At 35.0% G+C, this 144179-nt stretch overlaps 1 protein-coding gene across 1 annotated transcript; it reads right to left on the bottom strand.

Moving 5' to 3' along the window:
• Positions 1–9462: 9462 nt before the first annotated feature.
• On the bottom strand, positions 9463–103247 carry LOC113052796 (leucine-rich repeat transmembrane neuronal protein 4-like). The gene is made up of 3 exons (XM_026217250.1): positions 103237–103247; positions 94986–96576; positions 9463–9573 (listed from the first exon to the last, which is right to left on the bottom strand). The coding sequence occupies exons 1-2, from the start codon at positions 103238–103240 to the stop codon at positions 95030–95032; spliced, it is 1551 nt and encodes a 516-aa protein (XP_026073035.1). The 5' UTR covers positions 103241–103247; the 3' UTR covers positions 9463–9573; positions 94986–95029.
• Between the last annotated feature and the right edge of the window lie 40932 nt (positions 103248–144179).

A 144179-nucleotide genomic window follows, 5' to 3' on the forward strand; every position in this document is an offset into this window, starting at 1 on the left:
TGTGAAATAAAAACTCACATAAAATGTGTTTTTTATTCCATGGTGAAAAAAATAAAACAGAATTGCATATTGAAAATTTGTATTTGCAAGAAAGAAAATAAGAATCCTGAATTTTTTTTCTTGCAGTTTTAAGTTTATATCCCAAAATTCTGAGTTTTCTTCTCTCAGTTGCAACTTAATTATTGCAATTCTATCATTTTGTGAGAAATAAAAAGTTGTTTTGAGAAATTGTGAGATATAAACTTATTGCAAGAAAGAATCAGAATTCTGAGATAAAAAGTCACAATTACCTTAAGATAATAGATAATAAAATAATAAAACATTATCTATACAGCAGCATTAGTTTAAATGTTTGTCCAACTAATGGATCATGGGTAAACCTGTTCGTCTTTTCTTTGCCTTTGTCTTCATTACATTTCTTTCTAGCACTTACACAACTACATCTGAAAGATGCATTGTGTGTGAAAGAGATGACGACTTTTATTGGGGCATTTCTAAAACAGATGCTAGACTCTGTCATTTGTTCTGTGAAAAGCTGTGTTTAAAACATTTCTCCATTAGGCCCGTCATCTTTAATACCTTCTCACTTTTGAAAGTTTCAAAGTGTGCTTTTTATGTTGTGGGAAAGAAAATCAATTCATCTTGAAAAACATGAAGTAGTTTGTTTACAGGAAAATATCTATTGACTCATCAAGTCGAGTTAATTTGTGTGTCATACAGTATCACTCCAGACACAGGGTCTTGATGGAACAAAACTCAACTTCAGATAAAAACACTAGTAGGAAGTGCACATAAAAAAGTAAAAAAGTAAATAACTGATCGCTTTCCATTATCTTGTTTTTCATTTTGGCACACAATGTCATTTTCCCACCCACACCCACACACACACGCACTCACACACGCACGCGCACACACACACACACACACACACACACACCTTAAGGAACTTTTAACTATTTCCTGTGTCAACACTTCTAGTTTAACACAGACACATTTAACCCATTACAGAAAATTATATAAAAAATAATCTCTCTAAAACATGGACTGTTCAGATCATATTATGGTTTTCGAGTCATGGATCAGATCGTTTTTTCTGATCAGCAAGAAAATAAAAATTATTTGTAATTTTGCTTTCCATTTATTAAAGTACTTCTTAGATACCAAAAAACAGAGAGAAAAAACTACCAGCCTAACTAAATATAAATAAGAATGAATACACAGATTACAAGCATAGATATTGCTCTGTGTGTGTTCACTGCTGGCTGTAAGCCATTGGATGGGTTAAATGCAGAACACAAATTCTGAATATGGGTCTCCATATTTGGCCACATGCCACTTTACTTTCCCTTTCGCATACTGTTCACTATATCAATTAAATATAAATGAACCTTTCTCAACATGATTGGTTGATAAGCATTAATGACAGCAGCAGATATTGATAGTGTATGTGGTACCTTTTCAAAAGGTACAACTTTGTACCTAAAGTGTACATCTTAGTACCTTAAAGGTACTTTTTTTCAGTATATCAGTATACCATAATTTTTGTCAGGAAAATAAACAGAAGATGTCCTAAAATAATGTCACACTCAAAATTTTTACTGTCAAAACAACAGTTGCTTAATTTTATTTTTTGAGACTAAATGCTGTCCACAACTTACATGAGACTTTTCCACTTTTCCAGACAGTGACTCGGACAGAACGAGGAGCCTTTGAAAGAGGACATGAGCCTGTTCAGACAAGTTTAAAAATAAACCTGATGGAAGTAGGACCAGTGCCATTCTGTAGGTCCACATCCTGTCTGTCTGCTGCCCTGCAGAGTAATCGGAGAGGTGGCACAGCACTCTCACTCTGTCTTTTTTCCTTCAGTTTCCCTGGGGAAATCAGAGTCGCCCTGCCTGGTGTCCCGTCCTCACAGCTGGCTGTGACAAGACCTCGTACCCAACCTTGAAGCACGAAGAGACTTGGGAAGAGACAGCTGACTTCCATTGCAGTACACCAACTAAAAAAAACCGAGCACCATCCACCCGAGCTGATCCGAGCCATTAGTCAATCTGTAGATGTGCACTGAGCTCTGAACCCATCAGACTCCAACTGCTGCATCTTCAGTGGCTCTCAACAGCTGTTTGCGATAAAGTTAGTTCATCCAAGAAAAAAAAAAAAAAATCAGTCATCATTTACTCATGTTGTTTCAAACACACATAATGTTATTTATTTTTTTCCCCTGAAACAGAAAAGACAAAATAATTATGTATCTTCATATACAGTACATGGTCAAATGTTCGGAGTTTTTTTATTTTTATTTATTTTTTTACTTTTATTAATTACATTGAATTTGATCAAAAGTGACAATAAAGATGATTAACTTATACTTGAAGCAGAAACACAAAGCAGCACCTGAGCCAACTGGAAATGTTCTCACACCGTTTTTTTTTTTTTTTTATAACAATCTTAGGATAAATCATTCTTACAGTAATGTTTATGAAGTGTTCTTATAACATATTTATGTTTGATATACGTTCTTATAATACTGAGAGAACTTTAAATAACATTCTAATCAAAACAAGAAAACATCTTAGAATATTAAAAGTAGGCATTCAAATAACGTCATATTTTAGTGAAAACAAAGTAGATAGAAAATAGAAAACTGTAAGACATTTTTTGTAACCTTTTAATAACATTCTAATCACATGGACATTTTAGCATTCTTAGAATATTAAAAATAAGCCTTCAAATAAATAACGTTATTTTGGGTAAAAATAAATGTTTCAAGAAATGTTTTTATAACCTTTAAATAACACTCTAATCACTATGAGAAAACTTTTCACTGGGGGCCAGTACCTTTTTAAAAGGTCATTTAAAAATGTTGTACGTTAGGTACAGTACTAACATGCACACTTATGGTACTAATATGTAACTTTAACGTACAAATATGGAACTTTTAGGCACAAAGGTGTACCTACTGCTCCACCTTTCTTTTTTTTTTTTTGTGTGTGAGTGTGAGCAGCAAATCAGCACATCAGACTGATTTCTGAAAGACCACGTGACACTGGAGACTGGTGTAATGATGCTGAAAAGTCAGCTTTGATAACAGGAATAAATTACATTTTAGAATATATTCTAATAGAAAGATGTTATTTTAAATTGTAATTATATTTGACAATATATATATTTTTCTACTGTATTTCTTATCAAATTAATGCAGTTTTGGTGAGCAGAAGAGACTTTCTTTCAAAAACATAAAAAACAAACAAACAAACAAAATCGTACTGACCTCAAACTTTTATATGTTAATCTTTTCTTCAGTATGAAGTATGTTCCAAAAAAATAAAAATAAAAAATAAAAAATTTACTTGATATGAATTCATATGCACTATATTCCAAGTATTGTGAAATTATTTTGGTGAGAAACAGACCCAAATGTAAGTTTACTGAGATACTGTGATGCATAAGGATTGACATGACTGGAAGACTGGGAATACAGTGCATATAAGCCATATGAACTATTTTTATGAAACTGTTTTTGTGCTAGATATTGAAAATCTGTCATTTTGTGTTCCACAGAAGAAAGTCAGTCAGGTTTGGAACAACATGATCAATCAACTGTTCCCAGGTTACATTCCCCTAATTATCCTGGAAATACATTTACTCCTTTATTTTTCTGGAATATATGTACAATGGCAACTTACATCACACACCTGTAATCTAGAACATCTCTGTTTTTCACTGCCAAAGCGGCACTTGCCCCATCTGCCTGGAACATATGCGGTCCTGATGCAAACCTCTGGCAGGAGGAACCTCTTTAAGAAATATCCAGGGGTTGTTGAGCCATCTTACCTCCAGCGTCCTTGAATTATTCTTAGAAAATGTCCTTGTGACTTTGACATGTTCATAATAATATTACGTTCGCCATGCATCCCTAGAGGAAACGTGTCACACGTGCATATGTGAATCAGATTAGTTGAATAGCATCAGTATGGACTATCTGTTGCCTATAGAAACATTTCAGATGTATAAGTGCGACTAGAGAAACCGACAATGTTTGACACCATGTAAAAGAGAATCAACTTCAACCCACATCTAATTTATCTCACAGCGAGAGCCTGGAAACAAGTTAGCCTGCAAATTAGATCTGCTGCATTCATATCTCGTAATATCTTGTAATATGCATAATATAGACTCAAATAGCTTTCGCCTCACAATTACATGATAGGACGTGTCTGCCACAAGCTTGTAGCAGAAAGTCTCTCGTCTTCATTTATATCATTTGAGCTTTCCAATTGAAGTTTTTTGTATAATTACCTTGACTGATTGTAAAAAGGGGAATGTTCCAAGGCTCTGAATGAAACTATTTCTTATTGCCTTTATAGCAAAAGTAGTCAATGTATCTGAAAAGCCAGTAAAGAATCTTGTGAAAAAGCTGTGCCCATTAAATTTCATAACTCAAAGGAAAACAGCTGAGGCTTAATTTGGATGTGACGAGAACAGCAGGATAAAGAATGTTTTGATTCTACTTCAACAAGTTAAGGGAATAGTTCTCCCAAAGAAGGAAAAAATTGATCATTATTTACTTAACTCATGCCGTTTCTTAGCCATAATGATGGTAGTTTTCCCTGTTAAACACAAATGAATAAATACCGAACCATATTCATTGAGGTTTTTTCCTGTACAAGGAAATCTGATGAGTTCCATAAATATATCATGAGTAAACCAGGGTCATTGCTACTTAGAACTAAAATAAAATAATAAAAAGAAAATCATAATTTGAAATTAAATAAACATAAAAAAAATTAAAATCATTTTTTAATACTTTTATTTCTTACTTATTTAATCTCAGCTAGTTGCAAAGATATCATTTTTCATTTTTCTTTTATCGTTAACGTTAAGTACTAAAATAAATAATATTACAATTAAAATGAATAATAACTAGACAGATATATATATGATAGCATCTCAATGATACTAAAGTAACACTGTAGTCAACTGTTTGACATTTATTGAAAGATTCTGGAAAGTAGTTCAAAGGGATCAAATAGGCCTGAGTTTTCTGTCTGCCAATATTTGGCAACAAACATCGCTTTTTAATGCCGTTACAAGAACATTTTACAGACAAACTCCCTTCTCAACAGGTGCACCAGGCTGGAATGAAAGAACATCCGGGACAAAACAGACTTGACTATTGTATCAGCTTCATTTGGCTTGTGATCATCTCCACTGATACCACAGCATCACAGACAGTGTTGGACAGAGTTTAAATCGGTAGCTTTCATAGAGAATAATTACTCTTGCTTTATGCTTTGCACGGAGCTGTGGGTCTTAATCAAGAAATGATAAACATGAATCACACCAATTATTTACGGCGATATCTTTGATATCAATCAGCATTTTTATGGGGAGATGAAAGCACCATAAGATAATAAAATCATGATCAGTAAAAAAAAAAAAAAAAAAAAAAAAAAACACCCACTGAGTGTTTGAATCGAGTTGTGTGTGAACAATGCAAACTGGTGTGAAAATCCTGCTGAATAAATTCACAAATCAGAAAGCCTTGTTTTTTCCCAAGCTTCATGTCATGTGAGAACAGAGAAAACTGAACAGATCAACTTTGATCTTGTCCTATCTATGGCTAACGCATAAAACAATATATAAACAGTATATCATCTTTTTTGGACCAAATATATATTTTGTGAAATTGAATATATCTATATATTAGTTCAATCTTTGTATACCAAAATAGATTTAAAAATGTATTTCGGAGCAAGAAAATATATTTACAGTCTTGTTGCCTACATTTAAGCTAGAGATCAAAACTAGATTTTTAATTATTTAATAATGCGTATTAATAATGCAAACAAGTAAATGGAAAAATATATTTATTTTGCTAATTATTTGTGTGGCCATTCTTTGTATATTTTGAAATATATCTAAAATATGTTTGAAAATGCCATATGAATTGTCTTTTTTTTATACAAAAGTAATAACAATGTATGATATATTATTATTATTATATTTTATATAAAAATATATTCTATATTTATATCTTGTAGGTAGAAGATGTTAGTGTTAATGTTAAAAATGTGTATTTGGATAATAGAAGTTCAAAGGAAGAACAAGTGCACTAAATGGGGAAAACATTTCATTCAAACCTTGTAAATATAGATTTTGTGATTTTTTCAGGAAGTTATCAGGATGGAAGTTATCGAATTAAATATTCCACAATACATTAAATGTATGAAAATTATTCAAAATATAATTACTGAAATGATGTGCATAATCTAAAATGAATATTTAGGAGGCAGTTTGTGATGTCATAAACTGTTTCCACAACAAAGGGCCACCGGTGAGACGCTGTGAGCTGGAAGAGGAAAGAAACTCAGTTTGGCAGCATTCTAATAATGCACTTGTTTGTCCAAACGGCTCAGAAAGACGCCGATGAAGCAATTTCTGCTGCAGCAGGAACTTTTGTCTGCTTTCTCTTCAAAACTAGGTCCCGGGGATAAAGCAGAAGCAAATTGAAATTTAATAGTCAACAGGGACGAGGCGCTTGCTGCATGTACAGTACAAAAGATATTTGTTAGTGTGCTGCTGTAAAGGCATTAAACATCTTTGCATCATGGGCTCTTTTCTCTCTCATTCTCTTTGCTCAAGGCCGCTTTGCACCATTGACGACTAAGGAATAAAACTTAATGGGCGAAGAATTTGAGAATTTAAAGTCTCAGGATGAGAGCCCAAATGTCAAATTGAGCGAGTACAAGCGTCTGTGATTGAAGGTGATCAATCTGACAGTACAAAGAAAAGGTTTCGATGGATGCACATGCTATAATGAACTGTAATAGATGAAATGTCATATTGAACATGAGGAATACATTACCATTCATCACCGACTCTTAATTTTAGCTACTGCAGCGTAGTTCTGCTTCCTTAACGTCATGGATTGGTGCAGTTTTAGGTTGTTTTATTCATTTGCTAGTTGTATTTTTCTTCCTTTTCTCAATGGAACGAGTGAATGAATAAAAATATCTAAAATGCACTGGATGAAATCTAAGTCTTTTACTTTGTGTCTACAATAGCATGTTATGCATGGGGCTATAGGTCAATAGAAAATAAGAGAGAGTCAGACATATTAAAAAACAAATTTACGCTTTATAACTGTTCAATAGACAAAATGAAATGTTTTGACCTCATTGCTAAGATACAGGGAAACACAGTCAAATGCTTAAAATAATCATCACAATCTTGGCATCAGAACAGAAACAGATCATTCTGCTCCACAGAGGCAAGTATTGCATTGAAGGGGCTGGGAGAACATAAAACATAAAAAAGCATATACTGCTTATCATCTTTTTTCCCCCCACATAAATACTGGTATAAAAACATTTGGTTGGAAAATCACTGTAATCATTATTGGACGACAGGTGTTTGACGCACCGTCCCACCTGACAGATGCATCGAACATATGTTGCAATTATGAAAAATCACAAAGGAAATACATTTTTGTTTTTTAAAACCAAAGTTCTTTTCAAATAGCAGGCTAATATTCTAACACAGCCGTCTTCTCTTTCTTTTTCCATTCACACTTTCATGCATCCACACTAACACACTCACACCCAATGCATGTACGCTTCCTCCTGGATTAAAGATAAGGCTCCTCTTCTAAGTAACAAGATTGTGTTTCTGTAGAAGCAAAGACATCCTTGTTTTAATTTACATAATATGTACAAGACAGGTAGTCCAGTCTGGGAAGTGTTTCCTTTACTTTATAGTATCTCTAAGTCACTCCCACTGTCTTTATTTGTACAGTTCCAGCTGGAATGTGAGTTGTGGCAAAACAGAAAAGTAATCCATTTCCATGTCATTTAATGGAGCAACCGGGAACCCCTGAAATACGGCACGATGCCCAACAGATGATGTTACCAGAACAGAGGTGCAAGATGATAATGGTAGAGTTTATGGTACTAATGTAGTACACCACAACATACGTCCACTTTCTTAATGGGTATATAAAGGTCGGGTGACCATATGTCCTCTTTTTCCTGGATGGGATTTTTAAATTGCCTAAAATATGCAGGTTTTGGCTTTGTTTTCCTATTGACGTGCTCTCTACAGTCTTCATATGCTATATGGACGCATATTTGCATTGCTTTGACTGTTATCTGTAGATCCCGCCTCTCGGGAGCCACGATTGGTCGATGACGTACAATGCCTGCACACTATTGGTCAAAGTACTTTTCAGTCTATACATTCAGCAAGCATGAAAACAAAAGCAAAACAAAACCATTTTAGGCAACTTAGAAATAAAAAAGAGGAAGTATAGTGACCCTAATATAGGATACAGCCAATAGGCTTCAAGAACAAATGTGGGTCATTCCTGCTATGATGGACATTTTCATGTCCTCTAAAAATTGTAATTGCATCTTTGCTTTCTGTTCTGTTAGTTATTTGTAAAATGCTTGACACCATCCTCCAGGAAGTGACATCATTTTGGAGGGAAAACAAAATTCTCTTTGACTGAATCACAAAAAACAGTTCAGTGTAAATTTCTGATCTCGGTGTGAAACCTGATAGGAAACCCAATATGAAAACCGCACTGATTGTGTCTGACATTGTTCCATGGTCTGTGTAAAACAGCACTGATAAATGATCTCACAGCTGTCAGCGATTTTCAGAGTAAAACCGGCATGGCATGATGGGTTCTTTCATCGTAACACCGAACGATCAAGAACCGCTTTAAAGATTCACAATAGAGAAGCTGTCAAGTGAGGGTCATATTATCATTTACAATTCAAATTCGCCAGCTCACCTTGAGGAATTAAATTTGGGCAATTTTATATAAAGCAATTATCGCTGACTCCATGGGGCTTGAGTCCTTCAGAAATGCCTTATTAGAAAGAGATTTTAATGCTCAGAAATTACGATGGTTTCTCGAATCCATTTAAGGGATGCTGTTATTCGTTTAATTACTTCTGGTTATGGGACAACACCGATCCTTATGAGCATGCGTGCTGTTGAGTCACTAAAACTTGATGTTTCTTTCTCATTTGAGATGTTAGAATTTAAAGAGTTGAGATCACAAAAAGCCTGAAATATCAGATTTTTTTTTTTTTTTTGCCTGACAATAACATCATGTTTGATTATTCCAAATACATTGACTGTACACTACAATGATGATTCTTGAAAATGACAAACCCAAGAGTCTTTTAACCCAGTTCATGACAAAGACAGAGTCCTCTCCTGAGAGTCTGTAGTCCATCACGCTCCCATATATCTGTGATTCGGTCTGGCCATGACTTCATGTTGGGGGTAGAGCGTACGCCCCCCGGGAACATTTGCTGAGGAGAGCAGTCCATGTCCGGCTCACTGCGGTAGTGTGCGGATGTCTGACAGAGGGGCTGCAGGCACGGAAGGAAGGAGGCCAGCGGATGGGACGACGCAGCGTTCTCGTGCCCCCAGCCCCTCCAGGGCTTGGGATGGGGGCTCAAAGCCCCTGTTCATGTGCATAGGCTGGTGAGCCTGGCAGTAGTCCACGATGGGCTGCTCGTACCTGTAGAATGCCAATGTGCCCATCTGTTGAGGGGCCTGAGAGAGAGAAAACACAGAGAGGAAGATGGTTAGCATTAATGCTGGATTTCAGAGAGAGATTTGCTGTAGGATCAAGGATGACAGCTGTGACTTGTCTTCAGTGTTGGAGGTTATTAATTAATAATTTAATCAGTCATTCCAATGCAATCATTTATATATATATTATTATAACTAATACTAATAGTAATACTAATCATACATTAAGTTTAGATTTATTTACAGTAGGAAATTAACAAAATATCTTCATGGAACATGATCTTTCTTAAAACCTAAAGATTTTTGGTATAAAAGAAAAATCTATTATTTTGACCCATACAATGTTTTTTTGGCTATTGCAAAAAATACACCCCAGAGACTTAAGACTGGTTTTGTGCTCCAGTGCTATATATATATATATATATATATATATATATATATATATAAACTAGAATACTACAAATATATTAATTATTATTATTATTATTATTATTAAATATGTTACTACTACTACTACTACTACTACTACTACTACTTATTATTATTGTTATTATAAAGGACAAGACTAATACATACATCAAAATCTCTCTCTCTCTCTCTCTCTCTCACACACACACACACACACACACACACAGAGATGACTATTAAGTAGATATATATAATAATACAGAAATATGTAAACCAATAATAAATGTAATCAATATTGAAACATATTCAAAAAGTTAAAATCCCACAAACACACACACACACACACACACACACACACACACACACACACATACAATTACAATTACTGGTGGTACATTGGATGTTATTATATACATCCTGGCTTTTTGGCAGTGTATTCATGTCATAATCATGTCTTGAAAGATTGTAAATCATCAGGAAAAAATGGATACGGATCAGTGCCTTAGGGTAAACCCTTAAAAAGTGTCAGTGTCCAAGCGAGTGCAGTGCGCATGGATAAAAACTATCTAAAGTGTGTGAAATGTATTTTCAGTGGACTGCAAATGAGTTCCCCTCTCTCATAAGAGCTCTGCAATCAACCCCATAAATACATTCTCCATTTGTAGCAAGAGGCCAATCAAAAGTTTAACACACAGCAAATGGAATGAGATTGGTAAACTGGCCACCCGCTCGCTCTCCTGAACGGTGCCAATACAACTAGCATTCACAAATCAGAGGAAACGCATCTGCCAGGTGGAGGATGGTGGGGAATGCTAATAATATTAAACATGGCATCCAGATCAGAAGATCAGACTGAAAGGGTGTTACGGTTTCACCAATTAAACATCACATCCACATTTAGATTTTTTTCCCTTCAACAACCTTCACAAAAGAAACCCTTCCTCCTTTGAGTCTAATTTGGTTGTAATTAGTACCTTCAGAATGCAGAATGTGATAACATCTTTTAGAGTTCATCATTAGAATAGCCAGGGCTGACGAATGAGCCATTTTACCACTTACAGAGAGCTGTGTCAGTTTAATCAGGAGGGGATCGGGGATGATGGTGTTTAAAGTGGAGCTGAAGTCCACAAACAGGATCCTTACATTAGACCATTTGTGAAGTGTACTGCAAATTATATAAAAGTTACTGCTGAGGATTGGGCAGACCATTCCCATTCTTCCCTAAGTATCTGTGTGTGTGTGTGTGTTGTTGCTGGGAAATCTAGTGAGCCAAACTGCAGTACGTTTGACATTTAAAGCACAGAAAGCATGACACAAACAGGGTTTAGCACACACACGGACATACATGTGTGAAGCTCACATCTTCATAAGCAACATCTACACATGACAGCGGTTGTAGAGCTGATTTATATGCAGTCCCGGGCTCTAGAGAGGAAGAGCTTACATACTACTGCTTTTATTCTCTTTAATAGAGGGCTTGACTCCATTAAGTGGAGAGCACTTATTGCATTACAGCCATTTTGCTAATACTGTGCGTTTGGCTTCCACCATCCCAACCTCTGCCTCACCGCTACTTTGAATTGTATATAATTATGTGCTAATTAAGTAATATCAGCTCCTGACTGTTTTAAAGGAAGCACACCCAGCAATAATTTGTGAGATTAGCAGGTACGTTTGAGAAACAACCAACTGCACATGATGCTGTCAGCTTTGCAATATATTCAAAAAGGCAATGTTTCTGATTTTCATTTAGCTTACGTTAAAATAGTAAAAAAAAAAAAAAAAAAAAAAAATACTTAAGAGTTAAAAAGAATCAAATTAACTAAAACTTAATAAAAACTATATAGAAATATTGCTAAATAAATATAAGAATAATAAAAATGACAGTCACAACAAATTTACTAAAACTGTAAATAAATTGACTGATAAAAAAAACATGAACAATATTATTATTTACTACATTTATTACTTTTAATTTAGAAAATTTTAATTATTATTATTTTTATTAATAGTAGATGTTATAGTCAAATACAATAAAATACTATAATATTAACATAACAAAATGATGCCATAAGCATGCCTTTCTTCAGACAGCATTATCATATATATATATATATATATATATATATATATATATATATATATATATATATATATATATATATATGATATTATAACATATATAAAAAATAAATAAACAATAAAATTGCTACTACAACTAATAATATCTAAAATAAAATCTAATTAAAATATTAACAAAAACTATAACAGTATATCATTGGTACTAAAATAAATGATATACAGTATATTACTATATGTATATTAAAAATAATTTTAAAAAATAAGCATCATCACAAATGAACTCATTTCTGAAAGAAAAACGAATGATAAATGCTAGAAGCAATGCACTGATTGGTGTGGCATATCTAATGATGCACAAGCTAATGTAAACAGGGACTGATATAATGCTTTTGTCAATTACACTTTGAAATGTCTAAATTACATCACAGGAACAGGTTCCTCTGAGCAATTAAGAAAGACAGAGGAGCGTCTTTCCAGAGCTAGGAGAACTGAAACACAATCTGCTGCGATTGATTAGCAGCACCTCGGCCATCTGTGAACTCTCTAAAGCGATTGCGTTAAAGCCATGGATGCAAACACCATGCAAACACTGCAGAGTGAAGAAGCATCGTCCAGAGACATGCTGCATGTTCCATCAGCCCGCAATTGGATTGTGCTGCATTACCCAACAGAAGACAAATCGATTTACGATGAACACTTGTCAGATTAAATATGGCCCTGCCTCCCAGTTGCAATGATGGCGACTGAGATATGTTCATGAAATTGACTTTAGGAAGTGGGCAGAAGAGTGTGTGTCTGTAATAGCACTCCATTTGTGCGTTTACTTCCATTTCCCATCCTGATTCATACAGCATACGGCATTTGTAGAGTGGCCCCAAAAAGTGTTTAAACACTTAAAACTGAATGCAGTGCATTAGTGTGAGGAAAGACAGACATTGTCGCCGTGTTTTCAGGTCATTTTTAATAAATCATATTTACATAAAATATTAAAAGGGGGCATGAAGTGTCCACAATGGAAGTGCATGTGGAGTTAAAAGCATACTTACCAAGACTTCACATAAAATGATAAATCAATAGATCTATTTTTCAAAATGAGGGCAAGATGTATTTTTTAAAGCCTCTTCACTAACTTCACTTCTCCTTATGTTTGCTCATTGTCTTTGAATCAGCTGCTGTTTGGTGATTTTTGATGGATGTATGAAGTCAGAGGAAGCACAGGTGCACACAATTAAATTAACTAACAACGAACTTAGTCACTCAATGCTTTTTGTTTGAAAACCTGATCTATTGTTTTGACATTTCCAACCTAAAAAAAACAAACAAACATCAACAACAACCTTGCAAACACCTGGATGGTTGTGGGCAGGTGCGTAGGCCACAGTGAAAAAAAAAAAAAAAAAAAATCTATATTACGATTATTATATATATATATATATATATATATATATATATATATATATATATATATATATAATATTTAATAAATGCATTATTTAAGATTTAACGATTAATAAATATGAAGATATTAAGTAATATATATATACATTTATTAACTTGAAAATGTGCTTGTGCTACTGAAATGTTTTGTCTATTGTTATTAATTTATTTACATTTTATTTAAACAATGTTTGTGTCTAATTCAATGATATTCATACAGTTTTAAGTGTAACTTACGTGTTCAAATACCTTTCAGGGCCACTGTAACCTCTAAATGAAGAAAACGATTATGCAAATCTGCCAAGTAGGGGGTCCCACATTAAGGGCCTGTAGAACGACTTCAAGGCTCAGTTTGCTTAATTACTTGGATGGAAATAAATGAGTGAAAATGTTGTCTTAGAAGCATTTAAATGAGCGTATGGAACTATTGTATTGAACAAATTGCCACTTTTCGCATGTTTACAACTGTGTTGAAATAGGACCCCTCTAGACTTCAAGCAGCATTTCAAACACATAATCTCTTGCTAATTTCCTTGTTTTGCAAGTCCTTTTATGTGCCTCAATTATGACCGTATTCTGGCAATTTAACAAAAGTGTCTTATTGTATGTTCTCCAAGGCTTTCACGTGTGTTTTGAATGCCACCGCGTTTGCATGCATCTAATCGCATCTCATTGTTTCCATAGGTTCAGATTAATAAAATCCACAAGGTTAGATTCATCTCCGTTCAGTGGAGTCACATTCTTCTGGGAACGAGGACTTCGAGTTAGAGATCGACCTTTGCTAGATACAAACTCCATTTGTACAGCCTTGTCAATCCTGTTTCTCTGTTTAATCGACTGCTTGAGCGAGTCATATGGTATCCAGTTTAGCAATTAATTATCTATAAATGTAAATGGGATTAAAGTTTTACCATTCCCTTTTCTTTCTAAACCAACATACAAGTGCAAAGGGAACAATGGTTATCAGAAACAATTGTGTATATTGTACATAAAACAGCATTTCTGATCACATTCCCACTGAAGTGTTTGACTAGGGTGTTGTTTCCTTCACAAACACCCTTCTGCTCCCTTTCCTTCTGAAAACAGGATTAAATATGCTTGGGAGTGATGAATATTTTAAAAATAAAAGGCTTTTTGGCTTCGCCGACCCATTGTCCATCCCAGTTTAATCACATATATTGGGAGCTTTTACTTTTTGCTGCTGCGGTCAGAGCTTTTAAAGATGTGACTCATCGTGGTTTGCGTCTGGGCTCCTGCCAGCGCTCTGTGTTAAGAGCTAAGTGCAGCTGATGCACAGGATCACGAGTCTTAGAAACTCCTCGTCTTCACAATACACAGCTCTGGAGTGCATATCCACTATGCTTTCTATTGCATTTCTATTGAAGAACTGAACGCACACAAATATAGGTTATGTCTGGATGGAATCCTACTGCTTACTACTAGGAGTGATATGACTGCAGTCTTATATTGATATCACTGCTGGAAAAAAGCTTTTAGACTAAAGCTACAGTATATATGGTATGTTATTGTTCATGAAAACTAAAACTAAAATCATAAAAAAAAACATTAACTAAAATAAAGTACAAAAAAATTATTATAACAATGAAAATTGTAGAGACATTAAAAACAAAAACTAATACAAATGAAAAAAAGACTGAAACTTTAAAATAAACAACAATTATATATATATATATATATATAGACTGGATGTTACATGTGACACTGAAGGCTGGAGTAATGATGCTGAAAATTCAGCTTTGCATCACAGGAATAAATGTCTGTACTACATATATATATATATATATATATATATATATATATATATATATATATATATATATATATATATATATATATATATATATAATCAGCATCATTACATTATTAGAAATGTAATTATTTACTTTTTTATTTAGTCATGTAGTGGTCTTTATTTTCGAATAAACCAGTGATGATGGGTGAATCAATTAATGTTTTCATTCAACTGATTTTTTCAAAGACGCTGCTTCATTCAGGAGTGAACGAGTGGCTGACTGAATTCATACTTAGATGCTACTCTTTCTATTTGACCATATCTGTATATGTCAGAAACATAACATATAATAGTATGTAGTTCTGAATTCAGTCAGTCGATTTGATCGAAGACACTGATCCATTCAGGAACGAATAAGTGACTGTCTTTTTGAGTGACTTATAAAGTCACAAATTGCTTTAATATATCATAAATAATATCTGATTTTGCTTTTTATTTAAATGTTATCAAAATGGAGTTATCATGTATACACAATTTGAATATTTTTTCAGTTTTCTTTTTTTTTTTTTGAGAGCCTGATTGATTCAACATGATGCATTCCTTTTTTATTTTTTATAAACACTAAAAATGATGGTTCCTTTCCAATATGGAATTTAGCCATCAAACAATCTCAAACACTCAGTATTTGAACGCTTTATAAATGGAAAGAGATGTGACACATCTATTTAAAGTCATGTCTGTAAACTGATTCTGCATAAGGGTGATTCCCTCTTCATTTGATGCCTCCATGAAACCACATAACCAGCTGAATATTGCTTACATTGCTTTGGTAAACTCTTTTAAGTTGGAAAAAATGAATAGTGGGTGAGAATTATGTCTGAGAATCTGGCATTTCCAATATCTGAACCTTTGCTGTCGTATGAAGCCGCACACACAGCGACTCAAAAAGGCACTTTTGTGATCATTAAGAAAATGATTGCCAATAGTGAGGCATTTGCTGGATGGTTTTACTGGGTTTTCTTGGAAAATGTCTCGTGAAAAATGAATTGATTAATTCAAAGATTTTCAGTAATTACTTCCTCTCTCCAACACTGCCCTTATCAGGCTGTTGCATTTAAGTTTTCAGCATTGCAAGTGATAAATGTTGGAAGAGCTATACTTCAGCTGCGTGCATCTATTCAAATATCATTGGCTGCTCTCTAATTACACAGCCATGCATAAAAAAGAAATAAAAAACCTTTATAAGAATGAAGATTTCTTTTTTAAATTGTACTATATCAGCTTTATGAAATGCATGTATTTAAATAACAAAAGCAATTCAATGTAAAAAAACAATGAAACAAATCATGAAAAAAAAGAAAAAAAATGGCTTTACTAATGACAAAATTAGTATTTAAAATGTATTAAATTTACAGTCTGCAAAGGAAATCAGGATTTGGTATAAAATAATGTCATCAGAATCACTAATACTGGTAAAAAAAATCAGCTGATAATTAAACAAATAGTTGTAGTCTTACTCAGGGGAAGATGTGAAACATGTCTTTGTTGCAGTTTTTTGCTGATTCGGGGATAATACAAGACGTCTTTACCATGCAAATGATTGTCAAAAGCAAAAATGTTACAAAATGCATCATATTTCATAAGAAAGTGTGACATGCCTGATCTAAAGAGTCACTATTTTTGGAATCAGCAGAACAAAATGACTAAGAAACAAGTAAGATGTTATTATGCTTTTTCTCAGAAACAAAGCTGTCACTCGAGCAGTACCTTTTCAAAAGGTACACTTCTGTGCATTATTCACCTCTAAAAATAGCATATTAGTAGCTTAAAGGTTCATATTAACAGTGCTGGGTAGTACAGTACATGAAATCTGGATTATGCAATCATGCAAAGTACTTGTAATTAGATTACATTTCATTTTAAAATGCTCATAATCAGATCACATTTTATGCAAGTTACTAAATAGGTGTGAAAAACTGTCTTCCTCATACTTCCACTGATTATTAATTTTGGAAGTCTGGACAAAAATATGCAAGCCTGGAAGACTTTGGCCGTGTAATGTCATGTTTTCATGTTTATTAATGTTTGTTCATTTAATGTAGGGATTGCCAAGCTTTTTTTAAACCAAAATTATATACTTAAGTCCCCATGAGATTTCATTAATTCAACAATAATGTTTTTTTACAATATGGCACACAATAATCACATTCAAGTCTATGTGAGTTAGATCAAAAGTAATCTCAAAGTAATGTCAAATTTCAAAAAAAAGTAGTCAAGTAATCAATTAATTTGTAAGTAATCTACCCAACATTCCATATTAATAACTGTGCTGTACATAATATTACCTAAATAGTACTACTGTACCTTTGGAAAGTGTACTACCCCAACCCAGTTGACAGATTTTGTACCTTATTGTCTGAGAGTGTGCATGAGTGATCACTTAAATAAAATAAAACACATCTCCAGAGCTGTGTCGATTGCTAGGAATATTACTATCATGTAATCCAAACAAAAAGTAACTCTAATTTGACTATGAGCATTTTAAAATTAAATATACTCTAATTACAAGTATGTGATTTTTGTAATGTGATTACTTAACCCAGATTGCATGCATTCAGTTACTACCCAGCACTGCACACCTCCCTTAGCAAGCACTATTAAAAATAGCATTCAGCACACATACTGCAGAATAAGCAGTGTGCTATTTTTCCATTTCAAACATAGTCTGTGCATAGTCTCTGTCAAATATTTTCTATTTCTGAGCAGCGTGTTTGGGCAGATATTCCCTTTCAGATAACGCAAGCTTCACTCTGAAAGCACCTTCATTCATTGAGAGCGCTCATCTCCACAGTGTCAGACGGCCCTGTCTGAGTCATTAGTATGCCACGCTGCATGCTGGGACACATGATGGCCAGTGATTCTAATAGCAGGCCGTGCCGTGGTGGACAGGCCCTACACAGCGCGGCCACACGCTGAATTATCCCACTGACAAAGGGATGCTACTGCACACCGTTAATATGCCAGCGTGGCATCCGCGGGAGAAATGGAGCATGGCACGTGCAACCTGTCTCATATTCGTTTCTGCCTTTTTAGCCCGTCCTTTATTACTAACGTCTTTTTCCTTCAGCATTTCTCTTAATCACTTAGGCGTATGTTCGTTGTCTCTCTTTCTATCCTCTCCGTGGGAAAAGCGTTCAGCTGTGGCCTGACCCTTGATGCAGCGCAGTGGGAAACGATCTGAATGAGCAGTTTGATAAGCAATCTAAAGCTAATAGCTCAGGAAATTGAATTAATTGTGTTGCACAATGACATTAAAGTGTTGATCGCGACATTAAAGTGTGTTTTTCTTTTCTTCTTCTGACACGCTGACACATCTCTCTCTTCTGCTCACCACGGCTGCATTTATTTGATCAAATTACAATAAACAAAACATTACTACAGTGTAAAATAACCATTTCCATTTGAATATATTATACAATCTCTTAATTATTCCAAAGTTTTGACCAGTTGCTTTGAATAAGATTTATAATGCAGTCATCCTTTATTCACCATCATGTTGTTCTAAATCTGTATGATTTAGTTTTTTTCCTTTCATGGAATACAAAAGGTGGATGTTGAGCAATTGTACTCAAATGCATACAATTTGCATACAATTATAATGAATAAAGATTCAAAGCATCATAACAGCATATCAAAATTATCCATATTACGATGTGCACTATATTAAGTCATCTGAATCTAAACGAAAACTTTGTGTGAGGAAATATTTTCACAGTGCTTTTGAATCCTCTTTAAAGATTTTTTTCCTAAAAGAGGAAGATTTTACTAACAATAGGTCAGGAAGAAAAAATCAAAAAGCATTTTGTTCTTGTCTGGAGCAAGATAGCATATGATATCACTATCTCTTGTGTGTGTTTTCTGCACACTGGAGAACAGATGGGCAAAAATGCGTGTGCAGATACATCAACCCTCCACTGGCCTCGAGCCGGATCTGATAGTGGGACTGTACTGTATGTACGGTAGCTCATATCTCCATATACCCACATCACTGCAGGTTTCTAGAGGGGAATATTTCACTCAAAACTGGAAAATCTGACATGATTTACTTAAACTGCAGTGTTCTAAATTAATTCAACATATTTCCAACAACAACATAAATTATTATGATCATAATTACCATTATTATTGGAAATATATATATTTTTTGTTCCGTAATGTAGGCATCATTTACAAGCATTTATTCATGATTGTATGTATACATAACTAATTTTATGAAGTTAGTATTTAATAATAATAATAATAATTATTATAAATATTTAAATATGAGTGAATTTATATCATTTTTATAACATTTAACATTCTTATTAAACACACACACACACACACACACACACATATATATATATATATAAATAACAAATATTATTATTACTATTTTCATTACTATTTTTCATTACTATTTTCATTGTTATTGTTGTTATTATTATTATTTTCTTAATTAAAATAAAATATAAGAATGTTTTTTTTTTTTTTTTAATCAAACAATTTAGAATTGTTTTCATATGAGTGAATTCACAGGACACTTTAAGATACAGACATTTTCTTGTTATTTTTTAGGAGTCAGATCAGGCATATATGGTTCATTATTTACTCACCCTCATGTCTTTCACTTCACTTTGTTTTCATGCAACATGTATTTTTCTTACAACAAAGGTATAGAGTGGCCATTCTGTCAAAAAAAAAAAAAAAAAAAACAACCCTTGTACACTATATTTTTTTCTGAAGTCATATACTGGCTTTGTGTGAAGAAAACCTGACCTTCACTTTAGTTCTCCAGTCTTATGCACAGAAAAGACCAGTGGGAAAATACATTAAGATAAAACAACAGAAGAAAGTCATATGGGTTTGGAACATGATTTTTAGTTTCAAATGATGACAGAAAAGCATTGCTTTGAAACTCGCAGGCAGTGGCTGCATGAATGTTCCCACCATGTTTAAATATTCAGGCAGTGAATGAGTAAGTCTGTGAAACAAAACAAAGAAGTGCCCACATTTGCCAAAGCCCCAGAGAGAGCATGTCATGTATACACACGGCATGCCAGCAGAATGAAAATGTGGGGTCTGTTTGCTTTATTCTTCACTGACAGTCTCCTTATTTTGCTTCTTATATTAATCAGACAGATGGTTCAATATTTTTAAGTGGCTTTTTGTTATTTCCTAAGCAGATGAAGAGAAATATATTCCAATATTTCAGAAATCTCAGAAGACTACACCAAGATAGCAAGAATAAGCTGTACCTGCAGATCTTGTTATACAGTTTATTAGCCAAGATACAGGTGGCAGCGTATGGAAAGATTGAGTTTTTTTTGTTGTTTTTCCCACTATGGTAGTTGATGAAAGCTGATTTATTTTTTATTTTTTTTGATGCATTTGTTCTGAGATGATATGAAGGCAGAGGAAAAGTACATCAAATGAACATTTCATATGTATTGTTTGACTTTCATGTCCCTCAGTAAATTGATTCCAGACTCATATTTTCCGTTCTATTTGCTTGGGTTTGTCAATACCTCGTATTGTGCAAAGGCCAGTGAAAGTAGTTTTATTTTTTTTTAAGTTACTGTCTATTTTTGTCATGTAGTTCATATGACTAGAGACCGTGATGGTCTAACTTTGATGAGTTTTCATGTAAAATGACTATTAAATCTGAAATTCTACTGCGTTGCTTTGATTTAAATAACCCTGTTTTGCAAGACACCTCAACATTTATTTAGTGCTGTCTGCTACAGCAAGCACCACTCTTACTATTGGTCATATTAAACAATCCCCTAAAATGAAGTATTACACTTGCCATGTAACTATTATTTGCATTTTGTGGCACAGAAATCAGGATGAATCAAAAATATGGGTTGTCTATATTGTAGATTGTATATGAAAAAGAAATGCAGAATTAAAAAAGTGCTAATCAATTGTACCATTGTTGTCACATGATCTTATTATTTAATATATATATATATATATATATATATATATATATATATATATATATAGTGCAGTGCAGTGTATTGAACCCTGTGTGCTCTGGCTGTGTACTGCACATGTTGGCAAATGCGGTATATCACTCAGGTATCTAAATTCCAAAACTATGCCCATTTCTAGTAGTACAAGTATATTAGTATGCAATTCAGATTACAGTCACTATATGAGTTCAGTGCTGATCATAAAACACATGCAGCAATAGCTCCCTTGTTGCTAGGCAATAACATGAGATAATGAGAAGATAAATAACTTACACCTAAAATGTAAAGCAGGCTGCTGCTGTGGGGTCTCATTTATATGATGAATATGTATAGCGTGCCCTAAGGTTCACTGATTATTAGAGGAACAGCAATCGATTGTAAAGCACTGAATGATGAATATCTGTAAAGATCTGGAAGAGAATGCAAAAGAAATGACAATTTATCATTATATGAAATGCATGCATATGGTCTGTACCAATTTAATCAGATTTTATGGGTCATACATGGGTTTTTATAGTTTGGAATGAGACAAGATTCTGTATGCAAGTATTTAATAGGATTTATATAAAAATAAAACTTTATAAACTTTTTTACATTTAAATGTAAAAAAGTAATACATTTAAATATTTTTTTGTTTGTAATTAAGTTAATTAATTGCATAATTAATATTTGTAATAATTTTTTTATTAATTAATTTTATATATATATATATATATATATATATATATATATATATATATAGAGAGAGAGAGAGAGAGAGAGAGAGAGAGAGAGAGAGAGTTAAATGTTTTGCATTAATTCAGTAAATAGAGCCCTTACTCTCTCTCTCTCTCTCTCTCTCTCTCACACACACACACACACACACACACATTACAAACCAAAAATGTATTAATGATTTCTTATCACATTTGCAATTTCTTTGTATAATCATTCTTTGTATAACAACATCTGTTAACCCTGTCCTCCTTCATTTAACACCAGTCATTGAACTTCACAAGATAGTCAGAAGTTATCACACATAAAAACATCATTTGTCAGCTGACAGTTAACAAGTTTCTGACAAGCCTTCAACCTCTGGCAAAATCACATTTAACAATCGTTTCAATCTATTATTCAGCACAGACAGATACAGTCTCTTCCAATACCAAAAGCCCTTTAGTAAGCTTTTCCTCTTATTCACCACAAGATTATAAGAAACATCGAAAATGTTTTTCCCATCTTTCTGCTTTTAGGTTGCATTGCATTGAATGAACATCAGACTCTAAAAACTTGTACCAGATAATATCATCCATTGTCTGTTACCCGCAACGAATATTGTGCAGTTTATGCGCTTGCTTCACCTTGTGGTGCAGTAAACCGGCCTTTAGGACATTCATGGAGGTAAATAGCTACGTCCTGCTAAACAACATGCACTGCATTATTGCTGACATGGCTGCTTTTTAATGCACAATTTGATTTGAAACGTCAAAGTGGTTTTAATCCATCAGATGGGCAGGTTTATCTCCCTGTAATGCCGTTCATCCCATTTACAGTTCGCCAGTGTCACCAGAGCACAGCCCTGCTTGACCGCATGCTGTTCCCACCGACACACGCTTTCATCCTCATATTTCAGGATCCCTTCAAATTAAATAATCCATTTCAAAACTCCAAACGCTCATTCAGGCAGAATCTGTGCGGTGTTAGTGAATCCTGCATCCTTGCACATTTAAACTCAAACCATAATTCTACCTCCTGCTTTCTACCTCAATCAAATTCCTGAACTGAATTGTAATTTAAATGTCATTCTCAATTGAATTCCAAATGTTGCACAACCCTGACACAGACACACACTCACACACACACTTCAGTGTTTACAGCATGTATGAGGACACACACCCTGCCATACAGCCCGACACAAATGACACCGACAAACGCTGACTGGCAAGACGCAGCCATTTCATAAATCTACAGAGATGCCTCTTTAGCGAATGGTAATTAAAATAGCCTCAATCCACAAATCCCTGATAAATATTTCATTAAGCAGCTCTTGGTGGCTGTTATTGTTATGGTGCAACTATATTTCAAAGACTCTCTCGGTGAAATAATTCCTATCGTTGGGTGGGCTAGAGGGGAATTAACTTTTGGGTGAATCGAGGGTGGGCGGCTGTGATTTATTCAGTGCTGGAGAGGGGAAAATTCAGTTCGACTTCTTACAAAATAATGAACGCGTACACAGACCCTAGAAATATATTACTGATGACCTATAACCAATGAACAGAGCACAGACCTTTATATATAAAAAGCACTTGTGCATTATTTATTAAACATCTTGCCTTCAGGTTTGCAGGGGCTGACTGATGCAAGAACTTTTTTATCTGCATAAAACATGACAGATATAATACAATTTGTCCATAGCATAACACTGTTCTACTGTAAAAGAGGTTCTTGTGTGCATTTCTCATATTGTTCAGCTCTAAGAATGTACTTTTGAAATTCATAAAAACTCCATTGCCCACTCATGACATTTTGCATTCACACTAATGTTTTATAGACACTACACATATGCAATAAAACAAAGAGAGGGTTTGAGCTCTGGTCCTGACATTCAAAGCAATTCTGGTTAATGAAAGCCTCCACAACGTAAAAAAAAAAAAAAAATGATCAAAGGTTCTCATTCATCAAGAATAAAATCTAGATTCTCTTCTCTAGATATGACCGGTGCTGGTTGATTGCTTACAAATTGTCTGTTTCTGATTAAAATTACATGATACAATTTTAAAACATGCTCAAACATTCTCATGCATCAAGAATATTTTAAGTAACCATCTGGATGACACATTTGATCACTTTTAGATTATTTTTGACCTGACTCGTTTATCACTTAGACTTGAATGTGATTATTTCGACAAAAAAACTAAAAGAAAGAAAATATTTGTCTTTGTTATCAATATCATGAAATGCATTGAACATTATATTACAGCAGGGTTTCTCAAACTTTGGCTCGTAAAAAACAAACAAAAAAAACAAAACAAACAATAACAACAACAAAAAAGTAATAATCAATGTGACTGTGACTATGTTGTTAAATTATTGAAATCTCAGAGGCACATTAGTACCAAAAAAGCTTGGGAAATCCTACATTAAATTAATAAACATGGAAACATGACATTACATGGCCAAAGTCTTCCAGTTTTAACATATTTTTTCTCCAATATTAATAATTAGTGAAGGTCACTGGATAAACCGTAATGAAGCCGTAATTTTTCACAGCTACTGTATTTAGTGAATAGTTATTAGTCTCCTGTATATAAATGGTGGGTTAATTTAGAAAGGCAAGAACTGAAGTGAATTAACAAATTATAAATAATTTACTGGCATTGTGTTAGTAATTATGCAATCCATTAAAAAAGTAACTGTTATCTGATTATAAGCATTTTAAAACTTTAAATGATCTAATTACAGATACTTCATTTTTGTAATCTGATTATTATGTAATCCAGATTACATGTACTCAGTTATTAGCCAGTACTCGATATGACTAACTGAACATTGTTTTTGGTCTGTTTTATCGTCTGCCAGGTGAAAATCAAGTTCAGTTACTAAGAAAAGTAATAGCACACCTCTCTGCATGATTTTAGGTTTCATTCAAGGTCACAGCAAAAATGGTGAGGGATGTTCAACAGGGTTTTGTTGGAAACTGCAGTAGCACCTCAGCTACACTTCTTCAGTTTTAATCTACGTTTTTTTTTTCACTGTTAGGACTGATAACGCTCATGAATTAACTAGTGTTTATGGTAATGTTTGGCTTCTCAAAAAAATAAAATAAAATAACAATAAAAAAAACAACACCCAGAAGAATATTTTGTTCTTTTTTTTTCTCTTGCATTTCACATTCATTTGGATTCTTTAACCACATCTGTAGGTAAACCTCTTCCTATTGCAGTCCAAAAATGAATGAAGATAGGTTCTGTTGCACACAAATAATGATTATTTTATTTTATTTTTACTCAGAACAAATAGGACATTAAAGAACCTGTGAAATTATTTTCTTTCATACAGATGGTCTTATAGCTAAACTCCATGTACTACATCCACAAAACTTCACTTTTAATAAAATGGAATATTTAAGATATTTAGATAGCTATGTAATCTGACTAAACTATAATTTACTATCCATACATATTTACTAACCAACAGGCATGTTTCTTGCAAAACCGGTATGTATTTTCTCACCAATACAAATATAAAATCAGATTACAAAGCTGGGAAATCTTCCATTGGCTCAACTTTCTCTAATGTTTGCCCATTTCTACATGAAAAACTGATGTGAATGCATAAACATTAGGCTATGACTAACAGTTAAAAACATTACTGATATAACATTTTTATCCTTTCTGGACTGGTTGAGGATACAGAAGTGTTTACAGTGACACATGGCTGACAGTCAAACAAATGTTTACATTAATGCATTATTCAATCACATTCCTATATCAAAATATGAGTCATTAAATGTCACAGAGATTGTGTATATCACTAAATATCTTCATTTATATGTATATATCTAACAAAAGATATATATATTGAAAAGTTGGTAACTAAAGAAGATATTTTAAAAGACGATATGTTGAAGAATGTTGGCAATCAAAAGAACATTTTGAGGAATGTTGGAAACAAAATACCTTTTAAAAGAAGATATTTTAAGGAATGTTGGTAACCAACAGTTATTTTGAAGAATGTTGGGAATCAAAGTTATTGTGAAAGAATGTTGGTCAATAAAGAATATATTTTTTTAAGATATTTTGAATAATGCTGTTAACCAAATAAGATATTTTGAAAAGAAATATTCTGAACAATGTTGGTAAATTAAATGTTGCCAGTAGCCATTAACTTCCATAGCATGAAAAAAAAAAAAAACAGTATGTAAGCCAGTGGCTATCGTCAACTGTTTGGTTTGTGTTTAGCGGAAAAAAGAATTTAATTCAGGTTTCAAATGACATAAAGGTGAGTAAACCATGACATAATTTTTCATTTTTGGGCAAACTATCCTTTTAGGATGGCTATTTCTTGACTGATTAGTCTCCTTAAACTAATATCATACTATTTATTTGGATGTTGTTGTGTTTTATTTCCTTCTAAACCTCCAGCACTAAAGCTTGACATCATCTCTGCATGTCAATTAGACAGCATGAGGAAGAATAACCAATGAATAACGCTCAGCATTCAAGGAATCGGCGTAGCTGTCTGTCATGTATGTTTTATCTGTGAAGGGCCCTTGTGAAGCAAATCGATAAATCTCGAAACCAATTTTGCAGGGATAATAATGTTGTACTCGAGTGCGCCTTATTTTCCATAAACACACATTATTCTTTTCGAGTAACTATTTAATGGCAGGCTGTCTTCATGCATGTCCCGGAAAGTAGTTTCTTGAAGTTTCTGACATGATCAAAACAAGGTTCTTGGCACAAGAAAAGAACACAAACCCCAGGCAAGCAGAAAACACATGCCAAGCTCTCGCCGTTCACATTTCCGTACAGACGGGACAACTGTGTGCTGTTACTCAAGAACGAGATATCCTGGGTGAACCCGAGAGCTAACACCACATTACAAACTGCTAAAAACAGCAACGAGAACCTTTGACTCTGCTTAAATGCTGTTAAAGTGTTGATGCATGTATGAAGGTGGCTGATTGCAACAAAAAAATAGCATAAGGAGACTCAGCGGGAAGCATCAGCGGATCTCGCCCCAGACTCAACAAGCATCTCAAGAGTAATGGAGATATCGTTCGGTCACCATTATTTGCACTCAGACTCTCAGTGCTTATGTGGCCTCCAATGCTTTAAATAATAGAAATAACAGCATGCATGACATTTAAAATATATAAATATTAATAATCAATAGAATATTATTTAATTCTTAAAATATAACGATTCATAAAATTGAAAAAAAAAGAAATCTCCTCTGAATAAGGAGAGAAATATACACAAAAGTTTCACGCATACACAACAACGTTTTCAAAATGATTTGTGTTTACACATATCCACGAAAACAGGCACAAATGCTGTATCACATATGGCAAGCCATAGTTGGCACTGTCATCTTCTTAGTAAACAGTAACTGTAGTGAAGTGACGACTATATGTTGTATATGATGTGTCTCCACTTTGCTTAAGAAGCGTTAGCAAACTCTTGAGTAGCAACAACAGTATATGTACTTAGCCATTGCTGTGTATGTTTGTTTGTGCTTGCCTAGTGGTTAGAGAGTCTGACTCCTAACTCTAGGGTTGTGGGTTTGAGTCTCGGGCTGGCAATACCATGATTAGGTGCCCTTGAGCAAGGCACTGAACCCAAAACTGCTCCCCGGGCGCTGCAGCATAAATGGCTGCCCACTGGTCTGGGTGTGTATTCACGGTGTGTGTGTGTGTACTTTGGATGGGTTAAATGCAGAGCACAAATTCTGAGTATGGGTCACCATACTTGGCAGTATGTCACGTCACTTTAAAATCGACACCTATTGTGCATGTCTACATACCTAACACATACTATGCACACGCATGACATCACTGTTTTCAAAGGTTCTTGTTTTGGGTGTTTACATGGAAACGATAATGGTGGCGTTTTCAAAAACTTGAAACCCGGTTTAAAAAAAGATTCGGTTTCAGTCCCTGAAATACCATTGTCGTGTAAATGAACAGGCAAAATGCCTAAAAAGTTTTCCGTTTTTGGCTGAAAACGTTGTAGTGTAAACAGCCCCTCATTCTGACAGCTCACATTCACTGCAGAGGATCCATTGGTGAGCATGTGATGTAATGCTAAATTTCTCCAAATTTGTTCGGACACTGTAAAAAATGATCTGATCAAAAAGTTATGATAACTTATATATGTCATTAAATCAAATTTCATTTCATTTTTGAGTGAACTATATTTGTTGGTTTAAAAAGACAAGAGATAAGGGAAAAAAAATCTACAATTGCATGTATGTCCACTGTTAGACATAATCATGGAAATTTCAATAAACTAAATAAAAGGGTGTTTTAAGTGACTGCATTTTCTAAAAGCTTACAGAACCAAAAGTGGCCCTAGTTAAAGAAACAGCCAATAAAGTGAAGCATTTCTGTTAGTGAGACCTAATCGCAGGTTATGTATGAATATATGAACGCTCAACATTAGAATACCACTCTTCAATTTTCACAAAGTTTACAAAGCCAACTGAAATTACATTATCTTAATTTGATTAAAGAGGGGGGGGGGGGGGGGGGGGGGGGGGTTTGAAATGCTCGTTTTCACTCAATATCCTGTTAATCTTGAGAACCTATAGAGTAGTACTGCATCCTTCATAGCTCCAAAAAGTCAGAATCCAGAATCAGATCCAGAGGCTGAAATTTAACAAGAGCAGCATCAGCAACGAAGTCTCTATGTGGTATGTACTGAAACTGTATATATTTGCTTAGCGGTTTTGGAAAATGACTAAGTTCCACTTTATGTCGTATTTTTTTTTTTTTTCTTTTTTTTTTTTTTTAAGCTGTACATGTGGAAAGTGCAGTTTGATGACAACATCGCATGTTGTTTACTTGATGTGCTTACGCGCCGATAGTTAAGTTAACAACACAGAGATATTTGAAGCAGTTTTACTCACCGCCTGCGGTTCCAACACACGATCGTGACCCTTTTTCGTTGGGACTGCATTATCCTTAAGAAATAAACTATGTGCAAATCCGGCGTCAAACTGGGCCTTGTTTGTAAAACAAGCATCTTCGAAATGCAGGGAACAAACAAAAACACTTGCACAACTCCGTTGATGCTCTGTAAAAATAAACTCCATCCACTGGTCCCTTAATGCTGTTTCTCTTTTGGTAATCTGTGCAGGGTTGTCTTGCCCTGGCAACCAAAAACACACTTCTTTTGTGACATTTCGCTCTCGCTCTGATCAGTGAATGAATGTCTGTGCTCAGCCTCTCAGTGCTGTGCTATACGGGAGCGCGCGCTCTTCCGGCAGACGTGCCCTTAGGACCCATATAAGGAAATTCCGCTCCATCTAACGTCACACAGAGCCATACTCGAAAAAAACTTTCCGAAACTTGTGACAAACCGGAAGAGGTATTTTTGGAACAAAAATACTCCTTCAAACGTACAACTTAATTTTTGAAAAACGTTCCATGTTTAACATGGGAATCCAACTCTTTAACAGCGTAAAAAACTCATTTGTGCTTCATAGCAAGCTTTTAACTTTAAGACGCTATACTAAGCACATAATTTTAAGATTTTTTGTTACTTAAAACAATAAACTTACTTTAAAATAAATGCTAACTGAAATAAAATAAAAATGATAACTGTTAGTACTTCTACTATAAGTAAATATATAAAATTACTAAAAATTACTAAACCAAAAAGGCTACATAGCAAAATCACTGAACTAAATACTTTAGCTAAAATTAAAATGGAAAATATAAAAACTGATTTAAAATATGAATCAAAAACTATAAATGAATGATAATACAAATAATACAGCATATTTTTTATTTATTTTTTACACAGATTCATCATTTCCATCACTGCTAAATCCAAATGCTTTAAGCAAATGGAGGCCATTCCTTTTCCAATGCATTAGCAACTAGCTTTAGCAAGTCAAATCACAACTTAATGCAACATAATGCTTCGACCACAGGGCACAGAAATCCAGCCAACAGAATCTCCATTAATGTCAAAGCAACACTGATAATGCAATAGGCCCAGTTCCATCCGAAAGAGCACTGACTGTCACTACACCACATTCATGCATAAAATGAAAAGGAAAAAGCCAACATCAAAGCTTACAAAGGTTCAGCAGAGGACAGCAAGGAACACACTTTCCTCCGATACCTTTCATCCCTGAATTCTTTTTATTACCCCCTTAAAAAAAAAATTGTAAGTGAGGACAAATATATATTGCCTGTTATTCTAGTTCGACATTTGGTCTTGAAGTACTTTCAGCTGGGCAATGCTTTAGAAATGGGGGGGGAGGGGGTGTTTCCGGCTTTTGCTTGCTAAATGCTCGATCACTGTGTTACAGATAAGACGTGGCTTCCTTTGAAAAGGGCATTTTGTATTGAATCATGTTAAACAGCCCTTTGGAGCTGGTGATTATAGTATTTTAAAATGATGGCTGGGGTTGAAAGGCTGCTTTACACGTGTAACTTAGCACAGAAGTGCTTTACAAATGCCGGCTGCACAAAACTATTTAATATCTGTAGTGTCACTGGAGCAGCATTACCGCCTTTGTGGACAGACTGATGGGTTTTCTTTACATTCCAGCCCTCTGGTTTTCACAGCACTTGAAGAAGAGCAAGCAATCTCTGATCTAGCTTAGATAATCACATCGCCCAATGTACACGTATTCAATGTACAGAGATAGTCTGAGATGTACTTCTTAAAAGGTTTGCGGGACATGTTTTTAAAATGTCTTCTTTGTCTGCAAAATACTGAAGATGACCATTTTATCAAACTGAGTGACAATGTAATTTTAGTTTTTATTTCATTTTTTTTTGTTGAGAAAGATTCCAGCAAAAAAAAAAAAAATATATATATATATATATATATTATTGAGCAGCACAACCGTCAGCATTGATAATACTCAGAAATGTTTCTTGAGCAGCAAATCATCATATTAGAATGATTAGAACAAAGCATTACTGTCTGAGTGCGGTGTGCTGTGATTGGTTGTTACTCTCTAGAGTGTGTGGAATTGTTTGCTGTGATTGGTTGAGTGGATATATCGCATTCTGTAAAAAAAAAAAAAAACAGCTTGTCGCAGTTTGGAAAAAAAGGTTGAAAACATGACCTAATAACACTGCGAATATCGCATTTTGAATACAATTTTTAATTTACATTTCATTGCTGACCAGAAACATTTGTGTAAAAAAAAAATATAATCTGTTGTTTGAATTATGTTGGCATGCAATTTGTTTTTTTCAAAATATCAGTCAGTTAGGATGAGAGTGGTATGGAGCTGTATCATTTATAAGATGCTATAAGAGTCTTTTAATGATTTCCTTTTAGCATTGACAAATAATTTAGGCCCATATCCTTAATAATTTCACAGCAAATCTCCACTACAGCTTCATCCTGCAGTGCACCATATTAAAGTGATGTAATATGGCAGGTGTAGTGATGCGCGGGTCGGGTTTTTTTCCAACCCGTAGGTCCCACTTTTCTGAAATTATTTGGCACGCCCCAGCCCGCCCTGCAAATATAGTAACATTTCTTGACCCGCCCCGACATCACGGAAGTTACGTTGTTACTTAGTCCTTCGTATTGTGACCTTATCAAAGAACCTAATAAAATATGAAAATATATATACCAAATATTTAATATAGGCTATAGGGAATTAAACTAGTGATGGTTCGTACGTGAACGAATACTTTAGGTGAACGAATCGTTCTCGTTCACCGAATCCATTGACTCGTTCACTGAAGTTCCTCCCTCCACAGCTCGGCGTTATTAGCAGCACATGCGCAGCTCGTGAACAGCTCTGTGAACTGTTTCATCCTGTCAAAGAGTTACTCAAGATGTGACGGAGCATGTGATTTGTTGAATGTAGTGAACGAATACGATCTTCTCGTAGGTGAACGAGTTAAATGAATTGATACATCTCGTTCGAGAACGAAATGAATGAGAGTATACAGGGTCAGTCGGCCAAGCATGTAAATTGCTTGATCAGCAATCAGCAGATATAAAGCGCAGTTATAGGTGCACATACGCTTGTTTTCGTATTTAGCATACAGAACATAACTCCATGTTTAATCCCCGATTTATTAATGTGAATATATACTATATGAACTGTCTGACCAAACAATTAAAATGTTTAATCATGCAAGAAAACCTTGTGCTTTGTTCATCGGAACAACTTATTTAGACTATTTATTTAATGAGATCATACACACACTTTAATAAAGCCAAATCAGTTTTTGTCACAAGTAAATACGTTCGTTGACTTAAGACATAACACAAGACACTCTTTTTCACCACCTGCTGTGGCATATTTGTGTAATATGAAGAAATGGTCACAGAACAAATCAGTGAACGAATCTGAACGAATCACTGAAAATAAACAAATCTCTTGAAAGAATCTAAGTTTCCATCACTAAAATCCACGGAACATAAATTGATTTTTTAAAAATTTGTTTTTAGTGACCCGCCACAAATAAAGTTGCAATTTCTTAACCCGCCCCGTCCCGACCCACGGGTTACCCGCGGGGCCCGTGGTTTATGAGACGACCCGCGCATCACTTATACAATAGGCTGAAATCAACTGGTTATGTTCCAAAACACAAAGATTCTGTTTACATTCACAGAAGCACATGGAGGAGAAACACATGTAGGAGGCTTGAATGCAGGCGCTTTGAAGAAGCACGCAGGATCACCTCATGCTGCGAGTGTAAGTACTTTAGCGTTTTTGAGCTGTCAGAATAGTCTTTTGTCTATTTTAATGTGTATAAAGTGTTCATAGGACATCTGATGCTGAAAACCTCTGCATAAACTTCTTTAATAAAACACATTCTTTCAGAAATAACACACACCAACACTTTTACTAGATTGTGTGTTATGAGCTGTATAATGTTAAGTTGTTATGATCTGATAATTTTCAGTTTATTTTATCATGTTTAAAGTCACACAACATCAAAAAGAGCTCTTCGTTCTTGGACTCCATAATATTACAAATCTAATAACTGAATGCAATATCACTCAAGTAATATTTTTTAAAATAATTTTATTATGCATTAAATTGATCAAATGTGTCAGTAAAGACATTTATAATGTTACAAGAGATTTCTATTTCTACTTCTATTTTTTATTTCTATCATGGTTGCTAAAAAAAAAATATGAAGGAGCACAACTGTTTTCAACATTGATAATATTCAGAAATGTTTGTTTAGCAGCAAATCAGCATATTACAATGATTTCTGAAGGATCGTGTGTTAATGAAAATTGAACTTTACATCACAGAAATAAATTACATTTTGAGAACATATTCAAATTGATCATAAAAAAAAAAAAAAAAAAAAAAAATTCTGACCACAAATTTACCAATTAATAATTTAAGATGAAAGTGTGAAATAATAGTGGGCTACCAAGGTAAACTAAGCAATAAAGCATTGGTCCAGTCATGTGATTGCAACATACTATAGCCATTAATACAGTTTCTTTGCTCTGTTAATTAAACAGTACATTCAGAACACCCGCAGGGGAAATTTGCTTGATTTCTATCTCTCCCGGGAACTGACAGTCGAAACCCGAGCATTAACCTGGTCAAACTTACATTTCTGAAGTGGTGGAGGATCTAAACAAGCTTCAGGCTTTCTCCTGCGAGCCTAAGCCTCTGAGTCAATATCAATCCCTCTCTAATACTGAAGTGTTTTTATGAAATTCCTCTCACAATTCAGCAGCTGGAAATTATTTCTGCGGTGGGCTGAGATCAGCACAGGGCTCAAGGATCATTGGTAGCCAATCTTTATCATAAAACATTTTAAATGAGCTCCTGTAGGAACATCATATCAGTTGAGTACTGGGTTGAGAAGTATGCAGGTGTATTCATCTATGGAGTGAGATTTCGAGAGTGATTGGTGTGTAATTGAATGGTTGTTTTGGAAATTTCCTGTGCTGGCTCCATCATTGCTGGGATTTCATTGTAATGCATGGCTAACTCCTGCCATAGCAGGACCTAATCAGAATTAATTCAAACATGGTGGCCTGCAGAAATGAAAGCTGCTAGAAACCATCACCATTTCTCTTTCAAGCAGAAGAGACAGCTGTCGAGAAAAAACATGATGCTTTCTCCCATCAATCTAGATGCTACCTTGCCAAAAACCGCAGCTTGCTTCACACAAACGGAATGGAAAAGAGCCCTAACATCTTCAGATTTCTGATCTTACATTATGCCAGACATCACGTGGGTTGAATTAATAACATATAAAGTCCTTCATATGTCACATAACAATCTGTCTGATTAATTTCACGACTCAAAGTGTGTGTGTGTGTGTGTATTTATATATAAATATATAGCATATTTATTAATATTATTATTATTTATTTTACATTTATTAAAAGTATACTGTTTCAAAATATGATTGTACTGTAAATACATAACTAAATACAATAAATAAAAAAAGCATTTAATAATAAAAATAATCATACATATTTTCATTTTTTTCATCATTTCAAGTCTAAAAATTAAACAGATCAATAAAAATGTATTACCATTGCAAAAATACTATTGTACTGTAAACAAGCAAATAAAATAATAAAAAATATATTATTATTATTATTATTATTATAAAGAATAATACCATTATTTTTCAGAAGAACAGTATAATTACATCACTAATATTTTTGGTCTTAATTTCTTAATGTTACACCATTAAGACATTTTAATAGACCAAATAATTTTCATATTTTTTTCTAGTGGGTAAAACATGTGACATCTGACCTTTGGCTGTATCTGAGGCTGAGAATGACCTCTAAACTTGAGCTCTAGTAATATGCAAATATTTGCATGATTAGCATGACTTCCTTCTTATGTAACGTTTCAACATGTATCAGAAAATGCCTTACATTTTAACATTTCCCCACTTTCATTTAAGCCTCAAATGTCCAGTGACCCTAGAATCATATATTTATACTGTACAAACTGTATATTCTATGGCCCTACAGCAACCCTACACCTAACCCTAACCCTCACAGGAAACTTTGTGCATTTTTACTTTCTCAAAAAAACTCTTTCTGTATGATTTATAAGCATTTTGAAAAATGGGGACATGGGTTATGTCCTCACAAGTCACCCTCTCCTTGCAATACCCCTGTCATTATACAGAGTTGTGTCCTAATATGTCAAAAACATGCAGATATACAATTTGTACAGTATGTCCGTCTGTCCCAAACCCAAATCAATGCTTCAAGCCCTGTTTCACTGTGTGTGTGGGAGTTTTGTCCAGTCGTGAAGCATATAGGAAACCTGTTCTGAAGGCAAAAGGAACCCACGTGTTGGTCTGGGTGTCACTCTGGGTTCTTTCATGTCGATATCATGACACGCTTCAGGACACTGCTTTCCTCCTCAGTTTCCATGGTGATGACAGCAGACTGAAGACTGTATGTCCAAATCTATGGCAGTAAATCTCATAGAAATTAGTGGCAGGAGAAGGTGAAGGTTTGAGGAGGATGAGGAGAGAGGAGCAGGTCCTGAACCACCACCAGCCTCTCTTGCTTCCTGCTTGGCTGCGTTAATGGAGTGTGCTCTAAGGAGGCTTATGGAAGCTTATATACTAATGTATTTATCCTTCATGCAAACCGCAATATTTACGCAGGATTTTCACGCCAGGATCCCTCTCCAAGCCTGCTTTACCCACTGCGCTCAGCTATTTAAGAGCTGATCCTCTAATGGAAGACACTTCCTGTTCGATTACAACAGCAGGGACTCCAAACAAAGTCATTCAAAACTCACTAGGCTTCAAGCTGACGGGAAACAGTGTTCACAGCCACAACCCATTTACTGACTTACATCTTTAGAAAGAAAGAAAGAAAGAAAGAAAGAAAGAAACAAAGAGAATAATAATTGTAAATAGTGTGAGGGTTAAAATAATAATGTTGCAAAAGTAAAGATGCAAAATTAGGAGATTGCATGCATAATATTATAAAAATAAACACACAAGTTTAGAAAATAAAGCTGTAACATTTTAAAGATTATTAAATTCAATTTATTGTAGAACTTTTCTGAAAATCCACATAGTTTCATAAATATTAAATCAAACATAAAATATTTATAATAATAATAATATCAATAACAATTTACTTATGATTATTATTATTAATATTCATATCAATACATACATATGATTAATATTTATGGCTGTCTTAATTTCTTTGGTTTGGAATGTTCAAATTAAAATAAAATTGTAATTTTGTGAGAATTTAAATGGTATTGTTGCAAGAATAAAGATGTCAAATTAGGAGATTAAAAGCCATAATATTACGATAATAAACAAACTCAAAGTTCTGAACATTACTAGATTATTGAATTCAGTTACATTTAATTTTGTAAAGAACTTTTAACAAGGCATACTGTTTAAAAATAATAAAGTGATTATTTAAATTGTTAAACATGCTTGAAAAAAAGTTCGCATTATGAGATTAGTCATACTATTACTAGAATTAAATTGTTAGGAATAACATCAAATATTTAAATAATACAGAATAAAGCAATAAATAATACTGAATAATAATACAAATCACAAAATCATGAGTATATTGGATGATTTTAATTATAAATATATCATAATTATGATATTTAATTATATTTTATTTCAGTGAAGGAAAGTTCCACTTGACTTTGATGATTATTTCCTCATGACTTTAATCTCAAAGCACTTTATTTTATACACATATTTATTTTTAAAATATTACAATGTAATTATTAATGTAAAATAAGGCTTATTATGATATTAGTCAAGTTAGGTAGTATGTACAGTATGCACATTGTGTATGTATGTATTTATGTATCATACAGGTGAAGCAAAATACTCAAATTGAAAAAAAGGTAAGTCATTTCTAAGGCAAAGCAAATTACATTTTGATGAAGTATAATGAAGATTTTTTTTTTCTTAACATCATGCACCATCGAATCATTCACTATATGACCAGGAATGTGAATTGAAAGACACTGGGTACAGATCAACACAAACAGGGTTCAGCTTTGAGTCAGGAGGAAATATGGCAGTCGCTGTGATGCACACCTGGTCAAATGCTCTCTAAGGGCACAAAAAGGTTGTACAACAAAGTCAAGAGACGGACGATTGTTGAGGCGCTGTGTGAAATTTGAACCAAGCTGACGCAAATAAGAGAAGAAGTTATTACCGTGCATGAAGCGTCAATAAAAGCCCTATCTGGAGCCTGAAGGAGGCCAGCGGCAGGTCAGCTGTGCTTCATAATGAGCAGACAGAACAGATATCGAGCTGAGACTCAGAAGAGTCTGTTCTACTACACACAGCCAAATCCAGTTTCTGCAGAGCTTATGACGGTACATTTAACACTTTATATATATATATATATATATATATATATATATATATATATATATATATATATATATATATATATATATATATATCCAGAAACTGGAGAGTTTATGTATGCATATTAATATATATATATATACATACATACATACATATAAATATATATGCATGTATATATATTTTTATATATTTTAAAGGGAAATATGCTTAGAGAGCAGACAGTTAGCAACAATGCTTAAAAAAATATAGCTTCCAACCTGTGTCATTTTATAATATTGAGATTTATTATATTCTGAATTAGTCTTTAATATTTTGCATTAGTTTTTATTTTTATAATTTCTGTTTTCATTGGAATTTTAGTTAGTTTAGTACTTTGTTGTGTGTTTGCCTTTTTTATGACTTTTATTTCAGTTTTCGTTATTATAGTGTTTCAAGGTAAACTAAATGAATAAAATAAATGTTCCCTTGGCAGATTTTATTATTTTGTTTAGTTTTAATGTTTATGAATAACATTTACATTTTAACAAATATTCCTATTTTATAAAAAACAAAAAAATAAAAGTTTTAAAAGCTTGACTATATATATATATAAAAATATGAAAAATATATAATTATAATTAAAAGAAAATTAAGAAAAATAATAGAAAGTGACCAAATGTCTAAAGTTTCTTAAATCAAGATAGATTAAGAGATAAAATGACATAAGATAAGAAATCAATCTTATCAATCTTATTTAGATCAAAATGAAGTGAGTTAATGATTAAAACAAAAACAAGTACCTGCCAGCAAGCTCAGAAAATCTAAGTCAAATCTAAATCAAAAGAAAAAAAGATTTCTGTGTCCCACTGACAGAAAATTTTTCTTATTTTAAGCACAAATTCACTTAATATTATTCACTTTCGAAGAGTGGTGTTTGTTTTTTTTTTTTTTTTTATGCCCGCTGGTGTACCCTATTGTCATGTAGATGCGACATACCGTTGTTTTTTTATCCACCACTCTCTTGCCATCACCATTATAGCTTACAGGGAATCCAAAGTGCACCCAAACACCAGACCTGTTGGTTATTGGAGGATCTTCTATTTCTGGTCTGTTAAACGCATTGGCTATTTTATATAATATATATATTATGCATCAAACATTTAATGCCATGGCTATAACACTTTCTGCTCTGCTGTAAGACCTTTTTAAGACCTACAGAATCCCCAATTTCAATAGTAAAGCCTCATGCAGCTGTTTCTGCTGGACGGGTGAAGAACCCCCTTCATAATATTGAAGCTGATGAAGGAGAAGATGAAGTGGCCAGATGTCCTTGTGTCATGAAATTAGCACAGAAGAATGGACCGCTGGAGTGGATTGTGATATGAGAGTAGGATGGGCCGTGTGATATGGATGGATGGATGGATGGATGAGCTGCTGTGAGATTACGGTGAACAAAAAGCTTGTGTGTACAACACTGAGAGAATGATGGACAAATTGAGCTCCTTCTCAAAACACACATACATTACGTCAGTGGCACATTAGAGAATTATGACCTATGGGATGTGGCACATGAGTCATGCTACCATTACATCCACCTACAAACAAGCCACATGCATGGGAAGCAGCATCTGACAAGCCATCAAGAAAACAATCGGCTGCATTTTCCCCTTGGCATCATTTCATGGATGCTGTTTAAAGAGCCATAGAGAACAAGCTACTGAACTCCATTTCACCTTTTCATTTAAGCCCCAATAATGAATGAAGCATCTACACAAATATTTACAGCATATAGTGACACCAAACATTATTAAGCTACTTTGAAATGTCTGATATCAAAATATCAAATCATATTAATGCATTTTGTTACTTCTGTCATCGGCAAGTGGTTTAAAAGGCCATTTAAAAGCAGCCATGTCATTCTTTTTCTGAAATAAACCTCAATACATTTTGTTATAGTCAAACTTTGTTATAGTCAAACCCCCCCCAAAAAAAACATTACAATGAGATAACCCTAATCCTACTGGTTTTTATTTACTGGCAACCCTACATATTAGTGTTTGTGCAAACCTGAAAATTATACATATTTATAAATAATGCATTGACTAACATTAACTAACAATGATCAATACATTTGCTACCGTATTTATTTAAACTTTGTTAACGTTAATTAATAAAAATACAATTGTCCACCGTTAGTTCGTATTAGCTCAGGTCCATTAATTAATTGTAACAATTAATTAATAAAAGTTATATTAAATGAGATTAAGTGTCACCTCTCTCTGTATACAGTATAATATGACATTGATGATATTAATAGTATTATTGCACCTTCATACATAAAATACTGTCAATTTATTTATAATGGCCCAAATAAGGTATAAGGTGTAAAAAAGTATCCTATCTGCAAAACATTTGTGCAAAACTGAAAACTATACATATTTATAATTAGAAAAAAGGAAAAAAGATTTTTTGGATTGTATAAAGTTTTCAAGAAAACACAGGATATAAGTTCTGTTGCTTGTGGGTGGAATGGTCAGTTTATAATAACTGCTATTATTATGTAATGTTTTTTCAACCCTCGACGCTTCATGCAGAGCTTCTCAAACTACAGCCTTATTGATTCGACTTGACACTAACAGCTCTAGAGAGGAGATGAACTTTATAGAAACCAGCGATGTCTGATAGAAAGAGCTTGGTAAATGGCTTCTGTAGCACTGTCTGCATAATTTCCTGCTGATGTGAGATTTGTTGTTGTTTTAAAATAAAAGTGTTTTAGGTGATACATACAGTTATCTAGACACTGAGCATTTATTAAAACTAATCAACAAAAATGGATTATTCAGTTAACTTTGAGAGGCCTAGTGAAGTCACAACCATATGACCTCATACTGCACATTTACATATTAACACCTGTTTGTAAAAACAGTAGCAAAAACAGTTTGAGTCAGAGTAATGGTGGGAAATGGTCACAGCAAGTAAATTGCAACTGATTTTAGAACAAAGAAACAGTATAAGTGGGAAAATAAAATGTTAGAAATAATGCGTAATGTGACCCTTTTGCGCAATGATCAAACATTGTCTTTTTTTCTTTGATTTTTACTGTAACAAAACACAAGCAAATGAGCATTTCCTTACGAAATATACAACACACATTGAAAATGATTGCATGCTTGACTGTATCTTCTGTTTGAGTAGCGTGCACTGTATTTGACATATGAGGCACATCTGGTCATCCTCACACCGTCAGCTGCTGTTCTGCCCGTCGGCGTTTCACTGCAGCGATCTTAAGCACAGCCTGAAGGAAGCTCACGGAGGAAACACACCTGTACTGAGCTCAGCCTTCACACCACCGCTTCATACACAGCTCGTGTCCAACTCAATCCCACAGTACACACAGGCCACAATACCAGCGACTGGCAGATGGTGTGACGGTCTAAATGCTCTAAATGTTAGGCTTTATGTGTCAGAACCACAGCCAAGTGCTTAATCCATCTTAAATATAGTAAAAAAAAATAAATAAAACAAGTATATTCTAACAATATATGTAACAGGTCTCCCGGAGATAACTGAACAAATAATTTTTGTTGTTTAGTTTCAAAGTCTGGACTATATATCACCTCAAACTCTTTAATTTCAATACAACTTCAAGAAAAGTTTGATATCTGCAGGAAATTATGCAGACAGTGTTACAGAAACTGTTACAAAATACTTTCAGACATCGCTGGTTTCTATAAAGTTCATCTCCTCTCTAGAGCTGTTTGTGTCGAGTCGAATCAATAAGGCTGTAGTTTGAGAAGCTCTGCATGAAGCGTCGAGGGTTGAAGGAACATTAAATAATAGTAATAGCAGTAATTATAAAATAACCACTCCACCCACAAACATAAGAACCAATGACTTGTATCAGTGTTTAGAAACTCCCTATTATCATAAAATAATATCATAAAATGGTCCTGAATTTTACTTACAAAGATGTATACCTTCCATAGTTGCACAACCAGTCATTACCAGCAAATAGGATGTTTTTGCAACATATATTATTATTATTAGTCTGTAATAGGGTTGGCCAGTGTCAGTCAAATAGGTCGACTTAAAGCAACATACAAATAACGTGTCATCTCTGGCATATCGCCAACAGTGCAACTTTTGGTTTATTAACCATTCCCTTTAATTAATTGATAATATTCATATCACTGACACACATGCAAATCATTAACGCTGATAAATGTCTCAAGTTGCATGATAAAGACATGCACCTTTGCTCAATGTTCGCTTTATTCAATGCATCATCCTCCCTCTAATCTAAGACGGGGCCACAGTGCAGACTAATTTAGATGAAGTAGTGGGACGTTTATTCTGTCAGGCTATTCACAACTGGACAACAGCGAGTGTGGTCGGCATCGACGGACTGAAATAAAAGAGTCATAAGGGTTAAAAACTTCCTGCCCACATGGTCCAAAACAAACCGTGGTTGGTCGCTTCACCTGTCAATCATACTGACCCATCTCACTCTCACTAAACACAGCTACTGTTTCTCTTCTGCCACAGATGTGGTTTGGTCTTTAGAGAGGCTCTGGACGTCAAGGGAAGCAAGCTGAATCAGATTAATTAACCTCAGCTGTATGATGCCCGAATCTGTCATTCCCACTCTTTCAACCCAGACTGGCAGTCCCTTCGTGCAGATATGATCCACCGAAAGGTCAACACGACAGCAAACATCAAACCTGCCGGTGTACTGTATGACACATCCTTCTGGATAGACATATCTGTGTGTTTCTCTGTTGAGATTCCTGATGCTCTCTGCCTGCTATCAACACCAGTGCAGCAGTGCGTCAGTCTGACTTATGAATAGGCTCCAAAATGAACACACGCTCATGCGGGTATAAACAATTTGATTGAATCAAATCAAGCAGTACAAACAAGTCTACTATTATATCTACCACTTGCATGATTAAGTTCTGCAATCAAGATGATTAAAGGTCTTCGTTTTCTCCAGAAATGTTGATATATATGCATATTTTGTCACATTAAGTCACAAAAACAAACATATATGGAGCAAAATCTCATTTTTGTGGCGTGCAGATTGACAGAGTTGGAGACTGAGTCATTTTATAGATGACTCACATATGAAAGAAAAACAGCTAACGAATTTAACTGTCAAATGGAGAGAAATATATGTTTATATTTGTTATAAAAGACACACACACACACACACACACATACAAACAAACAGTATATATCATATCATACACAGCATGTATATATATATATATATATATATATATATATATTATTACTATTACACTGTCTATGCATATGGGTTGACATTGATTTATAATGTATTATTAGTTAAGAAAATACCATCAAATATTTGATGTTAGTATGTTTTTGAATTAATTCTACTTTGTCCACCTGTTGTTCACCAAGGCTGCATTATTTGATCAAAAACACAGTAAAAACAGAAATACTGTGAAATATTATTACAGTTTAAAAGTGTTTCCTATTTGAATATATTTTAAAATATAATTTATTCCTATGATGCAAAGCTGAATTTTCAGCATCATTACTCCAGTCTTCAGTGTCACATGATCGAAACTGCGTCTCAAGAAACATTTCTGATTATTATAAACGTTAGAAACAGTTGTGCTGATTTGTAGAAATCATAGCACATAAATAAAATATAAAATAAACTGAACTGAACTAAAAATCAAATGACCTGTCTGTCTATTTGCTTATTTATTTAATTGTTAAATAATAATAATAATAATAATAATAATAAAGAAAAATACAACTTTCATGGTCAGTAAGACATATTTGTGGCCATTAAATGTTTTCCATTCCATCCAAGGTGAATAAGAAAGTCAATTTTTGTCCCTGCTCATAAATGTATGCACTGAAAACAAACTTTCATGTACAGTTAAAATATCATCTCTAAAATTGTGAGTAGAAGATCAACTAAATAATGTATCTAAACACAATCCTTTGATTAATTAATAACTCTGCATTTGTTTTCAAGCTTCGTCAATTATAAATCAATGTATTATTAGTTTTTTGAGTCTGTACACAGTAGCTCAACCCATATTCATACATTTTTAAAGATTTGTTACAGCCAAGTGCAAATGGCTTGATTTGGGTTAGATCTTATTTCCAGTGTCAAATCTATCCCTCTACTCTTCCCCGCTTCTCTTTGGCTTATTTCTTTCTTTAAAGCAACAATGATGTTCATATGGCTTCTCAGTTTCTCATTTTCTACTCCTGTCCTTGGGGATTTATTCCAACTATTCAAACCAATTTATAGGAGCTCAACTTGCATTTGTTCCCAAACTAGTTTCACTATGATGAAATAAACACAAAAGATCTCCTCTGACCTTATTTTCTTATTAATTGAAACCCCAAGAAAAAAAAACTAAAAAAACACTTCTGATGTAGGTCATTAGAAAACGTCTCGGTAAATACGAATTATGCAAAGATTAATGTTTTTTCATCAGCGAGTGTTTCATGTGGTGATAGAGCATTCATTGCAGTGGAAGCTGAAAAATGATACACTATTATTTTCATAATCACTGAAGTTTTCCTGCTAAAAAGAGCAGCTGATAAATGTAAAACAAAGCTGTTACAACAATAGAGTCCAAATAAGCCCTGACAAAAGAAATTATTTCATAGATGGAAGGCCAAAGATTAATTGAAATATGTGTACGTGTGAAGAAAGTCAATTAGATTTTGAAAAAAAATCTGGAGAAATAAGCCTCAGTGATATTTCACATGGGCAAATGCAAATGTCTTGGGTTGTAAATACAGCTTCGGTCTTCATTCTCATCTTCAGGTGCAAATCTTTCCCTTATACACTTCTCTTTGGCTCATATCTCACTTCAAAGACAATTGTAACTTTCTGATGCCCTGCCTCAAAAAAATATTTTACTTGTGAAAAAGATTCATTAAGATTATTTAAACCTTCTTTTAAGATCAGCATTACAATCTAACAATTATAAATAAATAAAAGAATAAAAGTAAATAAATTTAAACAACAAAAATTATAATTTAAATGAAAATTATGTAGTACAATACAGTGAAATAATATTATCGAATTACTTATTTTTTTTAATATAATTATTTAATCCATAAAAATAATGGTTGCACTTTTTTTTTACAGTACATGTACTAACATGCACTTATAGTGTACTTACAGTGTATTTATCTAAGAAAGTTCTGGTAATACAAGGTAACTACATGTGGCAGGGTTAGGTTTAGGGGTAGCTTCAGGGTTAGTACCTAGTTATTACATAGTTATTGTAGTTACTATAATAAGTACATAGTTTGTACATGGGAACAGGACTGTAAAATAAAGTACTACCAAAATAATTGTGAATAAAACTGAATCTATACAAAAAATACAATTATGTAATGCATTGCAATAAAATAAATTAACTAAACATTATAATAAAAAAACAAAATCTAGAATTATGCAGTGCAAAGTAAAGCCATAAAAAAGCTATGTTTATAAAAATGTAATGCAAAAATAAATAAATAAATAAAAATAATAAGAAAAATAATATATATATATATATATATATATATATATATATATATATATATATATATATATATATATATATATATAACAGAAAATATAATAAAAAATATAATTATGTAATATAGTACAATGAAATACTATAATTTAATTTAAAAAAAATGTTTTCAATATCATTTATAATATTATGCAATCCATTAAAATAAATTTAAATTAAATAAAATCTAAACAAAAAATAAAATGAATACACTGCAATTAAATAAATAAATAAATATCTAAAATGATGCAATGCATTGCAATAAAATAATTAAAAGTTATAATTAAAAACAAAACCTAGAATTATGCAATGCAAAGTAAAGCAAAAAAATAACAAACAAACACAACAATGAAAAATATAATGCAATGCAATTAAATAAAAAAATATGAAAAACAGACACTAAAATGATGCAATACTAAATAAATAATTCATTCATTCATTAATTAAATACATAAATACAATTGCAAAGCAATAAATTGTAAGCCAATATAATAAATTCAAATATTAGCTAACTGAGAACTAAGGCTCAGTGATATTACTTGCCTTGGGTTGTAAATACAGCCTTGGTCACAGATGAAGAGCTGACATAATGCATCCCTCTCAATTAAACAGTGTTTCATTATTCCAGCCAGTGACCTTAAAAACTCCTCATCTTGTACATCAGTGCATGATTACCGGCACTTCAAACACGAGCCAAAACTCCATTATGTGTGCCAGACAACATTGAGCGTCAACATCAGTCAGACACATGGACAGAAGGGGAGTCGAGAGTGACAAGATGCCAGATCACTTTCAATTAATAATTTGCTTGGACAGCCGTGCAGGACGCTCTCCGCAGAGTTCAAACCTAGGCTGACACTGCAGAGATAGCGGAGGGGGACAAGGCCACATATCAGAATGTATCAAAGGAGAACAGAAAGAGATAAGGGGACCACGGTCAAATTGACAGCTTCCTTAAGACTGAGATTAGGCTTTGCTTCTGTCATAGCGGCGGACCGGAGAGACAAGAGACAACTGTTTTATCGCACTCCACCGGGAGGATGATCTGAGGGCTGCTTTGTCAAAGACGAGCAAAATAACATCAGCAACTTCTGACTGGAGCGCAGATAGAGGAAGGATCAAAACAGACTGTCTTTGACCTGGAGTGCCACCAGCATGATATTAGCACACCGTTCATGGACCTTTTGGAGTCCAAGATCCTGCAGTTCTGCTTGACATTTTCAGCCAGGTTCATTTCTGACAGTCCGCAGTGGGAGGCAGGGTCACTTCTACGCTTCTGTCATGGCCTGGGAAGTGATGGATATTTCACTTCAAATGAATGCAGAAAACAGACATATGGGGTTTTTTAGCAAGCTGGTCTCTTATCAGCAGTGTCACAATACTACAGTTTTTTGCTAAGTGATGTGAACTGCATAGATTACTTACAAATTGCAGTCAGTTACAGATTAGAAATTTCATGAAGGAAACTTCAGTTTAACTGTAGTAACATGTCATTAATCTGTTAGATTACACGTTTTAGGTAACACATTCTGACTACTTTTTGATTACTTTTGGCCTAATCACGTACTGTAGATTTCAAGTGGATGGATGCACCATGTTGACATAAAAATACTTTTTAAATTTATAATTTTTTAAATTACTGAAATATTTACATACATTTTAGGGGTATTCAGTTAAATATTTTAGGTAAAAAATAATGACATGTAATCATGTTACCCTTAAAAAAGGAACTAATCAGATTTTTAAAACATAATAATCACAATTACATGTACTTAATTTTTGGAATCTGATTATGCAATCCAGATTTCATATAATCAGTTACTACCCAGCAATGGGAACCACATAGTATAATCTCGGCAACGATCCACAAGACTTTAGCAGTGTCATTAAAAAACATTGCCGCTGCTTTACATTGGTTTTGAAAGATGCATGCTTATGTTTCATCATGCTAATTATTTTTGGATCAACTTGTAAATAAAACTGTAGTTAGATTCTTAGATTATTGAAGTAGCTCAACGCAAAGGAGCATGATGCACAAATGCCCCCCCCCCCCCCCCCCGTAAAACATACAATCTTATCCATGTCAGGGTACTATATAGTAAATTTAGAACAAAAACAAGAACTATGCAATGCAATAAAAGGTACATGAAATACAATGCAATGAAATAAACAGACATTAAACAAAAAATAAAATAAAAAAAGGAAACTAATAAAATGCAATGCAAAAATGTTAAATGAATTATAACAAATGACTCAAAAATCTAATTAAAATGGAAACTAAATGGAGTTCACCTCATGAAAAATGAAAAAAAAAAAAAACAATAATAATATTGCTCAGTGTCTATTAAAAATAGTGCAGCCTGAATGCAATGTTTCTTATTTTTATACTGTATTCACTACTGTTCAAAAGTTTGGGGTCAGTCAGTCAATGTTTTTATTTAAAATGTAAATCTGTTGTAAGATTATAAATGTCTTTACTGACATGTTCATTGACTGTAACATGACATGTTAATTTAATGCATTCTTGCTGAATAAAAGTATTTATTTATTACAGACCAAATCTTTTTAACGCCAATGTGATGGGTATTTTGCATATTTTATTCTATTTAATTGGACCTCTAGTGACCCTCGGGTTGCCAAATCTTCAATAAGGAGTGCAACCACATATGCAGCTTTATTTCAAATAAGACTTCAAAACCCCAAAGTCTTGACTGCTGAGCTTATATTGCTTTGGAGATGTTCTGCATTAATTCTGCAGCAGGTTTTGCTCTCCACATCACATTTCCATATCCCACGCTGTTGTTTCCCTTTACCCCGGGCTAAAGTTGCAGACCTCTGCCATACCTGTCCTACCTGATGTGAATTTCTTATTCCACCAAAAGACTCATAAACATTGAATGGCAGCCACCACTACTGGAATAAAGAAGATGTTTACTGAGATGGGCTGCACTGAGAAGCGTAACACAGCAAAGACCTATGGTGCTTTCCCCAGCGCTGACACTACAGCACTCTGAGATGTGAAGCATCCATTTTACTGATGGGGGATTTTATAATACACTCTGACCTTCATATCATCGGAGGGCCGAGTGGCTGGAGTAATGGATTAGAGTGCGATATGTCGCTCTGGCCTTCAGTTCAGCACTGTCACACTATCACTTATACTTAAAAAAATATGATTCACAATGCCGACAGTTCACAGAAGACTTTTAGGTGATGCTCTATCTTAAAATATTCAGCTAGTTTAGTCCTTAAATTTGAATTTTTTTTTCTGAAAATCTATTACCTAATTTGGTGTTCCTGGTCAAAAGTTTCTGGTTTAAAAAATTGCTTGTAAATAACTTATTATGCTATATTAACACAGAATGTTGGATTAAATATTTTTCTCAACACCCCCCCCTAGCTTTAATGAAACACTATCTCACAACCAATACATACATATTTTATGAAATCGCTAATTTATACTAATTCGTCCGAGCTTACTTTTATGATTTTGTATGATTTCTGTGAGGGGTAGGTTTATGGGCAGGGTTAGAGGTGGTCCCTCCTATGAATTCCTATGAATTTGTCACCTCATAAAATACATATAAATTGATATCAGGTTGTTCAATGCTGTTTCTTAAAATATGCAGCTAGTTTTGTCTTAAAAAGATTTATTCAGAAAATCCTTTAACTAATTTGGTGTTCTTGGTCAAAAATTACTTTTATTAAAGCTGCAGTAGGTAACTTTTGTAAAAATATATTTTTTACATATTTTTTAAACCTGTCATTATGTCCTGACAGTAGAATATGAGACAGATAATCTGTGAAAAAATCAAGCTCCTCTGGCTCCTCCCAGTGGTCCTATTGCCATTTGCAGAAATCCATCGCTCCCAGTAAGAACCAAACCAATCAGAGCTGCGGTCCGTAACTTTGTTTGTGTTCAAAATGTAGAAACATGTATATAATAGCAAATACACCATGAATCCATTTTCCAAACCGTGTTTTTAGCTTGTCCTGAATCACTAGGGTGCACCTATAATAAGTGTTTATATTCTGACTATTTTAGACTGCTTCGGGGTTCCGCGGCGGAGTAACCCAGTACTTTTGTGATTCTTCATAGACATAAACAGAGAGAAGTAGTTCCGGCTACGATGTTCTTCTGCAAGAAGCAAGCAGTTCTGTTTATTAACCGCTAGAGCATCAAAGGTTACCTACCGCAGCTTTAACTTAACTTACTTTTTAGTTAAGTTATTATTTTACTTAAAATTACTAACACAGAATCTTGGATTCCATCTCGTTCTCATTTTCATCTGTTTTCAGAACTGACTGATCATAGGTGTAATTGATATAAAATGCAAACAATAAATATTTAAGTAGCTTTAATGCTTTATCTGTAACATATTCAGCTAGTTTTGTAAAAAGAAGAAGAAGAAAAAAAAAAAAACGTCCAAAAATTATTATTATTTGTATTGTTTTTTTCAGGTAAAAACCTCTGCTTAAATCTCTTGTCATGTTATCACCAAATCTTGGATTCAATTTTTACGTTGACTTGTTTTCTTTCAGTCAGCCCAGGTTTTATTTTTTATTTTTGGAACTGGTTGACTGTAGGTCTTACCATGCACTTCAGTTTTTGATAAGAAACATTATTAGTTTCAAAAAGAAATACAAAGCCTTTGGTGTTTGAAAGAAAACAAGTTTACAAAAAGATTGATTCCAGGATTTGGTGATAATATAGCATTTAGAGAGCAATATTGTGTAGGCCCGTCACCAATTTTAGTCCAATTTGTTAACGTTAACAAGCATTTTTTACAAAAAGAAAATCCTCTCCATAGGTCTTTTAGCATTTATATACTTCCACCTCATTTGAATGAAATGCGCATTAAAATTACACAGAATGATTATTTTAAAGGGTTGTGCATCATTGGGTTTTACAGCTCTTCTGTTGTCTACAACTAGAAAATGGGTTGTTTTAAATTTAACATTTCTGATTTTCTTACCATGCTCTTGCAAAGAGTTCGGAAAATGATGCAGGAGCATAACATATCTTTTCAGATTTTCTAAGATGTCTTTACTACACTTAAAGGGTTAGTTCACCCAAAAATGAAAATCATGTCATTAATGACTCACCCTCATGTTGTTCCAAACCCGTAAGACAGTTTAAGATATTTTAGATTTAGTCCGAGAGCTCTCTGTCCCTCCATTGAAGCTGTGTGTACGGTATACTGTCCATGTCCAGAAAGGTAAGAAAAACATCTTCAAAGTAATCCATGTGACATCAGAGGGTCAGTTAGAATTTGTTGAAGCATCGAAAACACATTTGGTCCAAAAATAAAAAAAAAGTATGACTTTATTCAGCATTGTCTTCTCTTCTGTGTCTGTTGTGAGCGCGTTCACAACACTGCAGTGCATTGATATCCGGTTCACGAACAAATCATTCGATTTAACCGGTTCACCAAATCGAACTGAATCGTTTGAAACGGTTTGCATCTCCAATAAGCTTTAATCCAGAAATGACTAAAGCTGTTAACTGTTTTAACATGGCTGACACTCCCTCTGAGTTAAAAATTAATTTACTCAAACGATACACTGACTGAACTGCTGTGAAGAGAGAACTGAAGATGAACACCGAGCCAAGCCAGACAATGAACCAAAGATTGACTCGTTTTCGAGTCAAGAACAGTTTCTGTCAGACGTGTCCGATTCCAGAACCGAGGAGCTGATGATACTGCGCATGTGTGATTCAGCGTGAAGCAGACCAACACACAGAGCGTCTGAACCGAACTGATTCTTTTGGTGATTGATTCTGAAACGATTATATGCTAATGTTATGAGTGCGGGTAAACCGAAGGCTTGAACGAAGGCCAGTCATCGCCAATCGACGTGAACCTTTTCAAACAATTCAGTTCAATTTGGTGAACCGGTTAAATCGAATGATTCGTTTGCAAACTGGACAGATAAATGGCGGTCTCACAGGGTTGGAATATGGGGTTGGATATGAGGGTGAATCATTAATGACATCATTTTAATTTGTGGGTGAACTAACCCTTTAAGTGTAGTAAAGACATCTTAGAAAATCTGAAAATATATGCCATGCTCCTGCCTCATTTTCCCAACTCTTTGCAAGAGCATGGTAAGAAAATCAGAAATATTAAAATTTAAAACGACCCATTTTCTAGTTGTGGACTAGAGTTGTGCGCTGTAAAACCCAATGATGCACAACGTGCTGCTTTACCGTCTGCATAATTTGCGACTCTAATTAAAATGATTTCAAAATGAATTTCACAGTTGGGAGAATGGACAACACTAGTTTCTGGAACATTACCTCTCGGGATACATTTTCCTCCTACGTACACGCTGCACTGGGTGACGTTCAAATGCAAACACATGCACGGTTACATCATAAAATGCTCAAAATCCACCTACTCAAGAACACACACCCATCCAGCTCCTCGCTCCGGCAGGAGTTCGCCCAAGGCCAAGCGTCTACTAAAAGCCATAATCAGTTAAGTTAGTGCGCCGTTGCGAACTCTGCGGCACATCTGACATGACAGCGCTCGCGACCGGTCATAAATCAAGCTGTTCTTTCGCCCAAAGCTCAAGTGGGCTCCAGTGAAGATTCAGCATGTGTACATCAACCTGCATTAGAGGTGAAGCGCTCAGAGTGCGATACTCCAGAGAACCACTGCTGAAAATTCTCGTTATGTTTCGGGAGCTAAAAGCTACTGCTTCTTGACACCGTGAGCCTGGTGCCACATCCAGACACACTGCCTTCCAGGACTGCAATGATATACAAGGATTGTGACTGACAAATCCAACGCACCAACAGTTCACAAGATGCTTTACAGCCTAAGCTGCAGCACACTATTATTATTCTACATAATGGCATTGCAGTTGGTCAGGTGCTCTTACAATGCATGTCAGTGCACATCACTGGTTCATCAACGGCAATTCACCCAAAAAAATTTCACCCCCAAAAAAAGTTTTGTCATCAATGTAGATTAAATTTAGATTATAAGTGAAAATGACTTAAATTTGGAATTCAGTGCACAAGTCATATGGACCACTGAAATATTTCTTTTTATATTTTTATTTTAAAGCTTGCCATTTTTTTTTTTAAGTGTACCCTAATCTATCTTTCTTTCTTTAAACACATAATCAGAAGATTTGAGATTGATCTGATGTAGATTGTAAGTGGAAAATGGCTTGAATTTATTTGTTGTCTTCATGAGTCATTATGCTGCATATTTGTCCTTACTTGGCAAAAAAATTAAATAAAAATAAAACACACTTTCCACTTTCCTTGCAAATAAAAGATCTCTGAATATTGTTCATAACATAATCTTTTATGTTTCACAGAAGGTCACATAGGTTTGGAATGGCATGAGAGTGAGTATATGATGCCAGAATGCTTATTTTTGGACATTTGGACGAGGATCTCTTTAGCTAGCAGTCAGTCATGCGAGTCATACCAACTTTTTGACAAATGACCACTAAACATCTGGAATTGTGAATCCTCAGATGTACCTGAACTAAAATACTACCTGCAGTCCTGCATATCAGATACAGATGTGTCCACTGGCATGGGAAGGGAAGGACAGGTGTTTGGAGAAAGAAAGACAGACATACAGACAGACAGTATTGGAGATTTGGTTTGGGGAAATCAAAGTTCTCCCTGATAAATTAGTAATTTTAGGGAATAAATTATTCATACATTGTGATTGAAACAATTACATCCCAATCTGAGGCTGCAGGAGCAGAATTACACTGTCAAAAATGGGATTGAGGGATGGGGGAGAGGCGGAGGATTTGTTATGTAAGAAATTACATAAGATGACATCAGAAGAGGACATGGCTGAAAGGTGTAGGTGAGTTACAGATACAGAAACAGAAAGTCTTGGTTATGAAGTTTGCACTGCAGCAGAAAAGCGTTCGTTTTCTCTGAAGGGTTTTCAAAAAATTCTGCAGTAGAGAGCACTAAACCTTAAACCAAACCAAAATAAGTGCCAACATGACTCACGACACTGAGAAAAATAAAATAAAATAAAATCAGGGGAAAAAGTATGGGAAAAGTATGTAAGAACAAGCAGGACCGGCACTACCTATAGACCGAGCAGGGAATTGCCTAGGGCCAAATAATCTTTCAAACAAAATCAGTTTTTTTTTTTTTTTTTTTTAAATGACAGTGGTTGCTAATGCCAATTAATTAATGTTTCTATGGTAACTATAGAATATTGTTGGAAGCTGTGGTTACAATGTTACATTTCCGGAAGCTCCTGCAAGTTTAGGACAGGCTGTTTTTCTCAGACTGTTTTCTGTGTAACTTTTTGCAAACTGCTATCCTCGCTGGCTTTTGTAATGTGAGAAATCTCCTCTAAGAGCAACTTTGCTGTTGCTTTCCGCTGGTTATCTTCTGAGCTCCGCGGTAGCCGAGATGGGAGACTTGGCTTTGGTGCGCTGTTTGTCTATAGCGTACCTGGCTGCTGGCTAACTCCCCGCTATTACTATGAGCCCTTCTGCATCCTATGCCAATATCCATGGGAACAGGAGGCTCTGGTTTTTCCTCGATTGTCTAACGGGTGTCTAGCTGTCGGTTCACCATCTGTTACAACACAAGCACTCCAAATCCTCTGCTGATCTGGATGGGAAAAGGTGACTCAGCCTGGAAGCTAGTGGTTTGTGATCTATCTTCTTCCAAATAACGACATCAAGAAACCAAAATAGATAATAATGATAATTAAAAAAAATGAAAAACTGTTCACATAGAGGTGTTCAGTCTGCAGTCCTAAAACTAACAAAGATTAGAGTATGTTTGACAAGAACATACTATTTCTGTCTTTCTACTTCAAAATGTTACTTTCCTTTTCTTTCTAATTTGCGATTTAACACCTATTTCTGAGTAAAAAATATTTCTACACCTTTTTTTTTTAATACAGTACATTGATTTAAGTAGGCATTACAAAAGCTTAATCAATTACATATAAGACCACATAAATATGAGAAATATGGAATAGTAAATAGATTAATTAAAGAGTCTTAACTTCTAAGAAGCAGTCTTTCTTTCTTTCTTTCTTTCTTTCAAACACTACGTGAGATCTCAGCATCTAACTTTTTGGGGATACCTTGGTTCCATTAACATTTCATTTTTAATTCACTGTGCTACTTGCCATTTATTTGCAATTAATTTGCTTGTACACCAATGATTGTAATGATTCACAGTTAACATAACTTTTTACTGAAGTAGCACAGGTTCAGGACATACCCCAACCATACTTCTCAGCTCATGCATAATAATCCTACAAAGTCCTAAATCCGGAACTCAAATCAGAGTTGATTGGCAAAATGCTAAAGATTATCTACAGCTGTATAGGACATGTGAGCATTCATTTACTGATTTACATTCAGCTGCACTCATTCAGTGTTGTTTTAGTATCACTGAGATTTTTTTAAAGTATTTTTTACAAATGTTTTTAAATATATATTGTTTGAAAAAGTATTTTTTCTTCTATTTTCTATTTTCATTTTACTAAAGTACAGTTTCTGGGCATTTAAAATGTGCTTTGACTTCACTAACTTAAATGTTTTTTATAAAGGACATTGACATTTTATTGAAGAAAAAACACTTCTATTATTTCGTATCAATTATTCATATTCATTTATTGAAACACCCACAAAAATAATGTTGACGTGGAGTGAATACGAAGCAATGTTTTTATTTGTTTATTAGTGATTGGCAGCAGGAGAGAAATGGTCATCAAGGCTCTAGAGAAAGTAAGCTGGATACAAATCAATTTGTGATGAATGTGTTTGGAACTGGAAACTGTGAACTGAAAATCTGAAAAATGTTCATTGCTAACTAACTTATGCTGAACTACTGCACATTTACATGACAACCGATATTTACCTAAGAGTGTAGTGTGAAAATAGATTTTATGTACATATGTTTGTTGGTGAGTAATTTCAATGCTTAAAAAAAGTAAATCTATCCTTTGAAACATTTCTATATGTTGCAAGTGTTTAAATTGTGAAGCGGGGAAGAGGAGGTGCCAATAGCGATCTCAGATAATTTTCCATGTTAACTATAATAACCCTGCACTGGACACAGCTTATGCAATGAGATGCTCATGTACAGGTTTAAATACAGTGCATATACAGGTGCATGTATTTACCCGTGTGTTTTTGCACCTGTGAAGCTTTAAAGAATCACACTGTCCAGCAGTTCTCCTCTTCACATTAAATTACTGCACTGTATTCATCTCAGACGTCTTTTCCTCAGACTCCCATCCGTGTTTTTCAAGCTCTCGCTGTTTACATCTCACTCTTAAATATTTCAATCCAAATGCCACAAAATCCTGAATCATACATGAAGCTTAGGAGCTGACTGCTATGAAATATTACACATCCCTGCATCACTCCGGCTGTTCACCATCTGACCATCTGATATTAACGCTGAACATGCAACTTCCCCCCAGTTTCCACCAGCGCATTGAAGATTTATACTTGAAATGGGTTTTGGAGTGGGATTATGGGTCCATTATAAAGGGTTAACCGTGGCGTAAAGTATGACGGCAGTTTGATTACTTGGAATCTGGCTTTGATCGAGATTCTGCACTGCTGGAAGCAAGTAAGAAAACACACACGTGCATTTATCAGACCAGTGGTATTGTATGCCGCACATATCAGCGCTATCGCTATTGCACGCTATGATTAGTACTTAATGAGACTCCACAAAACTGAGCAGATTTCACAGACTGTTTAGCCCATAGCAGACGTCTAATGGAGGATTTTGAATGACTCTCGAGTAGCTTTAATGCATTTAATCCATTACATTTATAATGAATAAATTTATTGGATGTATTAGCAGTGCATGTGCACGTAAAATACAACCATGGCCTTAACAAGCTCAAGACGAGAAGATTTGAAGGGAAAAGAGCGTCAGAATAATCGATTGCGCTTTTCCTCTGTGAAAACAAATTGCCCTGCACTGTTTCTTTGGCTGATTAAACACCATCCCGAATGTCATCTTTCTTCTTTCGTTCCCTCTCCAGTGGTCATAAATAGCATTTATAGGAGATTTTTCTCATCCGTTGCATGTTTCCATGTGCTCTTTTCCATAAAAAAGCATTCAAATCTCGACCGGTAACCTGCCGCCGACACTCAATGTCATTAAGATCTGACCTTTGAGGATGAACAACAAACATAAAACATGAGTTAGAGAGCATGTCACATCTTTAATCATATCTTAAATGAATTTCAGCTGGGTATTTATGTGGCAGAGGCTTTATGGGGTTTTAAATTCATTTTAAGAGGACACATCTGAATTTGTAAAAGCAGGATTTGTCAAGGGCTTTACAAACTTGTAAAGAAAGTTTAAAAATGTTGTAAGTGGTAAATTTAGGATTTGAAATAACCCTGGATGGACGCTTTAATAAGACCACCTCTGAATTTAAATGAGATTTATAATGTCTGAGCCAGTGTATGAAGCTTTGGTGGGATCCTTGAGATTAGTTTAAAAGGCAACAGAATTAAGATGCTAAACACAAGTTAGATCTTATGAGGAAAACGTCATATGGGATAAAGGAAGACCGAACTCATAAACACGGTGCACAGCTGGAAATATCGTTCATGCTTAAGAATTACTGGTATGTGCCAAAATTCTCTCAAATCACGAACCCAAATATAGACAATAGCAATAGTGATACTACAAGGAGTTATTATTGGTAACTAAAACTATTAAAAGTTTCTGTTCATTTAAATAAAGTTAAAACAATTATACAGATAAATAATAGTCATATTAACAATAATAATAATATAAATATTGAACTAAAACGTAAATAAAAACGTAACCCAGATAGTTTTTTATTTAAAAAAGGAGAAAAAGTTAAAGTTAAGAAAGTTAAAGTTAAAAAGATAAAGTTACTAAAAAAATAAAATAAAAAATAAATAAATAAATGAATAAAAATACATTAAACGTAAATAGTCAATAGTTAAGAAAAATAATAATGACAAAAGCACATGGCAAAATTTTGAAGAATAAATAAGTAAATAAATAAATAAATAAATAAATAAATAAATAAATAATAATAATAATAATAATAATAATAATAATAATAATAATAATAATGAAAAAAGCACATAACAAAATTAAAAAAAATTGTAAATAATAATTAAAACTATACATGTATAAATTAATGTATTGTATATATATATATATATATATATATATATATATATATATATATATATGCTTTTTAGTTTTAAATAGATAAAAATATACTACATGAAGGACCTGTAATAAAAGACGAAGAAGAGGAAGAAGAAGAAGAAGAAGAAGAAGAAGAAGAAAAATCCTTAAATAAGTTTGACTGACATCCTAAAAATGCAACCCAAAGAATCTTCTTGAACTGAATGATTCTCAGTGGATGTAATTACTACCATGATATAAGAATAATAATTCTTATAAAAAGGTAATATAAGTGATACGTTTTTAAGTCACTGCAGCAGTGAGGACTATGAGAGCCACCCACGTCTCCCCAGCGGCTTCTGATTCATATTTACACTATATTTACTGATGGATTACATTAATTCTCTGATTATGAAAAGTCATACAGTGGACCGCGTTTCATTTCCATATGCATTAACTGAGTTGCATCTAATTAAATTACAGAACGTAAAATTGCTTTGACACTTTCCAGGTTTATAAACGGTCTAATAACAGCTAATGCATTAACCTAATCATGGCCCGGAAAGGCAAAGAGACAGAAAAACCCTCATCTGGACCCAGCCACAGAAAAGAACGGGTGAAGATCTTATTTGCGTAAATTGAGCGCTCTGTTTGCCCTTGCCACAGGTCTGCAGCATGGGACACGGGAAATAATCTAACAGCCTGAAATCACACACAAAGCCCTCCAAATGAAGGAGGAGGTGAAATTGATTGTGTGCTTGGGGCATCTCCCTCCAGACCACACAGCAGAGCTGCTTTTCTAGCTAGTCTGAGAAACAGTGCTCAGGAAAACACCCATTTCATGATAATTAGTGGCGTGTCAAATATAAGTAATGTGGAAAAGACAAGGTATTCATATTGCTTATGAATTTCAATGTAAGAGTCACATATATTTTAAGTTATATATGGACTATGCAAATTAGTACAGTTACATATGTTCGTCACATTACAGAACAAGTGCTCAAATTAAAATTTCATTGGAACAGATTAATGATTTTACCAAAATATGTTTCAAGGAACCAGTAAACTAAAACTATAATCATAAAGTTTCTCGAGATGAAATAAACTTCATTGAATAAATTACCATAACTAAAATGAAACTTAATAAAAGCAATATAAAGACATTTTAAAAGACCAATTAAATATAATATATATATATATATATATATATATATATATATATATATATATATATATATATATATATATATATAATAGAAATAATAAATTAATTACAAATATACAAAATAATTGCAATATACAACAATATTATCTAGAATATTTCTCTTTTTTATGGTTAATGAGTTCAGTTATAAAGTTTTCTTTGGGGATTTAATATTTGGATCAGCATATTGGTTTCTGAGCTCTTTAAAGCACCAGTAAATACAAGATTTTCTAAAGGAATAGAGAATAAAATGTGCTTGGTGCTAAATGGAAGCTTTATTTTTAACCCTAAATTTAACAAACATACAATTATATATACTGCACGGTAATACTAACGTACAGAGGAACAGATATTTTAACAATTTCATCTCCTTGACAAGGCTGCATTGCTTGTACTGTATCCCTCATTTGTAAGTCACTTTGGAAAATGTGCTAAATTAATAAATGTATAATATTCTGATCATGTGAGCTATTTGTTTTGACCTTAGATTTTTATGGTAAAATATGAACTTCGTTTGGAGTATTAATACCCCTATTTCCCATATGTGGGTCAAAAATGCTTTACCATCTGTTATCCATAAATCTAATTATATACAAGCACTGTTAAATATGTTCATGCTCAGATTTAGTAAGAAAGTAAATAGCAAGCTGTCATTTAACAGATGCTTTCGTATAAAGCCATTTATAGTAAGTAAATTATAGTCTTTCATAGGGGCTCGTGTCGGTTTAGTGGAATAGTTCTCAGTGGGATTGTGTTGGAGATCTCCGTTCGGCTGAGCATCCGTGTCTTTGGCCATAATTGTCACTGTTTGAAAACATATAACGCCATGCATGGTAACCCTCTGGATGTGGAGATGCCCAAATGCCCATATGGTCAGTTGTCTTCTACAATGCAAGAAAGCCTGATTCCCACAGCATAATTTAAAAATTTTTAATTTGTTACATTTTTTGCAATTTTGTTAAGCGTTTTTATTTGTTGTGTTTTTCCCTCTTCAATATAAAGACATTATTTAATAACTAAATTTTTTATCTAGTTATTAAATAATGTCTCTATATTGAAGTTCATCAAGACAACATTTAATTTGGCTTGAGAAAGCCTGGCCAGAAAGTTTAAAAAGTGTAAAAGTTTTAAAAAGTTTTAAATTAAATTTTAAGTTAAGTTAAAAAGTTAGTTAACTGCTATGCGGTTGCTAAGATACCCGGAGTGTTTGCTAAGGTGTTGCTATGTGGTTTCTAGGGTACCCAGGATGGTTGCTAGGGTGTTGCTATTGGGTTGCCAGGGTACCCGGAGTGGTTGTTAGGGTGTTGCTATGTGGTTGCTAGGGTACCCGGAGTGGTTGCTAGGGTGTTGCAATGCGGTTGCTAGGGTACCCAGGATGGTTGCTAGGGTACCTGGAGTGGTTGCTAAGGTGTTGCCATGCGGTTGCTAGGTTACCCAGGATGGTTGCTAGGGTGTTGTTATGCGGTTGATAGGGTATTCAGGATAGTTCCTAGGGTGTTGCTATGAGGTTGCCAGGGTATCCAGAATGGTCTCTAGGGTGTTGTTATGCCGTTGCTAGGGTACCTGGAGTGGTTGCTTAGGTGTTGCCATGCAGTTGCTAGGGTACCCAGGATGGTTGCTATGGTATTGCTATGAGGTTGCTAGGGTACCCTGAAATGGTTGCTAGGTTGTTGCTATGTGGTTGCTAGGGTAAAATAACAGACATGTCTAAAATACAGATTATCTAGCTTGAATCATGTACAGACATATTCCTAGATGCATTTTACAGTAAATGTGAGAAAAATTCAACTAATTAGCAAATAAATCAATCGCAAAAAGCATGACTGTAAGCAATAAAATACATACCCAATGCAATCTGATAAACAGCCTTTCAATAATTTATCACCCAAACACAGACGAGGATGAGCTACTAAGTGATCAATGTCTAGAACAAACCACAAACACACAGCACAGAAACAACAACAAGAGCACTTAACCTGGGGGACTTGTTAATAAATGACAGTCGATGGCAAGATAGAAAAAAGACTGAAAAATTAATCAAACCAAATACGCCAGGAGAATCCCACAGGCGCTGGTTTTACACCATGTTAAAGCCGTTTCTATCAGAGGTGAGGGATGGGATGTCTTCAGTGAGGATCAGCTTTGCCAGAAGCTCTCTCAGGACCATCTACTTCACTCCATCACCAAACGTACGCAACTCTCCCTTGGAGCCAAAATTGATTACGAGGCCTTAGCTACAGACAGTTTATTGTGCATTGTTCTCCATCACTCTCAACACGAGAGTTCTGAGTATTGTCGCTGGATTAGACGCTTATGGAACAGTGTTTTTTCTTCTTGATTGTTGGTTTTTGAGGGATGTTTATCACTTAGACTCTTAGGCTTTTTACTGTTTGGATAACGGAAATGACAAAACACAGTACTTTTGAAAAGTTTGGGGTCAGTAAGATTTGAAAAAAGACTTATGCTCACCAAGGCTGCTATTATTTGATCAAAAATACAGTAAATAAAGTAAAAATGTGAATATTTTTTTGTGGTTTAAAAGCACTGTTTTCTGTATGAATATATGTTAAAATGTAATTTATTCCTGTGATGGCAATGCTGAATTTTCAGCAGCCATTATTACTCAGCTCACCCAAAATTCACTGTGCATGAAAAGTCCACAAAAAATTTAATCAATTAGTAAATTTTTAATTTTATATGCACATGGGGCCATACAGTATTTACTACAGTTTGCACCAGCACACAAAACACTCATTTGCCATTAAAAAAACTACTGTTAGGATTTCCTAAATATGCACAGTGAAACATAAGCAATGAAAAAGCACAGAGACTGTAATTTTTTTTTTTTCTTCGTCTGATCTTATTGCATATGCATTTGTGAGAGTTTCTCTTTCAGATGCAGAATTAATGGAAGGCAAAGTGATTTGCTAAGATTTATAATAATTAGTTTACTGGTATTTTTACCATTATTTAATGCCCAAAAAAGCATGTCTTACTCATTTCACGTCTCTGTTGTTAATAAATTATACTCACCTGATTAATTAATTTGTGTTGCTCTTGGTACATTTTGTCGGTGATTATGGAAATGATTAATCTTACTGTGTACTTTAATTTGCGCACTGTTAGTAGATCAACCGCAGAGTCTACACTCCCATTGGTGCTTTTAAGGGATTGTGGTTTCACACTAATTTATGCTGTTTACTAAATCTGGTCCTAAGTGCATAAACCATAATAATACAAAAAAGGAGAAAGTTGCAAAAAAATTCCCGCACACGATGAAAGTGAAAAATGAAAAGAAACACCTTCAGTAATACTGTTTTATTATTTGGCACTTGATTTTTTTTGGTGTGTTTTGTAGAGTTTTTCAATTGCAGTGAATTTTGGGTGACTTTCATATGCATTCAACTTATGCATATGTAAAATATAGATTATCTAGATTGTACCATCATGTGTCATGTGTTTTTTGCACAATTTTGTCAATTTGCTGCTCAAGAAACATTTCTCATCATTATTATTAATGTTGAAAACAATTATTTTTATTGAAACTGTGATACTTTTTTTTTCAGTATTCTTTGATGAATAGTTCAAATAAATAGAATTTATTTGTAATTGGAATCTTTTGTAACATTATATGTCTTGACTGTCACATTTGATCAATTTTAAGCGATATTTCACCCAAAAAATGAACATTCTGCCATCAATTACTCAGCCTGTTGTTTCAAACCTGTGTGAGTTTCTTTCTTCAGTTGGACAAAAAAGAATATATTTTGAAGAATGCTGGTAACCAAACATTTGACGGTAGCCACTGACTTCTATGGCTATAGTATTCTATATGTTTTCCATACTATGGACAGTGATGACTAGTACCATCAACTGTACACAAAATTATACTCATTTAGGGCAAACATTCCCGTTAATGCATCATTGATTAATAATAGTATTATTTATAATAATAATCATAATAATAAAAAAAATAAATAACAAAATTTATCTCTGTACACTTGAGACTCATGACTGATTAGAATGCAAGTGACAAAGTGTAAATGCCTTATTTTTTCTTTTGTAAATGGATTTCCATGCAAATGTTGTATTCGTTGGCCCACGTCCACCTACCAGCGTTTAGAGCTCTGGTAAGTAGATTGATAGCCGGGTGTGGGCTTTATTTATCATTGTGCAGAGGTCCTACAGTGCATTTGATTAATGTGTCCTCCATTCTATCAATCTCAGGGATTGATCCTTCAAATATGAGCACCATGGGCTCTGGTTTCCAATCACTTGTAATTTTCATGACGCTGTTTATGAATCTGTGAAGGTACAAATAACAGCATTGCAGAGCAGGAAAAAAGTGATGAGTTTTTCCTCTGACAATGTAATTTTAAATGCACGAGTACCTGCAGAATGGGAAATTAGCCTTAACATCTCGCTATACAGACAGAGAAGAATTGTTTGAGAAGACAGCTCTTGTCATAATTAGTGCTGGCAGCTCTTAAGCAGATACGGAAGACACATGTCACACTCAAGACATCATTCAATGCTATTTGATAAAAAAAAAAAGAAAAAAAAAAACTGTCATACTTGCAAACCCAGCTGTTCTACTTGTAAACAAGCTTTTACAGAATGAGACATTACGATTGGTTCTAAATTTAATAATAGAGCAAAACCAGGCAAAACACGCTGCCAAGATGCCAGAGTGTTGCTATGCAATGATCTGGATGGTTTCTAGAAGGATCTTCATGTAACTAACTATTGTGACTGAGAGGGAACCAGTGTCACTTGGTTGCCTATACAAGGTGACAACAATAAAAGAAAAACTACTTTACTTTGGGCAGTAAATTATCACATATTAATACTGTCATGGCTATTCTAGCCAGTATGTGACTCCTTATTATTATATGATATGATTCAAGATCACAGTGAGATTCATCTAGATTAAAAAAATTAATCTATGCCCACCACTAATAAATACACACATTATACATACATTACATAAATATATATTACATAAAATAAAGAAATTAATTAATTAATAAAAATGTCCCAGATATTCTGAATCAACCCTATTGTCATGTTACGCTGCCAGAAGGAACACGGAGTTGAGAATAGTCGAGATAAGACTTTATTAAATGCAACACAGGGGATATCCAACATGGAACACTGATGAAGACACACGTAAGTGATAAGATAACGAAGAAAACGAAGGGCAGACAGATACACGGAATAACTTAATTGATAGGGACATGGAACAGATGGGGAAGAAACTAGACACACCTGGGAACTAATCACACCAAACAAGGGAGAAACTTGATCACGGGCAAAAACACACATAAAGAGTCCAGTATGACATTACTCCCCCCTCCCTGTAGGTGAAACCTCACACCATAGAAACAACAGGTGTGGAAGTTGGGAGGAGGTTTCCGGTGGAGGACGGACTCCTGGGAGGGGACCAGCAGACAGGGTCCATGTAGGAAGGAGCCAGGGAGGAGACAACGGAGGATGGAGTCAGGGAGGAGACAGGAGGAATCAGGAGCAGGAGGAATCCAGCAGGACCCAGTGGAGGAGGAGCCCGAGGCGTAGACGGAGAGCCATTCACATTTCACTGCTGGTTATATATGCTATATATAATTTTGTATGTGACGAATAAAAATCTTGAATCAAAGAGCCAAAGTGACGGGGAGGATCCGGAGAGCCTAGGCGGAACAGATGGCTCTGGCAACTGATGCAGAGATATGGATCCGGAAGGCCACAGTGGAGTCAGAGCGACGTAAGACTGAGGTGGAGCCTAGGGGATGAAGGAGCCTGACGGAGCTGGAGGGATAAGGCCAGAGCAGTGGAGTCCTGAGGTGTAGGATGGAAGACGCAAGACCAAGGTAGAGCTGGAGGGATGCGGGAGCCAGGCAAAGCTTGTGGACTGTCGGGCCACGGCGGAGAGGAGGGAGCTAGGAGCCATGGTGGAACCGACAGGTCAACAGGCCAAGACAGAGTTCAGGCCTTAGAGGCAGAGGTGAGGGAGATGCCGACAACAGCGACGCTAGAGGATGACAGTCCAGCGGAGCTTGCATTGCAATGATGGTGGGCTGAGGGTGAGCAGAGGGGCTGCAAGATGACAGTGGTGGAGAAAGCAGGAGGGGGTGGGAGGGCGGGCATTTCGGAGGAGCAGCCACAGAAGGGCACATTCTAGGAGCAGGCACTGGTGGACATCTTCTAGGAGCAGGTATTGGAGGACACCTTGTAGGAGAAGGCACTGCAGGACACCTTCTAGAAGCAGGCACTGGAGCGAGCTCTGTAACTGGAGCCGACGCTGGAGCGAGCTCTGGGGATCAGGAGCCCCTCCTGGGCTTAATTGGGGATCAGGACTCCACCCTGGGCTTAACTGATGATGGCTCGTCAGTTGCGGCGGACTCTGGCTCTCCGTCAGTGGTGGGCTCGGGCAGGCGCTCCACACATCGGGGAGATGGTGGGCTAGGCTCTGGGTCCAGAGTGGACCTGGTGAGATCTTTTATCGCGTGAGAGGTGACCCGTTTCTCGCCAGAGTCCACTTCATGAATGCGGCAAATTCCTCCTGAGGACTATCTTCGAATGGTGCTCTGTAGGCAGTGTTGAGGCTTGTGATATAGAACATGCAGAGCGCCTCGCTCGGGTAGGTGGTGAGATGGGCTAGCAACAAGAATTGCCTCATATTGTCCTCGAGAGATCATCCTTCTTGCTCCAGCAGCTTTTTGAAGTTTTATTTTAATATAAAATACATGGATTCTATCTCCAGTCTCACATGTCTAGCAAGCAGCACTAGTAAAAGCCACGATAAGCTGTAGAATACAGTGACTTTACTTTGCTTAAAGGTTGTTTTTGGTAAATCAACACAATTTTCTCTAGAACAGACATACAAAGAAAACCAGTCAAAGCATGAGGTTAGTAAAGAGATTATTCCCCTTCTACATAACTAGGCTGATTATGAGGTCTTTGATCTGCAGCTAATGCTCCAGCATTCACTTAGGTAAAACATTGATTCATTGATGTGGCTATGACTTAAGGGGCAGAGAAGCGTCTGTCTGTTGACAGTCAATCAATGATATGTCTCAGCTCTCATAAAGAATCACGATGCCAGGATATCCACGCCAGCACTTCCTCAGGAAACTCATTATAAAACGAGAAATGTGAAAAGAAAGAAAGCTCTGTGGGGACCTATGCCAAAACCGAGAATACATTTTGTTGTCTGGTGTGAAAACAAATAATGGGATTCTAAATGGAAGTTAGTTTTAAGACTTCCGATGCGTTTTGGGAAAAGTGACTTTTTAACACTTCAGTTTAGTCATAAAGCTATCACAAGGAAACATTTCATTTACTTTATCCTTTTATCAATATTACTGATTAACATTTAGTCCACTTATTATGTTAAAAAAGGCTTTGCGCACCACCAATTGTTGTCATTTAGTTTATCATGAGCATTTGTAACCTTCTTAACCAAAAGATTAAACAGGATTTTAGCTATTGTATGTTAAAACATTAAAAACTTTATTTTATTAAACATGCATATGCTGATTTAAAAGTATGTGTGTGTGTGTGTGTGTGTGTGTGTGTGTATATATATATATATATATATATATATATATATATATATATATATATATTATTATTATTATTATTATTACCTAAATTCACAAATGTATTTAAATAATAATAATAATAATAATAATCACGAATAGGAAAAGGAGTTGAAATAAAAATCAATTAGAAAATAATCAAAAACACATTATTGTCATACAATTTTTTAGTAGTCATTTATATATATTCCTATGACGTAAGGTCATAAATGTCTTTGGTCTCTGTGCTGCTGTTGGAGATTTAAATGTTATTATTTTGTGTTTTGTAATCTTCATTTGAAGTGCTGAGATTTTCATTGGGGAGGTAATGGGGCATTTGTTTGGGAAATGCAAAGACAGTGAAATGGAAAAGCCATTGAAAAGGCACAAAAATAAATATGAGAAAAGTGGACAATAAATGACATGTATTGTGCTTTCTTGTGCAAGTATGCCCTTATTTACAGTCCAGTCAGCATTTCTTTAGTTGAGAAATTTTTGAGATCAGCTGGATAAAACATGCTTATTAGGTCAGACTATGCAGTATATATTATTAAAGGTTAATAATGACTTTTTGTCTTCAAATTCTGACTTGTTTTCAGAACTGCAAGATATAAATTCATAATTGATCTTTTTCTCAGAATTGCAAGTTTATATCACACTATTCTGACCTTGTTAGTCAAAATTCTGAGATGTAAACTGTTAATTACAGAATGTGAGATAAAAAGCCGCAACAAGCAGAAACCAGCTTCCGGATCACATTTGTGTATGAAATGTTTTGCATTATTTTTGTGAATATACTCTACATACTATTCTGTGCTCGTCTTGTAAATTCCTAGAATCTGTAAATGATGTGAATTTTAAGTGAAGAACTCAATGAGAAAGATATTAATAACATCTGTGCAACAAACCCAGCAGTTTATTTCCACAGCGCTGAATTACGCACATATGGCTCCCTAAAGTTTGGTCTTGACTGCTGAAATGTCTTGTTTTGTCTATCAGCTGAGGCTTCAGCGAGCTTCTCTCTCTGTCTATCTCCCTCCTCCAGCATCTTTAGACCCAGTCAGACATTAGTATTCCAGTGCGCGCTCCTCACAGCAGTAGCCGGTGCCAGCCACTTAATTTATCATTTATTGCTCTACGACAACCGAAGTAATTGAACCTTTTGCCCACGGAACGTCACTGGCAACCTGGTGGCCATTTCTCCCAGCCAGCCTCACGGTGGCCACATTTCAGGGCCCTTGGGTGGAAAATGGAGGGCAGGGATCTCATTTATAGAAAAGCCAAGATGGTTAGTAGGTATCCTCACCTCTCACCCTCCTCTAGAGTGACTCGAACCCTTCAGATGCCTAGCGGCGCTGATAGGAACAGACAGGGATAGAGGAGGGTTATGACACTTCAACTAGTCTAAAGACAGGGTGAGATGTTCCTAATGAAACTCTAAAGTGCTGCATACTGCTCTGGATAAGGGTGAATCTCATGAAAATCTGGCCAGGTCATATTTTAATGCGAAATTACAATAAAGGAACTGAAAATTTGAAGACAACAAAGCCTAGTTTCTTATGGGGTGTGATTAAAAAAATATATATAATAAAATGACTAAACAAAAATAAAACAATATATTTATGCTGATTTAAAATTAAATAATAAAAAAGAATAACAATAATACTAATTAATTAAATAATAAGACTATTGGTGGTGTATAACCATCAAGAAAATGTAAAAATATAAATCAGTCCTATAAAATATAAAATATATAAAATATAAATATATAAAAAAAATCTTAATTGTAAATTAAATATGAATTAAGTAAAGTAAAGTAAAGTAAACTTAAGTAAAGTAAAGTAATTAATTTAATTTAGAGGTAAAATGAGACCTGGAAATGTTTTTATTTGATTCTCTTATGCTACCTAAAATGTTTATAGTACCTAAAGTTTGAATGCATTAATTATGCCTTTTAATGCACCTTACCGTATAATGCATTGTACTGTATGATCTCTTGAAAAATTGTAATACATTATATAGTTATATGTCACCAAATAGTTTAAGTGTAAACACACACTGAAAGTTTAAGCTGAGCACATTGCATTGTGGGACCGTGTTCCACTCAAAGAGCTCTGTTTGTGTACTGGTTATTGTGGCAAAAATACAGTATCAGGTTTAACAAAGATTTCACACAATTTACATACTGTAAGTGAAACTAAATTCCAAATCTATTTTTCATAATATTTGCAAAATAGATCTCTGTGCACAATACTGCAAAAATAGTACAAGTAGTATGGTAGTATCCTATTCCAAACCCAGCCTGGGGTTCTACAGAGCGTGCTTCATTCGTTTAGGTGCTGCCGTTCTGGCTTCAGCACTACTGGTAAAACTGGTCTTTCAAAGCTGTGAAGGTAATTTACGTAAGCTGATGTAATGGGCTGAAAACCTATATGTATGTAGGTGACTATGACTTCAGAATATGATCCCTTTAAAGGGTTCAAAAGCTCCATGGAGCTCATGTATTCCCGTTAACGGAAATTCACAAAACTTCAGCAGGCAGATGCCAAGTTTGAAATCAATCAGCCGTCAGAACTCAATATGATACAAGAACACAGATCAAATGGCCTTTTCTTTGAAATATCGAAAAATACCATGATTTATAAATAAAACTATTCACCTGAAGCTTTCTCACTGAGATCACTTGCATACTTCTGTAGTATGTTCAGTTCGACTTATCTGATCATTAAAAATGCATGCAAATCTACATACTGTATGATGAATAAACTTCTTACGCCGGAGAACAATCAATGCAAAGCAGAGGAATATCAATGCAAACACTCTCACTGCTGCTTTGACTCCAAAAATCAATCACTGCTAATTATTGCATTGTATTTATGATTCATTTACTGCATTACATTTAAATCAGTCAACTTGCATTAAAATGAAACAAGTCCTTGGTAAAAACCCAATTTGTTTGCACTCAATAAAGATGTTACATGTTGTATTTGATTCTTTTGTATCGCATAAATACTCATCGGATCATTTTTGTTTTCATGTCACATCACAGTGTCACAAACACATTAGGACTGAGAACCAGTGAGCATGTGATGCATGCTTGAAATGTGTAGTAAATACTTAATATAATATGTCAGTGGTTTCTAGTGCTCCTCAGTATGATTTTATGCAAAGCAGACATGAACGTCATCTAAAACCATGTTCAAATAAATTGTAGGAGACATGCCATAACTTGCAAATAACTCCCTGTGGCAAACAATAAGAAATAGTATGCTACATCAAGAATATCAGTAACAAACCTATATATCCTCTTATGTACGTAGAAAGGTGGTCTGTCACCACCAGGATGGAGAGCAGAGTCTTTTTCTTTTTACCTGGAAATATTGCAGCCGTTCTCATGTCTAATTCAGGAAGTGCATCTATGGCATGTCTGTGTCTCTCTCTCTCTCTCTCTCTTTCATCAGCATGCGCCATGCACCCTCCACACTGCACGCTGCTTCTTGCCCACACAGCACTTATTTGATTTGATTCGTTCCCAAGAAATTGATGGATGCAGCATCATTGTAAAAATAACTCATAGAAAGGGCCTATCACCTCTCCACCCCTGGAAATGTCAGAGGGCCTGCTGTTCTGGCTCTTTATCACAGAGGATGAAGGTTTTTAGATGGATCACATCTCTGGTGTTCACAAGGCAACTCTGAGCAAAAGATCAATGCACGGTTTTCCTTATTGTCTACTGTACATCACACTGTAAATGTGTTTAATGGTAGAATTAAAATGTAATGAAGTATGTCAGGTTCATTTTAGAATGATAGAAAGATACATAGATCAATCTATATAAATTAGAATGTTGTGGGAAATCTTGCTGGAAAATGAAATCAGCATCTTCAAAAAACTGGTCAGAAGAAGGAAGCATTAAGTGCTCCAAAATGTCTGGTGCAGTGACTTTGGTTTTCAAAAAACACAATGGACCAACACCAGCAGATGACATTGCACCCCAATTCATCACAGACTGTGGAAACTTAAAGGGATAGTTCACCCAAAAAGGAAAATTATGTCTTGAAGGGTGAGGGTGAGTCATAAATGACATAATTTTCCTTTATGGGTGAACTAAGCCTTTAACACTGGACTTCAAGCAACTTGGGCTATGAGCTTCTCCACCCTTCCTTGAATTGATTTTGCTTGACAATCCTCATAACGCTGTGGTTCTCTCGGTTGGTTGTGCATCTGTTTCTTCCACACTTTTTCCTTCCACTCAACTTTCTGTTAACATGCTTGGATACAGCACTATGTGATCAGCCAGCTTCTTTGGCAATGGATGTTTGTGGCTAACCCTCCTTGTGAAGGGTGTCAATGATTGTCTGCAGGACAACTGTCAGATCAGCAGTCTTCCTCATGATTGTGTAGTCTAGTGAATCAAACAGATAGATAGATAGATAGATAGATAGATAGATAGATAGATAGATAGATAGATAGATAGATAGATGTGAGGTTACTGGGGTCTTTTGTCTCAGGAGAATAATTAAGCAGAATTCTCCATCTGCCCCTGACTCGACCTTATTGTGGTTTTGGAAATATAATTCACGTATTAAAGAGATCTCATTTGTGATTTCTCTTTTTTATCGGTTGGGTTTCAGCATGCCAGACGTCAGACTGCTGTTGCATATCTGCCATCCTGCTTTTCTAAAGATGGCTGCCTGTAGATCAAGTCTTGTCTGACAGCACAGCATGAGCACAGAGGTCCATTTTATGTGCTGCTGCTCAGGATGTGACTGCTGGGAGGACGGAGAAGCAGGAACAGGATTGAGATTATATTTCTCTACAGCTTTTATAAATTATTTTAACATATATATTAGTTTGGTGGGTCAAAGACATGACACATATTTATTTTTTGTCAGGCTCTATGAATGTATTTTAAAAAATTATACATACTGACAAAAAATGTAAAACCTCTTCTAAGATGAACATGCTTTCAATTTCTGAGTTAAAAGGAATTTAGATATTTTTGTGGGACAAAAAGCCAAAAATGTCAAGATTGCATAATTTATGCATAATCTTTACATAATCTTTCATTAATAAAAGTAGTGAAGCCTTTTGTATTTAAATACTTTTAAATCAAAGCCTATTACAAGCCAATATGAATACTAATATCACTTTCCTAAGAACCTGGTATGTGTGCTTTAAACGAGATCGTTCGTCACGCTTTACATTTCACTGTGTGAGCTGTAGTTGTCACTATAGATTTATTAAGCTAAAGAAAAAGTGTCTACTACAAATCAGGCTTGTCTCCAGGGTTAAAAACGGTGGCTTTGCGTATTTGTCGAGCTCATGTAAATCCTCTGCTACCTCTGACAGATATAAAGCAGCTGTGACCGAGAAACATCTGAAAGCTTCGCAGATTCCAGGTGGAAAACAAAGCCGTCGATCACTTTCTTCTGGTCTAAACTACGTTGAAACAGAACGAACAGGTAGATAATGCCTTGAGGGGAGAAAATAAAGAAAAAGCATATTTGTTGCGGCTGAGGAGCTGAATGCCGGTAAACCGATCTATCTTGGGATCTAACTTTGCATTTCAGAGAGGCCGTCCATTTGCACTTCTGAGCTCAAATATGTTTATGGCCTTTTTCTCTGCCAGTCCCCAAACTAATTGCTATTGCTTATGCTCTGCCGCGAAGCACTTGGAAGAAAAATATGAGAAATCAGGAAATATCAGGCCAGTTTTAAAGCTCAGCTCGCTAAAATACCATGGAAACACATGAAGTCCTTTCTCTTTGGCAGATTCACTCCGGGTTTGCGTAAGAATTCAAGGTTATGCTGTGCAGAGGACATGGGTTTATCTGTAAACAAAGACTCAAGCGCGTCTCAGCGATTGGTGATAAGCAGGCAAAGCTGCACTCAATATGCAGAATATTTGACTGAAAACACACAAGATATTGGCAGCTGTCAAGCGAAAAGTGTGAAGACTAATAACATCCAAGCAGAGCGTCTGAGCTCTATAGAATTTTATTAATACAAAGATTTTTTAGAAATGTCTCTGATTTCTGACTCTGATTGGATATGTCATTTTAGTTGTCTTATTCAAAATCACTTTGACACATGGCCTTGTTGTTTTAATAACTGCATAATGAAAGATTTATTTTATTTTTTTAGTTTTTTTCAGGTTTTACACTTTATATGTAACTTTCAATATATAATGATATGAACAAACATTTTAACATTACATAATGATTAACCAAATGATTAAAGAATCAGAAAGTCAGAAATGTTTCAGATATTTTTAGATATATGAAGGAAGAAACAATGGAAAGGAATGAAGAACGAAGAAATACATTAAAAAAAACTTTAATATTACATATCAAAGATTAGTAGTTTGTGTGTGTGTGTAAAATTGATTTTGTATTTTTAATATATACACATTTCCACTCAAAAGTTTGGGGTCAGTAAGTTATTATTTATTTGATTTTTTCCCTCTCTATAGAAATTAAGATTTTTATTCAGCAAGGATTAAATTGATCAAAAGTGACAGTAAATACATTTATAATTTCACAAAAAAAATGATTGCAGTTTCCACAAAAATATGAAGCAACACATATAATAAGAATAATAAGACAAGAAGAAATGTTTCTTAAGCAGCAAATCAGTATATAATAATGATTTCTGAAGGACCATGTGACACTGAAGACTGGAGTAATGATGCTGAAAATACAGCATTGATCACAGAAATCAATTATATTTAAAAGTATATTCATATAGAAAACTTATTGTAATAATATTTCACAATATTTCTGATTTGCCTGTATTTCTGTATCTACAGTATATTCCAATTTCAATGTACATTAATTACTTATCTGTGAAGCATTATATAGATTTTATCAAAGCTATTTCACTGCTGACACAATAATGAAAATGAATACAAAGTGTTACAGAATGTAAGAAAAAAAATAAAATGTAAAGAAATAAGGACCAGACAGCAGCACAATGCCAATCTTTATTTCACAGCTGTGCTCTCCGGGCCAATCCAATAACCCAGCAGCACACGAGGGCTCATCCCAGCATGCTCAGCGTGTGACATGTTTACGGCGGGCCGCTGTGTGACGGCCGCTGGTCCGCCAAGCTGCCGTTACAGTGCAGAGCTGCTCTCTAGCATTGCCATCATCAGCCAGCAAACTTCAAGTGCTGATTCACTGGGCCTGACCTTCAGAGAGACTGGGCCAAAGCCAGTGTCTGTGTGCCATGATTAACCAGAGAGGCCAAGTCCAGACAGAATGAAGGAAGAGTTTATGTCTGTGAGACGAGTGTGGCCAAGAGAGACAGGGAGTGAGACAGAAAAAGCAAAACAGAGAGTTATAACTGCTCTCTCCTGGTGAGGTTTCTAATTTACTGGTACTCACAGACAGATAGTCAATTCTCAAAGCAGACCCTGGATCTCAGTAACAGTGTGCTGCTTTCATTAGGGTCCAATATCAGTGCCGGCCCTTAAATCTTGCCTTCATATTTTTCCCATATTCTTGCTTCTCTCATTTAATGCTGAATTCCCTATACATAAACCCTCAGAACATCACAAACCTTCTTATTAAAGGGGCAGGAAACACTAAATAACTAAGCCCACAATCACTATGACCAAATTTCATACAAATATTAACTGAAATCCTTTAAAATGCTGCATTAAATTTTTACTGTGACTATATAAAAATTCAATATCGTTGATTAAAAATTCTGAGACTGAAAAATAGATTAAGAAAATATATATCCTCTTGAGTTTTCATTCCTGGGGCTGCCAGATGTCATAGTTTAAATCCCACTATCAGAGCTTTTCTCTTAATAGGACACATTTTCTTCCCTGTGTTTTATATGCGCAACCTGGCTACCATTCGCATGCACTCTTTCTGTGAAAAGAAAAAAGAAAAGGGTGATGAGCTGAACATTTTGAGCTGGAGTTTAGTGATCTACATTAAGATATTCTGCTCAAATGAAAGTGACGTGACCCATACTCAGAATTCATGCCATGAATTTATCCCATCCAAAGTGCACACACACAGCAGTGAACACACACAAACCGTGAACACACACCCAGAGCAGTGGGCAGCCATATGCTGCAGTGCCCAGGGAGCAGTTTTGGGTTCAGTGCCTTGCTCATGAGCACCTAAGTCGTGGTATTGCCGGCCCGAGACTCGAACCCACAACCCTAGGGTTAGAAGTCAAAAACTCTCTAACCACTAGGCCACAACTTCCCCAAATGAAAGTGTAATAAAGCCAGTCTGTGTTTCTTTATGTGCTGCGACTAAATCTGCCATCAGACCTCTACAGTGACAAAATGTAATAAATCCAAACATGGATGTCGACTTTATTGTTTGCAATTGAGAAGGCTGAATAAATGCACTTATGCAACCTCTGTGCCACAATACAAAGCCTTTCTTGTTGTTTTTATTGTAAAAAATCTTAGAGGTTCAAAATCTTCTATATATAACTAAAACCACACATTTAATCGTCAGATGCAGATTCTGATTTGAACTCAATGTGAGATAAAACTGTTTGAATCAGAAAATGCTGTTTGCTATATGTTTCTACTTTTCCTGTTCCAATTTCCTCCACTAACCAATGCTCTTTAAAGTCAGCGTCCTAGAATTGGTCTGATTTATGGAAAGTATTGCAGGCGTACATATGAAAAGGCAATCATCTGTGAAAAACACCCAGTCTGAATCCCCCAAGACTTGTGTTTCCTAATACAGTCAGTCACCTGTTGGTCATGATTCCTTGGATTCAGTGCAGGTACTCCAGGCTATTCAATTAGTTCAAATTAATTTCACACATTTTTTTATAGCTTTTGAGCACCAGCGGACCCTCTTCCTTCATAGTTTATTAAACAAACACCATAATATATTTTCTTCCATTTCTAATGAGAAATATGAGCCAGTTTATTCTTTCACTCCTGGCAAAAGACGTAAAAAGTTCTTGCTGCTTTTCGTGTTTACGCCTTCATTCAGATGCTCAGGGGGAAAGTGGAAAGCAAACACAGCCCAGATTGCAGTTTTCATCTATCTATCTATCTTGATGATATATATATATATATATATATATATATATAATCAGACCAACAGTCTTCTTTAAGATGCTCCCAATCTCACAAACACTTCTTTGGATTTCTGGTAGCAGATTGATACTGAGATGATCTTAAATGTCTGAAAGGGGATTGTTTCAGGAAGGAGGTTAAGTGAAAACTCTGAGTATGTTAACCCTGAAATGACGGAAACTCTGGGTTTTGCATTTCAGACAAACCTGAGAAAGCAGGGTAAGTCAAGCCTGTTTCTGAAAGAGAGGTAACTTATACTCTGAGTCAGTTACCATATAACTTACTCTATGAACCTAACCTGGTTTTATTTTGTAAACCCAGAGTTTTTTTTTTTTTTGTCTCCTCCCCCTTTTTAATGCACATGCAATGTTTAAATGTTTAAATACTTAAATACCAATGAAAAATGCTTTTCTTACTATTTTTTTTTCTTATTTCAAGTACAAATATAAAAATAATAAAAAAAATGTAATCAAGATGGATTTATTTCAAGTACAAATATAAAAATAATAAAAAAAAATGTAATCAAGATGGATTTCTATATAAGAACATTATATGTAAGGAATAATTGACGACGGGCCGTTGAATTATTAGAAAAATAATGCACTCCAGAGGTGCTACATAAGTATAGAATGAAGCTCTTTGACAAAATAATTTAAAATAAAACAAATTGTATAGAAAAAGAATGCAGCGCCTTTGATAAATGTAAATAAATAAATAGATAAATATTACAAAAGAATAGAATGATCATAAACAAACAAATAAATGCTACAAAAGTTTAGAATGAGGAACATTTGATAATAAATAAATGCATATTACAAAAGAGTAGAATGACGATAAACAAACAAACAAATAGATAAATGTTACAAAAGATTAGAATGAGGAAAATATGATAAATAAATAAATACTAAGTATATAATAATGATAAACAAACAAACAAATGCTACAAAAGTATAGAATGAGGAACATGTGGTAAATCAATCAATCAATCAATAAAGTATAGAATGCAGCACTTTTGATGTATTTAAGACTTGACATTGGCTTTTACATCATCCAATATTGTGGAGATGACAGGGATGAGTCAGGCATATCTCATTGGATTTTCAAAAAGCACCATGGTGGCGGTCGACTGTGTGTGAACATACCTGCCACTGGACTCACACTTAGCGCTCACTCTCCCTATGATCAGACCAAATGTAGGTGAGAATGCTGTCCACTAGCCCTCTTCTGACTAGAGACCAGAGAGGCCTTTGATAGGGATTAGGACAGCAGAAGTGGAGACTGAGCTTGAGAATATAAAAAACGCACATCTCTTAAGAGAGAATGAATAAAAGACGCGGAATCACAGCCCGGGGTGCCACCTCAGGATCTGCCGTCTCCAGCCGGCTGGCTAATGAGAAACCCTCCTACGCTCTTCTTTGGGATGATGTCTTTCAATCTCCCATCACAGAAAAGCACCGCATAGACAATCGCTGTATCTCAACAGGTCCTGGTTGATGACCGTTGGAGAGGAGGGAGAAAAAAAGATGGATGGACGAGGTGGAACAAGTATACAACAGATCAGCTACCTTTGCTGATGGCCTTGGTTCATAATAGACTTTTGGGGGGGTTTGACGTGGCACCTAATGCGACTGGTGGTTATTTATAACGTTTCAGAGCACTGCCTCTGCAAGAAAAATAAGAGTTTGCTACAATTTATCAGGGGCCTCATTAGACGTCAGACCGGTGGGGCAAACAGCACAGCCAAGACTTTGCATTCACAAGAGCTACATTTACATGGACCTGAAAAATACATATTGATGGCTCATTTGGATTGAAAAGCTTCATGTGAACATGCCTGGATGACATGTATGCGGACCTGAAATAATCTTATCAATAAAAATAATAATAAAATTGTAAATAATTGTAAATAATTTTATCTTCTCAGTTGGATTCCAAAATAAAACTGGTTTATAATACTGGAATAAAATATTTATATTTCAACATTTTTAATTGGCCACTGAAGTAAATTGGTGTAGTTTCTTGCAATATATGCCATAATGGTGTGTATAATGTGTGTGTGTATGTGTGTGTGTGTTTGTGTGTGTGTGTGTGTATATATATATATATATATATATATATATATATATATATATATATATATATATATATATATATATATATATATATATATATATAAAATAAATATCTTTTATTTAAATATTCACAAATTTTTAATTATTTTAATATTAATTTACACAAATATAAAAATGCTAAAAAGGACCATGATCGAGTCTGTTAAAAGACAATATCAAAATATTTGAAAAATGATTCAAATGTTATGTTTTATTATATATTTAAAATTGTAGTATTAATAAATAAACTGCATGAAGAATTAAGCAGTCACAGTAGCTCCAGTGGCATTATTTCTTTGGCTTTCTTGTTCTGAAAATGGTGACTGCATGCACTGAAGTTTTGTTTGAAATACATGTAATTCACATATAAATGAATATATGAATCAGATTTCAAAATCTAGTTTCAAATTAACAAAGCTTTCAGACTCGGCAATTGGACTGAATTTATTTGGATTGACAACAATTAGTTTCTGTAAACGTGCTTTTCATTGAAAGAGAGTCGTTCGGATTTTCATTTTCATTTTCTTTTCTGCAAAGTCTGAATAAGGCTGATTTTTCTTGATTCGTCTACAAAAAGCAAGTTCCTTGAAAGACTGTCTTTGTTTCCCAGCCACTTGAAAGCAATACTCCAAGTTTGCAGTTATGCAGATGTTTGCTCCACTGGCTGGTTAAAAATGCAAGTATCGTTTCACAAGCAAAGTGAATATGACACCCTGGGGTCTCCTTTTCCGTCAATTGGAATATCTAGCAGGAAGGAATATCTCGAAAATGGTACTCCAGGCAAACAATGAAAAGTGCAGCGCCTCATGAGACACCCAGGATCATGGCGGATCTGGGACTCGATTTCATAAAATCAGCCTCTCTACGCCAACAATAAGCAAATGTGAGGGGAAACTGTGCATTTTAAAACACTAATAAAACACCAGAGGCTTCATGGGTCTCTACGTGAGGCTCCGGTGCTGTTATTACACGTGTGTGTTGCTATACGCAGAGGGAAGGCTTGCAGAAGGCCAGACGATATATAAACGAGTTTGACAATGAAAGTCACTGCTGCAGAATTGGAATTTGAAGCACCACATTAAATGATATCAGACGCATATGTTTCCATTCCTCTGGCCTTACAGAAAGATGTGTTTTTCAATATTCAATTTAGACTATAACAGTAGCTCTCTTCCTTTATTCAGCAATTATGCTTGAGGAATCCTAATAGAAAAACTTCCATTACCATGGTAAACAAACCCGCTGTTTAGACTCTGAAACACATCAATAATAGAAAGGAGGTTTATAATACCAGGAGAGTTAGTATAACCATTCATCTTAATGGTGGAACACAATCTGAACTTTGCAATCGTAGCACACTCACTTCAGTTCTGCATGCTGTTTTTGAGCCAGTAAGCTGAGCCGTGAATGTCATGTGACTAAGTACTCTGTAGCTGCAGGACGATGATGTCATGACTCAACAGTGATTGGCTGATAGCAACACACACACAGGTTTACTATCCTTGTGGGGACTCTCCATAGGCATAATGGTTTTTATACTGTACAAACCGTATATTATATAGCCCTACACCTAACGCTACCCATTCTGTATGATTAAATGTAGATCCTCATGAGTCGTTGTGTATTTGGGTTTGAGTACCCCAGAGATAGATAAATGCGTGCACACACACACACACACACACACACATATACACAGACACACACACACACAGACACACACACACACACTGACAAACTATTTACTAATGACTTCCTGGAGTCGTGATGTCAAAAGGCAGGGAAACAGATCCATCATGCTTTTAAGAATCAAACAAAAATCAGAATCAGAAAAGGTTTTATTGCCAAGTGTTTGCAAATGCAAGGAATATGTTTTAGTGACAAAAGACAACAACAACTCTCAGATAATAAAAGATAAAGATTATGTGAGTAAAATACACACATGTATGTGGCTGTGTGTGTGTGTGTGTGTTCTCTTGTTTTTGTGACTCAACCCTGGGTATGACACAGGTATTACAAGGAGAGGGTGTCTTATGAGAACATAACCCATGTCCCCATTTTTCAAAACACTTATAAATCATACAGAATCAGTTTTTTGGAGAAAGTAAAAATGCACAAAGTTTCCTGTGAGGGTTAGGGTTAGGTGTAGGGTTGCTGTAGGGCCATAGAATATACAGTTTGTACAGTATAAAAACCTTTACGCCTATGGGATGTCCCCACTTTTCACAACCACAAATGTGTGTGTGTGTGTGTGTGTGTGTGTGTGTGTGTGTCAAGTCAAGTCAAGTCAAGTCTGCTTTATTGTCAATTCTTCCACATGTACAGTACATACATACAGAGAATCGAAACTGTGTTACTGTCAGACCCCCGGAGCATACAGATAACACTAACAGTAGAGCCTAAAAATCTAGATCAAATATAAAATATAAGATATTACTATACAATAAGGGAATGTAAAAAACACGTCATAAAATTAAAAATACAGTTAAATAAAGCAGAGCAAGGCACATGGTAGATAGAGTGCAAGCCAGTGAAGTGAACAAATAGTGCAGATAAAAAGATTTTTAGTGCAAAAAAAGCTTATTCAGTCTGATTAAATTGCTCAAGAGCAGTTATTTTATTTAAACTGACTGACGAGGTGGTAGAATGACGTCAGTTCCTTGCTGAATGAGGTAATGAGCAGACCAATTCTGCACAAAGTGACTGGAGCATGTCATCGTATGTTAGTGGAGGCAAGGGGGGGGGGGGGGGTGAAATAGTTCAGTGGGGCCTGGGGCAGAAGAGGGACGAGGTGTGTGTGTGTGTGTGTATCTGTGCAATATATAACACACTAATCCAATTGCCATTTATCTTCAATAAATTAAAGCCCAAACACACAATATAGGAGGTTTGTTGAGTTCTAATGATAAAACTACGAATTTCAGTGTTTAAAAAAGAAAACAAAAATTGTTTGGACACTTTATGATTACCAAGCTTTATAACATTATGACAAACATGTTTGTCCAGAGTAAACCTTCGGCATATTTGTTTGTTTGCAGATGCCTGCTATAAAAATGTTAATACATCATAAAATGTAAATAGTTTTAAATTGCCATAGTAAATTGTTGCATTATCCTGAAAAATATGGCATAATATTGGAATCAGTCGATCATTCGAGTTCTGTCACTTTTATCCCGTCAAAAAAAAAAAAAAAAAAAAAAGTCAAATAAAGAAGGAAGAAATGAATGAATAAATAAATAGTGGGATATATAATACATTTTAATTTAAAAATGGAAACTATATTATAAAAAAATAAAAATAAATGAAAGATAAATTAATAAATGAACAAATAACACCATACAGACAAAATTCTGATATGCTTAAAATAAATGGAAATGCAAACCAAAGGGAACATGTTCAAATTTCTGCTTCCATCAAAGTTGAATGTGAAACGGGCTGTTATTCATTCATCACTCCTGTTGAGGCTAATAGTGACAGGATGTTGTGCATTGACTCGGTCTTGACCCTGGCTACACTGTCACTAGTCTGACTAGTGGACAAATCTGACATGACAGGCTTGCAATGTGATCAGAGTGTAAACTGCTTCGGACAGAGATGTCCACCTAAGTCCTAATTAAGACGGGCAGTTTGAACCGTCACGGCTTCCGGCATAAATACACCCTCAGTTTACAATGAATGTCTGAAAGCATTGATCATTTACTCAAACTGAACGACAATCAGCCCTTTCTCCTCTCAGCATGAAAGCTCATTGTTCAATCTTTGATGTGATGGACGTATGCGGCGTTGCTCTAATAAGGATATTTACTTTTGTGCATCTGCTTAAACAATCCATAATCAAAACCTGATTGGCAAAAGGCTCAGAGGCTTCGAATGCCATTGGCAGAAAAGAAATAAATCAGCCGGCTCTCCTTCAATCTTTTATTTAACGCATTTTCAATCAGCTGAGCGGGATGCAGGGAACACTAAATGAATTGCACAGGGCAGAGAGAGGCAGCTGGTGTCAAACATGCAGCACAGCCGTGGAGATCAATACCAGCTCCTGATCTACAATTGATGAAAAGCTTCTACTCTCTGCTCTTGTATAATCTCAGATCCTGATTTATCTGTGTAGGGAATGTTTTACCGAACATGTGATATCGATTCGCCGTCCCATCAGCCTGTGTCTCTCATCCCTGGGTTTTTCTCGCATATCTATTACTCTTCTTTGGTCCATCTTTTAGTTGCATTCTCTTTTCTACCGCTTGCTTTTGCATTTGCATTTTCCATTTTGCTGTGTGGTCTATAATGACCGGAAAATGCCATTAGTGTTCACATTCATCTGGTTGTTTGGAACCAAAATTAAAAAGTGTATGAAATCGACTCTTATTCTTAAAATGAAAAATTTAAATTGCAACCAGTGTTCATTAATCTCCAAAAATGGATAAATCACTGAAGAATCTTTATTTTCAAGAGTTAAACTGTTGCCACCTGCCACTCTCTTCAGATATAGCATCATTTTTATATTTTTAAGCAGATTTCTCTGGCGAGTGCTCTTACTGTCCCTCTAGATAGTCGAGAATGAAGAAAAAGGTCAAAATTCAAAGGCAGGTTTGAGTCTTTCTCTATATACACAGCAGCTGCTGGCAGATTGGCTGTAAGTATCAGAGTATGTGAGCGGAGCGGAGTGGGAGCGGAGCGTGGAGTGGAGCGGTGTGATTTTGACAGGAGCGAGGAGCGGATTTTTTAAAAGTCGGAGCGTTGTGGTTTTCACTCACTCCAAGAGTGCTCCACCACCGCTCCATCACGAGTACAATTCATGCCAACGGCCCGTAATATAACTGCATATTTAGCAAGTATTCACGTTAAACATATTTAACTATAGCTTGATACAGATGGATCTCTCAAATCAGAAGGTTACAATGACAACAATAGCCAAGCGGGAAGTTATAGGTTAGTTCTCAAGGAGTTTGTCTGTTCCTTTTACTGAATATTTTCAGGTCAAAGCATGATTTAAACAGTTACAGCAAATTCACACGCAATCGCTTTCGCAATAATGCATTCAAACAAATGTAATCTTACAGTGTTACTTCATCTGTATCTGATTTTGAATGAGCAGAAATCTGTAAGAAATGCATTGATCTGTAGATAAAATAAAAATATACTGTTATTTTCATCACAAACAAAATTTGCACAGCAGAATACAGTAATTATATTAATGCTGACATCCATGTTATTAGTTTGACATGTGGTAGGAAAAAAAAGTTTGCACACAATAGCCTAAACCACTTTGAAACTCTCCTGTTATTTTATTTTTTATTTTAAAATAGGCTACGTTATGAACATAACATTTCAAACATACTGAAATACTTTAGCCACGGAGCGAAGGCGGAGCGGTGTTTCTGGTATCACTGGGGGCGTGGAGTGGAGCGGGAGCGGGAAATTGTGAACCCGGAGCGGAGCTGGAGCGGAGTGATTATTAAATGCTCTGAGCGCGGAGGGGAAATTGTTGCCACTCCACTCCGCTCACATACTCTGGTAAGTATGTCCTATCCCTTACTAAATTGCTTTTAATGTAATATAGCACTTCTGGGTATCCTTTTCACAAGAATTTGTCTTTTTACTTTTTCACTTGGCAGCAACCTGTTTCATTTCTTCTTGCACCCTGGTCTCAAATCAAGAGTTATCAGCAGAGAATATTCTCAGTGAAATTTAGTTTTTTTTTTTTTTTTTTTTAAGACCTTAAACCTAATGCCTCAATGTAACATTTTACAAATCCTTTAAAATCAGTTTTCTCTGGTATTTTAAAGGATTTATTGTGTAATTCCACAAACATTCCAAAAATGAACTAACAAAAAAATCGAAAGTTATATAAAATTAAACAATTATATTTATTACCCACCCACACACATTGTGTGTGTATACGTATATATATATATATATATATATATATATATATATATATATATATATATATATATATTTAATTATTTATTTTTTAAATTGTTTATATCCATTATATTTATTTTGCAAAATAAATATTTGAAGTAATGCAGCTAAAAAATAGAATGCAAGATTATGTTAAAATCATGAATACCTGTAATATGCCATTTGTGTTGCAGAAGTTACAGTAATTAAACAAGACAGCTTTAACAAGAACTCAACTTGTTAATAATTACTAAAACTACAGTAGCATTTTCTAGATAAAAACTATAAAAATGTCATTATTTATGTTGTAAAATGAGTAAATGCTAAAAAGTTGACATCAAAAAATAAATAAAAAAATAAAATAAAAATGGGTACAAAGATATCCAAGAGTTTGCTTGTCAGGGAGTGTTTGCTCCATCAACACAACCGTATTCTTAGCTGTCTCTCTAACCGCACTGAGTGAATAAAAATCAGAGTTGTGAGAGAAGCTTCAGAGAGACTGAAACTGAACGGATGACGGTGACCAGTCAACCATATACAGTTCTGTAGAATACTTCTCTATATGAAGGACAGAAAAGAAGACATTGCTCAGAAAGGAGTGTGTGAAAGCACCTATAGTGTTTACCGGAAAGCATAACAGTGACCCAACTGCACTGTGGGAAAAGATTTGTGCTCCGATGAGACCAGGATAGAGCTTATTTTAGCCACAAACTCAAAGCTATATGTGCAGTGAAACTGCAGTGCTACCCACACAGAAAAACAGCATCCGTACAATGAAGTATGGAGCTGTTAGGATCCTGCTGTGGGGAGGCTTTCATCAGCAGGGACTGGACATCTTGTTAAAGTGGAAGGAAGAATGGATGGTGCAAACTTCATGGAGCTATTGCACGAGGATCAGTGTCAGTCTGCTAAAACTAAAACTAAATATATATACATCTTTCAGTGGGATACGCATGAGGCCAAATTAACATTTGAGATGCAATGGCCTATGGTCTTCTCAGTCCACTTGAGCACATGCACTGTTTAGAAATGTATTTCTGTACAACCTAAATCTCCTTGGAAGAGTGTCATTAAGGCACCTGTATAGTATGCAACTGTATATACAGTTACAGTTACAGTTATGTAGTGTATATAACTGTAGTGTATGTAACTGTATCTACACACCCCAAAAACTATTACAGACTAGCATTTTAAAATATGTAAAGGAGAAACATCAGGGTTTGTAAAGTGCATTACACAATTAAAAGATGATGAGAAAATGTATATAACATACAGTATACCTTATACCCCTATCTGTCAAACACTCCATCAAACACAATTAATTCAACGTTTCAGCAGCCTTGCATGCCAGCTTTTAAACCAATCAGTGGCAGTGATATTTCTAAAGTTTTATCACACCAAAATAACATCATAAAATGTTTGCAGATATTTTATTTAAATCTATAAAATTATAAAAACATATTTATTCAGATTTTGATATTTATATATATATATATATATATATATATATATATATATATATATTTTTTTTTTTTTTTTATATACTAACAAAATATATTTTAGATATTAAATATATATTATACTGAATACACATCTTTAAATATGGACACATAAGACAACATTTTTGTTTACACACACAGGGCTCCTGTATATAAAGGTTTATGAATTTAATATGAATGTACATGAACCTCAATGTATGTAAAATAGTCTCCTGTTTTATTTTCTATGTATTGCCCTGGTTTCTACTCGAAGGGTTTTCCTTTAGCAAATTCATATTTATCATGCAGGCTGTCAAGCAATCTCACAAATTATATGGTGACATGTACTGTAGGAATTCTCAGTTCTGACTTGTCCTCTCAAGAACCGACACACTCATTCTTAAATACACCCTCTGGCTGAGGGAATCTGGTAACCACAGTAACTGATCGAGCACCCCGTTATCTCCGAGGCAGCACTTGGTGATCTGTACTGCATTGTCTGCGCTGGCACTGATGTTCTCCCAGCTGCCAGGAGGAATCAGTTTACTGAGAAGGACGCCAGACAGCATCCCTTAAAGCCGGCCTGTCACCGAAACTTTGAATCCTCCCCAAACAGAGGAATAAAAGCCTAAAAAAATCCTCTGAAAAGATGCCTGTGGTGTGAATTCGACGAATTAAGTGTATGGTGTCCTCTTTGGTGTGAGAGTGTGTATGTTATTTATACACCAAAGGGATGGAATTTAATGGCCTTCATCTTTCTAAGATGTGTTTGAAAACAGCGAGCAAGAAAGTGCTCAGTGTGATTGTGTCGAGTGTTTTCTGGGGTCACTGGCTGCGTTTGGAGTGGGATACTAGGGTACTGCTTTATGAATATTGTCCAACATATAATGTATAATGTCAACCGTCTTTGTGAATCACAATAACAATAAACATTTCAAACAACAGCATGCTACATTGCTGTTAAAAGATTAAATATTTCGACTGATGTTACTTCATCACACTTAAAATTGCTCTGTTGTATATATATATATATATATATATATATATATATATATATATATATATATATATATATATATATAAAATGCTCATTTGTTCATGTGTTCAGAATGCATACTTTTTCTGCAGTATAAATTATAGTATTCATAGTCTGCACATTTTCTGTGAGCATGGCTTACTGTGTACTACATTTACCAAAATATAAAATAAATACAAAGGGAAAAGAAAATTAAATGGAAATTTATATATGTGCAATATCTTATTAGCAATGCCACGAGGGAAAATGATAAGATGCACACCAATAAATCCAATAAACATCTACATATGTATGCAACTAATAGTCAAAAAAATAGTGGTATGAAAATGTATTAGTTGTCACATTAAGGGTACATGCTGGGATGAACAAATATTTTTTATATTTCATAAAACTATATTAGTAAAGCATATTGGCCATCACTTTTTGAACATTAAGTATTTTTACAATAAATCACAAGAGTTTTAGGTGAGGTTTGTGGCAGCTGTGATTTGTTTGTTTCCACAGAGCACAACAGGTTTAAACAATGGTGGCCAAAACTCAGTGTAATGAAGAGCTTTGCCTCTTGTCTCCACTTTCAGGCACTCATGATATCCAGTGCATTGCTGCTCCACATCAAGAAGCGGCACAATGAGAGCATGTGAAGTATCGGCCTGGGCTCCCTCACCTCTGGAGAGGCACAAAGATGAAGTGGAGCAGACGTTGAATTGTTTTGTCAGAATGCTTGGCAGCACTTAAAAACAAGTGAGGCGTTTACAGCATGCAAAATGCTCACGGAGCGCTCAGAAGGAACACAGGTTTGAGCAAAGTAGGCCAGGTAATTATTCTTTTGTGCTTCGGGCTTAAAGCGAACGTAAGGCGCTTCATCAGATTTTTGCTTTGTGTCTTGGACAGATCTAATTAAAGTGAGAATTTTTTGTCGATGAAAAACAAAACACCTAAATTTGGGCCGTTCATCCACATTCCTTCTGCTTCCTTTGAAATTAGCTGACAGCATCTTAAATTCAAACGTATACAATATGAATAGAAATGTGCATTAAAAAAGTAAAAAGGGACCATTTCTGATGCTATAATGACTGAAAAATCCAAGCTCTTTTAAAAATGAAATTAAAAAAATAAAATGCTACTGTCTGTATTCCAGATACTATACTGCCTGGTAAATAAATACATAAATAAAAATACACAGTTTATCACTGTATGCAAAAATAAAATAGTATAAAATAAAATAAAATAATGCACATCAATATTATAAAGACCAAAACTGACTTTAATAATAAATGTTTCTGGTGTTACTGTATATAGTTCATCTGTGTATGCTATAATAATAATAATAATAATAATAATAATAATAATAATAATTAAAATTAATTAAATTAAATTAAATACAAAGTCAATTTAAAAATTAACTTTAATAATAAATGTTATTGGTCTTACTGTACACAATTCACCAATGTATGTAAAAAATAAATAAATAAACATAAGTAATAATCATAATAAAAATAAAATAAAATAAAATAAAATAAAATAAAAGTCCAGAGATGTTTTGTGTTAGGTTCTGATGGAAGATAACTTTTAAGGTCAACACATTCTCCTACTACAACATTTGTGCAAAGATCTGATTAAAATACATAAATTCCTGAAGAAAAGTGGATAAAAACTTGAAAAGCTGAACTAGTTAAATAATTCAGAGACAAATCTAAGAATCACTCTCTCTGACTGAGGGGAAAGAAGGACAGAAATGGAAGAAAGGGAACAGGAGATTTGTAGGACTCACCTAAAAAAAAAAAAAAAAAAAAAAAAACCCAGAATAAACAAAGGAATAAAAGGCAGAAGTGACTCTTGCAGTGAGTCTAGCTGCCCTTCTTCGGGCCGCATTATTAAACGTGCTCGGGTGCAAAGTGACTCAGCACTCGTTGACATTCGACAGTGGTTCTGAGCCACAAAATGAGTTTTTTTTTTTTTTTTTTTACAGCTAGAAGACGTGGGATCAGGAACAGGTGGGCTGAAGAAAGTGGAAAGGTTGAACCAATGACAAGAAGTCAGTCTATCTGACAGTCAAGCATGCATAAGTGCTGTTCAAACTTTAATCGTCTCATTTCCGGGGCAGAAAACCCCACCAATTCCTTCATTTTAGAGCCAGACCAGGGAGAGTTGCTTCAACCACACAGGATAAAAAAAATATATTTTATTAGGTTTTAACGGCCCCTTAAGGAGGCGTAAGGCTGTTGGATCTCAGAAAAAAAGGAGAAGATGTAAAAAACATGGAGATATTAGTTATTCTAGCCAGAGGAAATTCTATTAGGGTCTCATGTTCATTGGGCCCATGATGCATTCCCAAAAGAAAGTCCAGATTGATAGACGCTCCACTTTTTCACCAAAAACTCCTAACACGTTGCATCCCGTTTGACGGCTGCCTAGATGTTAAATAATTGATGATATTGCCGAGAAACATCTTTATCACATTTGTGCTGGTTTCTGCATTGGCTTGAAAGTGCGTTTGATGGTTCATGATATAATCATGTGCCTCTTAAGTCACTGAGAGAGATGTTTCTTTAAGGAAGCAAAATGAAATATTACTCAATAGAAAAATCACTGCATGAATTAATAATATTGTCATCAAGTTGTCTTTATCACACATACATATTCTCTTTCATAAATATCTGATGCATTCAATCTTACAGACACTGTGCAACCAGAGAATGAGTGCAAGCTGAAACATGTCAAGACTCGCCGCGGTTAGCAGCGCGAGAGGCGGTTAACGCTTGACTTACTCTGGTCAGAACTGGATCAACTGGGGGTTTGAGCCCTAAATTAAAATGAAATCACCTTCCTGTCAATCAACCCAGTGGACCTCAGCAGAGAGAAACGAATGTGGTGCTCATATAAGAGGGAAAATGACATTTCAGAGCATTTGAGCAAAGAGTCCAAGAAAGATGTGTTATATGAAGAGAACCAGAACTTCATTTGTACCAGAACAAGCCAGATCCAGCACCTGATGTATCTTTTATGGATTTTATGGTATAATCTGTGCATATGTTTTATGAAAAATTCAGTATAATGATAATAGTTCATCAGCTTTCATTTCAATGTATTATGAAATGTAAATGTTGATTTTGACCAGTTGTAGCTCTTGTTACATGACATTAAAATAGTTTCTTGGTTAAAGAATACAGTATTTCAGTAATTTACAGTACAGTTCTAAAATTAACTATAGAGAACGATGAGCAATATTTAAAAAAACATGTACTCTTTATCTTGAAGTTGAAGCGTAGTTAGAAGATTACTGCTGAATAGTTATTCTCTAATCCGGATATAACTAACTAGTTTCCGTCAAACCATGCTAAAAAACGGATCGGTTGCTCTTGAGTTGCTTTACTCGTGCAGCTGGGGTCTGGATTCAATCCCACGCTCAATAAAGGCACCTGAGCCATGTGGCCAGCCAAAACAAAGCTTTTACACTCAACTGCAACAATGAAGGCTAACGTGATGCCCTCCACACAGCTGCGTGCCTCTCTGCCAGCAAAGACAGCACAGACAGACAAGGGTGCAGCTCCACCACACTGTCTGCTATGGCGTGTGCGAGTGCATGTGTGTGTCTCGCACTGTTTATCACACTCCAAAAACACTGCCAAAACCAGGACAGCCGCAGGAGAGAAGTAGCAGTATGGGGGGGGGGGGGGGGGGGGTGCATTTACTTCTTATCCTGTCCCTTGTGCATTAATAGGTCTTTAAAAGGGGTCACATAATAAAAAAAACAGGTTTTCCTTGTTATTTTGAAGTAAACCAGTTCAATCTATAATATAGATCTAGAATCTACTCTTCCCAGCCCATCAAGACCATTAATTGAGAATGGGATCAAAGCAATGTACTCATAACATGTAATTACATAATGAAAGTAAAAAAAATGGTCTCCATTTGCATCCTTAATTCACATTTTTAATCTTATATTATGAATGGTTCATCAGTGCATGCTGTTTAAATAATAATAAAAAAAATTAATAAAAAAAAAAGAAAAATCCCCCTTGTTTCCATCAAAATATAATGTCATACTCCACTTTTAAAAGAATACATTCAACCTCTCCAACCTCAAGTTATTTTGAGCCATTCACAATCCAATCAATTCCTAATGAATTGTATTAAATCCTGGCCATTTTTCCCCCACACAGAAATGGAAGTAAAATTTGTTTTACATAAAATCAGACTAAACCTGTGAGAAATGATTTCACACTACTACAAATAATCTAAAACCCCATAATTTAAAAGCCCAAAACGTATGAAAAAAAGTCCAGAGAAATTATCCTAAAACATTTGTCAATTTCTTATCTAATGCAATGCTAATAGAGTGCCTAAATACCACTGTATTTTCTAGATTGCACCATTATATTCTATATCTAGGTTTTCGGATTACGAGATTCAGAGAAAATAATTCTGTATGTACTTACAAACTAAATGAGAACAGAATGATTTATTTCAATAGGCGCATCTGTAGAGTTCGGTGAAGTATAGCCAATCCACCAGAATCAAGTGAATGATGAAATTTCTCATGAACTCAGCTAGAATCAATATCACCAGTGTTTTTACCCTGGTTCAACCGTCTTTCTGACAGTAACAACAGCATTCCAGTTATTAGGGGTCAAGATTGACAGCTGCCTGAATGATACCTTATGTCCCGAATGCTTGTCTGAATGGAACTGCACAATTTAATTTAATAATCAATTCATTAATTCACTATCTTTTGCTAAGAGCCACCGCTAATCTTAGATCCCAAACACCCATCAGTGACTTTTATTTTATCTGACTTGACAGGTCAGTGCTAGAAAAGTGCTTCTTTTCCCTTACTTTGTATAGCTATAGAAAGAGAAAATGAAAGTGAAACACTAATGCTGTTGTTCATTAAAGAGTTGTTAAAGACTGTTTTCTGGTTTTATTGTACACAATTCAGTGTATGCTATTCTAAAAAAAATAATAAAATAAAATAAATAAAATAAAATGTTTGTCAAGAGCTTATAAAGAGCACAACTGACTTTAATAATAAATGTTTCTGGTCGTATTGTACACAATTTATCAGTAAATGCTACACTAAAATAATAAAATAATAATAAATAATAATACAAAATCAAATAAAATCAAATAAAATCAAATAATCCAAACAAATCCTGGTCCTGCCCTACATTACACCAATTTACAGTATAACATACAGACACACATTTGACCTAAAGATGCTTTATGACTGTTTGTACCCTGCATTATTCATACAATCAAGGTCAGTGACTAAGTCCTAAATGATTCTGCTTTCGATTTCTTAGCAATTTGTTCTTCCAATTCACAGGAAAGCCTTCAGCATCCTTCACTGGCATGTTTCATTTAACAAGACACTAACAACCCAAACTGCATTGCCTCCAGGTTATATTTTGTTACCTTGCGGCTTAGTTTTATACATTTAAAGTTCATGAAATTTAAGACATCTGTTCAGATGCTTCCTTTCAACTTTTTCACTACAGCAGGATCGCTCTGACTTCGTGTTCATAAAGGACTGTTTGTAGCTGACATATGCTCATTTAGCACTGCATCCCAGATGTCAAGTGAGTTAACATACTCTTTATTCATTCACATGCCATCTCTTACCTGAGAATGTCACTTTTATTATAAATACACATCAGCTCTGTTCCAAAACCTCACGGGCTGTCCTGCTGTCTACTGCCTACCCAAGCAGATGTCTGACTAAATTGAAACCATAAAAATGTATTATCTGAAACATTTTTGTGTGCACAACATGCAGGACACTAGTTTGGCAGTAGCATGTTGCTAATTTAACATCACCATACTCCAAGGATAGCACACACAAATATCTTTATAGTCCTTTTGTATGCACATACTGTGTTTGTGTGTGTGTGTGTGTGTGTGTGTAGCTCCATTTTTAAATCAGTTTTGATCAGTTTCATGTGACACTGAAGACTGAACTAATAATGCTGAAAATTCAGCTTTGATTACAGGAATAAATTACATTTTTAAATATATTCAATTAGAAATCAGTTACTTTAAATTTTAATAATATTTCACAATATTTTTTCTGTATATTTTATCAAATAAATGCAGCTTTATTACACATAAGAAATAATATAAAATATAAAAAAACATAATTATTCAAACATTTTGACTGGCAGTGTGCACACACACACACACACACACACACACACACTCAAGCTCTTTAGGAAGCTTCCTAGGTAAGTCTTGGAAGAGAACTGTTTCGTTGCCTGAAATCCCTGCAGAATCATATAATTAGACTGGATATTGATAAAGTCCTTGAAACAGAGATGTACTGTACAAGCACATAGAGACAAACACACACATTAATCTCTAAGTCCCAGCTCTGTGTTTGTATAAAACATCCATGTTAAGATGGGTAGACTGAGGACAGTCATGGTGGAAAAGGTGAAGCACCGCTGCTTGGGCCAGAAACACTGGGAAGACATCCAGAACTCAAGGACGAAGGCTTCGCCATTTGGAGCGAAAGGAGCTGACCCAACAGAGAGCTCTGGGAGGGCCCTGTTCTGCTAAAGAGGACATTTGTAGTTTCAGGAAAGCTGTTGTTCATTTTAATACCCTGAAACAATGCTGCCAAATCCCATTGGCTTTTTACAGTAGCTCTTATTCTGGTGAAATACCAAAACACAGTCATAATTCCATAATTCCATTCCGGGTGAAAATTAGCTCTTGAGCTAAAACCTGGTACTATGCATCTCTCCCTTTGAGGTTAATGTTTATTGTACGCTGTCCCTGTTTCTTAAAAAAAAAAAAAAAAAAAATATTAAGCAGGGACTTCACAGCAGTGTTACCAACGAATCACAAAGTTATCTGCAATGACACATGACAGACAAATAGTCAAACTATTTCTTCATCCTCGCATTTTTTTTTTGTTTGTTTTGGATCTGGTCAAAGAGTTCATAGCTGAAGCTGCTCCTAGTTAGTTACTTATGAAACTTACATCATTAACAAAAGTGTCAAAGGAATTTCCCAGCATTTCTGCAGAGAAGCTGTACCCGAAAATGAAAATTCGGTCATCATTAAGACGTGAAATCTCATATTTCCAAATACTGACTGTGCAAAGCATCCATTTCAAAACAAAAAAAGAGCCTTCATCTGTTATTTTTCATCCATGCAATTGTTGTGAGTGTAGAAGACAGTCCGGTCCACAATCACTCTGTATTATCAGCCCAATGTTATTCTATACCTCTTCTCTTCTGCAGATATGTGCGTATGAGCAATTCCACTGACCACGGTCACAGGAGGTCACAGGTTATCACCGTTCAATAAAAATTGCTTTCTGACAGCCATAGCTTTATGTCTCTGATCTCGCTCTTTGACACTTCCAATTTTCTGAGATAGAATCACTGTCCTTCTTGCTGTAAATATCGCTAGCCTGACTGCTCACAACATCAAGGGGCTTCAGTAATGGCCCACTGCCTGGACTTCCTGCAGTTCTGCCTTGTCAACAGAAAGCTGTCAGGGACTCATCTAATTCAAGCAGGAAAGCAACTATATGATTAAAGAGAGAGATGGAGAGTCAGGCAGACTATAAAACCTTGTAGCTAAAGATATATTCCGACAAAACAAGGACACAGTCAAAAACTGAAGAGTGAGGGGGAAACAAATTTACATACCAATTATATAAATATTACATTGTAGCTATAATGTGCTAAAATTACCAGGATTCAGCCAGATTTACTAAAAAAGGAAGCATCTGTGTCTGTCACTGTGAATAGATCTTATTTTAAACTATAAGTGGGAAGTACAGTTTGATGCTTGATAAAAGCCTGCAAAAAGCGTATAATGCATTTCACATATTCTCTGTAGTTTAGCATGCTACGCTAGCACCAGAAAAAAAGAGTTAGTGATTAGACTTAAAATCAACCCAAAAATATCCTACCATTACATAGAATGCATAATAATTTACATAAAATGTTAGGCTTTCACTTTTGTGTGCATAGCAACAAGGAAAACACATTTCACATAAAGTCATACACACATATTACTCAATATCACTGTTTTACACAGTGTTAGTTGATAAAATGCAGGGTTCAGTTCTACATTTACTGAGAAAAATTGGTAACTGTCAAAAGACACAACAACAGGAGCAACAAAAGGGGGCAAAGGACATGATGGACGATAACAACAGAAAGACCATAAAGCAAATGAATCAACACGGCAACAGTACACAAGCAGAAAAGCACAGCACCTTGTTTACAATGCAGATTAAACCACTAAAATTAAATATTACCTTTTACTGGTGCGAAAGCAAAGGCAATTGCCACAGAAGTTCCAAACAAATTGCTAAGCCTCTTAGTCAAACCACTTGTAAATTCTATCCATTTGTGAATTTCATTTATTCACCTCAATAATTATTTATTCTGACCTTGTTTCAAAGGACATACTTCCTGTTATCACTTACTGTGTAAAGCTGAAAGCATTTTTGAAAGCTGTTGAAACACATCCCTTGGGCTTGCTCCTTACTTACAATGGGAATATAACTGCCATGTGGATTTACCTACAATCCACTGAATCAACAAAACATAACTAAATGATGGCTGTCCTTAAGTTAGACTCCCTATGGACTTCACACTTGTTCTAACACTTCCGGCAATGAGATGGAGACAAAACTCAAGATGACCTTTGCTAAAAGTCATAAATAATTAGACCTGTGAAAACTGAACTGCATATATTTCTACCATGAAGATTGATGTTGCTTTTGCTGTTCTACAGACTGAATAGAAATTTAATTTGTATTGTATGTGTACAATAGTGTATGTGTACTTTGACTTGACCTGAGTAGCTGCTTTGTGGCAAAAGGCTTTACACTTATTTTCTCAAGCTCCTCTATAACTGGACGTGGCCTTATCATATTTCATGGGAACAACCTATAACACTGCATAAATTATAGTATGCAATTGCTAGCAGCTAAGAGTAGCCATGTGGCAGGATTACGTACAAGGATCAGCAATGTGTACCTTTAATTACGTCCTGAATTGGTGGTTTGTCTGACAAAGTGCATGATTAAGGGAAATCTCTCCAACCCCTCAATAATCCAGTCGCTGCTTCCTTAAATCCAAGATGAGGCAAATGTTTATATTGGAACCAGGCCAAAATATTAGCACTCACATTTCATCAATGTCTTTTTTTTTTCGGTCAATTTCCTTTAAACAAGCAAGCCTCCGCAATTCATTTGACTCAACAGCCAATTGCCTGGGGTGTTGCATGTTGATAATAACGCAAAATCACAGGGGATAGGAAAGGAGCAATGCACAGATACTTGACCCAGTATTTGAAACTACACTAATTTTTTTGTAACCAATCAGTTGTCTATTTTAAAAGCATTGCTTTATGTTTTGCTTTAGGCCAGCAGAGAGTAAAAATCCCCAAACCGGTGCTGCTGTTTGATATATAACAAGGTGCTTTTGTCTCAAGTATGTTTTATCTTACTATACCTGAGGTAAAAGGAGGAAACAAAGCTTTGATTACAAGCCTGAGAACATATGACTCAAGTTGCCATGCACTGACCCATGTTTCCTACCCATTAGAACAGCTAGCAGCAGAAAGGGGAGGGGGAGGGACAACACAATTTTTCGCCTCACATTGACTGGACATTTACCTCTTATTCCCCGCAGTGGTAATGGATTTTAGGAGGGCGACGGATCATACCTCACATTCTCGGGAGCCGGAAATGGTGTAGGTACAGGGTCCTGTCCCATTGACCAGTACGTCCATGGTCTCAGAGTTTGTGGGTTTGTAGTCCACATAATATTCCTGGAGCGGAGAGCTGAGGGTGCGCTCTGTCTCCCGTGCCTTTTTCCGGCGTTTTCTCACCATAGAATGCTGCTGCAGTTGCTTCATGCTGCTGGGATAACGCTTCCAGGAAACATAGATCACTAGCAAGATCATGGCCACAGATAGGAAGAGGGCAACGCTGCCAGCAATTATCTTGTGGAATGAAACATGCTCAAAATCCTGCTCAGGGACAGATGGGGGTGCAGCCGTCAGAGAAGGCGCAACAGGGTTGTTGCGTGCTATTTTCTCATTCACCCTGAACATGGTAGGGTGGGGGAAATGTCCAGGTTTGGATGGGGAGCTTACAGTTGAGGAGAGTGGCTGGTAAGGGGTGGGGGTCATCTTGCAGATTCCATGTGTGTCAACAGCTTCAATTACTTTTTCACCCTGAACCTCCTTTGGTGCAGCACAAATCATGGTCGTCTCCTTGTTCCCCTTGAAGTTTCTCAGCCAAGCTACAAGGGGGCATAAGCTGGGGCTGCATTCCCAAATGTTACCTGCAAGACTGATGGTAGTAAGAGAGATCCAAGCTGATATGGCATCTTGAGACACGTTGCTTAGCTTATTGGAGTCCAGATTAAGAGTCTGCAAGTTAGGGAGACACTGGAAGATGCTTGAATCCAACACCTGCAGGTCATTTCCAGAAAGATCCAGTTTTTGCAAAGAGGTCCAGGTCCATGTAATTCCCTGGGTTATTGACTTTATCCGATTCCACTGCAGATACAAAGCGCGAAGGTTGTTCAGCCTTGGGAAATGAGAAAAATTGATCTTTGAGAATTGGTTGTGCTCCAAGTGTAACTCAGTCAGTTTGAGAAGTCCCGCAAATGCGTTACGGGTAAGACTTCGCAGTCGATTGTAGCCCAAATCAAGGAACTCAAGGTTTCGGCAATCCTGAAAGACTCGCATGGGAACCGTCTTGAGGGAATTTGATCTGATGTGGAGACTCAACAGTTTGCGTAAGCCTTGGAACTGATTAAGCTGCAGTACTTGAAGTTTGTTGTAGGAGAGGTCCAGATTGCGTAGGTTGGGGATTGAATGGAATGTGCTGTTTTCCAAATGCGTGATCTTGTTGGAACTGAGGATCAACTCCTTTAGTCTTCGAACACCCTGAAAGGCTTGTTTGTCCACTGCATTGATGTAATTGTGGTCTAGGTACAGCCAGACCAACTGACTGAGGCTGGCAAACTGACCAGCCCTGAGGTTCACCAAGCTGTTGTAACGCAGAGAGAGGCCCTGGCATCCCACAGAAACATTCTTTGGCACATCACGGAAGGCATTTGACTCACAATACACTATTTTGCCATCGCAGCGGCAGCTTCGGGGACACGGTTTCTCTCGGACTCTGCCTTGGGAAGCCAAGAGCCAGGCCTGCACGAGCAGGGGGATCATCAGCCAACGGGATCTCACCAGGGATCCTGCATTAAACACAAAGAGAAAGAAGGGATAAGCCATGATTTGGTCAATGCTGAATCCTAGTCCTTTGCATTTAGTCAAAAAACTGATGATAACTGAGAAGGATTAGTACATACTTAATTAGTCCCGCTGCACAGTTTGCACAAAGTAGGTTATCAAATTACATAGCCAATGTTTACTTAATACAATCTTGTATGACAGAGGAAAGTATGAACCTATTTTTTTAAGTCAGAATTTTATTTACCTTCTCGTCATTTTCCATTAATGGGATTACTATACAAAATTTTGCTCTAGAACAGTATTTGGCATTCATAAAATATGCAGATGTAAGTTGATTTTCCTAGTTCATGTACTGTAATTAAAAATGAAAGCAAATATAGACCTTTACCTTGAAGCGACCAAAATAACTATTCAAATAAGGGAGCAAAAACATCTCCCATAAGGTTTCTTTAACAACTGTAATTACACATTGGAACCAATAAACAGGTAAAGAAACCAGACTGTTGACTTAAAAGAATATCTGTCATGGTTCACTGTATGAAATCAAAACATACTATAAAAAAAGAACATGAAAATCTTTGGATAAAGCAAGATAAGCTACAGATGAAAATTAGAGATGCAAGTATCACAACCATACAGAAGAGAGAGAGAGAGAGAGAGAGAGAGAGAGAGAGAGAGAGAGAGAGAGAGAGAGAGGCGAGTGATGCCCAGATGTCCTTGTGACTGTTTTGTTTTCTAAATGAAAAAAAAAAATAGGAATCTAATATTGCTATATAATACAAACTCTGATCAATTGTGCTTGATTATACAATACAATACAAAAACCTTTAGTTTGGGTAAATTCACATAAAAAAATAAATAAATAAAAAACATCCCTAAAAATCCTGGCTCTCTTTGCTGAGTTTATGATAGAAGCAGTGATGTCAAAATTCATGAGCGAATCATTATTTTGAGTCTGATGAATCAGTTAATCCAATTCACAACTGAATGATCTGAATAATTTGGGATTCAAATGATTCATTCACAAGTATGACTGGTTCTTCAGCTCTACTAACTGACTCAATGAGCCAGACTTAGAGGTTAACAGCTCACTGGAGAAGAAGATAATTAGTGAATAATTATATAAATCTAGGTCTTTTCATTACACAAACCAATCAAATGACTTCAGAAGATTTTGAATATAGTGCATGAGTCAGGCTTTTTTTTTTTTTTAATCAATGAAAACATCTTTTCCAATCAATGTAGGACAGCAAAACTGTCCAATTCCTCATTGGCTGGCTCAGTGTCTCTTTATGCTGTTATCTGATTGAGCTTTTTCCTCAGTTTGGGCAGAGATAAGGCTTTTTTTCCTCTTTTTTTTTTGAGCTAAGGGTGTGCCAAAATTGATAACAGCCCTTTGTCTGCTGTTCTTGGAGCAAAAACAGGAAATTATTGGTTTATCTTGAGTGGCCAGCACAAAGGCTTACCATCTGAACCTTTAATCATTTTACAACTATTGAGTAAATATAAAAGTAATTGTATAAATGTACAGTGGTGAGCGGCAATGCGTTTGAATCTTCCGACCCAACCACTGTTTACCAGCCTCCAGATCTAGATCTAACTGAAACATTTTGTGTAGGTCAATCGAATGGAAAGGGCTAATCTAATAGTCTTGAAGACAGAGCGTAGGCTGGCTGAACAACGTTATCTACAGGACAATCGGTTCAGTGTGGCATTGCAAATTGCCTTTGAATTCATTTAAAATAATGAGAGAAAAACACAGTCCCTAATCTTCTTGTGAAGAGTAAATGTGTTACAGTGCAAAGTAGCCACAATTTATAGTTATACAACTTAAGGCCTACTTTTCAGTAAATTAAAAAAGTTTTCCTAGAAAAGTCCATGTTACCGCTGCTTGTAAATCCAAAATATGAGAATACAGTGCTTCATTCAGTACAATATAGCCTGTTTTGAGCACAGAGCTTTATAAAAAACTTTACAGCTGGACAAGATAAGTAGCTTTACCTCCAGATGCGCTTCTCTAGACACAAGGCAATGAAGGTCATTTGCTCATATGAAAGACATATGTCCTAAAGACATTAGGACAATTACCTAAACTAGATGTGTACATTTTTCAAAGAAACTGAGGTGCTTGTCACTGAACAAGCAGTGCTGCGTTGATTACTTACAAACTGTAATCTGTTACTGATTTCAAATTACATGATTTAATGAAAATAAAATAAAATAAAATGCAGTAAGTATTGTAATTCATTACATTACACATTTCAGAAAATAGAAAAAAGATCTGCCCACTGTTACACTACCTTTATTCAAAAACTAAAAAATAGCAACGTTTCGGTCAAAGACAAACACACACACAAGCAAAGGTAATAGTTCAATAAGTACTCACAGATTCAAACAGTTTCAATTGCACATTTCAGGTCATATATTCAGACTACTTTCTGAAACATTTTAGATTACTTTTGACCTCACTTGTTTTTTTATATTGATATAAATAGGATAATAATGTACCATATTGATAAAAATAATACAAAGAGAAAGAAATAGAGAAATACTCAATTTGTTGTTATTAAGACCATTAAACATTACATCAAATGTTCCCAAACTGGAGTTTGTGAGTTTAATGAGAAGCTTATAATTAATTAAATCATAAACATTTTAAATTAAAGTAAATCTTTTTTTATTATTATAACAATCAAAATAAAACCTTTAAAAAATAATAATTAATAAAATAATATAATATTACACCTGTTTACCTGCAATAGCATGTGTATAATATATAATCAATAAAAATCATAATAATTACCTGTCTGATCACAGGTAATTATAATCTAATTACAGGTACTTAAATTTTGGAATCTGACTACTATGTACTATTACATGTAATCGGTTATAAACCAGCACTATGAAAAAACTTGCTAGGATGTTCTGGGTAGTTTTGAAATGTAAAAAAATCTCATGGACCACCCAGAAGACCATTTTAAGGCTAATGTAAAGCATTCTAGCTCTTAAAATGATCCACACGTCACTTGGGAAGGCCAGAACAGCCTAATTAGAAGAAGAGAGATGGGTAAATCAATTTAGTCTCTGCAATATTACCAGCCACACAGAACACCTTGGGCAAGATCACATGAAGTTATGCAAAGGTACGCAAGGACACAAGCAGCAACTGTACAACCCAATAGATTTTAATTAACTCTCACTGCATAACGGCTGGAGTCTCACCATCATGAGTCACGCTTTAAGTACAAAAAAGACCTGACCTGAAAACCTGCATTTAATTTGTCTTCCTCTGCATACATGCATGATAACATAAGTGCATCTTGGCCTCCCCCACCTTCCCACATCCAATTCATCACGATAAAGGAATGGCAGCCAAGATGCAGTCAAATAGTGCGTGTAAACCAGCCCTTGATCTCAAAACTCATTCATCATGCCACCAACATTAAAACACGTCTGCATCCAGGTCTCAGTACTGTAGTTTCTGCAAAGCTTTTCTTGTGGTAAAAGCAATCATACAGACTGGATGCTAGATACCCATGGGAAAGAAAAATCTAAATTAGATCCCTTTTAATATCGCAATTGTTTTTCCTACACAGCAAAATGATGGAATGGTGAGCAAAAAGAGACTTTTAGTCTCTCTGGCAGAGAAAAAGAGAACTCCGTAATCTCACATTTGTCTCTTTTATGTCTCAACATCTTAATATATAAAAGACGCCTGTGATCAAAAGTCAAACACAAGCATTCCCATCAAATTCTCCCAACGACAAATGATGCACCTATTCACATTTACTTTAAAGCTTGATATTCCTACTGTATGGCAACAGCTAACTCATTTATGTCTGTTTTCATTCCTCCTAAACAATTACTATTGTAATTATTATTGTAATTAATAATCTGCTATTTCCAGAACGGACCCGAACACCACAATTTTTCTCCTGCTATATGGATTGATTTTTATGCAATGATTATGTACTTCCTCATGCAATTTATTTTCACTGAATAGTGCATACAATAAACCACAAGCATAATTTAAAGCATATACAGTATCACCAAAGCCCTGCAGAAAAGATCACTGTAACGGTGGGCAACGTTTTGAACATTAATCCCATCTGTGATTTGTTTCTGTTTGAGCAGGAAAAGCATAATCCCAAAACAGCAGTGCTAATCTCACACAAAGATAATCTGACACAAAATTGAACAGCTCTGAGCTAATCCCATCACATTCAAAGAGAAGCCTACGTGCAACAGTCACAAAAGAGATTTCACATTTACATTTTTATTTCTAAATATCAAATTTCAAACATAATGATATTTCCATTACCTACATTTTAATTTCTAATTGTCATAACTGAGAATCCAACAGATACGGCTACTTCCTGCATCTATTTCTCATTCACTGACATGTTTTCCGTCTCTGTCCCCAGTTATCTGTTTTGACACCCTCTCCACTCTATTACCTGGAAAAGCTCTTAGCCATTTAATAAGGGACACTTGATGTGTCCAGACGTCTTTCGGTGTGTTGCCGTGACGCGAGACAGGTAGTGAGAACGAGAGGAGGGGGACTGAGGAATTATCTCCGGGTCTTATTCTTTCTGAGGTACTTAACAGGAGTATGACAGTAAGTAGTTGTTCTTCATGCTGTGCTATTATCATATTTCTTTACAGCTTGTTTGAGAATGCCAGTGTGGGACAATGGTATCATCTTCACCGAGTGACAGATTCGGCAACATGCTACATGACATGACAGTTCAATTCTGGTAAATATTATGGCATGGATTTCACTTCCACACAAAGCATTTGCAGTGCAGATGACATATAAACAAAAATAAATAAAGAAATATAATTACATAAATAAGTTAATCTCATGAATGTATGTATATATATATATATATATATATATATATATATATATATATATGTGTGTGTGTGTGTGTGTGTGTGTGTGTGTGTGTGCGTGCGTGCGTGTGTGTGTGCATAAGCCATGTTTCAACCAAAAGTGGAAAAAAGAAAGAAAATATTTCAATAAACTATAAAATTAAAGTAAGCATAAAAATAAATATTTTTAATTACTGAATTTAATATTTAATAACTAGTTACTAAATTAATAAAATATATGGATTAAAAAAAAAATCCATTATATTTTTTATTTATTCTGACATTTGTATGCATCATCACTAGTCTAAAGTACTAGATAGAATCATCATTCCTTTAATAAGTGCATTTGCTATTATAATTGTTGGATGAAATATAAATTAAGATGATTATTTAAAATAAAATCATTGTGTGCACACAGGATGATTTTCAATACTGTATTAAAGTAATGAGAATGTTATTTATTTATTTATTTTTATTGCACATTAAGGTAATGAAAATAGAATATGGGAACTTATTTTTTATGTCCTAAAAATATATATATATAAAAAATATTGTTTTATGCAACTGGTCTTTTCATGGTGAGGTTCACCTAAACATTTACATCCTTTATTATTTTGTCAAGGGTTATTCTTAACAGCCAGCATGAGGAATGTCACCAGAATGAGTCGAAGCTGAGCGAGTCGAGTGAACAGCACACCTGTGAGGCACAGAAGTGAACATCCACCTACATCATCTGCTCAGTAAACAGCCACAAAGGCAGTGCGGCACCCAGCCATTATGATCACAGTACCTTTATTCTGAACACAATCATCACATTTGTTCCATCTATTCACTCTTAAATACTTCCAGCATCATCTCCTTAAGTCATACTTGAATTAACAACTTTTCCATATACAGGGCAATCACTGGAAAAGGAAAAGGGGGCGGGGAGTTATTTATGTTCATATTATGATTATTTATGATGGGGACAACCATGCATCTGTGCTCTCAATTATTACAGAATGATTTTAAAGGCATCGCTTGGGACGATATCTCCTCTTTCCTCAAATTTCAACAGGAAAAGGGGCCAGCAAAACAAGTAACAGTTAAGAGACTACAATAAGACCTCTGCACTCCAAGCAACAGGAATGATTGCATAAAATCATTCATCACAAAACAGTGAATCACAGCTTTCCACTATGTCAGTATCATTTGCTCTGAAGCATGAATCAAAATCTGGATTTTTTATTTTATTTTATTTTTCTTGAAGGATGCAAGACCACATTCTGGATGCATAACTGCAGGTTTTACCTGTCCTTCACAAAATGCATAGTTATTTGGGTCCTATAGTGAACTATGGAAATGCGATGCATATGTCTATGATTCCTAAAATTAAATCTGAAAGCACACATATGAGGCAGCACAGATTCTCTCCAAAATATGCGAGTTAGAAGAATCTACGAGCACCAGAGAATCCAACCAGGGCATCAAAACATCAAATAGAAAGACAGCCTGTTGATCATAACACACTCATGCAAAATATAATAAACTGAAGAAGAAGAAAAAAAAAACCTTCAATATGATGTCTGGCGGTATGCATGATGAAAGTTGCACGCTATCAAGGACAGACTCAAAGATGCTTCATTCCTTTTGACACATGCAATGCACTAATAAATCCCACAACATTTTAAGAAGCGATCTTATGGTTTCGATACACCTTATATCCTATCTGTATCCAAAGAACCAACAGACCACAGAAAACCAACCTACGGATTAATTTCGACTCGTGCACATCAACGGAAACATACCCATCTCTGCATAAATGCGCGTTTGCCGCGTTTCCAGGAGGTTTTTACAGCCTTTCGATGTGTGATTCCTGTTTCCGCATGGCACCGTCTTCAAACACACTCAGAAAAGAGCACCTGCCCAAAGCTGCGGTGCCCGAGATGTTGGCGAGGTTCAGAAAACTCCGGCAACAGCAGCGTTATTTCAATCCCGCAGTTGCGCCGCTGCGCAACATGTCCAAGTGAACAACGGCGAAATCCTAAGAGCTCTTTCCAGGGTAAAAGACAAACATTAAGGGTATAGTTAGCGAGAATGTCCATAAAGAAAATTTCCAGAGTGTACGTGTGCGTATCAGCTATATCCTTCTCATCAAAATATCCTCCGCTAGGTTGGAAAGTTTGGAGAGATTTGCGCAAAAGCGCCCCATCGGATGTTCGCCAAGGTGCGCAGCTATAAAGAAAGCCAAGCGAGGGATGCAAACATCTTTCTTATGTCCTGTAAACAGAGATGTGTTCCAGATATCTGCTGATCTCACAGGAGCTCAGAGCTGCTGCTGTTAGCCACATCCAGGGCGCTTTTCTTTCCCCGAGCATCTATCAAAAACAGAAGAAGGTTTTAAGAGGAATGTGCGAGTGTGATCGCACTCAGCACTGGTGCAGTCATTGCTTAACCTTCTTTTGCAAGTGCTATGCATCGGATTGCCCTCTTCTGGTGGGAAAAGGAGACATGCATCGCCATTCATAGTATTTGCCTGTAAATAGTGAGGCTAAGTATTCTTGAGCGCGACTTTGAAATGACGGCATAAAATATTAACATGCCGTAGTTGCATTTATATACTGTAGGCCTATGGCTACGCATGATTCAGTATGCCTTAGAGGCATAAATGTAAGGTTTAAAGATCCTTATGGCATTTATTCTGCAATGCTTCTTTTAAACAGGTTAAACAGACGTGTGTCCGAATACAATTTGTGGCCACTGTAGATTTCACCAAACTGCTGAGAGCATGAACAAGGATGCATCAGTCTGGAAGGATGAAAACGATTGTCAAGCAACACTAAGACCTTTATAAGTTGTGACATCAGCTTGCAAAACAGAGCAGGAGGTCTGGATTCACAAAGACTGCCCAGCTGTAACATAAAAGGTATTTATCTGACAATCCTTCATTATAAAAAACCCTTTTAGAAGCAACTAATCGACATGCAAGCAAGCTAAATATCGGGAAAGCATCTTTAAAGGGTTCAGTAGTTTACGTAAACAGTTCATCTCTGTTTGTCAGCCACATTAAATAAAACATCCTTCTCACCTTATGAAACAGTTCAAGAGAATATAACCGCCTAATGTCATTCTGCATCAGGGACAACAGCATAATTTTGAAAAAAAGTGGCTGTCTGTATCTGCCCTGTACGGTCCATCTTATTAGAGATAATGGACACTTGAGCTCATATCTGTAATATGCCGCATTTGGCTCCAGAAAATACAGCTGGGAAGCACCAATCACACCAATTCCAGCACTCAGCAACAGGCTGGACGCTGAGGGAATCTGTCCATCGCTATTGAGGATACAGATGATAAAGGACAATAAGGCGACAGCAGGTTCAGTCCTCAGTGGAACCGAGTGTTTGTGTCGTGCATCTGTTGTTCCTGCATTCATCCTCACAGAAGGCCGATATCTGTTGTGATGATGAGCTCAGCACATACTGTGGTGATGCATGGAAAACAAATGCAAACGAGTGTCAAATCCACATCTTAATGGATGTTATGCACAACTAGAGCTATTTGAGAAGAACAAGAACATAGTTTACAGCAGGGGGATACAGATTAGACAAAATAACCTAAAATAAATATGCACTCACCTTCAGGCCATCCAAGATGTAGATGAGTTGGTTTTTTCATCAGAACAGATTTGGAGAAATGTAGCATTACATCACTTGCTCACCAATGGATGCTCTGCAGTGAATGGGTGCCGTCAGAATGAGAGTCCAAACAGCTGATTAAAACATCACAATAATCCATAAGTAATCCACACCACTCCAGTCCATCAGTTAACGTCATGTGAAGTGAAAAACTGCATGTTAGTGACTCCTCTTTACATTATATTGCTTTTCCACTGAAAAAGTAATCTTGTCAATCAATCAATCACCTTTATTTATATAGTGCTTTAAACAAAATACATTGCGTCAAAGCACTGAACAACATTCATTTGGAAAACAGTGTCTCAATAATGCAAAATGATAGTTAAAGGCAGTTCATCATTGAATTCAGTTATGTCATCTCTGTTCAGTTTAAATAGTGTCTGTGCATTTATTTGCAATCAAGTCAATGATATCGCTGTATATGAAGTGACCCCAACTAAGCAAGCCAGAGGCGACAGCGGCAAGGAACCGAAACTCCATCGGTGACAGAATGGAGAAAAAAACCTTGGGAGAAACCAGGCTCAGTTGGGGGGCCAGTTCTCCTCTGACCAGACGAAACCAGTAGTTCAATTCCAGGCTGCAGCAAAGTCAGATTGTGCAGAAGAGTCATCTGTTTCCTGTGGTCTTGTCCTGGTGGTCCTCTGAGACAAGGTCTTTACAGGGGATCTGTATCTGGGGCTCTAGTTGTCCTGGTCTCCGCTGTCTTTCAGGGCAGTAGAGGTCCTTTCTAGGTGCTGATCCACCATCTGGTCTGGATCCGGGTGACTGCAGTGACCCTCTGATCTGGATACAGACTGGATCTGGTGGCCACGGTGACCTCGGAACAAGAGAGAAACAGACAAATATTAGCGTAGATGCCATTCTTCTAATGATGTAGCAAGTACATCAGGTGTTATGTGAAGTGTTTCTGGTTCCAGTTTACCTAATTAATGCAGCCTAAAAATCCTTTAACGGATTTGGATATTAAAAGCATATTAGTATGTTATGTGTATGCCAGGTTAAAGAGATGGGTCTTTAATCTAGATTTAAACTGCAAGAGTGTGTCTGCCTCCCGAACAATGTTAGGTAGGTTATTCCAGAGTTTAGGCGCCAAATAGGAAAAGGATCTGCCGCCCGCAGTTGATTTTGATATTCTAGGTATTATCAAATTGCCTGAGTTTTGAGAACGTAGCGGACGTAGAGGAGTATAATGTAAAAGGAGCTCATTCAAATACTGAGATGCTAAACCATTCAGGGCTTTATAAGTAATAAGCAATACTTTAAAATCTATACGATGTTTGATAGGGAGCCAGTGCAGTGTGGACAGGACCGGGCTAATATAGTCATACTTCCTGGTTCTAGTAAGAACTCTTGCTGCTGCATTTTGGACTAGCTGTAGTTTGTTTACTAAGCGTGCAGAACAACCACCCAATAAAGCATTACAATAATCTAACCTTGAAGTCATAAATGCATGGATTAACATTTCTGCATTTGACATTGAGAGCATAGGCCGTAATTTAGATATATTTTTGAGATGAAAAAATGCAGTTTTACAAATGCTAGAAACGTGGCTTTCTAAGGAAAGATTGCGATCAAGTAGCACACCTAGGTTCCTAACTGATGACCAAGAATTGACAGAGCAACCATCAAGTCTTAGACAGTGTTCTAGGTTATTACAAGCAGAGTTTTTAGGCCCTATGATTAACACCTCTGTTTTTTCTGAATTTAGCAGTAAGAAATTACTCGTCATCCAATTTTTTATATCGACTATGCATTCCATTAGTTTTTCAAATTGGTGTGTTTCACCGGGCTGCGAGGAAATATAGAGCTGAGTATCATCAGCATAACAGTGAAAGCTAACACCATGTTTCCTGATGATATCTCCCAAGGGTAACATATAAAGCGTGAAGAGTAGCGGCCCTAGTACTGAGCCTTGAGGTACTCCATACTGCACTTGTGATCGATATAATACATCTTCATTCACTGCGGTCATATAAGTACGATTTAAACCATGCTAATGCACTTCCACTGATGCCAACAAAGTGTTCAAGTCTATGCAAAAGAATGTTGTGGTCAATTGTGTCAAACGCAGCACTAAGATCCAATAAAACTAATAGAGAGATACACCCACGATCAGATGATAAGAGCAGATCATTTGTAACTCTGAGGAGAGCAGTCTCAGTACTATGATATGGTCTAAATCCTGACTGGAAATCCTCACATATACCATTTTTCTCTAAGAAGGAATATAATTGTGAGGATACCACCTTTTCTAGTATCTTGGACAGAAAAGGGAGATTAGAGATTGGTCTATAATTAACTAGTTCTTTGGGGTCAAGTTGTGGTTTTTTTATGAGAGGCTTAATAACAGCCAGTTTGAAGGTTTTGGGGACATATCCTAATGACAATGAGGAATTAATAATAGTCAGAAGAGGACCTATGACTTCTGGAAGCACCTCTTTTAGGAGCTTAGATGGTATAGGGTCTAACATACATGTTGTTGGTTTAGATGATTTAACAAGTTTATACAATTCTTCCTCTCCTATAGTAGAGAATGAGTGGAACTCTTCCTCAAGGGGTCTATAGTGCACTGTCTGATGTGATACTGTAGCTGACGGCTGAATGGTTGCAATTTTATCTCTTATAGTATCGATTTTAGAAGTAAAGTAGTTCATAAAGTCATTACTGTTGTGGTGTTGGGAAATGTCAACACTTGTTGAGGCTTTATTTTTCGTTAATTTAGCCACTGTATTGAATAAATACCTGGGGTTATGTTTGTTTTCTTCTAAAAGAGAAGAAAAGTAATCAGATCTAGCAGTTTTTAATGCTTTTCTATAGGATATGCTACTTTCCCGCCAAGCAATACGAAATACCTCTAGTTTTGTTTTCCTCCAGCTGCGCTCCATTTTTCGGGCTGCTCTCTTTAGGGTGCGAGTATGCTCATTATACCATGGTGTCAAACTGTTTTCCTTAACCTTCCTTAAGCGTAAAGGAGCAACTGTATTTAAAGTGCTAGAAAAGAGAGAGTCCATAGTTTCTGTTACATCATCAAGTTGTTCTGAGGTTTTGGATATGCTAAGGAATTTGGATACATCAGGAAGATAACTTAAAAAGCAGTCTTTTGTGGTAGAAGTGATGGTTCTTCGATACTTGTAACAAGAAGTAGAATTTACAATTTTGGCTATATGAAGTTTACACAGAACTAAATAATGATCTGAGATATCATCACTTGGCTGAATAATTGCAACACTATCAACATCAATTCCATGTGACAGTATTAAATCTAGAGTATGATTTCGACAGTGAGTAGGTCCTGAAACATGTTGTCTAACACCAATAGAGTTCAGAATGTCTATAAATGCTGATCCCAATGCATCTTTTTCATTATCGACATGGATATTAAAATCACCAACTATTAAAACTTTATCTGCAGCCAGAACTAACTCGGATGTAAAATCACCAAACTCTTTAATAAAGTCTGTATGGTGCCCTGGTGGCCTGTATACAGTAGCCAGTACAAACATAACAGGGGATTTATCATTAACATTGGTTTCTCTGGATAATGTTATATGATGCACCATTACTTCAAACGAGTTATACTTGAAGCCTGCTCTCTGAGAAATCCTGAAAAGATTCTTGTCTGAATCAGGAGAGAAATATGAGCACATCAAGCACTGTTTATAGTTCTAAACACGATTTTGATGTGAGAGGAAAACAGAGGATGAATACTGGAGAAAACATTATTATGGATTACGGATTTGTATTTAGCTAGAAGTGACTGTTTAAAGTTAAAATGCCTTGGTGGATTTTCACTTCAGAAGGTGTTGACTGATGGTCTGGAGTGGTGTGGATTACTTGTGAATTATTGTGATGTTTTGATCAGCTGTTTGGACTCTCATTCTGACGGCACCCATTCACTGTAGAGGATCCATTGGTGATCAAGTGATGGAATGCCACATTTCTCCTAATCTGTTCCTTTGAAGATACAAAATGTTCTTGCATGTCCTGAGGATGAGCTATATATATATATATATATATATATATATATATATATATATATATATATATATATATATATATATATATATATATATATATATATACTGTATATTATATGTATATATTAATTTTGTTAGTTTCATTCTTACAAGTTTATTTGAATTGTAGAAACCTAATCTGTAAGTAAACATCTATTAAAGATGTTTTAATTTGATTCATACCAGCTAAAAGAAAAATCTTGTTAGCTGTAACACTATATAGCAAAACTGTTAAATCCAAATATAAAGGATATACAGCGTGCCTTTTTAAATATTTGTTTTGGAGCTACAAAGTGCATATTATTCATAGCAAACTTGACTGAACTGTTACGTACTGCATAAAGAAGTTGCTGTATTCACACAGGATGAAGTGAAATCTGGCTGTTTTACATTTACATTTACATTTTACAGTGATGTATGTATTTCAATACATATGCCAATAACCTCAATTGCATTTATGATACTTCAAGCATCACACAGGCTGATCATTGCATCTGCTTGCATTCAGCCACATAAAATAATCTACTCAGCACAAATAAAAAAAATAAATAAAAAAAAATAAATAAATCTTATAGTTTGTTCACACCAACATTCAAATTTTTTTGAGATGCATGAGATATATATATAAGAAGTCTTTTTATTCATGCCTGTCTGCGGAACAAAAATGGAACATTGAAAAGATGCCCATTAATGCTTGCACTATTTCCCTGACAGACAGATTTTTTTTGTATTATTATTATTTTTTTATTTTTTTATTACGAACATCTCTAGTAATTTCAAATCAGATTTATGATTATACCTTTGCACTGACTAATTCAGCTCTGGTATTCAGCCATCAGTGTGACACGTTCGTTTTGTGAGCTGCATGAAAAATCCTCCAAGGTTAAAACAGAAAATGGAATTTGCTCGATGGCATTGCACACTAATTAACCTTATTGTACTAATAAGGATGTTGCTTGAGCTGCATCACCGGCCACCCATAAAGCTGGCGTAGGAAAGCTACCAGTCATTAAGAAAGGTGGCAAAAGGCCAGTGGACGTACAGTATGAGTTACAGTATAAAATAGCCACTGGCAGGTTAGTTTGGAAAAATGAGTTTCATAGCTAAACTATCTCCCATGGTCTTACAAAAGCAGAGTCATGAAGGTCAGTCATCCATTTCTTTTCTGACCTCAAATGTAAGCATTTGTGGATGAGATGTTTATATATATATATATATATATATATATATATATATATATATATATATATATATATATATAAGGATGGATATAAGCTAATGAATGGAAAGATAAAGCAATGGACAAAATATAAAATCATGCATACAGCCAACAGCATATATATATTAATACCATACAAACAAACTTTTGCCATTTCTGTCCAGGTTATCTGTGTTTGTATATGCCTGACAAGTAAATGCCAAAATATGGTTCTGCTCAGCAGGCACCGGATCCGCCGTGGCAGCCATTTAACACTCCCTCCCCTTCCTACCAGCTGTCAGAAAGAGCCACGCACTCAGACTCCCTCAGTCGTGAAGATACATTCAGAATAAGCGCAGTGTTTGCGTGAGGTTAAAATGAGCGTGCTCGCCTGTCAGAGTGCAGGGCTCCATGAGGGGGTTCTGGGTAAAATGATTTGCTCTACTGTATTCCTCTCCATCGGGCCCAAAAACGGCTCTTCCTCCAGCTGTCATTCTGTGTCCGGTGGGTCTGTTGGAGGGGACTGACATCTAACAAACACAAACAAGCAAAGGATGATGCTGATAATCAACAGGAAGCAGAGAAAAGGAATACAACCACTGCAAAAGCGCTTACAGTGCAAACATCGTCTACAAGTGTGCCTTACTTCAACTACAGACACATTTACCGTATGCATTTATCACATGCATTTATCCACAGTGCATTCAATACACTTTGTTAGTCTTTATTAAGACTTAATTAGTCCATGAATAAAACCATGACTTTGCTCTACTGTTTGAGCTTTAAGAATGCATTTTATGTCATATGATTAGATGACATAAATAAAACAATTTAACTGCCTTAAATATTAACCCTAATTAAGCTTTTATCATCAAAAGTTGATGGATTCATTAAAGTACTTGATATATTAAAATTAACTTGATATGAAGAAGTATGGGGCATGTTAAATTGTGATAGGGAATGAGTTTGACTGTGTGAAGAAAAATAGAGGTAAAATCACTTTTTAGCAAAATAAAAAACAAAACAAAAAAATGCATTATTTTCATTCAAGCTGTAAGTTTGTACAATTATAATTTCTACCAGAGAATGGTGATTTGTTCATGACAATTTTCATTAGACAATATAGACATATTAAAATCACATTGTTTGTTGTTTATTTATTTATTAAGGATAAAAATATTGCAACTTATAAAATACTAGCATTATACATACAATAATTATCATTAACAATAATTCAAAAAAATTCCACCAAAGAAAGAATAGTGATTTATATCATGACATTTTAGGGGGGAAATATTGACAAATACCAGACAAGTTAAAATATTATTTAATAGTTTTTCTATTTAGGAAAACATACAAGATACAATACTAGCTATGAAATACAGTATGCCTTGTTCAAGACATGGGAGTAAAGTAATTTCCAACACAAAATGAGTGGTGATTTGAGATGTGATGGAAATGATATTTTATTCATGACATTTTATGGGAAATATTGAAAAACTAGTCAAAATATTATTAATTTGTTTGGATTTAAAATATTAGAATAAAATAATGTAGCTATTATAAAATACTACCTTGATGCATAAAATACTATGAAATTAGCCTTAGCAAGACAAATAAGTCAAACAACTGTCATTTCCACCACTGAAATGTTGTGATTTTTAATTATAGGCATTAAGAGATAAATGTTGGACACTGTTACCAGACAACTTAAACTAATGAGCTCAAAAAAATTGTGTTGTGTATTCACAGTCACTTGACTGCTGATCAAAATGATTTATTTACTGACCTACAAACTCCAAGACTAGCAGATGACAGATGTTGCGACAAAGCAGTCAAATTAAAAATGCTAGACATAAAATGTCTTTTATAATTTTTTTAAATACTTAAGGTTGGGGGTTCGATTCCCCGGGAACACATGATACGTAAAAATTGATAGCCTGAATGCACTGTAAGTCGCTTTGGATAAAAGCGTCTGATAAATGCATACTTCTTTTTTTTTTATCGGAATGTTCAAATTTGATTTGGGAGTGAGTGAATTCTCTTGTACAAACTGAACTCTAGATCTAACTGTTTATCAAAGCAATAAACATTACATTCAGTTGTCTGTGCATTACTTAATACTCAAGAGCCAATCTGTCTCCAATTTATGACAGCAAAATCAGCACGTCTACAAACACCCACCCCACTCCTCAGGACTTTTTAAAACAATGTGACACCCATGGTTTCCAGCCTTCTGCTTTGCACAGGAAGCTGTCACCGGCCGAGGCTAATGGAGCGTGAGGACAGAGACGGCTTCACGGTCGACACATAGAGCCATGTGTGGACTCACATGTTGTGCAATAACAGAGAGCTAGAGAAACAGATGAACTGTGGTTATGTTCAAATGTGGAGATAATCATGGAATATGATAGGTGTAAGAAAATGCTGTGAAAGGTGAGATGTGTGTGGTGTGCTTTACAGAGCATCTATTACGTTTACAGCAACTCCAACCCACAGCAAATGAAAACATACACACTACGAACACGTTAGATACGTGAACAATTACTGCAGCTGCTGTCTGTCTGCATACTAATTTAAAAAGAAAAAAGAAAAGAAGAAAAGAAATCGGCCAAATCTGCTGTTATTTGATGGACTGGAGTGGTGTGGATTACTTGTGGATTACTGTGATGTTTTTATCAGCTGTTTGTTTCTCATTCTGACGGCACCCATTCACTGCAGAGGATCCATTGGTGAGCAAGTCATTTAATGCTAAATTTCTCCAAATCTGTTCCCATGAAGAAAAAAAAAGCCTCTACATGTTAGATGGCTTGAGGGTGAGTACATTTTCAAATGTTCATTTTTGGGTGAACTATTCTTGTACAGGCTTTTAAAAGAATCATCTGAGACTTAACACTGAGTTTTGCAGAATAAGCCAGATATGGACTTTTTGGACATTCTTCAAATGCTGTTCTGCTCTTGTTTATGCCATAAAATCAATAAATGTGACCGTAGCTTTAAAATACATCACCAGTGTGCCATGAAGATCAAGATTAATATTAAGAAAAAAAGTCATTAAGTCATAAAAGTCATTTAACCTCGTGAACTCACTGGCTTTGTTGATTTTCCGCATGGCCCCTAAACATTGTTGGATATTTAGTGGTCTCTGCATCATGTGTCTAATCAAATGACCCATCTAGTCTATTGACCTCTGGAGGGCCACCATCAGCTCAAGGATAATTAGACCCCTCCAATCTATTGCATCCTCTTCAACCCCTTCATTCATTTATCAACTAGAGCCACGTCATAACTAATAATTGCATATGAGCTATTATTCAATAAGGAAACAGATGATTGTTTTTATGTGTTTAATGGGTAAAACTTAAGAATTAAGACTTTTAACAGAACAATAAACTGAGCATTTGTAGGACATTGTGTTTTCATGATCATATTCTACATCCTTAATTCTACCCAAGACCTAAACTTAACAACTATTTTACTAACTATTAATAAGCACTAATTAGGAATTTATTAAGGCGATTTTACAGACAACCACTTGCTCAACTGTTCCTTCACCCATCCTTAAGCCCCCTTCTTCACTTCTGGCCATATGGACCTAGTCACTGAAAGTTGTCTTCGAAGTGTCAAGAACTCAAGTTACTTTACTTACATACTGCATTTATTATATCATAAGAAGTAATTATGTATATGCATCAGGCATCAGAAGACTACAGAGAATGGTTATAACTGCTGAAAGGATTATTGGTACTCCCCTGCCCACCCTTCAAGAACTGTATTCATCCAGAGTGAGGAAAAGGGCTCCGAAAATCACTCTGGATCCCTCACATCCAAGTTACCCCATCTTTGAACTTTTGACATCTGGCCGGCGCCTCAGAGCTGCAAATACCAGAACAGTCAGGCACAAGAACAGTATCTTTCCCCAGGGCAATCTACCCCATGAACAGTTAAATGTTCCCCACTCATAAAATAAAAACGTGCAATATCCTTATATTTATTTGTTATCCCTCCACCCTAGTACATCCCTGCATCTAACTTAATCCTATTCCATTAGCATTTATAGCACAATTGTTTACACACTTATTTATTTGCAAGGTTTTTGTGTGTGTGTGTGTGTGTGTGTGTCTGTGTTGTTGTCTCTGTGTACTCGAAGCTTATGTTATTAAAACAAATTCCTTTGCACAAAGCTCTTTCTGAGTCTGATTCTGACTATATATATAGAAAAAAACAAAAACACGCTTAACAAGTTCTTTGAATTGCCCCCATGAAATAAATGTGCTTATAAATAAACCTGCCTGATGATTTCTAGTCATTATGAATTGTTTAAGCATTCCATTACAAGTGCATCTGAATCATCCGGCAGTAAAGAAATGAAATCATGTCATCCCTACAGCATCCTCAGCTGACTCGAACCCAAAGAAAAGTGCCACTGTAGCCCCATAATGCTGTGTTTCTCTGCCCTCTGTGATTTCAGTGTTGTTCTAGCATGCGGGAACATCACATCCTTGATTACTGCCAGCCATGTTTCTACGGGGAATCAATCTCCCTGGCAACAGCCCTAATGTAAGTGTGTTTCTGTTTGGCTTCTTGAACACTGCTTTAGCCGCACACCTCCTACAGTGGCAACACTCTGGCTTCCCTGTGGAATCTGTGAAACCCAAGAAAAAAACAATGCATTACAAATAAACACAATACAAGAAGTTATAAATAATTCACTGCAAAAATAATGCTTTGTTTTGATTGCTTGAGGAGGCGTTTTAAAGATGTTGCTTTTAAAATAATGTTTCTCTACAAATACAAATACAAAGCTCATTCTTGGTATTAAAACATCCATTTCAAACAATGGCAAACTAAAATCTGTGAGTAGCAACATCTGTCAATCTGTAAATTGAGCGATCACTGCTGTTCTGCTATAGTAAAGAAAGTCAATAAACGATATTGTATCGAGACTGTGATCGAATTTGTCAAATACAATAAGCTTTGATATTTTTTTTTGAGTATGGATTATTCCAACAGCCTATCACACAGCAGTCAGTCAGTGTATGCTGTCACGTCTGCTTCTTCTGTGCGTCTCTGTGTGAATGAATGGCGTGTTTCGTCTCATAAATATCATTGCCAGGTCTGTGAAAGAAAACCAGCCAAATTACTAATCAAAAGTAGCCCAATCACACTTTGTGCAGTTTTCCCAAATCTGTTTGAAGGCACCACTGCAAAGTTAGTAAAAAAGCGTAGTGCTCTGGAAGGAGGCAGTGTCTGTGTCTGCTTTTCAGTCTGATTTAACTTTAAGAAGCTATGAGACATATATTACTATTTATACAAAAATGTACTTCCCAATTAGTAGTAATAATATAATTTTTAAGAAATATAATAGGACCAAGATATTTTAATTTATACAGCTGTTGTGCGTTTTAATTGTTAAAGTTTAATTATTTTAATTCATATCAATGTTCCAGTTAAAATTAAATGGAAAACAAAGAATTTATGAAAAACTAAATGAATTATTACAGTTTTTCTCAGTCGCTTTGGTGCATTTTTCAAAACAGAAATTAAATTCTCAAAACTTCTTGTACAACCTCCACATCATTTAGTCATTTATACACATCATAAAACCAGTTTCTCATTCTTTTGAACAAGTTGCGATTGCTTTTGTACATTCATGCAATTGATTGCGCACATTTATCTGCGGTTTCCCACATTATCAGTTGCTAATGTCATGTTGCTCAAAATGTATTATATAGTTTTCTGTGCATCAGTCTTACCCCTCAAAACATCTAGTCTTTAGTTCATCGTATAAGTCATTAAATGCAAAATGGTTAATCTAGTTGTCAAAAACTGCCAAGCACACTTTTTATTTTTATTTTTACACATTATTACAGTTTTTCTCAATTGCTTTGGCACATTTTTCGAAACAGTCTTAACATTCTCTAAACTGTGAGTGCAAATCTCACAACTGTTTGCAGGAACTTCAAAACTTTATAGCTTGTCTGCAAAATGTAGTTACTCACCCAAAACATTTAATTCATGCTTCAAAACCTAGTTATTGTGTCAATAATTTGGCCAAGGCCACCAAAATCTGAAGTGTTTTTGTCATTGTGTGACCCACACTGGTCAAAATATTTAGTTATTTTTTCAACACAACAGTCAACCATGAAGATTAAGGGTTTAAACAATAATCTCATATTTGTTGAGAAAATTCAATAGCATGTAGAAAAAAAAAGAAGTTTATGAACATTTGTATTTTTACAGTGTTTATTTTTGTACTTCATGTGTATATACACAATACAAGTGTATTTACTGTACATGGAAAGTAACTGACAAGAGTAACAAGATTTCACTTTACATTTCATATTTGTGTATTACCACAAATACACAAACAACAAATAACATTCATGGGAAAAAAAAAAAAACTCTGACTCTTCTATTTCCACCTCTTCCTCGATTATTTCTTCCTCTACCACCACCGTGTATTCTTACACGCCTTCCAATTGCTCTTCCACGAGCATGTTGCTGCAGTTCAGGGTTGTGAACGTCCTCCATTCTCATAAAAACTTCTACAGCAGTGATTGTGCTGTGGTCAATCTATATATATATATATATATATATATATATATATATATATATATATATATATACTCCCAAAGTTGATTGGTTACGTAAATGGTTAAATGGTTGATTCATATTAGAGGTAATTTGCAATTAGATTGCGAATGCAATTAGAGGTCATTTGCCAATTTAGCAGACATTACAAATAATGTCAATGTCAGATATATTTTAGAATATACATTCATGTATACTAATTATGATAACTGAATAGATCGTTTTGAATGTGATGGCTTACACAATAAAAAATGTCTGAGAAGTTCTGAAGTGTTTGACAGTGTAAGTGAGAATCGAGTCATCAGTTTTGATCAACAAGCCATATGCAATTATTTGTTGTCCAAACTGCAGACAGTTGTATGTACTCTTTGCACACATGTGCCAAAGCATTTGCAATTTGCTCAAATCAATAAGAAATTCCAATCTGATGTGCAAAAGAAGCGAATTGTTCAGAGATCTGAACTTAATGTTTTGGGAAATAAAAAAATAATTTGAGAACTGAGTCAAAGCAATTGAGAAAAACTGTATTAGACTTTTGTCAATTTGGCATGAATTGTGCAAGTGAATCTTGACTAATGAAGAAAATGTAGATGATAAACCAATGATAAACCATTTCTCTGAAATAGCTCAAAGGTTCATCTCATGAATCTTCAGTTGGAAAGCTTACTGTAGACAGAGGACAACACAAAAGTTACAAATTCTGACAATTGACTTATTTTCATCTTTGTGTCCACATTTCTTTTTCCTTTTCTATATCACAATGACATTGTAAAGGTTGTTTTTGTTGTTGTTGTTTTTTTTTTTTTTTTGGTCAGACTAAAAGTGTAACTGTGAATTCTATCCAGTCTCTTTCAGTCAATATCCCACATACAGTAATGTGTAAATGTGTACATTTGAAATGGATATATGGCATACATAAGCATATGGCATATTGTTCAATACAGAGGTTTACATCAGAGCATCCCTCCAGAGTACACTGTTATATTGACAACATGACTGTCTTATCCATAAACTACGACACAAGGACGTGTCATTCTGATGGCACTGATATGTTCATTGACACAGATATTTATTTTTGAGAGATGAACTAAGGATTTTGAGCAAGAGACTGGCTTTTGCAGGTAATCCATGGAGTTTTGCTATTTGTACGGGTTGTTTTGAGAATTGCACTTACTGTTTTGCAAATCTCAAGAATGATTCGAGAAATGTACCAAAGCGACTGAGAAAAACTGTAAAACAGAAATTAATAGGCAGCTACTCTGCATACTTTAATTGTGAACAAATAAGTTGTGTCCATTCTCAAGGTCTCATAAACACATGGAAAGCACTTTCAGTAATGGTAAATAAATATTGCAATAAATATCGATATTTTATGATATGTTCTTATTAATTTATTTCATCAGACACAATTTTTGATGATAATATTTGTATTAACTCATATAGCACAGATTTTTTTTATATATATATCATTTTAGGATGTTTTACAAGAAAATAAGTAAATTAATATCAATATTGATTGTTACGAAATGGCCCAGCCCTGTGATATAGTTAGGGTTCATACACTCAAATACTCTACTGTGTATTGTTTTCATTTTGGAAACTATTTCCCAATTGGGATTCAGCATAACAGTTGAAAACGAGGAACATGGTAAAATGTTCTATAATTCCTTTCAAACTAAAGTCTTTGCGGTCAATTAAGATGGTAACTATGGTGTGTTTACGTGTCCCGAGAGTGGGTTTATAACCCAGCTGAGGGGGGAAGAGGGACGGTCCTAGCACAAAGAAGTAGTAATGTATGTAGATTCGGAGGTAGAGGCCATTCTTCATCGACGTGGTGTTCAGATGGGGCACACCTGCTCACATCAACCTAAATTATCGGCTTTGCTCTGTAGACTCATGCTAATTACACCCTGGTGATACATCAATGTGGATTGATTTAGCTTTGCTCCATAGAGCACAAAAAGCTCCTTTAATCATTTCCCCATCTAGTCCAAACATAGGGCCGCAGTCTTCAACAAGGCCACAGGAATGAAGTACAGCAGTCCCAGAGTAATTACATGAGTCTCCAGGACTGATTAGACGTGTCCCAACAGCACTCTCTAGCACTGGCATCATGTTTAAGGGCTTGTTATGAAAAGCTTTCATGGTCACAAATTTGAAAATGACCTTTAACTGACCTTTAAGAAGAGCGTCTCAAATGAGTGTCATTTATCATCCGCCTGCGATAAGAAATATTTGATATGATATAAGTCTATAAGACAGAACACAGATTTGTTATTCAGATGGATAGATAGACTGTAAGAACTGCTAATGTGTCTTTGGAATCACAAACACATTTGAGAACAAACAAAGAGACTGCAAAACAAAAATCACATTGGATTTATGTTTTATATATATATTAAAAAAACTATATATTTTTATATTCTATCCTTTTAATATTCTATAATTAATCTCTTTAACATGATTATTGTTATATTGTTTATTTATACATTTAAAAAGCATTAAATGTAGAATATTTTATTGCATGTCATCAATAATATAATATAATAATATAATATAATATAATATAATATATAATAATATAATATATATAAAATATTCAAAATATTCAAATACTTATGCACCCTATAAGTATTTGGACAGTCAAGTCAGACTTAACTTTTATTTGCATTGAATAACAAAATATCAAATAGACTTAAAATAGATTATTAAATATCAAATCAAGTGTCTGCATCTACACTTAAAAAAAAATCTGAAATTCATTGTATTTTACAGTTAATTACAAATAAACATGTAACACATTGACTTAAAAAAGGACATTTCGAAGTAGAGAGAGATTTAAACGATAGATAATAGATAGATAGATAGATAGATAGATAGATAGATAGATAGATAGATAGATAGATAGATAGATAGATAGAATGCAATAAAGTACTCATAGACAGTACAACATCTATTCATACAACAGATCAAAGCCATGAATAATTAAATCTGTGCAAGTTTTGCACAATTTCTGCTCTGTGAGCTGTAGAACTGCAGTGCACCTCAGTCTCCCATTTATCATTAGCAGTGAAAGGTGCTCTCTTCAAAAAGAATTAACTCACACAACTTCTCTAGTGGCATTTCACTGAAGTCATCATCATTGCTTTCATGATTTACCTTTCCTTAATAATTACAGTGTTCAAGGCAGTAAAATCAGGCCTCATATCTTCATGTTCTGCATCATAAAACAAAGTTAATCTTGCCGCACAGGCCCATTATTGGACATCAAAGCTTGCGGCGAGGCATTGCCGGCTGATAATTGTATTTGTTGCATGGACTCTGTAAAGGCCGGCGAGCTGTAAGGTGTGAGAAACAGATGCCTGCTCCAGTGTGCCGAGATGCAGCGGAATTAGTTTTCTCCCCCGTGGCCATGATTTGTCAGCTTCTGTGTGGTTTTTAAATAAGGAGTGTGAAAGTGAAACATCTCAGTCTGGCGAGTGTGTGGTCATTGAAGAGCAGAGTGGAAAAAAAAGTGTTGCGCAAACACTTTAGGTCCTGTACGCTTCTTCAAGGGCTTCCCTGGAGTTTTTGATGATTGTACGGCTATATGCAGTACACAACATCTTTGTCTCCATCTGTTCAACTTGTTACAATCATTTATGTTATTTCTACTCAATTTTCTATAAAAAGTGGTCTAAGAGGTGCGATAAATGTATTACTGTAGGTTGTTACCATTTCTCACCTATTAATTTGAAGCAGCAGTTAAGCATTTAGTGTGCTCAAATTATTTACAGTGTGCATTAAAGGAAGAGTTCACCGAAAAAGGAAATTTGCTGGACATTTATTCACCCTCGGCCATCCAAGATGTAGATGAGTTTGTTTTGTTAATTTGAACAGATTTAGAGAAATGTAGCATTACATCACTTGCTCGCCAATGTATCCACTGCAGTGAATGGGTGCCGTCAGAGTTCTGAGTCCAAACAACTGATAAAAACATCACAATAATCCACAAGTAATACGCACCACTCCAGTCCATCGATTAATATCTTTTAAAGTGAAAAGCTGTGTGTTTCTAATAAATAAATAAATAAATCCATCATTTTAATTTTAACCCATTTGCGCTCTAATTTTTCTGAATGTTTTCATGCATACAGTCATGTTAATAGTGTCCTATGTAAACATGTTCTGCATTTATTTCATGTAAGATTTGTTTTGTTTGGATGATTCTAGAGACCTTCATGATTATATATATATATATAATCAGGAGGGTTTGAGTTCGCCATGCTTCCTGGAAATAGGGGTAAGAAGTTGACAGCCTCATGTGACAGGAAGGGAGTGAATTATTTTTCTTGAAATCCCATATTTGGTTGTTTGCTTGCATGTCATTGAGAAATAAAGTATGGATAAAAAAATACTTACAAAAGGAAAATGACATCTAAACTATGGCAACTAGTGCTGGTGGGCTTAAATGGGTTAAACAATCGCTTCTTGGCAAAATATCAATATTAACGTTTCAGCCATTGAAAACATCCATGCCTTCTTGTTCTCGCACATCAAAATCCTTCAACATATTTGTTTAGAAATGATTTAGACTGGTTTGGCTTGAAAACAGTGCTTGATCTGTGCATATTTCTCTCCTGATTTAGACAAGAGGATTTTTTAATTGAATAAATAAATAATATTAATTATGGTCTTGTATTTTGATTGGAAGCAAAGGTTAAAAACGTCTTAATGATGGATTTGTTTCTTACAAACACACAGCTTTTCGCTTCTGAAGACATTAATTGATGGGCTGGAGTGGTGTGGATTGCTTGTGGATAACTTCGAAGTTTCTATCAGATGTTTCAACTCTCATTCTTGCGGCACCCATTCACTGCAGAGGATCCATTGATGAGCAAGTGACTTAATACTATTTCTCCAAATCTGTTCTGACAAAGAAACAAACTCAGATACATATTGGATGGCCTGAGGCTGAGTAAATTATCAGCAAATTCATTTTTTGGTGAACCACTCCTTTAAAAATGGTTATTGCTGCTGAAATTGCAATCTTTATTTGTTAAGACTGAAAAGTTGGTTCAAATTGTATTCCTGCTAACACATTTCTTCCTGAAGCCGTGGCCGGCGTCACCATGGACAGCTGCTGTTTTCTGCAGGGACCTGATTAGGACCAAGTCTCTGCTCTTGTGGCGTCATGGGACTGCTGTGAAAATGACCAGTGCAACATTATTTCCTAACTTTTCAGTTCAGTTACAGTCCCTCGCTAAGAAAACAAGCACATCTGAACCTTCACACCTTTGTTAAGGCCAGCTAATGAGCTTACTTCTTAATAATGTTTTTATTATTTTTGTATGTGCTTTATTTTAAATTCTAGTGATGCAACCCCAGATCAACACTTTCCTTATCTCTTTTTCTCAGTGGTATTGGGAGGCTTGGTTTTTGGGTCAGTACATAAAAGCACAATGGCCTAAATATTATTGGACATGAATTATTTAAACCACTAAACAAATAAAAAATGAATAAATTTCAATGTGATATATTTTGATATATCTATATATCCATCCATCCATCTTCTCTTTTCTTTTCTACTTTCTACTCTTGTCACAGCAGGACTGCTCTCCAATTATTAACCTTCATTTGGCCTGTTATTTTCTGAAAATGTCCCATCATGCCTTCCTGCAGACAGCCAGGGAACCTCCTGCTGGGTGAAAGTGTGTGACCATCATCTGTCACACAGTATTTTTAATAGCAAACTCTGACCCATATCCTCTCTTTCTTCATATGTTACATGTTTTAATCTGATACTGCTGATTTCATAAGTTTTTAGAATTATTATTATTATTATTATTTATTGTTTTCAGTAGATGAAATATTTAGATTTTGATTTGGATATGCCACATACAGTAGATCCAGAGATGTCAAAATAACCTTGACAGATATAAATTGTGAGTTCGACTGGAAGTGACATCTATTAAACTGGACTTCAAATCTGCTCAGGAACGCATTCAAAAGCTGCTGTGATGCAAACTAGATTTTTGTATTTTTAGTGTGGTTTGCACCAGTACAAAACTCACCTCTACTATGCTGTGTGCTGTGTGTTCAAACATCGACTCAATCAATAGCATGAGTTCATTTGATAGCAATACTTTGTGCACCAGTGTAAAGACAGGAGAAAACCTACTGGAAAATAATCATTATCTTAGAAATTTCACACTCAAAAATAAATAAATAAATAAAAATAAAAAAGGAAGAAAAAGTTTTTCTTAAAAGAAAGCGCATTACCAATAAGTCCATTTCCAATTGAATTTATCCTATTTGTTTACAATTTAGACACATTCATTGCTAATACATTTCACAAATAATTATAAATAAACAAAAATAAACGGATTGAATTGAAACAAAACCTTTTGAAACAATACATTTAGATGTTTTAAGACTGATTAATTATTTTTGGCAATGGTTTCAAAATAAGGATCCATTAGTTAAAAATGGTTAATGCTTTAACTAACATGAAATAAGAATTAGCAAATCATTTTGTTGCAATATTTATTAGTCTTTGTTAAATTTCAGCTCATCATTAGCTCATGTCCATTCAATAATATTAACAGATATTACCGTTAATTTTGTTTAAATGTATTTGTAAATACTGAAATTAATATTTAGTAAAATTATTAAGTGCTTTAGAAGTATTTCTTATTGTTAATTAAATTAATATAGTTAAATAATTTTTACAAATGTAAAATTATTGTGAAGTGTTACTGTATTTTCTTGTGAAATGTACAACCAATAATCTTTTTTTTTTATTTATGATTTTGAAAAATCGTGTACCCATTTCATTAAAATAGTTTATCACTCAGTATGATCACACAGATATAAACTACTAAAAAACTTATGGAAAATGTACTAAATGTGCAAATGGATAACTATGTTTTTTTTATGAATGAATGAATGAATGAATGAATGTGTATGTTACATTGTCTTCTTAGTTTTGTAAAAAAATCATGCCAATTTCAAGCATTGCATATAATGTACATGCTTCAAGGTTCAGTTCTTATCACTAATGCATCATCTGTCCTTGAACTGACCCAATCTCTTACTGCAGAAAAGTGCTAAAGTGACCTCTCTGCTTAGTGGCAAGCCCTGGATCTTTCTCTCCTGACTGCGTCGCAGTGTTAAGCCTGTCATTAATTCTTATTAACTGCCAACTGAAGGGCCCATTAGACATGCAAGACATTTACATAGACCTGGTGCATTTTCCTGATTATCTCCGAAATCATGGAAACCCTGGAAACACAGATAAATGGTCAACACATTTCCCCATACAAAGTGTTAAATATCTCATTCGTGACTGTTACTATAGAGAAAGGAAATTTAATTTATAATGTCCTCGACATTTCATGCTTCCCTGAAGTTTTTTAAAGCAGCCCACCAAATTCCAAGAAAGAAGACACTTTATTCCAACTTACATTTAGATAATAGCCGTTAAAAGCAATTACAGATGTCATGAGTCTTTATTAAAAAGCAATTTGTGTGAATTGCATCATTAGATGTTCTTCGTAGGGACAAAGTGCTTGTTTCAGGATGTAAAAACGCAGAAGAACATGCTGTCCAGCATGCGAGACGAAACCCAGAGACTTATCAGGATCTGGCAAATTTCACATGCAAGAGTTGAAATTTGAATTGCCTCCACAAGATGCTGGATTATAACTGAATTTGAATGACAAAATTAGAAATATACTGAATTGAATCAGAGAAATATAATTAGTTATTAGACAACAAGATAATTGAATGGTTGAGTTTTACTATTTTGATCAATAATTGCAAACAGATTGAAAAGGTGTGTGTAAACAGAATTGCAAACTAGATGTTTTAATTTTCTGAGAGGTGTTTGCCAATACAAAACTCATCACTACCATGTGTTTCCAGACATTGGCTCAATCAACTGCATGCGTTTGTGCACCAGTGGAAGACAGAAGAGTGTTTGGGAAGCCTGCTGGAAAATAATCTACTCAGAAGTACTTACTCTGCTTTTAAAGTTCAAATGTTGCATGAAATAAAATATTGGTTTTCTTAGAGAAAAAATATTATTTACTTTTCACTTGCTAGTAGATCAAGTCAAACTACAAATAAATAGCAAGTAACACAGTAAATTAAACATTTTGAAGAAGAAAGACTGAAAGTGGATTTTCTTGTTAAACATAGTCAAATGATTTAAAACAACAAGCTGTAAATGGGAGGGTTTGGGACTTCCATAGTGGAACTAAACATAATTAGTAAATATAAAAGATGTTTAACAAGAAAATACTATTTTACTCATTATTAACTTGCCATTTCTTTGTAATGAATTGTGAAGTCTACTAACAATCTCTGAGTGAAAATTCTTTCTACAATAATTATTTTGCAGTGAATCAGTGAAAAAAAAAAAAAAAAAAAAAAAAAAAAAAACAAGGAAACCAACATAGACAGCGCATACACAACACTTCCAATATCTCATGACATGATTTGCTCCTTCTCTGTCCCACACATCCTCTAAAGGAACACACTTTATTTTAAGGTCCAATTCTCACTATTAGCTAACCATTAACTATGACTTTTGCCTCAATTAACTCCTAATTTGCTGCTAATTATTAGTTTATAAGCTAGTTGTTAAATTTAGGGTATTGGGTAGGATTATGGATGTCATGCATTATATGTACTTTATAATCACTAATAAACAGCCGATGTCATATGTTAATAATAGGCATGCTTATAAGCGACTAGTTATTAGTGAGAATTGGACCCTATACTAAAGTGTTACCAATCACAACAGCAACAAGTGCTCATGCCTTCAGTGAAACTTAGAAGTTCACAATTCAACCCTGACACTGATGCAGTGTCACAAACATCTTCAAAATCCACCCCCCACAATCTCTTAATTACATCACTTCCAATTACTGGCTTAAAAAGATACAATCTGTATGAATAAAGGAGGTTATTTACTACTCACACTTACTTATGTCACATAAGGACTCCAGTGTTCATCTGAATGACAAGCAGAGATTAGAAATTAAACATCAGAAAAAAGATTATAGTGACTGTGCCATTCCTCTGGATTAATGCATACAGAAGAATACAGATCGTAGGTTAAAGGAGAATCAATGAGTTACCTGAGTAAAAAAATAAAAATAAAAACACTGAACAATGAAGTTGTATTAGAAGGCCAACATCAGCGCGGGACATCCTGTGATTGTAATGCATATGAACCTTATTTACTTTCAAGAGAGGGAAATAAAAAAACAATAAGTCTTAATTTGCCTATTCCAAACAAGAAGGAAAAATGTTAGCCCTGTTTCTAGTGAGGAAGGGTTGATCTGAGAAACAAAACTAGCCTAATTTGCTAATTAAAACTATCCCAAAACCAACCAAATGTGTTTTTCCCTCTAGCGAAATAGTTTTCAAAAGATACTGCTTTAACCCGCAGACTTATAAAATGTGATGCAAGGCACAGCGCAAGTGTGTTTGCTATTTCCGGTGCCGTTCGCATTTTCCCGTCCAGCGCCACGCCGTTTAATTAGCAAATGCATTGGTGCTCATTTGTGTGTGCTAGTCTAAAAAAGAGGTGTGTTGAGGCGCATTGCTGGCCATTGCTAAGGAGCTGAAAATAGACTGTGCCATAGACCAACTCAAACCTGGTTTAAAGTCTGGCGCAATGTTTTTTCTTTGTTATTTAAAGACAGTGGTGGACAGTAACGGAGTAGCTTTACTTCGTTACTGTACTTAAGTACATTTTTCAAGTATCTGTACTTTACTGGAGTAGTTTTATTTTGAGCAACTTTTACTTTTACTTCACTACATTCCAAAGCATAAAATCGTACTTTTTACTTCACTACATTTCATAAAACATATCGTTACTCCCTATAATATCATGTGCTCCGACACGCAGAAGCGGTGTCTGATTCATCATGAACGAACTGAGTCTTTTCAAAATAAACTTTTAAATCGGATCGCGAATCGCACCAAATGATTCGTTTACGAATTAGAATGATCCGATTGCAGCTGTTCTGGTGTCGACCACTCACTGATTCAAATGAACCGTTTAGTGCCAGACGAGTCCCCAGAAGTAAGAACCGGGAGATCTTGTGAGCGCGTGCGTCTGACGTTGCTAAAAGTAAGTTATTAATGTCGAAATTTTGGATTAATTATTGTAACTGAAAATCATATTTAGGTCAAAACTGTCAGTTGTTTGGGAACTAAATCCGTTGTAAAGAGTGATCTATTTAAGCCCACTGAAATGCTCGAGTGCAGACGATGCAGACACATCAATTTTAGGTAAAAAAAAAAAAAAACAACAACAAAAAAACCCCATAAAATAACACAGATTAAATACAATAACTCATGCACGTTCAAATTCACCGCTGCCGTAATGTTAACAGTTTAATTAAAATGTCCAATGTGACGTCTGTTTTTATATTGTTTATCGACAGTAACGTTATACATATGTATATTGTTTGGATTAACTAGACGAGTAGACAGACATGAATGTTCATCGTGCTGAAAATAAGTAAATATTGTTAGCTGATGCTAACTGTCTAGCTAACAAGCTTGTTGGTGCTAAATTGATGTACTTTTTATAAATAATGTCCAAATATTTTTATTCAGCTACCTATATATATATATATATATATATATATATATATATATATATATAAAATATAGATTACATCTGGTTAGAAAAGAAAGGATGTGATGTTCAGAACATGGTAACTACAGTAATTATCAGTGGGAAGAGATGCACCCCGTTTGGCCAGGGGTGTTTTTAAACCACCGACAAGATTTGAGAAGGAAAAAATCATTATCTGTATTTACATTTTTTTTTTTTTTTTCTTAAAATGTTCTTCCTAACTTCAGGCCTTATTATCATGTCATATATACAATACAGACCAAAAGTTTGGACACACCTTCTCATTCAAAGAGTTTTCTTTATTTTCATGACTATGAAAATAGTAGATTCACGCTGAAGGCATCAAAACTATGAATTAACACATGTGGAATTATATATGGAATTATATACATAACAAAAAAGTGTGAAACAACTGAAAATATGTCATATTGTAGGTTCTTCAAAGTAGCCACCAGTAGAAATGGTCTTCCAACAGTCTTGAAGGAGTTCCCCGAGAGATGCTTAGCACTTGTTGGCCCTTTTGCCTTCTGTCTGCGGTCCAGCTCACCCCTAAACCATCTCGATTGGGTTCAGGTCTGGTGACTGTGGAGGCCAGGTCATCTGGCGCAGCTCCCCATCACTCTCCTTCTTGGTCAAATAGCCCTTGATGCCTTCAGTGTGACTCTACAATTTTCATAGTCATGAAAGTAAAGAAAACTCTTTGAATGAGAAGCTGTGTCCAAACTTCACAGTGAACATTACTCTCATCAGCGTAGTCCATATCAACAACAAAAATATATCTTGACTCCATATAGTGGTTATTTTGAAAAAATCCAAGGTATTTTGAGCAGTAGGATTATAAAAAAATGTGCTAATATAAAATTAAATTAAGTAGCCTATATAAAATTGCATCTATCTTGCAGTACTTTTTTACTTAAGTACATAAAAAATTGAGTACTTTTGTACTTTCACTTGAGTAAAATTGAAAAAGGAGTACTTTTACTTTTACTGGAGTAATATTTTACCATATGTATCTGTACTTTTACTCAAGTACTTGATTTGTGTACTTCGTCCACCACTGTTTAAAGAGCATGTTAGTATAGGCGGGTCCGCAACGTGCGTACACGATGCTTATTGAAAAGAGGGATGCACAGCAGCACACAAACATGCCAAATATTCAAAATTAAAGGATTGCAATGCATAATATTTTTTTTGTAGGCTAATTAATTTAACTATATATATATATATATATATATATATATATATATATATATATATATATATATATATATATATATATATATATATAGAATTAGGCTATATACTTGCTCGCACACAAACAGCTCTGTTTCATTTCAGAGATGTGTTCTGTCTTTGTGCTTGCCAAATTCTGCCATGTTAATAGCAAATCCGTCATGGCATGACCGCAACTGGCTCTTAAAGGGAACGGAAGATGAGACTCCGATTTGTTTATTGCACGTTACGTTAAAAAAACACCCATTACTCATCAAGAGAAAAGGGACAACCCATTTAGACCATACACCCGGGCACGCCAACCGTTTTTCCGTCGTTATAATAGCAAAAGTGGATTTGGACATGCCCTGAGTGCACCTGCGCCATGTGCTTTACACTTTAAGTTTAGATCATTAAAACAGGGCCCAAAGTCTTAAAATGGTTTCAAGGTACGAATTTTTTACATCGTACCTTGAAACTATTTAAAGACTTTATAGCTGTTCCCAGAATACACTGCAAGGGGAAAAATACATCCATGATGGTGGATAAGTAAAGAGAAGTGTTGATGATATATTTCTTATCTATTTAATACTGAAGGTGATTAATAAAATACTCAAATCCAATAAACATAGACTAAAATTAAATAGAAAATGTGTTATTTTGCAACATGCAGCATCAAACTAAATTGGATTCCACTGCAAGGTAGTTTTACATTTGCCATTTAACAAAGTTAATGTCTGTACATGATTAATATTTTTATATTGTCCAAAAAAAAAAAAAAAAAAAAAAAAAAACATGCAAATAATGTATTGTCCATTAAATCGTGTTAGGCAACAATACAACTTGTGAATGATTACAATATAAGGAACGATATTACAATAAGGATACTATTTGGCGGTTTTGTATGTCACTCCAAAGTTGGCATCATCTGAGGTATTCGGAAGTGTTATTATTCCTAAAAAGTTAATCTAATACGATGCAATGGTCAAAGGCCACTGGTGAAGGCAGTGAAATACTGAAGCTTCTCTCCCTTCTGATAAAAGATTGCTATTAGCATCCAGGGACACTGGATCATATTTACAAAAACTATTTCATTTCTAAGCAAAAGCCCTGATATTGTTGAGGAGATACAAGTAAACACAAGTAAATGTGCATTTTGATTTTTTAACACGACCATTTTGACTTTCTTTCAGCTTGAAAAAGTGTATTAAAAGTTCTAAGATGTTATGATGGTTTGCCCTACTCTCCATAAGGTACCTAAGGCTGTCATTTGTTTTTAAAGGTGAAGCATGTCATTTCTGTGCCAGCAAACAGAAGTGCAAGAATAATGACTGTTTGCAAATAAAAGTTTCTTGCAAACTCCCCACGGTCTTCCACAGTTTGGCCAAATGTGCTGTTTTTCTTTAGCCTACTAGTTAAATTACACAGATTTAATGTTTTCGTATGATTAAATGTTGCACAAACTGAGGATCATAATCAGTGCTAATGCTTCTCCATGTCAGTGAAAAGAGCAAAGATTAATTTGCTAATTAATTTGAACAAGACGTTTCACCAACATAATCACTGTGATACTATGAACTCTTTACTTTTACCTTTATGATTACCCAAATCAGTATATAAATGCATTAACCTTAAGCTATTAACATTAACATTTATTTATAACTGGGAATGAGTTTAATTGTGTGTGTGTGTGTGTGTGTGTGTGTGTGTGTGTATATATATATGTATATATATATATATATATATATATATATATATATATATATATATATATATATATATATATATATATATATATATATATTATTATTATTATTATTATTATTATTTAATATGTTTTATTTTTTGTGTCCACATCATATACTTTAATGTTTAAAATAACTTGAAACTCTGAAAATAAAATGTTAAAATATGGGTGAAATAACCTTCCATTATCAATTAGTAAGAGATGAATTAGTAATTATTAGCATTTTACTAAATCATTACAAAAATGTAAATGAAAATGAAAGGGTAAACCTTCTTATGTCAGGACAAAAATTAAAGCTATAAAAAACATTTATTTTGATGCTTGAAAACACTTATACATACATGAAATCAAACAACAATAATAATAACTCCTATATAACATCTGTAAAATTCTCTGTAAAACTACCAAACACATGCAGACACAACACTCAGAAGAAAGTTGAGTAGAAAGACTCAAAAGTCAGACACAATCAAATGCCGACCTGCTTTTTGTAAAAATAATATTCATCCAATTTAAAGACTATGCCACATAAATTATTTGTTTTGGGGTTTTGAGATATTTGACCTCGTCTCTGACAGGCCAGTCATATTTTATTCTGCAGTGGGAATGAAAGCTGCTCATATGTTAATGAAGTTCTATGATTACAAACAGAGTTCATCCGGGGGCCAAATCATCTGCCCTCACCGCACATTATTCCACACTCTGCTCATTTCATAACATTCAGCCTAGATTCGTGGACTTCTTGATTCCAGACACAGGCTCACAATGGGTTCTGGATGCTTTCCAGTCCCGCTGAGTCCTAACATTAGATGCTAGTGACATGTTTGATTGACACTGAATTTGCATAACTCAAGCATGTCCTTGAAACACAAGCCCACAGCAAATGGGGACATGCTTTTCTGAAGAAGAAATTAGCTTTGGGAAACTAGCCATTACATTTGTAGGATGTTCGGTGTGGTTTCGTACCAGTCTCAGGTCTTTACTAAACTGAAATCTCTGTGGTATTCTGATCTCTAGATGTGGTTGTTCAGGCCTCACATTCAATGTCAGTCAAGGTCCTTTTTTTATCTCATACCATCAACCAAAGCCTGTTTTACACTTATGAACACAATCTTAAGGAAATCTAAAACCCACAAATTTTAATGCATTTTTATTTTAGTATAATATATATATATATACATTTTTTTTTTCTTTTTTTTCTTGAAATAGGTCTATAAAAGTTTTGTTATTGTTATATAAAAAATATATTTCAATTTAAACTAAATACAATTTTGAATTTATAATAATAATTAAAACTATTATTATTATTATTATTATTATTATTATTATTATGAGAAATTATTATTATGTATTCAATGAATTACTTCATAAGTTTGATTTAAGAAAATATTCATTCTAAAATGTTCTGAAATATTTTAATAAAAATACATTAAAACATAGGTCCACAAAGATGCATTTTTCTTCAGTTGTAGTTTTTATTATTTTCAAACATCAAGTTAAATTAAATGAAAATGAGAGATTTTGCCGTGGCAACTAGCTAAAAATTGAACAAACAAAGCTTTATTTTGTAGTTTATTTTAAACAACAACAAAAACTTTTATTTTTATTTTTTATTTTTTATTGTTTTAATTGATGTCAATAACTCTCCACTAGAGTTAGCAATGAGACTGAATGGCAGAAAATATATCATTTTCTCAATCTGCACTCAGTAGGAGAATTATATTAAATTATTTTAATTTGATAAAATTGTATAAATTAAATTAGGTATTTTTTCTACCTAAGATTTACTTATGCTTGTTACATTTACTAGCAATTTCAGAAACAGTTTCTACACCCAACTTTCGGTGTAAGGACATGTAGAAGATCTTCAGTTTTGTGAGATATGAGAGGGCAACATCTGATAATAAAACTCTTTTGAGAAGCAAATCAGATTGAATTTTGGCAAAAATTTACTTGTATAATCCCCACTGTTGTTCTTCTGCTGTTCTCCAAAGAAAACAGCATTTTCCAGAGTTGAAATCATTCATATATTAATTCATCTCGATCTGTCTCTTTATTTTTGTGTGTTTGTGCATGTTATGGAAATAAATTGAGCTTCCCTGCGTCTGCAGAAGGACAGAGAAGTGAAGGTGCAGTGAGTGGGAGTTATTTGTTCGGGCAAATGCTGTTAGTCGGCCCACACAGCCTGATTCATGCCTCTCTTTTCCATGGCATGAGCAGAGCATTTGTTACGTCCTTGAATGAAGGGGAATCTTGTGACTGGAGACCAAGCAAACAATAAGAGCTGGCAACCCGATCCAACAGCAAACCCAAAGCAAAGCCTGCCATCACAAGAACTATAAAACAAAAATTAACTTGTTTTCTATGTGAAACGTGGTTTAAAGGAGAATCGGTGCAATAATGTCATTGAGTGGGGTGATACTGTATATTGAATATTCAATACTGTATGATATTGCAAATGACTTTCCTTTTCTGCTGACATCATCAGGTCTACCAATTCCTCCCATCCAATCTGTCATTTAATCAATTCCTAATGGACAGTCCAGCATTACTGGATATACCATTTAAGTGTTAAATATGGATCGCAATCATGGTTTCATGATCACTTCTAACTTTGAATTGGTAAGTTTCATTTGTTTCCATAAATCAGCATAAACTGTTAATTACAATGATTTAAATTATAAATTTGATTCAACAAAATATTACACCCACTTGCACTAATATCATATTACATCAAATCATATGTTTAATAAACAATTTAATAATAATACATTCAATATAAATGATGTACTTGAGATGTGTACATTAGTAGTATTAGTAGGATTTATTTATTTATTTATTTATTTGTTTCCTTAGAGGAATGTACTCATAAATGGCAAGACAATAAAATAGTTGATAGATAGATAGATAGATAGATAGATAGATAGATAGATAGATAGATAGATAGATAGATAGATAGATGATTCTGTAAAACATATGTAGCTACAATATCATCAAAAGATTTTACACGTTTTATATTTTGTATATTTTTAGGTATATTAGAAAGAATCATTTGTTTGTTGACTTACAACAGAAGAAAGAACAAACAAGAAAAAAAATCCCATCCATGATTTGAGTGAAGCCAGCTCGATCCATGGAAAAAAAAAATTCCCCCTTTCCAGATGAGAAACACATATGACTCACGAGCAGACATGTTTTCAGTCAAGCGATGGCTCGTCTTTTGTGGGGCTGTGATGTCAGTGGTTTTTATTTATTTCATTGTTTATTTTCAGCTCCTGCAGAGGTGGGCGGATGAATCGGCTGTAAAAGCTCACAACCATACCATGATTCTCACTCCCAGTTTCCGCATCTCTCCTGACATCAGTGCCTCCGCTCGCTGCCATAGGCGTGCGAGTGCCAAAACATGGAGAAATCTTGTCAGTTCGGGAAGTCTTATCTATTTTTCCCAACATGCCAGAGCGTGTCTCAGTCTGTCAGACGAGGTCCTGGCACAGACATACGGCCCATCCAGCACAAGTACCTCACTGCAGGCCTAACTCTACCTCCAAACTGCCACCTATGAAAGTTTAATGGTTGTCTCTGACTGCATAGTGAATAATTGAACAAGGGAAAAACCTGATTCTTTCCTGGATAACGAAGCCGGCAGTAAACCTTAGTGCGAGGAAAGGGAAAATGAGGGGGTGAGGGGGAGATTAAATATAGCAAAAAAAACGAAATGCCAGATTTTACTGCCTAGCTCTCCTCAAGAAACGAGAAACCTCAGGTTTTTTGGTCAGCTGGTACTGCTTTAGGATCCAGATGTTAAACAAAAGTGCACATACATGTATACTTATATAATGTGTGTGAGTGTGTGTGTGTATGTATCCAAATCTAGTCCAAATCTCTAACCATTAGGCCACGACTTCCCACTATTTAAGTCCACAAAAGCCTCAATATGAACGTATTTCTCTTCAGATTTGAGCTGATGTGATGCGCTTCATAGCTCTTTCCTCTTACTGTATGACAACTCTTGTTATTTCTCCCAAGGATGTTTAGGAAAAACATCTGAGAATGACACTTTAATGAAACAGCTCCTCGCGTCTCCTGAGCTCTGGAAAGGAAAAACCCTGAGCAATAAAATCTTCCTGTGGGTCAGAAAGGAAAGAATGCAGCCACTGGCTTTATAAGATCTTCACGTCAAGCCCGTATTTAGGTTTAATTACCGCTTCCTGTCTTTTTTGCCCCATGGGATGTGACTAGCAGCTTAAGGGTTTGATAATAAACTCCAGACAGTTTGCCTTATATACAAACAATACCTTCAAACCATCACCACCAGTTTAATTTCATTAAGAAGGAAAACCTGCCAAGGAAAAAGGCAATATGATGCATTTTCCTTTGATTAATTGTTTCAACAGGCCTGCATTCACCTCTATTTTAATGACCTGAGAAAACAGTGACACGGCATTATAATATTCATGAGATCCCAGGCCTCATTATAGTGACAAGATTTGCATTTTACTGTTGACATGCATTTTCTGCTTTTGTGACTAAACAGTAAAGATGCATTAATAACTTCTACAGCTGTTTTCCGAGGAGGCGTACGGCAGCTGTACATAATACATTTTATTATTATAGGATTGAACCATGAGTCAAAATACATTTACAGTCATTTCAATTGTTTTTACATTAACTGCTTCTCAGATTTTATCCTGTAATAAAAACCCGTACCCGCACAATTTTTATTTATTTAGAATCATCAATAAAAGCTTCAAATATTCTTCTAAGATTATATCCAATACTGTCTTGCAGAGATAAAACCTTTTCCGCCTGGCAGATAATGAAACTGGATAAAACTAAACTAAACTAAAATACAAACTGCATATCAAGGCCTTGGTAACAACCGAATACAATTCTAGCACCATACCAGTGACTTTAACACTGAAAAATTAACTATCGGTAAACCTTGCCCCCTTTAAGCCCCTTTCACACTGCCATTCTGGCAAATACACAGGTAAAGTGTTCCTGCAATTGTTCCTGGGTCGCTAGATTTTGCACTTTCACACTGCCAGTGATGACCCGGTATATGTGCGTGCTTTCACACACAACCCTTGAAGATCCTGTGTAATGTATGAGTCGAAAACGCTAGGCACGTTATACTTTCACTGAAGCAAGCAGACGATCTCTGCGTCAGATCGGAAAGTGAGGAACTAACTGATCTCTGCTTCATTACAGTTTGCACATATGTTTTCGTCGCGAACGTTGATCTTCCTTCAAAACAGCCGGTAAAAGAGTCGCGCGATATCACTTCGACACGGAATTAGATCTGGCTTTTGTTCACACAGCGCTCGTCCCGGGTCGCAATGTATCGCAACCCCGCAATGTTACTAGGTCCCCGACCCGGGTTCAATACGTTAATCAATCCCGGGACGTGGTTGCTTTCAAGGTGCGGTCACACTATCTTTTGAACGTGCAAAATTATTTCGGACGCCGCTGCGAATATGGGCGGTAGCAAGATATAACGGTTTCCCCTCAGTTATCACAACATGGATTAATCTGTGCTTGTACTGTGTCTTTTGCGATTGCGTCGAAAGCGTCTTATTTTATTGTACTCTCTGTCTTTCTCTCTCTATAAATATATACACACTTAACAATAAAAAATTATACAACGTGTCCTCATTCCAATGTACCATCTGTTCCTGTTTCCATTGACACTGCAAACCATGCGGCCTCTTTTTTTATTATCTTTTAAATATGTATTATATAAAATAGGATGCTGCGCTAAGGCTAAAATTAGCACTTCCTTCATTTTTTTATTTCTGTACAGAGAGGTCACGCAGAATCGATCATCTACTGGTCACACGACTTCACATGATGCGAATTCGCAGGTCAGAGTTCACCAAACTTGAACTTTCGAATGCAGCGAAATGCAAAATTTTTCGCATGAGCCTGCGTTTCCGGTCTGACGCATTCGCATGCATATGAATGGAAGTCAATGGAACAAAAAGTGCAGTGTGACCGCCCCTTCACACAGAAGGCAACCCGGCAATGTTCCGCAAATATTGCGGGTCTGACGTGCAGTGTGAAAGGGGCTTTAGTTACTGCTATTAGACAAACAAACGGAGTTGCTACTGACTTTCAAAGACAGCGGTCAGTGTGAAAACCTTGTCCCAAGATGTTTTTGATAAATTTTGGACACGGAAGTACCATCATTTAAGTGGGACTTAAATATGACACTGGGGTATGTATAAAATATAAAAAAAATTAACAAGTAAAAATACAGATCATGATGCATGCAGGAAAAGTCTCATGTTACTGTCGTTACGATCGCAATGACAACATCTGGGATCAACATTGTTTATGGACCTCAGGGTAAGATTCAATTCATTTACATTTAACCAGTTTAATATGGAGAGCCACTGAAATGTAGATCTTTGTTTATGTGTTTTTGACTTAACTACTTATAACTGTACAGTTTGCAATTTAAGTTTGTATGTTAGCATGGACTCCGTAACTTTAACGTTAGTTTTAGCCAGAGATACCTTGCTGAAGCTAAAGATGATATTAACATTCTGCTTGAGCGGATGATAATTATAACTTAATGAGAGTATGGCAACCAGAAAATTATCATTTTTGGGATTGGGGTTGAATGCTTAGGGACATTTTTGCTCTGATTTGTTTGGGTTAAGGAAACGTAATGAAATAAATTCTGTTGCCTATCCTCTTGGGATACCTGGAATCAGTGTTTCAAGTACCCCAGGCACATCAGTTTTCTATTTTTGTAGCATAAACACCATCAAACTGATGAAAGCTTGGAGATGTCAGAGTTATACTCCATGTGCAACTGATACTCAACTGTCATTGGCTCATCTGCGTTTGAGGGGAGGGGCTTACGATAGGTCAATTGTTTACATACAATAAAAATACAGATTTTAAGGCTATAAGGCCTTCAGTATAAATCAATGATATCAATCCTTTTCAAGTAAAAAAAAACAAAAAAAACAAAAAAAAAAACATCAAAGAAATATTCACCAATCATTTCATAACACGTCCAAGATTGAACAATGTATTTTTTTTTAATCTCACATACTATGCTCATATTCTGGTCTTTTATTCAGCTTTATCCATATGGATATTGTCATCGCTGTCTGTCAGCTCAAGCCTCGTCGCATCTTTGATCTAATTTCTGTTGTCCTGAGCGTCCGTCTTCGATTTGTCATGTTCTCTTCTGTTCTCACCTGAAACTTCCTTCACCTTTTTTCTTTGCTTTTTTCTTATAGAAGAGATAATAACTATTGGTGAAAGATGCCCTTTTGACCAGCCGTATGAGGGCAGAGGCAAAAAGCAGAAATCTGCACTTTGGGCCATATTTCAAGATATGACATTTATGTTGACATTTTTGTGTTATGAAGGATTAATAAGTGAGTCTGCTATTCACTTTTCTCCTCTCACAGAAAGATTGAAAGATTTTATTTTCTGCAAAATAGTTCTCATCTCATGGTGTAACAGCAGACTGCCTCTCTCCTCTAACGATATCACCATCTGAAGGCCATCAAACACTTACGGTATGAATCAAGAGATGTTTTCAATTGCAACAGGCTCAATGTTCTCAGCGTTCTGTAAAAACAACATGAGATGCTGAAACAGGAAGAATTTTAGATTCTGCTCTTCTTTCTGAGTCACTTATCAAATTGAATTCCTTTGAAGCTTATACATTTTTATTAATATTATAATTATTAAATATAATAGTTTGCTTGTACATGTATTAAAAAGTGTAATTGTGATTAATCATCTTCTGTACAAAGATAAATGTATTTTATTATTAAATATCAAATAAATTATGCACTTTAATAAATTAAATTTAAGTTTTATTCACTATTATTTTAGTATAACTGATCTACTACTATAGCTTAACAATTATGTGCAAGTGTAATTTGGGAAAAATATACCTGTGTGTGTGTGTGTGTGTAACAGCAGACTTTAGGAATCCTGTACAAACAACTTGAAACCAAAACTCCTATTTGTCCCTCACAGATGACACAACACTGAGAAAACGTGCTTGTTTGAAAAGTAAATGACATTTTACACAACGTGACCTTTATCAAGACTTAATGCTATTAAACCCCTCTCCCTTTTTTCCAGTGACAGACCTGCCATTGAGGTCAGCCCATTGTTATCCAGCTCACACAACTCTGCATTGTTTTACAAGGTTTTGTTTATCCATCTGGATCCACCCCAACTCAAGCCATAAAATAAAGATGACTGAGGGACTGCCTTCCCATTCAGATGATTTAATTTAGCTGCGGTCACCGAAGAATGATTCCACTGTTTGAGATTGTCAAACGCACACGAGATGCTTCCTGAAAAAAAAAAAAAAAAAAAAAAAAAAAGAACCTGATGCTGCATGTTAATAAGTCTGGAGACCCTGAATATCTCCATGCTAGATGAAGTGTAAAGAATGAAGGCTCCACTCAATTACCGGCGGTGAGGTGCGACACTTGCATGCACTTTTAATTTACTGCGCTACTTTCTTCCTATTCCGTCCCATCCTCAAAGGGATGCTGATGAGTCTCTATTGGCTTTGTTAGTGAATAAATCCAGAGGAAGCAGTTTGAACACTCCACTCGTTTTGCAGATAAATGTTTGTCATGGCGTTGCCCCGTCCGTCTCAAAGAAATCCGATAAGGCTGTGAAGACACATGATAATTGTGCACTGATGTAACAAATGTGACATTTAACAAACAAACACTGCATAAACAGATCAGCTGACTGATAGAAGGTAACGGATAGCGCTGGAAGATCACAGGCCACTGAATAATCCCCCTATCAAGCCCAGGGGTCAGCATGTTCACTGCGGCGTATTTGTAGGTGATGAGATGATGAGATTTGTGTTGGTTTAAACACAACGGCTTATCTGCTCAAACGAAGGATTTATAAGAACGGATCAGCTGGTAAAAAGGGTAAATTTTGTTTTATTTAAAGGATAGGAGTTAAGCCTTCAGGATATGAAGATCTCCTTAGATCACTAATGGCGCAGTGAGAAGGCAGGAGACTTGACAGGGAAGTCAAGTTTTATGCAGCCACCTCATGTGCTATTGGACACAAATGAAGTAACAATTTGGGTTACGAGTCTGACTCTCTAACCATTAGGCCATGACCAACAGATTACATATATATATATATATATATATATATATATATATATATATATATATATATATATATATATATATATATATATATATGCTAAAAAACATCCATTGTTTTGTCTTTGGCAATGTTGTGGAATTACAAAGGATCTATAGGTTCAGTTAGTACTAGCATGAGGAATCAGCACCACGGACAGCAACCCTGCTCATATTTAGACTGCCTTGTCTCATGCTGATATTGCAGCTCTTTGCCCTTAAAGAGAACTCTAAGGTCAGCTCTTTTAATACCTTTAAAATCTTAATCATAAGACCATCTCGGCTAACTCTAGATCAATAGAAAAGGCCAAAGGGAGGTTAATAGGAGACAGAATAGTCTGTATGCAACTAGGAATTACAGCAATCAAACTGCGGCCGTCATAACATTTTGTCTGAATATAAAGAATATACAATTTCTAACAACTGTATAGTGCCCCCCCCCCACCTTCAGTAACACATTACAGTATGGTTCTATAAATAAACTACAATAGTTAACATAAACTAACAATTCAAATGCATTTATTAATTTTAACATTTACTAATACACTATTGGTAAATGACCTAGTGCAATGGGTAAATAGCCCCACCTTACAATCGAGGCCATATGTTAGACCAGGTTCTAACCAATAATCTGCAAATTGAAGATGTAAAGGTTTTTGGGTGAAATTGTTCTGATTACATGCCTATCACATTTGATACTTCTATTACTATCCAACCTGTATTTTTAGAAGACTCCTTGGGTTCATCAAGTCGATTACATGCTATTTCAAATGCTGAGTTTTCTGTGCTATTCAAAACCAAGTGCAATCTCTTAAGGCTGAAATATTACCTGCTGCTTTTAGGTGTTGATGAACACTGGGCTCTGTTAAAATCAACATGTGTCAGTAATATGGACTGTATTGCTCCACTAAGACCTAGAAAACATAAATCCCTGGTTAAATGAATTTACTCGCTTGCTCAGAAGACAATAGGCAGGCAGAGAGAAGATGGAAAAAGAGCAAGCCCCAAGTTCACTATGAATCCTTTATAGATTTGTTATTCGAGTTTCAGAAAGCTGCAAGTAATGCAAAAATACATATTTCTCTAACATTATTAGGGCTAACGCTAATAACCTGAAATTCTTGTTTTCCATCATAAAGTCCATTATTAATCCACTTAATAGTACTCAACAACAGTCCCCACTGATTTCCTGTGAGGAGTTTTTATATTTCTTTAGTCAAAAGATCACTGATAAACCTGTTACTCCATCTATATATTAATATATATATATTAATAAGAAAGCCATATACTGAGTAATCAACTTTTTTGAAGATATGGTGACAATTTTCACCTCAGAAATTTGGAAACCATGTTACATGGAAGTATAACTTATTGGAAGTTACATGGAAGTAAAACTTATGAAAATGGGAAACATTTAATAATTTGGACATGAAGCCACACTGAAATACCCATAACTATATGATTGAACCATATAAATCCTTATAAATGAAGATTACATAATAAAAGTGTATTAAAAATGAGAATCTAAAATTATATTAAGATATCTTTAATACTTCTAGAATTGCAGGTAAACAAACTTTGGAAAAAAATATGAATGGCACAAGAACGGGTATTTATGTTCAATGCATATGTGAGAAGGAACCAATATACATTTCAACATTAATTAGACAAGAAAAAAAAAAGTATCAGCTTGCAAAGTGACCAATGTTTGGTTTTTGACCACTGAAATTGTGTACAATTTAACACATTTTTAGCACAATTTTTACTCTTGGAGCCATATTGAGATAACACAATCTCAGGCATCAAACCTAAGTTCAAACCAATTTTTTTTCAGAAATTTGGTTAATTTGACATATAATTGCTATATTATTTAGTAATCAGTCATGTGATAAGTGAGATAATGTTTAGTCAGTTGGTCATTACCGAAAATATATCCTTAAGGGTGATACAGTGATACCTGTTTCAAGTTTATATCACTATAAATTATGGCTTATACAACTGTTACTTATTAGGCAAAACAATAAATAAAATAAATAAACCCAATGCACATCAACACAGCAAAAGCACAGATACAATAATCAGACTACATGCATGTTAATATCTGCTTGAACTACTTTTTACCCTTGATAAAGTCCACACAGAAAGTGTTGAGAGCCATTAGGCAGCAGAATGAGTTTCGTTCTCATGCTGTGTGGTAGATTGACCTGTTCTTCAGTTTGTTTTATCTCAGTATATACTGAGAATTTTTGGCACTGAGATTCACATAAAAGAAGTATAAATTAAATATTACGATGGTCCAGAACCTTTAACTAGACCATTAAGAAGAAGAACTTCGCAGATTAACAGCCCTACTGAAGTGTTTTCAACAACTCAGATGAAAGAATATATCAGGCAAGGATGATTTAATTCACACTGTACATTTTACAAATACTATTTCAGTCTTTCTACTTCAATGTGTTACTAACCATTTCTTTGTGATTATTTGTGAAATTTACTAGCAAAGTGAAAAAGTCATGTTGACAGTGTTTCCAGGGCAAAAGTAACAATAAATTATATATTAAGTAATAATAATGTATAATATATTAAATAACACCTTCGAGTAATGTTGTTAGGTCTTATTTAATTCTTTAAGGACCAACAAATTTGGCATTTTATCAATAATGCTGATACAAAACAAATGATTAAGCCTTAAAGTGAATACACACACAAACACGCACACACACACACACACACACACACACACACACACACACACACACACACACACACACACACACACACACACTAAAATTACAATATCAACACATTAAAAGCCTCTGAAATGTATACTTTAGACTAACATATTAAGAAGTTGTCACAGAAATTTGCATTTTGTTTTTTTTTCCAATGGATACCTGGGAATATAAAAGCAATTATTTTATTCAGTAAAAAAAAAGTATGCTTTTACATTCAAATGCTACTAAGATCACACACATGTAACAAATATATTGCTGTAAAAATGTCAATATATGGTATAAAATGGTCTGTTGGATTTAGTGTTGGAGTGCTTGCATCAAACTACCTTATTTGACCTTCGCATTAACCTTGTAACATGAGGTCTTGCGAGTGTTGTAGGCCTTGTGTCACCTCTCTCACATAATGTGAAGATGGTCTTCAGAAGATCAATGCTTCCCTTGAATTGCATGAAAAGCTTTAATGGTTATCAGTGCAAGATAAAGTAATCAATAGCGCTGGTGTTAAATGGAGGCCATATATTCATTCATCTGATCACAGGTGATGAGACGGTCTTTTGCTCATATAATCACACCTCTAGAGATATTCTCAAAGGACTCCATTAACTTCTACATGCTCCCTGCTCTTTAACATTTTCATAAGATGCTCAAATAGTTGCTGACGCAGCTTTGCCATTTAAGGAAGTGGTATGGCTTTCCCCGTAGCAAAGTCAAACATGCCATCAATTCCCAAATGTTGCATTTGCAGAGCAGACAAAATGTTTGACTTGGCACAAAAGCGGGAGGACTGAAAAATTATCATGTTTACATATTACAATATGCGATAAGTCAAAGTATTTACAACATATTTTGTCCTATCTCAAACAAAAGACAACGGCGGCCATTAATTGCCATCCACTACATTTTTCATAAAAGTGGTATAGTTTAAAAAATTAAATAAAATAAATAAATAAAAATATAATAATAATAATAATAATAATAATAATAATAATAATAATAATAATAACAACAATAATAATAATAATAATAATAATAATAATAATAATAATAATAACAATAATAATAATAATAATACAATAAATAGGTATATTAAAATTATAGGTATACTTATAGTATACAATTACATTTTTTATATTTTTAATAGTTTGGTAGTCTTTAAAAGAATAAGAACTAACAACATTGTACATATACTAAACTCCCACAGGACTTTCTTGAACATTTTAACAATAACAAGTTAATTCACTGAAAAAGATTAAACTGATTTACAGAAATTAATCAAATTTACCACCAATGATATTTACACCACTTACCTTAAAGATCTCATTTTTAAAATTCACAAGCTACACTTTCATAAATTAGCCCAATGATACTTTTGCTCCAAGGGAAACTTGGATACAAACACAATAATAAATTAATATTCTCAGCAAAATCATCACAAAAATACTGTGAAAATGAAATGCATTGCTCAACTTACAATAGTTCCCGAAATGTGCATTTTATACTCATGATCACCTAGCGAATCTCATATCAAAAATCCCCTAGGAAAGGCTTTTTATTTATTAGCTGATATTTTGAGAAAATAATCACATAACAACAGCTGGTCATGTTCTTAGATAATTACGCCAAACAAACAAAAATAAGTGTGAAAATATTCAAAGATGAGATTCCCGAAGCAGCGATGATTTTGCAGCCACCAAAGATGATGAGGGCTTGAATCATACAAACGAGGCTTTTGTTGAATGAGAGATTGTTCT

The sequence above is a fragment of the Carassius auratus genome, chromosome 33 (genome assembly GCF_003368295.1).
Source record: "Carassius auratus strain Wakin chromosome 33, ASM336829v1, whole genome shotgun sequence".
Classification (NCBI taxonomy): domain Eukaryota; kingdom Metazoa; phylum Chordata; class Actinopteri; order Cypriniformes; family Cyprinidae; genus Carassius; species Carassius auratus.